This window comes from Ambystoma mexicanum, chromosome 1p (assembly GCF_040938575.1).
Source record: "Ambystoma mexicanum isolate Mex_15411 chromosome 1p, UKY_AmexF1_1, whole genome shotgun sequence".
Lineage (NCBI taxonomy): Eukaryota > Metazoa > Chordata > Amphibia > Caudata > Ambystomatidae > Ambystoma > Ambystoma mexicanum.
In genome coordinates this window covers 700,541,625-700,685,803 of record NC_090921.1, presented here as the reverse complement: position 1 = coordinate 700,685,803, position 144,179 = coordinate 700,541,625, and the positions used below count along the sequence as shown (strand labels likewise).

The window sequence follows — 144,179 nt, the reverse complement described above, 5'->3', positions numbered from 1 at the left end:
CACTTCACGCACTGCTTCTAGTTCCAGGAAGACTCCATCCCTAAATAGTTGTCCCACCCTTTCGAGGCGTTGGGCCGCCTTGAAGTAGAGGCGGATATCAGGGAACCCAAATCTCCCCTTTCCCTCGGGCGTGTCAGAGTTGACATTTGTACCCTAGGTGTCTTGTTTTTCCAGATGAATCTGCAGAGCTCTCCTGTTACATCTAGGAAGAACTTCTCTGGGAGCTGTCTCGGGATGGCTGTGAACAGATATAGCAACCTGGGGAGCAGGTTCATCTTTATTGAGGTCATCCTACCATACCAGGTCAATACGAGGGGGTCCCATCTCTTCAGGTCACCCGTCAGGTGTGCCCGGAAAGGGGTCTTAGTTGGCTGCCGCTTGCTCTTTTGGTCGACCCTCATACCTTGGTATCTTCTTTTTGAGTCTATGAGTGGGCTCCATTCCAGTACCGGCATCACGCATGATTTCCCTACATTGATATTGAGCCCCGAGAGGCGACCATACTGATATCTGAGTCATGAGTGGGAGTGTTGTATGTTAGTAAGGTATGCCAGTAAATCATCCGCAAATAGCGAGAGATTGCATTCGATTTCCCCCCCTCTATGGCCTTGATTTGGTCATTAGTCCAAATCGCTATTGCCAGTGGTTTCATCGCCAGGGCGTATAGCAATGGGGAGAGGGGATACGCCTGTCTTGTACCTTTTGTTAAAACAAAAGTCTCTGTGAGGCTCCCGTTGAGCTGGACCCTGGGCTTATTATAGAGCTCCCCCACCCATCACAGGAAATTAGTCCCCAACCCCATTGTCAGACGCTGCCCTTGGAAGACGTGGCATCGGTGGAAATTGTACCCAGGACTTCTGTAGCAGCGCGGTCTAGTCCTCATGTAAGACGGCCGCCACTGTTTATCAACACACCACTACGTTTGAATGGTGCGTTGTATCCGTCACTTCCTGGACTTCGCCGCTGTGTTGCCACAGTATTCTTGCTGCTCCATGTCTCCTCGACTCTACAATCTCTGCCCGTTTCTGTTCCCTAGTTCTGCCTCCGGTTCCGTGGCTTCGGCTGCCTTTCTCCTCTCGTCCTCTACGGCTCTGCGTTTGGCATTTCCGTAAGCTATCTTTTTCCTATCATTCTAATTACTTTCACTTCTCATCTTTAGCCTTCTGTGCCCTTTCTCCTTCCTTTACTCGTTCAGCTGTCTAGCGCCCTTCTCTAAACCTTTGCTCTGCGCTTCCTGCTCCTTTCATTTCTGTGCAGGCATGGGATCTGTACATCTTCTACTTACTCTCCTTTCTCTTTAATTACTCTCGGAGTGCCTTGTGCTCCGTACTGTGTTCTGACTCGGATCAACTCACCTGTTACCACTCTCTCACGTGATCTGAACCTTGAGCTTCTTCCTTCTTTCTGTGGTTGCTTCAGTTCTGATTCACCTTTCCTCTGTATATACTTACCTCATTTTGTTTCTCTCTTCCGTGACCTTCCATCTGTTCTTATTTCCTGTTAGCTTCCTTGCTAAAACTTCCTCCTCCGCTAGTACCACTATTGAGACTTTGCCTAAATCCCCCGTCTTCAGGTTTTGAAGAGGACCTTTCCCTGGAACCGTCTAAGAGCCTTCCTGGGATGCAAAGACTGTGGATTTAAGAACTGTTCATTTGAATCAGTGCAATACTTGCCAGCATCTGCTTCGCATCGAGCTGCAACTACAAGCTCTACTAGCTACCAGGGTTTTTTGGTGCCTTTGGCTTTTTCCCTGGGTTTAAGGATCAGCTCCCTGGAGTTCCCGTGACCCGGTTCCCAATCCAGTCACGGTGGCCTCTAGGGAAGCTAGACCCTATTCACACGAGAAGAAGGAGCGAAAGCCTAAAGAAGAAGAGGAATCCCGTCCAAGATGATCAAGCAGGAAGAAAGCTACCGACATAAGGAACAGCATCTCTGAGGAACAAGGTGAGGAGGAGGCTCGGGAGAGTACTTCTTTGCATGACACCCATCCTCTTCAGTACCTTCATGATGAAGGGCCATTCGACTCTGTCGATGGCCTTTTCTGAATCCAGTGACACCAGGCAGGCTTCCTGCCCTGACACTGTGGATCAGGTTCATAATTTTCTTGATGTTGTCCAACCCTTGCCTCCCTCTTATGAATCCCACTTGATCTCTGCGAACTAAAAGTGGTAGTCCCCGCTCCAACCTCATTCCCAAGATTTTCTCCAAGATCTTTACATCCCCATTTAGGAGAGAGATTGGCTGATAGGAGGAGTACTTGGGGTTCTTCCCCTCCTTGGGCATCTCCATGATTGTTGCAAGCAGCATCGTGGGGGACAGGGCCTCCCCTTGCAGGCACGCATTGAACACCCTCACCAGATATGGGGCCAATAAGTACCTAAATAGTTTATAGAACTTCATAAAAATCCATCCTTGTCATGATTCCAGTAAATGAGCACAGTTCCCATTCAGGCATACTGGGGAAGCAAAGGACATCACATCAGTCAGCAGGTTTACAGTGTGTAGAAATCAGGACAGTAGGCGAAGTGGAGTTTTGTAGACCTTTATTACACAGTGTCTTAACCAAGGTAGTTGAACTCCAGGTTTGACCCCACAGTTACTTCACTGTGAGTAAAAGGCACCAGGAGTTCCTCTTCTCTTTGAGTGTCTCCTACTCTCACGGACCCGGATAGGCCCACCAGTTGCTCTCACTCTCCTCTCCTTCTCCCTGCAAAAAGCAACAAAAACGCCATTAGGCCAGTCCCTTTTATACCTGGGGTTTGGAGGGAAAAAGGGCCAATCGGGGACAACTTCCCTCCCCCCCTGTCTGATTGGTGGGGACCCTAGGCACCCACCCTCTATGAATAGTGCTGCCTCCTCCCCACCTCCTCCTTTATACTGGCTGCCTGGTTCTAGCTTCCCCTCCCTGCTGCCAGCCACACCCTCTCCATTGGCCCCGCCCCCCCAACAATGTGTCTCCCTCGAGACATGTCTCCCGGAGGCCCGTCCTGCTTGAGGCCCCAAGCCACCGTTCTGGGTCTGCCCCACATGAGGTAAGGAGGGGGTTCTGGTGGGTTGCCCCTGATGGGTCCTTGCCCAGCTGTCTGGCGCACCTCCGACGCCGAGCGGTCGGCACGAGTCGGGCTCTCCAGTTCCCGAGCCTCGCCGCCGCTCGCCGCCGGAGGTCGCCGAGGTACGCTGTGCTCGCGGGTCTCCCAGCCGCAGCGCCAGTGAACCCGGTCCTCGTGGGCACACGCGGCGCTGCGGCTGTGAGCACCCGCGGCACCGCGGCCGCAACGCCGGCACCGTCGCGGGACGTCGACAAGGCTCTCCCTTTAACAGGGACGCCTTCCCGGCGCCCGCGTTCGGCGCCGCACACGCCCGCGGCACAGCGGGCTCCTTTGGCCGTGCGTCCCGCTTTCCCTCACTGTCCACCCTCACATCCTCACATACCCCCACCACAGATCCAGGCCGGTCGGGCCGGATCGAACTCCTGGACAAGTAATCCGCCACCAGCTGAAAGCTGGTGGGTCTATGCAAGGGAACGAAGTCGAAGGGTTGGAGGGACAGGAACCACCGTAGAACACGTTGGTTGGAGTCCTTGTGTCTCGCCAACCACTGCAGGGGTGCATGGTCGGTATATAACGTAAACTTCCTCCCCAGTAGGTAGTATCGCAATGAATCCACCGCCCATTTAATGGCGAGACATTCCTTTTCGATAGTGGAATACGCCAACTCATGCGGAAGGAGCTTCCGACTGACAAAACAGATCGGTTGCAGGAACCCGTCTACCTCCTGCGTCAGGACCGCCCCCAACCCCATGCCAGAGGCATCCGTCTGCAGAAAAAAATGCTTCCGGAAGTCTGGGCATACCAACACCGGGTGGGATGATATACTGTGCTTCAGCCCCTCAACGGCCAATATGGCGGCGTGATTGGTTGACAGGTCTGGGGAACCCCCGATTTTCAACACCTCGGTCAGCGGCGCAGCCAGGGAAGAAAAACCGGGAATAAAGCGCCTATAGTACCCTATAAACCCCAAGAAGGCCCTAATTTGTTTTCTGTTAGTTGGTACTGGGATCCCCTGAATAGCCTCGATTTTGGACACCTGTGGCCGAATCACGCCGCCACCGACTATATGTCCGAGGTACTTGGTTTCCTGGGTCCCTAGTACCGATTTCACTGGGTTGATGTGGAGTCCGGCCTGGGTCAGGGTGCCGACCACCTTGCGTAGATGGGTTAGATGGTCATTCCATGATGCGCTGTATATCACGATGTCGTCCAGGTAGGCTGCAGCGTATTGGTCGTGGGGCTGTAGGAGGACGTCCATCAGCCTCTGAAAGGTGGCCGGAGCCCCATGCAACCCGAATGGTAGCACTTTATATTGAAAGAGCCCCTGGGGTGTAGAAAATGCGGTTTTTTCTTTGTCAGATTCCCATAGTGGTATCTGCCAGTATCCCTTGGTGAGGTCCAAGGTACTGAGATAACGGGCAGCACCCAGCCTTTCCAGCAGTTCATCCATCCTGGCCATGGGATAGGCTTCGTATTGGGATATCAGGTTGAGTTGCCTAAAGTCCATACAAAATCGTACAGCCCCGTCTGGCTTGGGTACGAGCACGATTGGAGAACACCACGCACTGGTTGAGGGTTCAATGATATCCAACCTAATCATTTCTTCGATCTCTTTCTTAATGATCAACCTTCGGGCCTCTGGGATCCTGTAGGGTCTCAGCCGGACTATCTGTCCGTTTAGGGTTTCGATACGATGCTCCATTAGGTCAGTCCTTCCAGGTAATTGGGAGAAGGTGTTGCGGTGTGGTTTGAGCGTCTCCAGGATCTCGTTCTTCATGTGTTCAGTGAGTGTTTCACCCCACTGCACCGCATCCAATTGGCCGGTCGCGTGTAACGACCCCGTATCCTGGGTGGCCAGAATATCGACCGGGGCAGGCTCGGCCCATTTCTTTAGTAGGTTTATATGGTAAACCTTATATGATGGGCTTCGGTCAGGTTGGTATATCCGGTAATTTACTGGTCCTACCACGTCCTTCACCACATAAGGGCCTCTCCACCGAGCCAACATTTTGTTCATACTGGTGGGTAGTAACACCAGTACCTTATCCCCTGGTTCTAGCTTTCTTAGGCGACAGCCCTTGTTGTATGTCTTCTCCTGTCGGTCTTGGGCTATGCTTAGATGGGTTTCCGCTAGTCCCCTTAAAGTAGATAGATGGTTCTTAAGGTCCTCAGCGTACTCGGTGAGGGATGTTTCCTTAATATTTTCCCAATCCTCCTTAACCAGGTCTAGGATCGTTCTGGGCTGTCTTCCAAACAGTAGCTCGAATGTGGAGAATCCTGTCGAGGACTGGGGGGTGTCCCTTAATACCATAAGGATCAGGGGTATGACTCTATCCCAGTCCTTCCCCTCTGGGCCTGTTACCCTCTTCATCATTTTCTTTATTGTTTGGTTGTACCTTTCCACCAACCCATCCGTTTGGAGGTGGTAGACTGAGGTACGTAGATGTCTGATCTGTAGTCTTTCACAGACTTGTCGCATGACAGCTGACATGAAGTTGGTACCCTGATCGGTGAGGATTTCGGTGGGTAGGCCTACCCGTGCGAAGTAGGGGATGAGCTGGTCACATATTTGGTTAGCCGACGTCCCCTTTAGGGGGAAGGCCTCGGGGTACCGGGTGGCATAGCCCACCACGACCAGCAGGTATCGATATCCACGACTGACTGGTTCGAGCGGGCCTACCAGATCTATACCTATCCTTTGAAAGGGTATGGTGATCAAGGGCATCCGCTGCAGAGGCGCTTTGGCTGGCTTTTCCCCACTTGTCAACTGGCAGACTTTGCATTCCTTACAGAATTTCGCCACCTCCCCATAGACCCCCGGCCAATAGAAGCGTTTTAGAATGTTTTGCTGTGTCTTTAGGGAGGCCATGTGGCCGCCACAAGGGTGATTATGTGCCAACTGGAGGACAATGCCCCTGTGTGTTTTGGGTAGGAGTAGTTGTTCCCTCCGTGTACCTCCCTCTTCTTGGTATACCCGATAGAGTAGGCCCTGTCTAGATATAAAACCCTTGGCCAGGTCTGGGTCCCCATTAGTGATGGCCCTTTCGCGGGCCAATGTTAAGGTAGGGTCTGTCAGGGTTTCTCCCCGGATGGAATCCTCATGGTCCTCCAGGTTCCAGGCTATCCGTTGGGTGGCATACATGGATGCGCACTGAGCAAGGCGAGCTTCCCTTCTTTTCCTAGTGGGTCTCTCTCGTCCCTGGGTGTTCGGGGGGATGGGCTCCCTGGCAAAGGGTGCTTCTTCCCACCATCCCTGGTCTAGGGCTTTGATAGTCTGGTGGAAGTGGGGTAGATCGGTCCCAATCACCACTGGGGCGGGTAAGGAGGGTAGGACGGCAGCTCTCATCTCTGCAATGTTAGGGCCCACCTCTACTGTTATGGATTTCATGGGGTAGGTCCTTACATCCCCATGTATACACCGGATCGGGATACTAACATTGGCGAGGTAAGGAGAATCACTTACGGTTGGTAGTACCGCCGTCTGTCGACTTCCACTGTCAAGTAGGGCCCTGGCTTGGTTCCCGTCTACCCGGACGTCCATCTCGTAGAGACCTTGGCATCTTGGTCCTTGCTCGGTCCTCATGAATCCGATCTCCATCGGCTCGGTGCCTCTCTTCCGGGGACAAAACCGGGCGATATGGCCCCACTCGCCACAGTCATAACATTGCGGTTGTCAGTATCCCGTGGACAACTGGGTGGATCGCGGGTCGGGACCGCTCCTCTTCTCCTCGGATCCAGAAGGGCGTCCTTCCGTTGCTCTCCACTTGGGAAACCCTCCTCGCAGGCTCTTTGTTGGGAGGGGTTCCAATGGTGGCATTGGATTGCGAATGGGAGATCCGACTCTGAAGGGTTTACCAGCTCCCCCTGCCTTTTGGTAGGCCGACGCGATGTCCACCGCCTCAGATAAGGTGGGTCTGTGATGTTGTCGGACCCATCTTTGCATCGGAGGGGGTAGGGCCTCAATGAACTGCTCGAGGGTGACTTTATCTAAGACATCTTGGAGGCCTGTTCCCGGTACTTGTAACCATTTCTCGGTGAGGTCCTTAACTCGGTAGAAGAGTTGTCGGGGGTTCTCCCCCGGTTTGAGTTTAGTGTCGCGCAGCCTCATTCTGTAGGCCTCTTCGTCAAGTCCCAACCGGTCCAATACTGCCTTTTTGATTTCAGCGTAAGGCGTGGTTCCTTTTGGGTTAACGGCCTGGTAGGCACCTTGCATGATGCCAGACAAAAGGGGAGCAACATACTGGCCCCAGCGGTCCACCGGCCACTGAGCGTTTCGGGCGATTCTCTCAAATGTGGTGAAAAAGAAAGCCGGGTCTTCACCTTCCTTGAATTTTTGCAACACTGCGGAAGGGACCATGGGCTGGTTTCGGGTGTCGGTAACAGCATCCGTCAGGTGTTTTATCGTCTCTTGGTGTTGGTCTTGAGAAGTGGACTGCAGGGTTCCTTGCAATTGTATGGCCTGTTGAAAGGCTTGGCGATCAGCGGCCGCCTGCTGGGCCTGAAGTTGGAAGAGCTGTTGTAACTGTTGTTGCCCTTCTGACAGTGTCTGTATTATTTTCTCCATCACGTTCTCCTTATCCTGCCGACTACGCCACTTGTAGAAATCAGGACAGTAGGCGAAGTGGAGTTTTGTAGACCTTTATTACACAGTGTCTTAACCAAGGTAGTTGAACTCCAGGTTTGACCCCACAGTTACTTCACTGTGAGTAAAAGGCACCAGGAGTTCCTCTTCTCTTTGAGTGTCTCCTACTCTCACGGACCCGGATAGGCCCACCAGTTGCTCTCACTCTCCTCTCCTTCTCCCTGCAAAAAGCAACAAAAACGCCATTAGGCCAGTCCCTTTTATACCTGGGGTTTGGAGGGAAAAAGGGCCAATCGGGGACAACTTCCCTCCCCCCTGTCTGATTGGTGGGGACCCTAGGCACCCACCCTCTATGAATAGTGCTGCCTCCTCCCCACCTCCTCCTTTATACTGGCTGCCTGGTTCTAGCTTCCCCTCCCTGCTGCCAGCCACACCCTCTCCATTGGCCCCGCCCCCCCAACAATGTGTCTCCCTCGAGACATGTCTCCCGGAGGCCCGTCCTGCTTGAGGCCCCAAGCCACTGTTCTGGGTCTGCCCCACATGAGGTAAGGAGGGGGTTCTGGTGGGTTGCCCCTGATGGGTCCTTGCCCAGCTGTCTGGCGCAACTCCGACGCCGAGCGGTCGGCACGAGTCGGGCTCTCCAGTTCCCGAGCCTCGCCGCCGCTCGCCGCCGGAGGTCGCCGAGGTACGCTGTGCTCGCGGGTCTCCCAGCCGCAGCGCCAGTGAACCCGGTCCTCGTGGGCACACGCGGCGCTGCGGCTGTGAGCACCCGCGGCGCCGCGGCCGCAACGTCGGCACCGTCGCGGGACGTCGACAAGGCTCTCCCTTTAACAGGGACGCCTTCCCGGCGCCCGCGTTCGGCGCCGCACACGCCCGCGGCACAGTGGGCTCCTTTGGCCGTGCGTCCCGCTTTCCCTCACTGTCCACCCTCACATCCTCACACAGTGGCTACAGGCCTGGCACAAATGGCATTTTTTTATCATTCATAGTATTGCACCCATAGGCTATCATAGTGCTTACATTGGTTTTCATACATTAAACATGGCCTCTACCAGTTCCACGGATAACATACAGCACATTCTATGCCTTTTGTGGAGGGAGCTACTTAAGCCCCGCCTCCGCTGGAGCGCTCGCTTCACGTCTGCTCTACTGACAGCAGGTAACGCTACCAGCTTCTCTCCTCACAGAAACTGTCAAAATACAAAGACGAAGATATTAGTTTCCTCAGAAAAAAACAAAAGAATTACATTGTTATGTAAAAGACTTACCGAACCAAAGTATTTCCGAAGCATTTCTTCAGTCAGCTGTTGTTTCTTAGCCGCAGCATCTTCTGTCAGAAGTTCCCTCACAGCCACAGCATCTTCTTCACAGCAGTCTTCGTTCGCGGTCGCAGTACCTTCATACAGAGGTTTTCCTCAGCAGACTCCGCAGCTTCCAAAGGTATTTCTTCTACAGCTATGCGAAAATCTGCAAAACAAAAGGTATTTCATTAACGAACGAACTTAATAGAAATAAGAAAGAAGTTTTAAAAAGTTACGTACCTGAAGTGTCTTCAAGTTTTCACCGATTAGTATTTATTAGAAAGAGAGATCTCTCCAACGTAGGGACAACTCTGAAATTAACAAACTATAATATTTGTCTCAAATACTTACCCAAGACAATTTGGAAACGCAAAGACATTATTAAAGACAAGAGTCTTTTGAACACCGCAGCCTTCCAAGTTAAAGGCTCTCATACCAACGTGCCATTGTAGACTACAGGGTGGAGAGGTCCACAAAACATACACACAGGTGAGAAGGGAGGGATTTCCAAAGGCACACTACTACACAGTATTTTCCCAAGAAAAGATATATTACAGTAGTTCTATTGTATTTATTGTCATTTACACAGGAGAAGAATCCTAAAAGTGCCCAAGTATCAGATCCACTGGCAGAGAGACACATCACGCTCCTGAGGAGTCCAGGTAATCATTACAATCCGCCCCGGTGTTGACCATGACTTTATCCCCTTGATGGCCTGCAGGACCTCCTCTCCCGTTATGGGTAACTCGAGCTTCTCTCCATTATTTCCTTGGGGAGCCCCAGAAGCGGGAGGGTCCCCAAAAATGTGTCTATCTGTGCCTCACCCCCTTCCCATTGTATAGAGGTTATTATAGTATTTTGCAAATTCATTCACAATGTTCCTGGCATCATAGACCAACCGTCCCTCCTCGTTGTTTATAGCCCCTCTGGTTCTCCGCTTCCATTCCTCCCTCAACCTCCATGCAAGGATCGTATACGCTCTGTCACCTTTCTCATGATATTTCTGTTTGAGAAACAGGAGTTTTTTTTCCTTGTCCTGAGTCAGAATGGCCTTCAATTGTTTTTTGTACCTCCTGAGCTCCTTCGCTTCAGCGGGTGATATGTGTTTTCCCTGGGTGTCCCCCAGCTGTATATGCGTTATTTTGTGGCGGAGCAAGCTCTCCTTCACCTCCTTCTCTTTTTTCTTTCTTGAGCCTATCCTTATCAGTACTCCCCAGATGGTTGCCTTGAAGCCTTCCCAGACCGATTGGATCCCCACCTCTCCTGTTGTCAAGTTCCGTAGAAACCTCCCTCCCTTCCTCCTCACCTGGGTCTTCTACTTAACTTTCTTCTTCTTCTGTATCCCTCTTATTTCTTCTAGGATTCTTAAGTTTGGTGCTTCCCTTACTTTCTTTCTTCTGTAGCAAATAGGGTCTCTCTCCTCGGGATGCCACACTGTCGGTAGGAAAATCCCCAACAACGTGGTCTCCCCCGGAGCTAGCCCCGAATACAGGGAAAAGCCTCCTGGCTGAAAAACCCTGCAATCTTCGGTACAAGATTCTGGTTTGAATAGGTTCTAGATGGTGATAAGGTCAATCAGGTTGCTTTCAGTTTTTACCCAGAACCTTGGGTTCAGTCTTAGAGTCTGTAGACAGCAATAGAAAAGCCGCAGATGGTCTATAATCTTCAATGGTGGAGCAGCCTTAAGCAGAAGTTGAATAGTCAATGGTAGAATGGTCCGGCTGGATAGTAAAGCGGACTACGTGGAATTAAAATGGAAATGGAAGGAATGACAGGAATGCGGAAGGAAGAGTACAAGGGAAAGAGTAGCAGCAAGGTAAGAATTAAAATATAGAAACTGCGGGAGCCTTTGTGCCAGAACGGCACAGGAAGCAGACAGGAAAGGCGGACAAAGAAAAGGAGCGGCGCGGCTGCGAAAAACGAGAGGAAACAAAAGAAAGAATAAGGAGGCAGCAGAGTGCAAGGAAGCAGAGGTTTCCACAAAAATAAGTGGAAACCGAAGCAAATGCTAAGTGGGCTCCCAAAAGGAACTCTCAGAGAGCAAAACACGGGAGAAACAAGAGAGAGTGTCTAGCACGGAAGATCCAAGGTGCAACGTACTGGCAAGCTGATTGTGTTGCTGTAAATGCCTGGCAGCGGCCATCTTGGAACAAACAACTAGCCCGTGCAAGCAGCAATGATCAAAACGTGATGGAACATTCTAATGGCAGCACCACCGAACCCAAACCTTCCAGGAGGGCATGACAGTATACCCCCTTCTCTTCGGAGGGCCACCTGGCTTTCCCAGGTGTCGTCTGTGAAACTGCCATATGAGAAGAGGGGCGTGTATGTTTCTTCTTGGTTCCCAAGTGCATTCGGCATCTGAGTACCCTTTCCATTGTACCACGTATTGCAGTCTCCCTCTTCTATAACGGGAATCCGCAAGACGAGAGACCTCATATTCACCTTCATCCGAAGGAAGTGAGACTTCGAGCTTAGGTATCTTCTGAAGGTAGGGGTCTGGTTTGAACTCTTGAACAGATAGGTATGGAAAACTGGGTGTATCTTCCTCATGCTGACTGGAAGGTGAAGACGAAATTCCACTGGATTGATCCAAGCTTGGATAGGAAATGGACCAATACATCTGGGAGAGAATTTTCCCTTCTTGATCCACCTAGGTAGGAACCTGGTAGACAACCAAACCCGGGTATCTGTATTCTAAGAGGGATTCTGTAGTCTACTAGTGTTGGCTGTCTTCTTGTAACCCTTCTCGCTCTTCTCTAAAGATGCTATGGCCTGCTTCTGGGTCTCATTAATGGTGTCCATTAGTTGTTCGATGGACGGCACTTTGGTAAACGAGGTGAGTTGTAATGACGTGGATGATAACCATAAGTGCACAAGAATGGGCTCATCTTGATTGCCATATGCAGGGTGTTGTTGTAGGTAAACCTGGCCATATGAAGGTACTGGCTCCATTCTTCCTGTTTGCGCCAACAAAAACACTGCAGGTATTGTTCTGTCTGTCCATTACTCTGGGGGTGATACCCAGACGAAAGGGACAGCCGGATGCCCATCTGCTGACATAGGGAAGACCAAAAAGCTGATGTGAATTGGGATCCGCGGTCAGATACAATGGTGGTAGGGAGGCTATGCAATCTGACCATGTCCTTAAGGAAGTCAGCAGCCGTCTGAGGGGCTGATGGAAGACACGGAAGTGGTGAAAAATTGGCCAATTTGGAAAAGGTATCTACCGTAACCATAATGGCAGTGAATCCTTCAGACTTTGTGAGTCTAGAAATTACCCTTCCATAACATAGGCGATATATTTTGTTGGCCAAAAACCAACCACATCATATGTTCAGCATTGTCAGGACAGACTCATAACCATGACCAGAGAGCGTCCATTTTGTAGGAATAGAATCCGCCATTTTGACTAATTTTCACTTTTTGCTTTCTGTTTTAACTGCTTTGCTGTAAGCGATTTCTATTCTGTTATTGCTCATGCATAGAGCAAGTCCACAAGTTACATGTTGAAACACAGTCCAGGCAACCCAGACAGCAATGCTCAGTCTCCTCCCTCACAAGTCCTTGGAAGTAAGCAACAAGGCATTTAATCACTACGCAGGTGCCAGCTGGTCTTGCTGGTGCGGCAGAAACAGTAGAAATGCACAATTAATGGCTTGAATTATGCTCTATTTCACGGCCCCCCTTCACTGAGCCCCTGTAGAGCGAGCTGACCTCTAGCACACGAATAGAAACTAGAAGATAGTGAGGTCCGGAATGTGTCTCTCCCCTGCACGCAGCTTGCTTGTAAGAACAAGAGCATTATGTTCCCTAAAACAAAGAATCGTGTCTGCGATTTCGCAAATTGCAAACTGTTGCTGAATAACTGTCTTAAGGTGTCATATCCGTCATAATTGTCAATCATCGAAACCATTTCAAAGGAAATACATTATGGGCGGTATTGAATATGCCACTACTGATAATAAAATGATTGTTTTGTGTATATGTAACTGTTGTAGAATGCTTGCTCTCTTGTGTCCCACGGGGTCTGGAGACACACGTTGCGGGACGTGAGACCCAGTCGGCCGACTGAGACTATTTACTTTGCATTGCAATAAACCCTAGATTTTGGGAATTGAACCTCGTGTCTGGCGTATCAGTTCGTGTGTGGTGATTGTGCCTTGTTTCCATACGCGAGGGAAGATCGACAATAAAATCCATAGAGAGATGAGTCCAGGGTTGAGAAGGAAGAACGTCTTGCTGTAAGAGTTCTATTGGCCTGTGGCCAATGTTTACCTAAAGCACATGTCGGACAGGTGGAGATGTAAACAGCCACATCCTTTCGCAGGGTCGGCCACCAGAAATAGCGCAAGAGGAGTTCGGTTGTCGCCTTTTGTCCTTTATTTTTTTATTTTTTTATTTGTTTATTTATTTGTTTTTGCTTTTTACAAAGAAAACCTTTACAAAAAAATGCAAAAACACTTGTTTACACCAGAATTAGGCACAAACTAGATTAGGAAAATAAAAAATAAAATAGTATAGACCACCAAGGGTGACTAGGGAAGACAAATCAACCTCATCAATCATGCTCACTAAAAGACCCATGGCTTAACAGTTCACTAATATAGAACATTTTTCCAAAACTTGTACTATTGCCGCAGTGAGCATGATTTCTTGACCAGAAATAAGTCTATCCCAAAATGAATCCTGTGCTAAGCTCTCCTCTCTAGTTACAAATCTCCCCAACAACTGTAATCTTGTGTCCCATGTGCCTTCGCACTCCAACAGCAGGTGTTTGAGTGATTGTAAATTGAGAGTCACAGTGCCTGCAAAGCTTTTTTGCTTTATCACCCTGGTTTCTTTGAGCCAAGATTTCCCCCGTATAAGCTATGTTTAGTCTCAGCCTAAGAAAGTTATTTCTTATACTTCGTTCAGGAGGTAGCGTGGAAGAGTACCAAGTTTTCTCTCTACTTTAAGAAAGAGGTTTGGTGGATTAAGATTCCTTACTCCATCAATTGTTTGGATCCAGTCGCTCATTTCAAGTTGTTTTTTTACCTTCATGACCTTCATGGGATTTTGAATGAGCGTTTCTGTTGTTAGATCCAACCTGAGCAGGATACCTCCCACTTTTCCCTCCAAACCAAGAAGTTGTTTCGACTTTGCTTTTTTGAGATGTTCATTTGCGTCGAAATAAAGTGTAGTCAGACTTGCTGTTATTATGTTACGGTAAAGAGACAGGAGTTTCCAATCCGCTCGACAGGCCAGGGAAGTCAGGCCCAGTTCGAATCTCAGACTGACGAGTGGGTTACATAATGGAAGATGTAGTGTTGGTTTCCACAGGCGTCCCTCGATTTTGTTCCAATCATAGTTCCAAAGCAGAGGTTTTGCTTCCAAGCCATAAAGGAGAACTGGGACTGCTTTGCCTATATAGAATTTGATGAGTGGAAGTATTGAAAATTTACAAAATTTTCCATTCAAATTCTTCATTTGAGCAGTAATTTTAGAGGTCTTTTCAAATATAACCGGTATCACCTTGTTCAAGGCTGGGGAAGCTAAGATTTCGTAGCCCAAGTAAGAGAGCTCATCAACTCGAGGAATTACCTTACCGTCCAAGATCCAGTTCCTAGAGGACAGATTTTTCTTGGGGTGTTTGAATATAAGTATCTTGGACTTTAATGGGTTAATTATAAGGCCATTTAGTTTGGCATATTCGCTTAATTTGGACAAGAGCTGCTGCAGACCAATCGCTGAACCATCCAACAGGACGAGATCATCCGCATAGGCCAACCAATGTATTCTTCTACCAGTTATCCAAGGGCATGCCATCAATGCAGAGGCTAGGAAATCTCTGAGGTCTAACAGAAATAGGTTAAAAAATAAAGGGGCACCCAGACACCCTTGCCGATCTCCCTTGAGTACCTGTATTACCTCCGAGAGATTGCCGAATTCATCCAGCATCACACTAATGGTAGTGTTCTTATGTAGCTCTATAAGCATGGCCAACAGGGGTGCTGGAATCCCCCAGCTATAGAGCTTCTGCCAGAGGAGGGACCTGTCCACTAGGTTGAATGCTTTGGACAGGTCAACCCAGGCCCCAAATAGCGGAGTGCCCTCCTTCTCATTGGATCTTTCACTAAGTATGTTCAAGAAGAGTCAGTTCAAGCTGGTGGAGAGTCCTTTCCTAAAGCCCGTTTGATGCTGGGAGAGGATCTGTTTAGAATCCACCCATGACGTAAGTTCTTTGAACAATAGTCGCATGAAGAGTTTGCTGTCTATGTCCAGGAGGGCGATAGGTCGATAGCTTGCTAGGCTTAACCTATCGCCCCCCTTAAAGAATGAAATAATTAATGCACTCTTCCATGAAGGAGGATATATCCTGTTCTTCATGTTTCCTGAAAAAGATAGTACAGCAGCTTTCCCCATAATTTAGGCTGATTTTTGAACACCTGATAGGTGAGTCCATTAGGCCCAGCCTCCTTTGACGTGGAAGAGGAAGCAATAAGCTCCTCAATGTCTTGTTCATTAAATGTCAATGCCCAACTGGTAGTAGGCCCGATGAACTCTCTGGATCCCGGATGTTCAACATTTTTGTACAGGTAGTCCACCCATTTATGCTCTGGAACCAAGTTGCATAGGGAACTATTATAGCCAGTCTCCAGTTGGTTTAGCGCTGCCCGTGAATTTCTACAGTTGTTAGCATTAAGGAGGTAGAGCATTCTCTCCCCATCTTCTTGCAGTTTTTGATGTTTGTGGTTCTTTGTCCAATTTCTGTAGGATTGTTTGACCTTCTTAAGTTTTTGCATGCAATCGAAGGGGTCCTCTACTCCATTTTTCCTTATTTGGCGGAGTGCTTGTCGCAGGATTCTCTTCTGTTTGTGTGTTTCTTCGTCAAAGTGATGGATATGTATTTGTTTCCCTGCGGCCTTTACCTCGCTTGGGAGACAGATGGACCACACAAAGTTCCCAAATTTCTCTGGGTGAAATTCCTCTATCCACGCTGGAGATGGGACTGCTTTGAGAAGTTCGTTCAGCTTTTTCCCTCCATGTTTATATTTAACCACTCTCAGTTTGCCCTTTGAGCCTTCAAGTTCCTGGGAGGTGAACTGATTGCGGGGTTTCTGTATTTCCGAAAACCAGAGTTCCAAACTTGCATGGTCACTGCCTCCTTCCCAATTAAGTGTGAGACTAGGGCAGTGAGTTGTGAGACCCGATGTTGCAAAGATGTAATCTAGTGTGGATTGAGAGGACTCTTGGTGCCATGTAGGTTCTCCTGTTTCCACACCCCTATTTTTCTCATATATCCTTTCAAAATCCCAAGATGAAAGGAAATCCCACCAGTATTTGCCCTTCCGCAGTGTACTCGGCTTAAATTTCCAGTCCTCACACTCCCTGGGTTGATTTGATCTGCATTGAAATCACCTGCTAGAATGATGTGGGCTCCCTCATAATCCATCTTTACTGCCGTGAGTATAGAATGTAAAATTTCTGTGAACTCTTTAAGGTTCGTACTGGCTGGGTTCCAATAAATATTAATAAACACCAGGGTGGCGCGAGGTACATCTAGTTCTATCTCTACGTTACAGGCGTGTATGCCCACCACGTTATTGCACAGGGGTACAATTTCTTTAATACTGGAGTTTTTGTGTGCTATTAAAAGTCCTCCTGCTGGTCTCCCTTTCAGTTTTTGTGAAGCCACAAGATTTAAGACTGTGAAACCCTCTATCTCAATGGGGTTTACAAGCCAGGTCTCCTGGAATAACAAAATATCATTATTTTGCAGCAGATCCTTTTTTAGTTTCTTTTTTTTTAAGAAGCTGGGACCTCTCATATTCCAAGAGACTAGTCTTAAACCCTTTTGTCTAAAGACTATTTTGCTCCTCCCCAAGTTTCAAAAAGATTTGTGAGATGATCTCAGGGAGTTTTGCTATGAGATTATCATTTAGCTTAAACCCAGGTGCCATACTCCTTGGTGGCTCTTTCGATGTTCCGGCCACTCCTGCAAAGTTGGATGCATCCTCCAATCCCGTTCGTGTTGTATTGAGGTGATTTCTGGACCTGTCTTCCTCTTCTGATTCATATACCAGCAAGCCTGCTCTAGCCAACTAATATTTGTTACTAAAAAGGGCCTGTTGGGCTCTTCTTGAGTTTAGACCAATCGCCACATAAAATTTGTCATCGATTGCCGGGAATTTAACGTACTCTATGTCTTCTGAGGCAAAGAGAAACAGATTGTAGTTTTTCTTAATTTCCGACAGTAAGACTGATCTGCAGAGTGATGTATACTTATTGGGTCTCTCAAGTCTTAACCAAACCCTCGGGATTGTGAAGTTTGCCATCTCTGATTCCGTTTTTCTTGCAGTTGTGATATGATGGAATCTGTCAAGCTCCTCTCTTTCTCCAGCCTGGGGAAGAGACTCAAGGTTTCGAGGTTTCCCCCAGCCATTCCGACAGTCAGCTTCTCTTGGTGCAGACCTAGTTGGCACCTCATCATGAATAAGGGGTGGCTGGGAGGGTGCAGTTGTTAATATTGGAATTACTGGTTTCACCACTGATTTTAGGAAGATAGGAGCCAATTTGATTTTAATATTTGAAATTTCTTGTGAGACCTAACAGCTGGTTTTATATTTTCTCTCCTTTTGAGCCTTATTTTTTAAGAATATTGGGGCTATCTTAATGTTTGTATGGCCCACTTTTGGGTTTTGATTATTAGGGGCTACAATCAGGGAAGATGTAGGTTTAGTTTGCATGCCAGTATTTGAAGTTTGTACCTTAATGCCGCTTGATCCCTCACTACTTCTTACAGGTACCTTTTTTTCCATTTTTGCCGGGGCCCCATTTGCTGGTACTGGGTTTGATAGGATTTATACTCTGAAGAGATTCTGTGACCGAAGAAGTGGCAGCAGCGGGTTCTGATAATTTCTCCTCGAAAGGTATTGCCAACTTTTTCAGGAATAAGTTTGTTTCTGTTTTTTTGGGAGCTGTTTTTTTTTTATTCTTAGATTTTTTCAAAGTTTTCTCCAGCTGCGGATGTAGAAGAATATCCTTGACACTACCCCTCTTTTTCTGCTTTTGCCACTTTCTTCTCTTGGGGTTCTGGAAAACCCCAAGACTTGAGTTTGCTTCACCAGTCGAACAGTCATGAGGGTTATCAGTATTTGCTTTTAATGGGCTATCCAAGATCTCTTCTGTTCCTTCAATGTCTACATTTGCTAGTCTTCTAAATTCTTCTAAGACTGAATCTGACAGCGGGGTATCATCAAAAGAATCGATATAGGACCCTCTTCAATCAGTGTCTGACTCTGGATTTTAAAGTTTTGAATTTCCAAGGGGAGATTTTTTAAGAGTTCTTGTGTTGTAACATTACCCTTTGCCTCCTCCTTTAATAAGATATAAATTTGGGCAATGTCCAGCCCTTGTTTCACTCCCACTATTTTATGCCTTGCCAAAGGTATATCGTGGCACCATGCCAGAGCTTGATCTTGAAGAACCTTCATAGGGAGATACAAGGCGTGTTCCTTCAGATAGAGGCCGTCCTGGCTTGGAGAGAGGCCTTCCAAACAGGAGGCAGGACCTCGGGAACTGAGTGGTCTTTAACCTCTTGCAGAAAGGTGTTTATCGCAGCAATGATTTCCTTGCCTGCAAGTAACATTTTGCCTCTAGGTGGGGCGTCGAGCCTTTCCCTGCTGCTGCGAGACAGAGCGTCTGCCAGGGTATTCTACTTGCTTGGTATGTAGGTGAGTATGAAATCAAACTGGGAGAAAAAATACGCCCAGCGAGCATGCCGGGCATTCAAACACTCCATTTGTTGGAGAACCCGGAGATTCTGATGATCCATTCTGACTGAGAAGCGATGGAGGGCACCCTGCAGTATATGTCGCCACTCTTCACAGGCCTGGCGAATAGCCAGCAATTCCTTCTCAATTACAGAGTAATTGAGTTCGCTGGGGTTAAGTGTTCACGAAATGTAAGCTATAGGATGCACTAGTCCATCACTCCCTTCTTGGAGGAGAACAGCTCCTATTGCTCCATCAGAGGCGTCGGTCTCTATGACAAAAGGGAGACTTTGGTCAGGTTGCTGTAGGATGGGTGCCGTAGTTTGAGACTAATGAATGCTTGTTTGGCTTCCGAGCCCCATTTGAAAGGTACACCCTTTTTAAGCAGGGAAGTTAAAGGTAAGACCTTGTCAGAGAAGTCTACTATGAACCGTCAGTAGAAATTTGCCAATCCAAGAAAGCGCTGGATGTCCTTCACCATCTTAGGGGTAGGCCATCCGACTATTGCCTTGATCTTATCGGAGTCCATCTGTATACCATTGGCGGATAGAATGTAACCCAGGTATGATATAGATGGAACCTCAAACAAGCATTTCTCCGGCTTGGCGTATAGATGGTTCTGACGTAGGCGATTCAAGACTTCATGGACATGTCTGCGATGTTCAGTGATGGAGGAAGAGTACACTAGAATGTCATCCAAATAGACCACTACACACACAAACAATAGATTGGCAAACAACTTGTCAATAAATCTCTGGAACACGGCGGGGGCGTTGACAAGACCAAATGGCATCACAGTGTATTCGAAGTGGCGTAGGGGTGTCCTGAATGCCGTCTTCCATTTGTCGACAGATCTTATCCGCATCAAATGGTAAGCCTCCCTAAGATCCAATTTGTTGAATATGGATGCCCCTTGAACCGCCACCAGGATTTCCTTGATCAAAGGCATGGGGTATCTATCTTTGATGGTATGTTGATTGAGGCCACGAAAGTCTATACAAGGTCGGAGCTCTGTAGTTCCTTTCTTTGGGATGAAAAAAAGAGAAGCACCGGCGGGGGATCTAGATTCTTGTCATGACCGCAGCCTCCAAGGAGTCAGATTTAGCCCAACTGCCTCGGAAGCTGGGTCACAACTTCATTTTCAGGCACCCATCGGCTCCCATAGGGGCCTTATGGACCTTGTCCTGGCGCCAGCGGCGCCAGGCTCATAAGGGGACCCAGTCCCGGCACAGGACGTGCCGGGCTCATGATGTAAGGAATGGTGCTTGGGTGGACCTACCAGCTGCAGACCATGCTGCTCACTCACCTGCAGGATGAAATCCTCATCCATCCATGGCTGGAACTACTTTACCTTCTGGGTGTGGCCAGCACCACTCCCTGGGACTGGATACTGGAACTATTCTGGAAGCTGGGACTTCTTACCTAGGCGAGGCTGCTGTGGAAGGAGACACCTAAGCACTCCAGTAGGACTATTTAAACCACGCCCGATCAGAGCAACGTGCTTCGCGTTATTCTGCAATAGCAGCAGGACGCTCACCGTGTCAGCTCCAGAGAATCTTCAACTTCTGCATCTAGGGAAGAGAAATCCGTAATCTTACCTTCTGAAATACCATCTTCGTCTTCTGCAGCATCTGAGAAGGGAAAAGAACACCAGGTTTGCACGAGATAACAACCAGCGCAGCACTTACCCAATCCATCGGTGCATCTCAAGCCACGGCTGCAGCTTTCCATTCTTCGGCACCCTGTGGAAGCAAGGACATTGGTTAGTAACCATCGTGAAACTTTCCCTACCTGCGCTGCATTCTTCTCGCCTCCGCCGACGCTGCTACTCGCATCTGCAAAACAAAAGGACATCATTAAGAAATACAAAACTCCATCCATACGCACGTGTTTTGGGCAGCTCTCATCTTTCTCACTCCTCGGCGCATTCCTCGACATCTATTTTTCTACCCAGCTGCTTCTGCAACCTGAAAAAGGGAAAAGAGACATTAAGAAGTGCTTTAAACTTCGAATTGACATTTTCTACGTACTTGCCTGCAATACCTTCGCCATTCCATCGCTCTCCATTCAAGTAACCGCCGTTCGTGCTGCTAACGACGGCCTAGCTCCAAATCTTCATCCTCTGCAACCAAGAGGCTGGACAATTAACCAGTGAAGTAACTGGCTTCGGCGCCCCTGCACAGACGCAGGATGGAGAGCTCCGCTTTCACCTATATAAGGTGAGCACATATAGCCTACGAACTACTTGGGGAGTACCAGGAAGGGGAGTCAGCTTGCCCAGTCAGGCTTATATATCCTATTAACCCCTTGCTCTCCTAATTGCAGACACCTCACCCTTCAGATCAAGATCTCAGTGAGGAGAGGGCCTTTCCAGGGTGGCATTCGAGGCCTGCGCGTGACCCTAGAAGACTCCGAGAACCCCCAGCCCAGACCTGCGCCTCCGAGGGATTCAGGTGAGCGTTACAATTCTCTAATCAAACCATGTTTCAGGTTAGTCTCCAGGTAGTCCTTAAGGGCCTGTCGTTCTGGGATAGACAGAGGATACATTGTGCCAAATGGGATGGAGGCTCCAGGTGTGGTTTCTATGGCACAGTCTTCTGTTCTGTGAGGAGAAAGGAGGTAATGAGCTCTGTCTTCAAATACATCCATGAACTCCTGGTATTGTTTAGGTACCAAGCCCACTATGACTGGTGAAAGGGTTTCTTGTGTGCCTTCAAGGGGTGCTGGCCATTGGTAGTTCAAGCAATTCTCATGACAATAGGAAGAATCAAAAGTCACTGTATTGTCGGACCAATCAATGGAAGAGTTATGGTGGCGCAGCCATGGCATTCCCAGAATGATGGGGAAGTGGGCTGCCTTAATGAGGTCAAATATTATTGTTTCTTGATGCTGGAAGATAGTGGCCAGTATAGGATGTGTCTCCTTGTTGATTGGGCCAGAAGAAAAAGGAGAACCATCGACCCCTTCCACAGGTATCTGTTTCGACTTGGGGCAGATAGGAATGAAATTTTCTTCGGCCCAACCAATGTCGACAAAATTGCCGGCTGCACCACAGTCCAACATGGCCAGTGCCTCCCATTCTCGGTTGTTAGAGGATAACTTAATTTTCAAAACCACGAGACGTCCATCTTCATGCTTCAGTGATGCCTTGGAGAGACTTCAGGGACTGATGGCAACAACCCCCGACCTATCCCTGACTACGACTGCAGAGCTGCGTTTCCCGGCCACCGTGGGGGTACCTCCGGACAGTTTCTTTCTTAATAGATGTTTCTGAGAGCCGCAATACATACACAAACCAACCTCCCTTCTTCTCTTTCTTTCTTCAGGGGTTAAGGGTCCCCGGGCCACCCGATCTGCATAGGTTCCTCACCCGAGGAAGTTGTAGGTCGTTCCTCTGGGAGGGAAGGATTAACAAAAGGTTGTTGGGCTGCGCAACATCGTCTTCTTTCGGTTCTCCTTTCCCCCAGATGGTACTCCATCTGTAGAGCTAGAGTGACTAACTCTTGGAAGCTCTGTGCTCTTGTTGTCCGGGCCAACTCATCTTTAATGTCATCATGAAGTCCACTGCGAAAAAGTGTATGTTGCGCTGAATCCGGCCACCCCGCATTGGCTGCCAAACGTTGAAATGCAGAGACATAGGTTTGCACATCCTGCAAACCCTGATGGAGGTCTAACATAGCTTTGTACCGGTCTCTCATACCGGGCTCTGAACTGTTGTGTGAAGGTTGCATAGTCATTTATAACGGGGTCAGATTGAGTGATCAAAGGCATCGCCCACGCCAGGGCATTCCCAACCAAATTGGACACCGAAAATCCCACATGGGCCTTGTCAGAATCATAGGCCTTTGGCCGGAAGGTGTAGTACATGAGGCAGGCATCAAGGAACTCCTTTAGGGTCTTAGGGTTGCTATCATACTTCCCAAAAGGCAACGGTAAGGGAGGTAAGTCAGCACGAACCCCATCGCCACGGACCGCTATCTGCTGTCTTAAGGCTACATTTCCTGAGTGAAGGGTCTGTACTTCGACTGTCAGGCCCTGAATGCCTGTAAGCAATTTGTGGTATTGTTCAAGCGAAGCCATGGTTTCCTTTTGGTGTTGCACGCTGTCAAATTCCATAGAAACCTCCCTCCCTTCCTCCTAACCTGGGTCTTCTACTGAACTTTCTTCTTCTTCTGTATCCCTCTTTTTTCTTCTAGGATTCTTAAGTTTGGTGCTTCCCTTCCTTTCTTTCTTCTGTAGCAAATAGGGTCGTTCTCCTCGTGATGCCACACTGTCGGTAGAGAAATTCCCAACAACGTGGTCTCCCCCGGAGCTGGCCCCAAATATAGGGAAAAGCCTCCTGGCTGAAAAACCCTGCAATTTTCGGTACAAGATTCTGGTTTGAAGAGGTTGTAGATGGTGATAAGGTCAATCGGGTTGCCTTCAGTTTTTACCCAGAACTTTGGGTTCAGTCTGAGTCTGTAGGCAGTAATAGAAAAGCCTTGGATGGTCTATAACCTTCAATAGTGGAGCAGCCTTAACCAGAAGATGAATAGGCAATGGTAGAATGGTCCGCTTCATAGTAAAGCGGACTACGTGGAATTAAAACGGAAATGGAAGGAATGTCAGGAATGGGGAAGGAAGAATACAAGGGAAAGAGTAGCAGCAAGGTAAGAGTGAAAATATAGAAACTACGGGACCCTTTGTGGCAGAACGGCACAGGAAGCAGAAAGGAAAGGCGGACGAAGAAAAGGAGCGGCGCTGCCGCGAAAAATGAGAGGAAACAAAAGAAAGAATAAGGAGGCAGCAGAGTGCAAGGAAGCAGAGGTTTCCATAAAAATAAGCAGAAACCGAATCAAATGCTAAGTGGGCTCCCAAAAGGAACCCTCAGAGAGCAAAACACGGGAGAAACAAGAGAGAGCATCTAGAACGGAAGATCCAAGGTGCAACGCACCGGCAAGCTGATTGTGTTGCTGTAAATGCCTGGCAGCGGCCATCTTGGAACGAACAACTAGACCGTGCAGGCAGCAACGATCAAAACGTGATGGAACATTCTAATGGCAGCACCACCGATCCCAAACCTTCCAGGAGGGCATGACACCTGTGTTATTAAAGAAGTACTCCTTGATACCTCTGAGAAGTTCCTGTTGCACTTCCTTATCCTTCAGCAGGAAGCTATTGCACCTCCGGCCCCTCCAGGGGCCCGTCGCCCTCCCCATCTCCCACCATATCATGGGATTGGGGCAACCTGGGTGTCAGTACTTGTACCTTTAGAGTCAAGTCTACCAAGACCAGGTCTATGCACGAAAAGGAGTCATGTACTGCCGAGTAATAGGTGTACGACATGTCACCCTCCTGCAGGAGAGTGAGGGAGTCCCCTAGGCCCAAGACCTCATTGACCTGTTTAAAGCACTCTGAGTCTCCCATATTTGCCCTCATTGCCGGTCTCTCCTCCATTCTGTTGCGGTCCCTTATTGGGTCTAATACCATATTAAAATCTCCCCCAACCACCAGTTGCCCTTCCACGAACCCTATTAAATTGTCCCTGACCTCCTCCCAGAATTCACACTGGCCTGCATTCGGAGCATACACAGAGCCCAGCGTGAGCCTCGCCCCATGCAGGTGACCTTTGACAAACACATACCTCCCATTTAGGTCGGCCAGTAACGATTCCACTAGGAAGCCCAGTCCGGATGATATCAGGACAGCGATCCAACACCTTTTTTCACATCGGAGGCCATGATCACTTACCTCACCTCCTGGGACTGCAGTCAAGGCTCGCCACCGTTCTGCCAATGTGTCTCTTGGAGGCACATCCATTCAAGTCGGGCCCTCTAAAATTCCCAGAGCACCATAGATCGCTTACTCAGAGAGTTGAGGGAGCCGATAATCATTTCACCTGGAGCAGACATAGCCCCGTCACCGGAGCGCCACATAACTTCCCCCTCCCTCGAGACAGATCCGTGGATGACCCCCTAATGCCCGGGCCGATGCTGTGCATCTAGCCACTTGAAACACCACTCCCCGGACGTAACAAACAACAACCCCTTTTAAAACCCCCGTTCCACTCTCCCAAACCCCTTGGCATCCAACCCCACTCAGATTCATAACCTCCAACGGGATTAGATCACCAGTGGTCCTCCTCCACCCAGGATCTGTTTAACTTTTGTACTTGAGCCCCCTTACAGCCCAGAATTGTTCAACACACCACAAAACTAGAAAAAACTATCTGCTCCCCCCCTTCAATCTATACCACCTCCCAATTCCAGTCATCTAGCCTTAATCCTCGAGTTCAAGACGGCCCAGTTGGGGGAGTGTTGAGTTTCATGAATTTTCTTGAGCCTGGGACTTTGCACCGGTTTGACCCTTTTAGGTACCATTGTCTGTCATCTAGGCTTTTCTCCTCTCCTTCCATCATTGGTGCTTCCCCTCCCATCAGTTCTCCCATGACCCTTTGAAAATTGTCCTCTGTCACCAATTTGTAGTTGTACCCATCGATTTCAAAGGATATAGAAAAGGAGAAGCCCCATCTGTATCTCACTCCTTTCTCGTTAAGCCATTTTGTGAGGGGGTACATTGGCGCCTCCTCGTCAGCGTTAGTGAGGACAAATCCTGGTAAGATGTTATTTTTACATTACCCAGGGCCACTGAGCCCTTCCCCTTCACTTTTTCTAAGATTATTTTTCTGTCCGGGTAGTTATGGAAGCGTGCAAGCAGATTGTGGCCCCCTCCCTGATGCTCCTGCTCTGTGCACCCTGTCGATTTTAGGCTTGTCTATATTTTCATATTTAAATAGGACTTTGACTGTCTTGTGGATGGTTCTCCTTAGGTCCCTTTCCGATTCTCCCTCCTTCTCCGGGATTCCAAAAAATCTTAAGTGGTTCCACCTCTCACAATTATAGAATTCATCTATCTTCAGGGCCACCTCTTCTTCCCTTCTCTTCAACTCTGCCAACCTCATGTCTATTTGCATCTCCATTGTTTTGAGGGAGGCCTTGTCGTTTCCAACTGCCTGGAGTCTCTCATCCATTTTGTCAATCCTGACATTTATCCTATCCACTTTACCTCCTATGTTGGCCCGCATCCCCCTTATCTCCTCCAGGAGTGAGGCAATGTCTCTCTTGGTGGACATGGTGTCATCCCCTGCCTCCAACATGGTGGGGCCTACTGTGTTCCTCTCCGACTCCTACCTCTGGTATTCAAAAAGTCCCAACTTCGGCTTCCAGTCCATGGGCGGGTGGTGTCTTTTCTTCTGGATTCTGTTTCTGCCCTTATCAGTCTCGCTGGCGGCCTTCTGTGTTGAAAGAGGGTCTCTCTTCTGTGTTTTGCACCCACTATGCTCCACTCTATTGGGATAATTTTCTGTGTGCCTTATTGTCTCCTCCTGGCCACTTCCTCTAGTTTCTGTGTAGGTCACGGCCTCGGGCCTCTTCACCCTTGTGGTGCCTGCAGATTTGTCGCCTGGGGCGGTCTGGTGTCCTCTTGACTAGTCAGGGTCTTCCCCTTGTTTCACCACCTTCTGCCGGGGTCCGTTGGTATACTCTTTCTCCTCCTCCGGATTTTCGCCTAGGCGGGCACATGCCTCGGCCCACATCCATTTGCTGATCTTTTGCGGTTGTTTTGAGTCCAGCCACCAGGGGTTTTTCGATGGTGGCAGCACCATGGGGTGGGACTCTCTTCCTTCCCTTCCTGATACTCACACCTCCTCAATCGACCTCTCCCTATGCTCAGGTGCACCCCCTTCTGGGCCCTCATTTGATTGCCTCTTTGTGCACCCTGCCCCTTCCCGGGGTGTTTGGTGGTCCTCCTCCAGCTCCATCGCTCTTGCAGGATCTCAATTGCCTGGGGGGAGAGCATCTCCCAGACGGGCACACACACCAGGCCCACACCTGGGGCCCACACCTGGTAGTAGCCTCACGCGTTCGCCTAGGGCGGCTGACTCCTTCCTCAATGGTCACCCATGGTTTTCGATGGGTCCTTATCCTGGACCCACTGCTCTTCCAAGTCTCTCCCAGCCTGGGCTCTCCCCGGACTCTTTGTGCCCACTGCTTACGCTCCTACTCCTACCCCACTCTCTCCCCTGCTCCTAGTTGACTGGGACGTTTCTGCGTGGGGGGGTCTTTTTTCTGCCTGTCGTTCCTACTGCGGTCCAGGCTGTCTGCACGCAGCTCTTTGCTGGCGGGTTTACTTTCACTTTCCTGCCGGCCGTTCAAGTGCTGGTATCTCTGCTTCTACTCTGTGGATTCACTCCATTTTTGGACCGGAGAGTGGCGCGCTGTTTTACGGCCACAAGGGTCCTGGTGCACCGTCTGTGGGGTCCAGGTGGGGGCTCAATCTGCTTTTTGGCCCATGGGGACTGGAGGAGTTGTGTTAGGCTGCATGGCCTCGATTGGTGATGAGGACCTTTTTGAGAGCAAAGATAACAATGGGGAGATAATATTGGAAGTGTGTGTCCCTTGTGAAATAATGATACAGTATCAACAGGGTCCATGTCCGATGTTATTGGTAGGCAGTTCCCCTTCATTTGCCCAAGAAGATTTATCTCATTTACCTGACAAATTGTGACCAAATAACCGTCATGATGTAGGATTCCTGCGTGGTGTTGCACCAATTCGCATTACATTGAAGCCAGGCACAGTGTTACTCAGAGTCAAACAGTACCTTCTATCCAAGGGGGTATTTATGAAGAGGGAATTTATCACACCATTATAGTCCTTTTACACCAGGGCATCATAGTTCCGTCCAATACTCTGTGCAACACGGCTATTTATCCTGTGAAGAAATTGAAGGGGGCAAGTTGGAGAATGATTCAGGATTGACGCCCCCTCAATGATGTAGTGCAGGCAGAATTTCCTGTGGTTCCTAATCCTGCCACGATAAATTATGTAACATATCCACGGCGGCTACACACTTCACTGGAGTGGACCTGAAGAACGCTTTCTTCTCAGTCCCATCACATCCTGATTCTCAATATCTGACTGTGTTTATGTTTGGCGGGAGGCGGTTCCAACATACTATGCTCCCACAAGGGTACTGTGAGTCCCCACTTCTGCACAGGGATTTGGGTAATATTCAAGTGCTCAGTTTCATCATTCAATATGTGGATGACTTGTTGGTGTGTAGTGACAATGAGCAACAGTACAGGAAAGATTCTGTTATACTTTTGCAGTTGTTGGCTGACAAAGCATACAAGGTGGATAGAGCGAAGTTGCAGTATTGTCAGCAGGTGTTGTATTTAGGGCAATTCATTTCAGTCAACTGTAAGAGAGTGACTCCAGAACGTGCAGCAGCGGTGTGCAGCATGCTCCAGTCAGTAACCATTGAGGATATGCAGACATTTCTGGGGCTGCGTAATTATTGCAGGGCATGGATTTTCGACTATTCATCAAGCCCAACGAACAGAAAATACCCTTATTCGGACTGATGGTTATCAGTTTAAAGGAATTGAAAAATGTCATTTCTACTGGCCCTGTTTTAGCGACTCCTGATTATACTAAAGAGATTTGCCTTTTCTCACATTCTTATGGTCAAATGATGATGGCAGTCCGGACACAACACAGCTCTATGGGCCACAAACCTCTGGCGTACTACAGTGGTATGCTAGATTCTGTCATGCAAGGACAATTGCCCTGTGAACAAGCATTAGCTGCAGCTACTTTTGCTATAGAGAAGCCAGCCACAATTGTCATGGGGTGCTCAGTGACTCTATACATAGAACACATAGTATTTGCGATACTTGAGTGGCCCAAATCTCCAGCCCATCCATTCACATTGATCGCTGGAAGACAGTGAATCCTGCCACCTTTCTGACAGAACCCATTGCTGACGATGATAACATTCATGAATGTGTTACATATGAAGGACCGGACGATGACATTGTAAAGCACGAGACTATGCCCTAGATGACGGAGTGGTGTTCTTTGTTGACGGGTCATCGACTATTGATAAGGAGACTGGTCAACGACATACTAGGGCAGCATTAGTTCAATTGGTTGATAGAGAGTATGTGGTCTTTGTCCAGCGAATGCTACTGGGCATTATTCTGCCCAGGCGGCAGAACTAATTGCTCTCATTGTAGCACTAGAGGCAGCACAGGGATGCCTAGTAATGATTTATTTGGACTTGGCATATGTGACGAGACCCGTACCTCTGGGATCGTCAAGATGGATGAGAAGAGGGTGTCGGAGAGCTGATGGATCTCCAGTGCAGCGTGCAGCCCTCTTAGACAGATTAATTAATGCTCTCTCACAGCCAACACTTGCTACAATAACCAAGTGTGCCACCCATACTAATGGAGGGGACTTCATTTCTCTTGGCAACAAAGCAGTAGACACAGATGTGAAATTGGCTGCATACTTACCAGTGCCAGATATCCCTGAAAGCCCAGCACTTGTTGGTATGCAATTGCAAATACAGTTCCCGTATACTGTGTTACCCATTACTGAAGTGATTAAATTACAGGTCCAGGCACCCCAGAGTGAAAACCTACTGTGGCAAAGGAGGTGGTGTGCACAGTCCCCTAGAGACCTAGTGTCAGTACAGGTCAGGTCAGTACAGGACAGGTCAGTACAGGGAAGGTGGTCATGCCCCAAGAATTGGCTTTAGTAGGGTTTGAGCAGTTGCACTACCCATCACGTGTCTAAGCAGCACATTGCTGCCGATGTACAGGTGGAATGGTATGTGCCAAATAGTCAGGAGTTTCTAAATTTGTTTACATCTAACTGTGTGGTTTATCAGACATACAACACTGGGCACACCTTAAAAACACTGAGGGGCACACGTTTTCGGGATCTCCATATTGACTTTGCCGATATGGGAGAGTGCTGAAACACCCTTTGCTATCTCAAAGTTGTGGTATGTACCTTCTCCTGTTCGATTGAGGCTAGTCAAAGCGCACATCCTGATGCCAAGTCGGCAGCCACATTTTTAGTTCCCCCCGATGGGGAGTGTGATTTAACGTTTATTTTATGTAAATGTGCTTAAGGTTTATCATTCTTTTAACCAAATGCACAATCAAGTTAAAAAAAAAGAATAATAAGTGTACACAACTATTAAAAGTGATAATGGCAGCCACTTCTGTAATGAGCAGTTTAAAGAATTTGCAGCTATTTTAGCGATTAAACATAAGGTGTGCTCCATTTACCATCCCCAGGCCAACAGCTTTGTTGAAAGGATGAACAGCCTCTTGAAGGCCAAACCTTTTAAGCTGAGTGTCACACTTAAAATAACTGGGTCCACTGTCTACCTTTGGCCCTTTTCAATGTAAGGACTCAGCCCTGCAAGGACCATCACCTCTGCCCTCACGAGATTGTGACGGGGAGACGTATGCAGACGCCACTATCTTTTGTGTTTTGCACACCTGATGCTCACAGGGCTGTATCAATTCTAGGGCATGAGTTCAAATGTTATTTGACAGAGTTAACAAAGTGTATAAAATGTCTATCTCGACAGATTGCACAACCACAAACAGAAGAGGATAACAGTGCTGCACCAGATTCTGCAAGCTCGCCACCACTCCCACTGATTCTGGAAGACCAAGTGTATGTTAAAAATGTCTGCAAGTGAAGTGAGCCGCGCTATAACAGACCTTTCTACGGTAGTGTATGCCACTCCACTTGCGATCAAGGAGAAGGACTGTGGTATTGTGTACATCTTTCTGATGTCCGGAAGGCACTGCATACATCACTTAGCTGTATAAGTATATTTAGGCTTTCCTGTTTTCAGTGAAATCTGATAAACAGCGGAAAAACACCCCCCAGAAGAAAAAGTGCCTCATAGGTTTAAATTGAAAAACACTGTTTCCCCTATTCCAGTGGTACCTTAGTGTGAGCAGGAATGGGACGAAGTTGGGTGGTGAAGGGCTGGCTGGAGAGGTGGCTTGGCAGACAATAGGAACAGGGCCCAATTCCCCCCCACCATGTATGCTTGTTTGCTTTTTCCCATTGCTTCCCCTCCTGTCCCCTGACCTTATTCAGAAACACTGCACATGTTACGTTGTTTTCTTTGTAAAACAAAATATTTGTATTCGTATGTGGTCAGAGCTATTTTGAGTAATTGTAGACAAATTTTAGCCATTTTTGTGGTTGCTGCTTTGCGTCTTAAAATTGGCAAAAATTCCTCGAAATACCAGGGACAAATATTTGTATTTACAAAAAATTGTTTAACATTGATTTTTCAGTGTCTGTGGCCACAGATCCTCTGCGTATGTGTATCTGTCTGGAGGAGAGTTGAAAAATGTCAGCTGCCTGTCTGCTTTAAAAGGAAAGCTATGTGAGGCTTCCATGTAAGAGACTCGCGTGAGGCCACAGTGTAACGGTCACCTCCCAAGTGGCTCTATAGAGCACCCGCACACAGTGGCCCATCAGAAGCTGCAGGCCCCATAATTACTGCTTAGCACTTTCTTTCTTCAAGGAGAGTTTTTAAATTAGGAGCGATTTATGAATGATGGCTCATTTAAGGGACCATTGTTTTGGACAAGACGCTCTTAACCTTTCTGTGTGAAGAAATGCAAATGGAAATTCCATTCTGAAAGCACAAGTTAGTTGCCTTAAAATATGACATCATGAGGCCAATATCACACAGAACAGTTTTAAACTAACTACATTATTTTCAGATGTTCATATTTAACAGCACAATGTTTTTATTTTTGGTAGAATGTAATGTTTTCATCACACCATAGATGAACCCTGAATTTGTCAAACACAAACAGTTACCCCTTTCACACATTACATTTTGTTTAAGCCTTTCAAAACCCAAAGGCCATTGTTTGTCCTTTGCTGAGTTGCAATCCTGGAGACTGGTGCAGTTATTTTTCCCCGATTGTGTCTGCTTTTCAAGGCACTAGTAAAGGATACATGTGGGTGGACAGCGTCACTTTTTTTCAGAGGGTGGACCGAACCCATTGTTTTTTTTTTTAGGTTGGCAAGCTTGCTCAAGTATTTGGCTACCAGGATTTTACCCAGGTTGTCATGTTTCCAGTGCAGACGCGTACCCACAAGAAAACAAGCACTCGTGTCTTATTGTATTGGAATTTTGTTTTCCTGGAAATATTTCACTACAGATTGTTGGATTCAAAAGGTAAGCACCTTTTATACTTTTCCAGCGTATTTATTGGAACATTTCCTCTCTCGGGTTGTATTTCTGGTCTTCATTACTTTTTTTTAACGTCCAATGCTCTTCTGTCTTGCCCACTTTCTTCTAAGGAGAAGGTCACTTGAACTATATTTGCATAATTCACTTTAAGATTTGTTCACTTACTGTGCGTATATTAATGGGTGCCAGCTTTTGATTTTCGCTATGGGGACAAAGGTATCCACAAAGAGTGAAACGAGAGAGCTGTGCAAATTGCGACATGGCTACCGGCATAAGTTGTAATGAAGGCCAAAGTCTTATGTGCACCACCCGGAATTTAGTAACAAGTGGTACAGCCACATTAGCTTGGTGGCGAAACAAAGGTATAACAGAAGTTGTTATGTCTGCTCCCTCATCCCCCATTTGTCGTGGGTTCTGAAAATGTTAATACCCGAGGAAATGTCATTGGAGGCCCAGTGTTTGGTTCATCTGGCGCTTTGTCGGTTGCACAGTCTTCTCCAGGGGCACGATTTGTACTGATGGACAAGGAAGAAGAAAAATGTGCCAGAGAAGATAACACCCCTCAATGTAAGCCATGAGCCATGTTAAAATTGGATGGAGTGTTGTTTGTGTCAAGCAGATGGGAAAAGGTGGTGGTGAACTGTGCCGCAGGGTGGTTAGCAGGGTTCGGAGAAGTGATGGGAATATCAATAAGAAATGTTTCACAATGTGGGCCATGTTATGTTTTGAAAATGAAATGGACTGAGACATGATATATTCCAGTGAAGGTCCAAGCAGTGGAAGAATATGAGTTCTGCTTTCGGGGACATGGAACAGTTCCTGTTAATACAAATAACAAATGTAATATGTTAGGAAAGATTTCATAATTGTATGTAATTTTCCCTCCATGTGGCAACCCCCAAACTTTTTGCTGTTGTTTTACACCCTGATCTAGACTTTGCCAGAGAAGCGCAGCCTTCCGCAGCACTCCTCCGGGCTTTCGCTTAATTCTTATGGGGAAACTGACATGCCCTTAAGACAGTCAGTACTGGGAGACTTTGTTTCCCTTAGTCCTTTCCTCATGTTGCAGCTTTTGTGCAACATGAAACAAGAGTGCCCTGTAACTTACATTACCGCGCTCTTGGGTCTCTAGTCATTCTAAAGGCCCTAGAAACTCTTGGTGGACTTATTATGAACTGTGCAAGTGTGTCACGGAGGCGACTGGTGGCAGCTATCATTTCTCTTGTGTTTTGAACCCTTTTTCGCCATGTTATCCGCGCTTAGCGCGTTTGGCACAAATGAGTGGCCTGGCTCCAATATGGCCACGAGGTTCTTTGTCCTGTCCGCTGACCGTCTTGCCCCTTCACCTTCCCCCAGGTCGAGCCGACCCAGGGCAGTCCTTATTTGGTCATGCACTTTCCCGCGAAACACAATGCTTTTGCGGGCTTCTGCATGCCTTGTGTGTGCCTCCAGGATGTGGGCTGGGATGTCTGTTCCCAATACACATCCTGGGTGCCAGAGAGGCTAGAGTGTCCTAAATGCCTGGGACCACCGTGGTCCGTGATAGGTCCACGTATGGTGTGAGTGTTTGTGAGCAGATCTCCCATTGGGTCCTCTCCGTTTTGGCACAAAGGGAACTTTGGATAAGAGGAGGCTGAAAACACCACTACCATGTCGATCTCCTGAGTTCACACCGAACAAGGGATAAGGAGCCAAGTATCCTGCAACAAGAAGCTGAGTCGAGGAACCGCTGGTGACCTGCTGAAGGTTTGGCACCATGAGCCGCTGTCGTCCTGCGAGGCCCCTCTGCATCTGATCATCCTAGAAGGTCTGCAAAAGCGATTCGACCCATTGGAATAGTGGGATCAACTATTCCCGGCACCTTCATCAAACCCTGCAAGTAAGCCGCTTCGGAAGTGTCCCTGGGCCAACCAGTGGGCTGACCAGCTTACGCAGGACGCTTTGCTCTGTTACCGCCGCTGTTTCGGGGAAGCCCTCGAAACTTTGTCTACTGCTTGCTCTGCGTCCACGGCACCCTCACACCGAATTCGTACACTTGGCATTCCCAGGTCTGAAGTGAGACGAGTGCGCCCGGACCAGAGTAAACGCTGATGCTGTGTTGCCCTGCTGTGGTAACAACCTGTGCACGTCCGCTGCATTTGGGACACCCTCGACCCTGCATCCTGCTACGCAGAATCGACACAGTGTCAAGACGTCCTGATCATCACAGCTGAACCTGCCAGCAACGTGAACTGAACTGGAGAAGTCTGGGTCTGCCTGAGTCGAGGACCGGTGAGTAGTCCATACCCCAACCGGTGGCCCCTCGCGCAGGAGCCTGTTTCTTTTCTACCGCTGTTACGAAATAGCGACTCTATCCCGCACTCTCACCCTGCCTCTGCCCACAAGTGGAGGCCTTGCTTGAGTAGTGGGGACTTGTTCTGCATCACTTCATTCACCTTCCTGAACTGCCTGATATCCTCGAAGAGGTCCTCTTTTGTCCATTGGCACCACCGCGTGCAGGTACTTTTGAGCAGGTACTTGAGTAGGGCTCGGACTTCCTCCTAGTTAGGTGTATTTCAGATGTCGAACTGGGTCTAATGATTACTTGCACTGCCTGTTTTCCTCCCCATCTAGGTGGTCTACATATTACGTGCTCCTAACTCCTTAGACCCCTCGGTCTTGTATATATATTTTATTGATTGTGATGTGTTGGTTTACTTTAGTATTATTGTGATTCTTTGCTATGGTTGATGTTACAAAGGCCTTGTAATAAATGTGTCTATATTTTTAATATAACACCTGTCTGGAGTAATTTGTAAGTGTCCTTGCCTTGTGTGCTCATTGAGGTCTTTCCGTCACCCTCACCCCTCTTGAGACCTAGTCTTGACCGCCGCCATCTCTACCCTGATTGGTCTGGCTTGTCCAGAGGTTACCCTGTTCCAAGAAACTAGGCTGGCCTTCTGAACCTCTGCCCCTCCAGGTCCGAGTTCAGAAATCCATCTTAACATAATAAAACACTGTTCATTCCAGACCTTGCAAGAGGAACAGCAGCCCTAATGGAGCTCTACTGGGTGTGCGGCCAACAAGCATACCTGCATCTTCCACCATCTTTGAGTGGCACCTGTGCACTGGCAACACTGCACTCAGGCAACAGAACCAAGTTCCAACCCAAACCCTGCAGGTGAAGAGGAGGAAACGCTCACTGAAGAGTTCTAAGAAAAGGTCAATTCGAAAAGGAAGATTCGTCCAAGCTGCTCAAAGCAATTCCAGATAAATATTGCCTGTACGCTAAGACAGAGGTGTTCTTCGCCTCCCTTTTGATGCCAGGAGTCCAGGTTGCAGCCAAGGCCAAATGGCTGCAAATAATGCAGGGGTAAATGATCCAGCTGGCAGATTATACTGAACAAGGCCTGCACGCCATCAAGAGGGAGCTGAGGGTGATCCAGTTAATGACACTACAGAACCGGTACATCCTGGATTTTCTGACAGCGATGGAGAGGGGCGTATCTATAAAAGAATGTGGACTGTCTTGCTGCACATACGTCTGCCTCAAACAATGCAGAAATGGGTCCCTGACAGATATCATAGGGCCCTGCACAAGTTGAAGACTGGCATGGAAAGTGAGGCAGGGGTCGAGGCTGAAGATTGGTTCGATGTGCTATTCTCATGGGCACTAACCTGGCTTGGAGCAGTAGTGAAAATATTGGTCCCAATCGTGGTGCTTCTGTTGGTGTTGTTTTGCTATTGCCAAATGATGCTTCTATGCTGTGCCAAGAATATCCCAAACAGTGCAATGATGAAGGTTACTATCGGGGCAGGAAGAGCTCTCCTGGGTACAAAGAATGGGCAAGTTCAGACAGAGGACCCAAACAAGCGATGTATGGTTAGAGTTGAACAACCCATACATCCCCCGGGGACCCTGACTTCACCCCCACCTGACCACTATACGGAGCATTGGGTTGGTTTAGCGGGTGATGGAGGATACATCTATCTCACATGTACCCCAGAGAAATATGCCCTAGATGGGGAAAGCTTATGCCATGTATGTAGGTTGTGGGTCCCTAAGGATGAGGCAGATAGGGAGAGAGAAGAGGTTACATAATGGAAGATTAACTAAAGGGGGAGTGTTAGGATGCACGTTCAAATCTTAGCCCCTCCCAAACGAATCTGATTTTGGAAAGTGTGCTAATACATGGGAAATACATATAAGCGGGTAAAGGCGGGAGGGAGAGACTTGCGGTTATAGGCGAATGGCATAGGGCATGTTTATCATAGGACTTTATAAGACAAACAACTAACAAGCTCCATAAAATGCTAGGTGGATACATTGCATTTGAATGACATACATATAGAATGGAACTCTGAAGCCACATTCGGAGGTAGGCTTGAATCCTTGCAGGCTGTGTTGGGTGCATGAAATGAGGCCTCAATGTTGAATATTTCTTCCCCACCCCCAGTGAGATAGGGAACACAAACACACACAGATACATTTTGTTAGAGCTTTGAGAAATTAGACATGAATGTGAGCGGCTCATCACAAAAACACAAGTAGAGATTTAGGTCACTAGCGCCCGCCAGGAGAAGGGCCATCCCATTTGAACTACCAGATGTCCATTAGTAAAACTCCTAAATCCTTCACTATTTAGACTAATCAGTGGGACACAGTCCTGCAGATAACGTGCGTATCTTGCCTTTTTATGCATGTAATTATGGAAAATACGGATGATTTGATTTTCTACTGCGTACCGTGTACGCTTTGATTTATTCATTTAAAAAAAACATACTTTCCACCACTAGATGGCACTGTAGCGTTTCTTTTGTCAGCAGCATAGCCTTTATACACATGTTGGTGAATTTCCAACTGAAAGACTAAATCTGTGACAGCTAAGCGAGCAACACAATAAAGCATGCACCCTTTTAAAATGTGTGCATACCCGTAACATCTAATAGCTTAATATGCTAAAAAGTAAAGTTTGCTTTGATGTCCTAAGTTGAATATTCTTTAATAACCATACATAAAACGCTGGAAGTTTGTGACGAATCTCCAAACCTAAGTGAATGGCACAACTTATTTTTTGGGGTGTTTTTAAAAGCGCTGAAAATGAAGTGGGTAAGTACAGGATGTTTTGCCTTTTGCATCTTCTAGTTTTCCATGCAGGATGTAGAAAATGAAGGTACAGTGATATTATTTTGGCACAAAATGCTGCTAAAAGGATTTACATGTTATGATGCGTTACTATGCAAGTAAACTCTATAGGACATTATCATGTAGGTCTTGACACCCAAAACTAAAAGTTTTGTTCCAAGTAAAGGGCGGAAGAAGGTGACCATGCCCAAATTGAAAGAGCAGGTTAAAATCCCAGCTTTGCTGTTTAGCGTAAGTGTGTGATGCTGGGCAAATAATGTAATCTCACCCTGACTTCAATTGCAAACATTGGAGTGCATGTAAGTTTACACCCTTACGAAAGGACAGTTTTAATAAGTGTAGGGACACATTGGTGTATACTGGTGCTCCTCTGCTAGTGGCTCCAATACTGCTGCATAGAATTGCATTATTGCTGCACTGGCCCTCCCCCATTCTTGTAACACTGGATTTGACAGGCAGACATAGTGTCACCAGCCAGTCAGTGCACCAGAGATTCTAGTATAGCGGACTGTGGTAGAACCAACATTACATTTCCTCCCCTGTTGCTCCCAGCCACTGAAGGTGCTTGGCCTGTCCAGAGTACTGCCCCACACTCTGCAATGCCCTGTTATGCTAGGATATTGCGTCTTTCATTGCAAACCATCTTCCATTTTCACACTTTCTAGGACCTTCAGGTTCTGCAAAAAGTGGGTGTTTCAAACTCAAAGGAGAGAGCAGTTAACTGATTGTAACATTGAGGCTGCACTAGAATATTCTTATTACACTGAGCAATGAAGTTAGATGCCCCTACACAAGTATGTTTGCCATTCCTCCACAGTCTCTGAAGTTAGTGCCTCTCCCAACATTTGAAGGGTTAGCCCCAGCCTACATTTTAGCCTAGGTGCACCCCTGGATGTGCGCACTTGATAGGCAGGGAGGTGAGGGAAGTCTTTCCCCCAAACTGGCGGAGTTAAAGTTTTACTGTGTGTGCTCAGAAAAATGTACTTGAACAAACGCAGTAAAACTTTAAAGATGTTACTTTCAAGAAAGTCTTCCATCACCTCTCTGCATATTTCGCTTTAAAATATACTATTTAATAGTTGTTCCCCACACCAGACCATGGGAGGAGTTGGGTAGAACAGTGGGGGCAGAGCCTCCAAGTTTGCCCTGTCTATTTTCTGAAGTGGCCCCTCCGATCACAACTTTTTTCCCCCTCCTGGCCCCCGAAATGTAGGTTTTGTTGTGCCCCTGCATGGGAGAGAGGTCAGGTAGGTCGGCTAACTCTCACAAGCCACCAGCCAACCCCACCTCTCCCTTCAAAGTGCTGAAATAAAGGGGCGGGAGCCAACACATATGCAATTATTCCTTTACTTGCTGCCTGTTGTAAACCTGCTCTGTAATGTATAATTTATAAAGTTATGCTGGATGTAGTAAGACGTGCACTTGCTGTTGGGCTATACCACGAGGGATGGGCCATTACCCCATGCAGTGATGAATGGTTCCATTAGCCTGAACTGAATATATTTGCCAATAGCACATGCAGGGAGGCCATGTGCCACTGGCGCATGCAGAAAAGAGATCCTCAGTTAGCATGTGCAGAGAGCAGATGTGCTGCTGCATGTGTACGGAGACTATGCCAATAACAGGTCGAAAGGGAGTATGTATTCTTACATAGCGCTTTTAGCCAAATTCCTTCTGCTTTTCAGCACTGTGGTAACGGCTATTATCCCATTTTGAATGGTACTTAATTTATTACAGCAAAACAGAGCAGAATGCCAGGGAAGCACTGTTGGGGATTGTGGTGGGGGCTGGCAAGGACATGTTCGAGTCAGGCTGAATAAGGAAAGGGGAGTGGGAAAATTGGGTACATTTGGCCCCAGTACATTTTGTCAATTTCCAGCACTGATAGTAACTTGTGTGAACGGTCATTCTTCATTATTGCATTTCTTGTAAGAAAGAAGTGACTCCTCTCCGGTCTTCCCTCTGCGCCACACCCATCAAGGCTGCGCCACGTAATTGGAACTTGGGAAGTGCAGGCCGCCCTCCTGTCCAGTAGCTTTCCACCCTTTCTTTGGATGCAACGTATTAGTCTGTGCAGAAGGGAGCCCTGCCGTTAAGACTGGCAGAGAGGAGATGTGCTGTTATAGCATGGGCAGAGGAGATGATACATTAGCACTCACAGAGAATAAATGTCCCCATAGTACGTACTTAGTAAAGATGTGTCATTTTCACGTGCCATGGAACAGAAGGGCAATTAGCATGCAGAGCTGAGATGTGCTGTTAGCATGCAGAGCCGAGATGTGCCGTTAGGATGTGCATCGACAGGATGTGGAGTTTGCACATGCTAACTGCACATCCCGTCGCTGCACAGGATGTGCAGTTAGTACATGTAGGGATGGTGTGATAAGGCGGTGGAAAGGAAGGAAGATCAGAGCCAGGACAAGCCCTCTAGCAAGAAGTCAATCAGACCTTGGGTGATGAGGTCATAATGGAGGGAGGGAGGTTACAGCATGGGAGAGACAGACAACTGGGCCAATGATAATGCTCTAGAACAAGAAAGGTTCCAAGAATGTCATCCTGATGCAGGCTTCTGGTGTTTGATTTTGAATTAGAGAGAAGAGTTGGAGGAGGGCCCGGGGCCTGAGGAGGAGGTGACCTATGAGTGGGCCTATTGACCTGCGGCCATAACGAAGCAGTGATTCAAGTTGCACCCGTTGTGCCCCATTCTGTTGTAACCCGTTCATAGAGACTTGATAATAAATGTATATAAAAGAAGAAGTTAGCCGTGAGAGAGTTGCAGCTGACAGTCCTATCGGCACTAGAGACCCGGCTGGAGGTGTCTGTCATCCAACAGCCTCATCGAAGGAGCCGTCGGGTCTGCGGCTCCCCTCCTTAGCCCCACCTTCCTGGAGGAGGAGCGGTGGCGCAAGCCTCTCCTGCTGACTGATGTGCCGGCAGGGAGAGGGGGCCTGACTCTACGAGCGAATCGCAAGCGTCAGGCGAAGAAACAGCTGACGGCTTGACGGAGCCCTGAACAAAGTCGTCCTCCGAGCGAGCGGAAGAAAGAGGAGCGCTCGCAGCTGCTGTAAGTCACCGAGGAGGGAGCCAGAAGCCAAGGTGAGCGTCGAGTGAATGAAAGGAAGAGTGGATGAACAGAAAGGCAAACGACCGTGCTAACGGTTGTCTGTGAAGCCTTTCCAACAGGGGCTGAGCCCAAAGGAGGCTGGAGCACAACCAGCACCAATAGGGGCGTGAACTGGAGACCTCCTTTCTGGAGAGCAATAGAGAAATGCATATGGAGGTTTGAGAGACAATATGAGACTTTAAGGAGTTGAAGATGAGTGATCCTTAGTAAAAGACAATAGAGTCCCATCTCCTGGAGAAAGCTCCCGAACACTGTTAGCCTCAACAGAATGGTTCGTGACTACAAGTAAACAGAATCTTCATTTTTTTTAAAAGTAGGAAAAAGGGATCGGCACGTTGTCCCCTCTTTTTCCCAAAATTAAAGAAGCCTGTTGTTTCTAAAAATAAAAGTCAGTAAGTCTGAAGTGTTGAAGGCTGGTCTTCTCATTTCCTAGTCTCTACAGATGGGATGTGCAGTTAGCATGTGCGTAGAAGACATGTCGTTAGCATGCACATCTCCTCTGTGCACATGTGCGTAGTTATCACACATGTACAGAGAGTTGTCCCACTAGTATGTGCGCAGAGGAGATGCACCATTAGCAGACGAGAAGAGATGTGCCAATAGCATGCGCAGAGAAGAGATTGGAGGTCACTATGGGTAGAGATATGGCCTGTCAACGTGTACAAATATCAGGCAGAACATGTTCTATCAATACGTAAAAACAATGTCTGCCATTAGCATATGCATAGAGATGTGCTGTTAGCATGCACTCAGTGTAAAGGTGCAATTTACACATGCAAATGACACAAATTTGCTCTTCGAATGCTAACAGCACAATCTCTGAAAATGCTGAAAGTAGAGTTGCCTTTACCATGTGCACAGTGTACGTTGCGTACTCGTTAGTATGTGTCAAGAGGAGATGTGTAGCTAGTATGTTCAGGGAGGATATATGCTATTATGAAGTGGAGTAATGTGCTGTTACTATGTGCCCAGACGGGATGTGCCGTTTGCATGTGGAGTGAAGGGCTCTGCACAAGCCAGACAACTTTGATCTACAACGCTTTTGGTCTATGGGGTCTGATTTTACGTATGCATTGGGTGTATGTGTTGGATAGGTTTTACTCTCTTGCAGAGGAGAAAACTTAGTTTTACTCTCTTGAAATTGCATTTACTCTCTAATTTGAAAAATCATGCGTAAAATACTCCCACCTCAAAATATTATCTGGAACATTGGTGGGACATGCAGGAAACCCAGGCCTGCCCCTCGGGAGGAGTAGCTGATAAGTGGGGAGACAGAGGACAACAAAGTCGATGATTTGTACCGGGCAGAGCAAATGATGATGCCAACTCTTATAAGATTACAATGGAGAGGTATGACAGGGGGACCTGTGTGTCTGGGATGGGAAAAGGGATGGTTTATTCACAAGGACCAGACTGACCTCAATGTTATACGCTGAGCTCGTGTTGCTGGCCAGGTGCACAACACGTGATTAGGCCTGAGGACAGGGCAGTATCTTCAGAAACCTATGCGTAACCAAGAGGGGTGGGTTGCTAGGGGAGTTTTTCAGGTGGGGTTGTGCCCTAGCACTATTTAGTAACACGAAAAGGGGTAGGGGCTACTATCCGTGTTGTTGTGTGTCAGCTGGCCTTATATAAAGTGCTGAGGAATATGAATTGTCTGTAAGGGCGACCAAGAGAGCAATGACAGGCGAAACTGGTTGAATCGTGACTTAGGTCTTCAACAACACCTCAAGTATTAGTGTGTGAAACTGAGTATGGGATGGTCTATTATTAATTATTTCAAGGACAGAGAGGTAAAGGAGATAGAGAAATTATTTCTAACCCTACCAAGTTGAACTGTGCCTAGGTGGCGCTGATGTGCCGCTTATCTTATAGTGGATAGGTAAACGGAAAAGGAAAATGAATTATTTTACTGTTTTCAGCTTCAGTACCAATTTATATCTTGTATCTACATGTACAGGACCACGATAACCAGTTCGATGCCTTACTCATATATCTTTAAAAAATATTTTGTCGGGTTGATTGTCGTTCAGTATTGTGGCCTGTCATAGCTCTCTTGGTCGCCCTTACAGACAATTCATACTCCTTAGCATTTTATATAAGGCCAGCTGACACACGACAACAGGGTTAGTAGCCCCTCCCCTTTTCAGAAACCTAACCAATCGTTTTATAGTAACCCAAGGTGAAGAAATTGTCACCCACGTGTGAAGATGTTGGAGTCAGAGAAGATGCGACCAATGAATTTGGGGTCTATATGTGATTATTAGCATGTAAATAGGCAGTAACCAATGAGGGTGGGGGATGAACACTGTATATCAAACACGTCATGAATGGTGATTTTGCAGTTATAACGTGATGTTTGCTTTGAAGAAGAGAATGAGCTCTACAGCAGTGGATTTATAATACCTTGTCACTTTTTTCCTTTTTGTATACAAAATAAGCTTTTAATCTTCTCACAAAATGGTGCACCAAAGCCTTTTTCCCTAAAGGGTTTTTATTTTTTGGTCTGGTTGTCGAGAGGTTAACCTACACAAGCATCCGCAAAAGTCAAGAAATACTAATGAAGAAGTTGACAGACAGAACGTGAACACATCTCCAAATATGGGATGTCAATATGGGAAAAGTAGGAACAATTAGTACCTGAAGTCAATGAGGTATAAACAGTGAAGGAGTGCAACTGTGTTATACTTGGCAAGAAAGGGAACACTGTAGGAAGACCTGGTGAAAGAAACACATCAGACAGTTAGCCCTTTTTGGAGAAAGATATCTGGCATGGGAGTACACCAGTGGATCTGCAAGATTCAGAAGGGGCGGATTCCTGGCAGGGGAGTATTAGCAGTTAATTCATAATGTATATGAAAGAGACATAGTGAAAGTTTCCTGCAGTTGTGGAAAATAGACATTTGGCCATCCTTCAAAGTAGAAGAAACCTCCTTTTGCTATCCTCCAAAGAGTGTTGTGGGAAACGACATTTCTACTATTTCTGTGGAATCATTGTTTGGAAAAAGACACGTTTTGCCATCCTTAATTAAGTGTTTTGTGAAAGAGACGTTTCAACTACTCTTATAGAAGCGGGCTTGAAGGACACTTTCATTATTCTACCCAAAATAATCCAAGGCAAGGCAATCCCCTTATGGATTCAAGAATTATTTGTTGAATTTTCATACTCGATTTACATACACTTTTTATTAAGTAAAAATCAGAAACATTTACATTGCACCTTTACTTGTTTATTTAAGTGTGAGGGTCAGATATGTTTTGGACACAAGGACTGTTTACATAACTTCAACGACAAAACACAGACTGATCTTTAGCTTTAGTTTCCTAGGTAGGGAAACTATTTAGGATAGGGACAGAAAGGCCTTCATCTAACCCCTTTAACTTAATAAAATGTGTACTGTTGAAAACGTTATAACTTTGTGACACCACAAAGCGTGCAACATCTGGTGCATTTCCCCGCTTGAATCTTAGAGTGTCCCCACTCTCTGTTCTGCCTCTGATATAGGCTGCTTTCCTTCTCTATACGTTCCTGCATCCGGTCAACTTTATAAGCCATACCATCTAGAGCACACCAGGGGAGGGGGGAGAACAACAAAGAAATTAGCCCCACCAAGAGCTGCAGCCGAAACAATAATAACCACGTAGGGGCATGATATGACTATCTCTGAGCCAGCGCACCAGATCAGTTCCACCACAGTGTTTAAGCCAGCATAAATAAGCACACCCCTAATGACAGCTCACCCTCCAAGTGTACTCAAGCAGCAGCACCAATCGTGATGCACTTCGAGCGCAATTTCCACTGTCCATGTTATAAACTGTAGCTGATATTCAATGTGATGCCACAGCAAGGGCCAGATCTAATCAGCCACCCTCCCTCCCTACCCCCCAGCCACAAACTGCCACTCTGTGCAGTACTGGCACATCGCCACAGCAGTCCTGAGCCCAAGGAACAGCCAGCTGTCTCCAAGCCCGGTAGGGCGCGCAAACCCAAGTGGATGAACCTAGCAGCAGAGCGGGAACTCCTGACTGGTGGGGGGGGCCTTCCCCAGACCGTCCGCCTCCCGGCACACAGCTGCTGTGTCTTCCTTGCCACCTGTGGAGCTCAGTAGGGGCCAGGATGGGCAATGCGCACACAGAACTGGGTGCACCTTCCAATCAGGTTAGCGGGACAGCAGAGTCCCAACAGCAGTCTGCCGCCTCAATCTCAGCTGTGTGTCGCACGCAGTGGGCTGCTGTTATATCCGCCCTGCGCCTCGCTACGCGGTGACACAGGACGTCTGAATAAAAGCCCCACCCCCGCGCAAAGGAGGTAGTTCCGGGCACAGACTCCAACAACGTGTGGCGTGTTTCATTTCGCTCCGGCTGGAGCTGCGCCACTGCGGCCTACCTCAGAGGCCTACAACGTTCTGCCTCCGCGCGGAGCCAGAACATAACAGCTGCCCTCTCCACAGCCGCTCGTTCAGTCTGCAGTAGCTCCCAGCACACAGTTCTGCCCACATGCGCCCAGACCACCAATCAGCCTTAAATTGCAACACCAGGTGCTCCAGGTCTTCAGGCAACGATTTTGGTAACCTGACTAGCCGTGCCCACAGTATCAGCAGCTACTGGCCTCCTCCTCTGGATGTCCTCATACAGAGCTCAAAAGAAAGCGGCCATCTTGGTTGCAAGCGCCCCGTCATTTCTTTAATTCACATTATTTTATTTTCTACCTGAAGTCATTGTATCTGCAGGTAAATGGCATTGATGCTTGTAGACATTGGAATAGTCGATGTAATTAAAACAAAGGACTGTTGAGTGATACATTTTGTCATGCTTAGCTGCACCAGGTGTATAATGAGGCATAATTCATTGTATGTGATATAATATATATCATTTGATGACATCTCTATGGTGACAAGAAGCTACTTAGATCTGGCGATCCAATGGTATCTTCCACAATACATTTCGATATAAGACTATCCTTGGCAATATTGAGACAACATATCTGTGGTAGCATTTATTTACAGGCACCGTGTATGAACTATGTTATTTATGTTTGGAATACCAGTATATTCTCTTGACTAAAACACTTTTAGTCCTGACATTTATGTACATGTCCCATCTATATAGCATCTTTTTTCCAAATATGCGTAGGAGCAAGGCATGCACTTTTGACATGGACAACATACTCTCTGTGGTGACTGTATACGTCATCTTGTTGACTAATGTATATTTTAATTTCAATGGTCTGGCATTGAAAAGCAAGAGACAATGGCCCTCATTACGACTTCGGCAGTAGTAAAACCGGCACGGCTGCCGCCGGAGTTGTGTTTTTCCAGAGCCTGGGAATGGGAAATTACTGGGTCATTACGGCACCACCGGACCCGGTAATTGCTCCCCATTCCCATTCAAGCCCGATAGGGCTCAATGGGAATGGGGAGGCCGGATGCACCACCACCATTCAGAATGGTGCCAGTGCATCCGACATGGTCTGCTTGCGGAGGCCGGTCCGCCCCCCAGGTCAGACTTGGTGGGCCAAAAGGCTCCTGCGAGTAAACCTTGTAGTTTGCCGGTATGGTAATAAAAGTACCGGCAAGCTTACTGGTACCGTTGTTTCTGTACCGGCAAACTTGTAATGAGACCCAACGTGTCAGACAGACATTTTATGATGAAATTAACACAAAAAGTTCATTAAAGAAAAATCGGACAAACTCCTAGGAGCATAATCAATTGGATCTCAATTTAAATCGCTATTGTTGTGGTTTGTAATGTGACTTGACCATGTATAGCATATTGAACCATTGGAAAAATTATTTTAGTCAGATCTACTAAGCATCACAATCAGTTATTATCACAGAGCTTTTTTTTCTTTTTTTTTGATTGTCGTTCAGTATTGTGGCCTGTCATAGCTCTCTTGGTCGCCCTTACAGACAATTCATACTCCTTAGCATTTTATATAAGGCCAGCTGACACACGACAACAGGGTTAGTAGCCCCTCCCCTTTTCAGAAACCTAACCAATCGTTTTATAGTAACCCAAGGTGAAGAAATTGTCACCCACGTGTGAAGATGTTGGAGTCAGAGAAGATGCGACCAATGAATTTGGGGTCTATATGTGATTATTAGCATGTAAATAGGCAGTAACCAATGAGGGTGGGGGATGAACACTGTATATCAAACACGTCATGAATGGTGATTTTGCAGTTATAACGTGATGTTTGCTTTGAAGAAGAGAATGAGCTCTACAGCAGTGGATTTATAATACCTTGTCACTTTTTTCCTTTTTGTATACAAAATAAGCTTTTAATCTTCTCACAAAATGGTGCACCAAAGCCTTTTTCCCTAAAGGGTTTTTATTTTTTGGTCTGGTTGTCGAGAGGTTAACCTACACAAGCATCCGCAAAAGTCAAGAAATACTAATGAAGAAGTTGACAGACAGAACGTGAACACATCTCCAAATATGGGATGTCAATATGGGAAAAGTAGGAACAATTAGTACCTGAAGTCAATGAGGTATAAACAGTGAAGGAGTGCAACTGTGTTATACTTGGCAAGAAAGGGAACACTGTAGGAAGACCTGGTGAAAGAAACACATCAGACAGTTAGCCCTTTTTGGAGAAAGATATCTGGCATGGGAGTACACCAGTGGATCTGCAAGATTCAGAAGGGGCGGATTCCTGGCAGGGGAGTATTAGCAGTTAATTCATAATGTATATGAAAGAGACATAGTGAAAGTTTCCTGCAGTTGTGGAAAATAGACATTTGGCCATCCTTCAAAGTAGAAGAAACCTCCTTTTGCTATCCTCCAAAGAGTGTTGTGGGAAACGACATTTCTACTATTTCTGTGGAATCATTGTTTGGAAAAAGACACGTTTTGCCATCGTTAATTAAGTGTTTTGTGAAAGAGACGTTTCAACTACTCTTATAGAAGCGGGCTTGAAGGACACTTTCATTATTCTACCCAAAATAATCCAAGGCAAGGCAATCCCCTTATGGATTCAAGAATTATTTGTTGAATTTTCATACTCGATTTACATACACTTTTTATTAAGTAAAAATCAGAAACATTTACATTGCACCTTTACTTGTTTATTTAAGTGTGAGGGTCAGATATGTTTTGGACACAAGGACTGTTTACATAACTTCAACGACAAAACACAGACTGATCTTTAGCTTTAGTTTCCTAGGTAGGGAAACTATTTAGGATAGGGACAGAAAGGCCTTCATCTAACCCCTTTAACTTAATAAAATGTGTACTGTTGAAAACGTTATAACTTTGTGACACCACAAAGCGTGCAACATCTGGTGCATTTCCCCGCTTGAATCTTAGAGTGTCCCCACTCTCTGTTCTGCCTCTGATATAGGCTGCTTTCCTTCTCTATACGTTCCTGCATCCGGTCAACTTTATAAGCCATACCATCTAGAGCACACCAGGGGAGGGGGGAGAACAACAAAGAAATTAGCCCCACCAAGAGCTGCAGCCGAAACAATAATAACCACGTAGGGGCATGATATGACTATCTCTGAGCCAGCGCACCAGATCAGTTCCACCACAGTGTTTAAGCCAGCATAAATAAGCACACCCCTAATGACAGCTCACCCTCCAAGTGTACTCAAGCAGCAGCACCAATCGTGATGCACTTCGAGCGCAATTTCCACTGTCCATGTTATAAACTGTAGCTGATATTCAATGTGATGCCACAGCAAGGGCCAGATCTAATCAGCCACCCTCCCTCCCTACCCCCCAGCCACAAACTGCCACTCTGTGCAGTACTGGCACATCGCCACAGCAGTCCTGAGCCCAAGGAACAGCCAGCTGTCTCCAAGCCCGGTAGGGCGCGCAAACCCAAGTGGATGAACCTAGCAGCAGAGCGGGAACTCCTGACTGGTGGGGGGGGCCTTCCCCAGACCGTCCGCCTCCCGGCACACAGCTGCTGTGTCTTCCTTGCCACCTGTGGAGCTCAGTAGGGGCCAGGATGGGCAATGCGCACACAGAACTGGGTGCACCTTCCAATCAGGTTAGCGGGACAGCAGAGTCCCAACAGCAGTCTGCCGCCTCAATCTCAGCTGTGTGTCGCACGCAGTGGGCTGCTGTTATATCCGCCCTGCGCCTCGCTACGCGGTGACACAGGACGTCTGAATAAAAGCCCCACCCCCGCGCAAAGGAGGTAGTTCCGGGCACAGACTCCAACAACGTGTGGCGTGTTTCATTTCGCTCCGGCTGGAGCTGCGCCACTGCGGCCTACCTCAGAGGCCTACAACGTTCTGCCTCCGCGCGGAGCCAGAACATAACAGCTGCCCTCTCCACAGCCGCTCGTTCAGTCTGCAGTAGCTCCCAGCACACAGTTCTGCCCACATGCGCCCAGACCACCAATCAGCCTTAAATTGCAACACCAGGTGCTCCAGGTCTTCAGGCAACGATTTTGGTAACCTGACTAGCCGTGCCCACAGTATCAGCAGCTACTGGCCTCCTCCTCTGGATGTCCTCATACAGAGCTCAAAAGAAAGCGGCCATCTTGGTTGCAAGCGCCCCGTCATTTCTTTAATTCACATTATTTTATTTTCTACCTGAAGTCATTGTATCTGCAGGTAAATGGCATTGATGCTTGTAGACATTGGAATAGTCGATGTAATTAAAACAAAGGACTGTTGAGTGATACATTTTGTCATGCTTAGCTGCACCAGGTGTATAATTAGGCATAATTCATTGTATGTGATATAATATATATCATTTGATGACATCTCTATGGTGACAAGAAGCTACTTAGATCTGGCGATCCAATGGTATCTTCCACAATACATTTCGATATAAGACTATCCTTGGCAATATTGAGACAACATATCTGTGGTAGCATTTATTTACAGGCACCGTGTATGAACTATGTTATTTATGTTTGGAATACCAGTATATTCTCTTGACTAAAACAATTTTAGTCCTGACATTTATGTACATGTCCCATCTATATAGCATCTTTTTTCCAAATATGCGTAGGAGCAAGGCATGCACTTTTGACATGGACAACATACTCTCTGTGGTGACTGTATACGTCATCTTGTTGACTAATGTATATTTTAATTTCAATGGTCTGGCATTGAAAAGCAAGAGACAATGGCCCTCATTACGACTTCGGCAGTAGTAAAACCGGCACGGCTGCCGCCGGAGTTGTGTTTTTCCAGAGCCTGGGAATGGGAAATTACTGGGTCATTACGGCACCACCGGACCCGGTAATTGCTCCCCATTCCCATTCAAGCCCGATAGGGCTCAATGGGAATGGGGAGGCCGGATGCACCACCACCATTCAGAATGGTGCCGGTGCATCCGACATGGTCTGCTTGCGGAGGCCGGTCCGCCCCCCAGGTCAGACTTGGTGGGCCAAAAGGCTCCTGCGAGTAAACCTTGTAGTTTGCCGGTATGGTAATAAAAGTACCGGCAAGCTTACTGGTACCGTTGTTTCTGTACCGGCAAACTTGTAATGAGACCCAACGTGTCAGACAGACATTTTATGATGAAATTAACACAAAAAGTTCATTAAAGAAAAATCGGACAAACTCCTAGGAGCATAATCAATTGGATCTCAATTTAAATCGCTATTGTTGTGGTTTGTAATGTGACTTGACCATGTATAGCATATTGAACCATTGGAAAAATTATTTTAGTCAGATCTACTAAGCATCACAATCAGTTATTATCACAGAGCTTTTTTTTCTTGAATTTTTTGCCTGAAAAAGCCCGACGGTGCTACAGAATGAAGATGACAACATTACTTGGGTAGCTGTGAAGAGGCAATACTTTCAAACCAAAAATAATGGGAAAACCAGTAACATGCATGATATTTCACAAATGCATACAATATATATAATACATGTTTTACAATATTATTCAAGCTGTGTACAGCAGCAAAAACATGACAGAAATAAATTCATGTTTTAAAAAGAAAAGTTAAATAAATAAAATATATCATCTATGCTGCTTCATTGGCCTGTATGTTTATGAAGCCTCTGTATTGGTCTGCTGCACTTGGAAACTCCCTGATGGCTCGTACAACACAGCTGGTATAACTCTACGAACTCCGACCCCCAGCTTTCTGTGAATCCACCAAGCATAGGCTTTGCACGTGACGAGCAAGTACCACCTGTTGAAATAATAAAAAATGTTCATTATAGTGCATGGTTTTCTGTTTTTTTTAATTGTATAATCTATTGGAAAAGCACAAGTCAAAAATACAATCGGGTATAGATAACACATACGTTTATTTATTGGTTTGGCTGAAATAATTCAACTTTACAATATGAACAACAAATGTCATGACTTAGAACACACATACAACAATACAAATACATGGTACACACATAAGAACAATAAAACAACTAATTTCTTAACAATGACCAATTTCATAAAAGAATAATCATTGTTCAAAATCAAAGTCAGATTTCTACACTTTAGGCCCCCGGGCAATCGCCATCAGTAATTTAATTATTAGCTGCACCTAACTTCGGCCTCCGGTAAATTCTTTTTAAAAAATCTAACAGTAGCTAAAATTATTGATGTGTATTGTCCATTAAAAATCAGCACCATCATTTCTCCTCTATTAAATTCTCATAGGTCTCAAAATGCTTCAATGCAAAATGCTTAAGCAACTATAAAATCCTTGAATCTACTAATTTAGGATAAGCTACCAGAAAATCCCTCAAGGTTTCCAATTCATCCTGCTCGTTGCAAAAACATTATTCATTTATAGGCCATTTTGCTCTTATAGCTCTGACTTCTCATGTTACCCACAAATAAAAGCGATGCCTTAAAAAGTATGTGCGGCATCTATAGCACGCAATGACTTTATCTCATTGTAACGTTATATTGTTTGCATTGGTCAATGGTCATACCCCAATCAAACACCATCATTTTTGTTTACTTTTATGTGGGGTCAGCAAGAGTGTCAAGAGAAATATCCGCAGCCATTAGCAAACCCAGGCAGTCTTCCTTCCACTTTTGTAGGAATCGATCAAGCTGGTGTTCCAGCTTATTGCCAATGGCAGGCAAAATAGAATTATTATGGCCCAGTAAAGACTTTCTCAAGCGGGCCAATGCCCTCCACTTTATCATAATATCGAGGGAGAGCAAGCCTAGTTCAAATCGAATTATCTGGACTGGAATTGAAGGCCCAGAGCCCTTTTCCAAAACAAACCCTCAATCCTATTCCAGTTCAAGTATGTGAAGTAATTTAGCTTCTGCCCCATAAATCAAAAGTCGGGATAACCTTTTGCTTGTAGTAAATTAGCACGGGAATGATATGATATGGCATTTGTAACGCGCCTATACACAAGCGTTTCAAGTGTTTCAAGGCGCGACGAGGCAGGGAGGGGGAAACGGGGGAAGACAGACAACGATCCTTCTAGGCCACGTGTCATTCAGATCGCGCAAGTGCAGGGGAAGGGGGAAGGGACAAAGCGCAAGGGGAAGGGAAGGGGCAAGTGCAGTACAAGGTAAGTATATATAATAAAATGAATAGGGCCAGCTGGTGGCAAGTGCAAGGTAAGTGCAGACAAGTGCTGGGAACGGGGGCTGTAGGGATACAGAGACAGTCCCGCAGAGCAGGGGTTGCCAGCGAGGCAGTGCAAGTGCAGAGTGGCTGGGCCCAGGGCCGAGGTCGGCGAGAGTGGCCCAGTTGCAGATTCGGTGCAGATTCAGCGAAGAATTAGCAGGGGAGAGGGAGAGAGAAAGCAGAAGCAAAGAGGAAGGTTTTGAGGTGCTTCCGGAACTGTAGATGGTTCTCCTCAAGTTTCAGGGAGGCAGGAAGGCTGTTCCAGAGGGAGGCCCCTGCCGCGGAGAGAGATCTACCCCCAGCTCGTTGCTTCGAGAAGCAGCTGACCCAGACGGAGTTGGAGACGGATGAGCGAAGGGCTCGGGAAGGAAGATATTTAGGAAGAGAGAGTTGAAGGTATTTAGGCCCCAGACCCCAGAAGGCCTTGTGGACAATGCAGAGGGTTTTGAACTTTACCCTCGCAGCCACTGGGAGCCAGTGTAGAGACTTCAGTCCTGGAGAGATACGGTCCCTGGGCTTAAGGCCAAGGACAAGTCTCTCAGTTCTGTTCTGGATGAGTTGCAGAGGGCGGAGAGTGGAGGCAGGCAGATTAAGATAGAGGCTGTTACAGTAGTCCAGCTTTGAGAGAACCAGGGCTCGTGAGACAGTGAGCTTCTGGGGGAACGAGAGGAAGGGAAGAATACCACTGAGGAGGTGCAGCTGGTAGTGTGACTTCTTAGAGACGTCAGATATATGAGAAGAGAAGGAGAGTGTGGAGTCGAAGATAACCCCGAGGTTTTTTGCCGTGCAGGTAGGTGCAGGAAGAGGGCCAAGAGAGGCCGGCCAGAGAGCTGCAGGGAAGGAGGGAGTGGGTGTGCCGATGAGTAGAATCTCAGTCTTACTGGCATTAAGGCAGAGGTCATTGGCGGCACACCATTCCTGGATAGCCGACAGACAGTCAGAGATGAGGGAAGGAGAGGAGGAGGCCGAGGGTAGCCTGAAAATGAGCTGGGTATCGTCCGCATAGCACAGAAAGTTGGGGCAGAGAGCGGCGATGCGGTGGGCAAGGAGTGCCAGGTACTGGTTGAAAAGCCAGGGGGAGAGATTTGATCCCTGGGGGACACAACAGGTGGAGAAAAAGATGTCAGAGAGGAAGGATCCCAGTTGGACCTGGGAGTACAATGGGAATACATGAGTACCATCCAAACTTCTTATGAAGAATCAGCCCCTGTGGGGCGGCCGCCTTAACCTTCTGTCCGGGGGCTCAATAGCACTATCGTTAGTATTAATTACCAGGTATCTATATTCGTTCACCACTAATAGGAGAGCTTTATACAAGTGCCAAGTAAATAAACGTTTTTTCCTAGATGTCTTGGAAGTCAGCCTCATTACATCTGATTTCATAACATTAATTTTAAGGTGGTTCATATTCGCATAAACCTCCAACAGCATTAATTGCGTCTGCAATCCAACTTGCGACTGGTCCAGCAGGACCAGGTTGCCCCCATAAAGCAAACATGAGACAAACAGTTCGCCCAATTTGGGCAGAAAAAGGAATCCGCCCTAACCATTTGTACTCTTATGTCTGCTACAAAAAGGATTAATCCTCTAAAAGTAGGAATCATTTTTGATAAAAGACCCTGGTGATTTGGTCTAACTTGCATAGAAGTTTGGCAATAAAGTTTCTTGTTATAGCCAAAGGATGACCAGGGCATCCCCAGTTCGGTAACTTACCGAATAAAATTCCTCCGTCAACATCATCGAGTGCTAACGTAAAATCTATAAACGCCAGGTAAACTGGCTGGCCCGTCTGCAGAACCTTTTTTTAAATTCTAAACTAAGGGCCAGAAGACTGACCGAGGTGCTCAGTCCTGGAATGAACCCTGATTGTGCAGGGTCAATACAATTAGCCTCATTGACCCAACCCATTAAATCCCTCAGGATTAAAAGGGCCTCAAGGAGAGCTATAGGATGGTAGTACTGTGGGAGCTCCTGGTCCCCTTTTAAAAAAATGGGAATAACTACCGACTTCTACCAAGATAAAGGGAAAGATTTAGTTTTAAGAACTCATTAAAAAAGTGTCACCAAAATACCAGCCCTTAAATTGGGATGAAGCTTTAACATCTGGTCTGATAGACCATCCGGGCCCGGGGCACTTGAGTTGCTTGCCTTAATAATTAAACTTGGCCCTCATGACAAGTCAGGCGTTAAGGGTTTATCGGCGCCGTTAACCCTTAACGCCTGATTCACACTTTAACGCCTGCTTTTTGCAGGCGTTAAAGTCCAAGGCGCTAAGCGACCTTGGTGCTAATTACGGCACCGTAATTTACAGTGCCATAATTAGCACCTTCCCCATCCCCATTATGCCCTATGGGGCAAAAATGGGAATGGGGAAGGGCAAATGGTGAATGGGGAATTACCGCCCCACTCACCTTGGAATGGGGCGCTAATTCCGCCATCCACCATGGCGGAATCCGGCATGGACCATGGTGCTAATAGCACCATGGTCCACCGCCTGACTTGTAATGAGGGAAAATGTCATCTTGGTCAAAGGTGAAAATCAATTCCTGATTTTCACTCAGACTTCTTTTATCGTCTGAGTTCAGAGGTAAAGCATATAAGTCAGAAAAATACAGAACCCAAGATTTTTCTGGAATGTGATTGATCTGCACATCCAATTGTTGAGCACAAGTATGCATTTTTAACAGGGACCAAACCTCCATGATATTTCCGAAGCCAATGCTGCCAGCATTTGCTCTGCATCCCTCTGGGTCAAGGCAGACATATGGCCTCTAAGCCCATTCCTTGTCTCTGTTCAAAAGGGTGTAAGGACTGGAGGGTGTTATCTGTACTCCTGCCCTCTATATGGCAGAGTAGAAGCATAGAGCACCCCAGCCAAGATTATCTATTCGGTAGCTATGGGTGAGCAATCAAGGATTAAGCTCTCAGGAGGTGACACAGGCTGGTACTTAAGTACAGTGTGGTCCCCAAGCCCCCAAAAAGGAATGTCCACACACTATGTTAGTGATAACAGTTCTTTATATAAATAAGGTTCATGTTATATAAACACAATAGCACACTTTGTGCTCAAGCAATACTATAATGATAAATGTACAATCTCTATGTGGTACCAAAATTACTCTTTGACTCCATCATTAAAATGTACCAACTGCTGACAGTTTCAAATGCCATACAAATCAATAGCAAAAGGTATCAACCGTAGACTTGGCAGGAAAACAAGTTGCTTAAACAATTGGCAAAATACTTGTCTCATTACCTAGATACAGTTCTGTGTGCGGATCCCCCCCACCTGGGCAACCTGTAAATAAAGTATATTGACAAGCCCAGTCCATATATTCTTTAACAGAGTCTTGGGTCCTTCTAAAAAGGTTATACTATCCAATGTACCTGGTTTAGCAGAGTTCGGCGACGAGTCGTCAACGGGAGTGAACTCCCTTTAAGGCAGGAGCCACGGATCGTCGAGATTCCTCAAAGAAAAGGGTGAACAATGTTGTGTAGGCAGCAGCTTCAGTCCTTGCGGTGCTCGTCGACGATTAGTCGTGGACGGCCAACGAAGACGAGGTGTGCCGTGCACCTCGACGACGACAGTTTGTTGCCGCAAAGAGTCAAGGAAGAACGTAGGCCCAGCGATGGCGTTGGGCCGTCGGCATTTGGCTTCGGCGACTGCAACTCAACCACGGCTGGCTTTTGGATCTTCGTCAGTGTCTTTGAGGACTTTGGGTGGCGGGAAACCCACTGGCAGATTCTCCCCGGTTCGTCGGCAACCTTGACTTTCTCTGGCGGGACAAAGCGGTCGACGGTGATGAGCAAGGGAGTCCTTGATTCAAATGTCTTAGGCAATGGAGCGTTGCATCTCCGGTTGACAACGGCGATGGACTTCAATGTCCGGGCGCTTGGCTTCAGATTCCTCAGTGGTCCCAGTCTCCAGTCAGCAGCCTTTCGATGACTGACTTCCAGGGTGCCTTGGTGAAGGTTAGCTGGTGCACAATGTTCCCTTGTAGCTCGGGAAGAGGTCTCCTAGCCAGGTTCTCTCTTGGATCAGTTCTTGGAGACACAACAGCTTTCGGATTGCAGCGAAGGAAAGCAGCAGCAAAGCCTTCTTCTTCCAGCTGGGCTTCAAGGTAAACATCAGTTTTGACTTCAGCTTCTGAACGATTTCCATCAGTGAGAGGTCCCTCGATATACTGTTTGGTCTCTCATTCACTCTGCTGGGTCACACTCAGGCAACTGATCATTCAGAAGGGCACTCAGGCAGGCAGGCAGCCAGTCAGTCAGGTTCACAGTGCATTCAAGCCATTCTTCTCCATTCAGACACTCACAACAAGGAATGTGGATTGATATTGATATTTTATTTCTTTCGCACTTTTACACAAGTGTTTCAGAGCGCGACAAGGGAGGGGAGGGGAACAGGGGACAACAAAACAGCGATCTTACTAGGCCCAGTGACATTGAGAACGCGCAAGTTCATGGGAGAGGGGGAGGGGAAAAGTTCATGGAAGGGGGGAGAAGTGGAAAGTGTGAAGCAAAGGAGAAACAGATCAATAATAATAAATAAATAGATAATCTAGGCAACAAACAGTGGTAGTGCAGCCAGCAATTTGCAAGTGCTAGGTTTAAGGCAGCAGACAGGGTAGGTCTGATAAGTGCAGGAAGAAAAAGAGGTGGGGGGCTGTATGAGTACAGATACAGACCCCAGTGCAAGGGGTGGCCCAGAGGCAGTGAGGGAGGGTGGCAGGGTGGCAGGGTGAGCAGGTACCTGGGCCCGGAGGACGGAGGGTGGCCAGGTGCACGATGCCGAGAGAACAGATCAGCAGGGAAGAGGGGGAGCAAAGGCAGAAGAAAAGAAGAATGTCTTGAGGTGCTTCCGGAACCAGAGATGGTTCTCCTCAAGTTTTAGAGTGGCAGGGAGGCTGTTCCAGAGGGAGGCCCCCAGCCGAAGACAGAGATCTACCCCAGCTCGTTTCTTTGAAAAACAACTGACCCTGAGGGAGTTAGTGGTAGAGGAGCGAAGAGCTCGAGAGGGGAGGTATTTGCAGTGGTATAGCTGAAGGTGTTTTGGACCCAGGCCCCAGAAAGCCTTGTGGACAATGCAGAGGGTTTTGAATGTAATCCTTGCATCCACTGGGAGCCAATGGAAGGATTTCAGAGCTGGAGAGATACGATCCCAGGGCTTGAGGCCAAGGACAAGTCTTGCAGTCCTGTTCTGGATTAGTTGCATAGGGCAGAGAGTAGAGGCATGTAGATTTAGAAAGCGGCTGTTACAATAGTCCAACCTAGAGAGAACCAGAGCTTGGGATACCATGAGCTTCTGGGGGAAGGAGAAAAAAGACAGAGTACCTCTGAGGAGGTGCAGAAGGAAGTTTGACTTTTTAGAGACCTTAGGGATGTGGGCGGAGAAGGAAAGGGTGGAGTCAAAGATGACCCCGAGGTTCTTAGCCCCACAGGTGGGGGTAGGAGGAGGGCCAAGGGAAGCCAGCCAGAGAGTGAGGGGGAAAGGATGGTGAAGGTGTGCTGATGAGGAGGATCTCCGTCTTGCTGGTATTCAGTCAAAGATCATTGGCGGCACACCAATCTTGAATGGCAGTTAGGCAATCAGAGATGAGAGAGGGAGAGGAGGTGGCCGAGGGCAGCCTGAAAATGAGTTGAGTGTTGTCAGCGTAGCACTGGAAATTTGAGCAGAAATAGCCAATGCAGTTGGCGAGAGTTGCCAGGTATTGGTAGAAAAGCCAGGGCGAGAGGTTAGACCTCTGGGGACCACCACAGGTAGAGAGGAAGATAGATGATAGGACGGACCCAAGTTGGACCAGGGAGGGTCGATCAGAGAGGAAAGAGGTCAGCCAGGCCAGAGCCTGATCAGTGATACCCAGGTTTTCACAGAGAGAGTTGAGCAGGATGGTATGATTGACCGTGACCAAGGCAGAAGAGAGATCAAGGAGGATGAGGACAGAGGGAATGTTAGAGTCAAGGTTGGAGAGAAGATCTTCACGGATGTTGAGGAGAGCAGTTTCCATGCTTCTGGCAGCTCTGAAGAAAGACTGGTGGTCATGGAGACAGCCAACAGAAATGGAATGAAGGTTAAGCTGAAAGATGGCCAACCTTTCCAGGAGTTTGCCCAGAAAGGGAGTAATGGAAATTGGGCGATAGTTAGCTGGCCAAGAAGGATCAGCTGTGGGTTTCTTGAGAAGAGGATGCACAAGGCAGTGCTTCAGAGGGGAGGGAAGGATCCTGAGGCAAAGGAGTGGTTGCAAAAATCAGTAAGGGCCAGAGCGAGGGTGTCAATGTGGTCCTTGATGGTTTTAGAGGAACAGGAATGAACCTGTTTTGACGAGGCTTTCATAGATCGGACCTATCTAGCGACCTTGTCAGGGGAGAAAAGAGGAAAGGACAAGAAGGATGGTGGGGGGTGGCTAAAGGAGGGTCCGCAGGCACAGGTGCAGAGGGGAGAGGTGGGGTGGAGAGGGTGGACAGGATGTCCTGGGTTTTTTAAATGAAGTGAGAGGCAAGGGCATTGCAAAGAGCTTGGGAGGAGTAGAGACTGCAGCAGGGTTGGCCAGCTCCTTGCATATTTTAAAGAGTTCGGGAGAGTTGTTAGATGCCGCAGAGACACAAGCTTGAATGTGGACTCTCTTCTTGGTGAGGACAGCGAGTCGGTATTGCCTTTGTAGTAGGCGACATGCCGGTTTGTCAGAGGATCAACGAGAAGCCCTCCATTTCCTCTCAGCCGTCCTACACTTACTTTTAAGTGTAGCTAGGTCCGAGTCATACCAGGAATTGCACTTGACTTTGGACTTTAAACGGATCCTCATGACAGGGGCAAGAGCATCAAGAGTATCAGAAATTGAAGAGTAGAACAGAGACATGGCTGTGTCAGGATGTGAGACAGCCAGAGGTGGAGGTGGGGGGGAGAAAGTGGCGGCAAAAGCCTCAACTGACACACACTTCATGGGCCGGATGTCCGAGAAGGTAGATGGCAGTGTTGGGGTAGGCTTGGCTTGGAGTGGAAGAGAGGGAGAGATGAGAGGAGAGGAGGGAGTGATCGCTCCAGGAGAGAGGAGTGGTCAGGGGGATGGAGAGGGGGAGGTCAGGGGCGATCAAGACATCGAGTGTGTGACCTGCAGAGTGAGCCAGGCCAGAGGGGAGGATGGACAGGTAGAGGGAGTTGCAGAGGTCATGGAAGAGTACAGAGGAGGAACAAGGAGAGTCTAAATGTATATTGAGGTTACTGAGGAGGAGGAGTTGAGTGGTAGAGGCCAGGAGGGAGGAGGAGAGGTCCGCCCACACAGAGAGAAATGAGGTGATTTGACTAGGAGGCCGGTAGATGGTAGCCACAGCAAGAGAATGGGTAGGTGAGAGAGAAAGCCTAGAGACAAGGCATTCAAAAGAGGAGTAGGTCTGAGTGGGAATGATAGAGACAGGAATCCACTCAGGAAAGATCACGGCTACCCCCCACCCCGCCCACCGGACCAGGAGGATCGGGGTGCAGAGAGGATCTCGTAGCCATCAGGGAGGAGAGTGCCAAAGCTTGTGACAGTGCTGGCCGTGAACCATGTCTCAGTAAGACCAAGGACATCAAGGTCTAGTTCTTCATGGAGGTGGCAGATGTCAGAGGAGTGTTTGAGAGTGACAATATGAAGAAGGTTGCCAGCCTTAAATACCTTCTGGGGAGGGGTACAGATCAGAGGTACGCCCTGCAGAGGAGAAAAAGCCCTAGATGGGGCAGAGGAGGAGGAGAGAGAGGGCAAGGTAACCAAGGGGGGAGAGGAGGGGACTGCAGGAGATGAGAGGAAATTGATGAGGCAAGGGAAGCGCCTATCAAAGAGGAGAAGATTGGTTTGGGGGCCTTGGACCATGACAGAGCCATTTAGGTAGACATTAATGATGGCTTTAGAGGAGTCGAAGGAAGCCATGGGAACTTCCCAGCGAGTGCCACCATTAATGGAAGAGGAGGAGATAGGACAGAGCACATAGATCATATGAGGAGTCCATAGATCTGGCGAAGGAACGACAAAGAGGATGTCTGTGAGGGTCTGTCTGGAGGACGCATTGGAGCAGGTGTCGGCGATAGGAAGACCAGGGTTAGAGGCCAAGATATCCTTTTTGAACTTCTTCCTACCAGACTTCGTGAGAAGGGTAGGATAGTCAATGGAGAAGCAGTTGGCAAGGATAGGAGAAACAGAAAGCGCCATGGAATACATAGAATTTCGCAATGGGCAGCAACGAAGCAAAAACAGCAAGATTTGATTTGTTAGCACAAAGCAAAAACAGCAAGGTTTGACTTGTTAGCACAAAGCAAAAACAACAAAATGTGACTGATTGGGACTGATTGGGACAAGCACCCAGCCATTCAGCACTCCATACTGCATTCATACCAGTTTCAGGCAGGGCCGTCTCATTCATTGTGTTACACACCAGAAACCAGACACCCATAACATGAAATGTGTATTGGTCACACACTCCATTCACGCAGGTCCCTCACCAAGGGTGTACCCACAACATACAGTCAATCGGAAGGCTCGATACAGTCTGGCCTGGACTTCCCCACAGTACCATAAATGGAACTTCCACCCAACAGCCAGTCAGGGGAAGGGACAGAGTCAGGGCTTCCCAGGACCCTGGGAAAACAAGGTAACAGGCAATAGAAAGCAAGTGGCCTCATGGGCCATCTTGTCTCCTATCAGGAATCAACTGATTCCAATGGCAGGGCCTGGGTATCCCAAAAATGGGGGATACTCAGAGCACCTGGCAAATTCAGCATGGAGCTGCCACCAGTCCATAACCTGCTCTGTGGGCCACATACAGGTACCCAAAAGCATACAGTAGGGGTACAGGGTTGTACCCCCACCCATGGGTGCCATAAGGGTATCCCAACGGTCTGTTCACCACAACCAAAAAAGAGGAAGAGCTGCACTGCCAAGAGTCCTGCATGGACTCCTGTTCAGAAAATAACACAGAACACAGATGATAAAAGGAGTACAGGACAAGGACATGGAGGCCTGTCCCTCCAATTCATTTCCAACATCACATAGGGTTACCACTCTTTTTCTCGTTACCCAATGTCACACTCACCTGTGCGTCTGCAGGAGCGATGGACGCACCTCCCTTGACACGGAGTCTTCACTTCCCCTGTTTCACCCGGAGGAATACCTTTATCTTTAGTAGGGTGTGCACTCCATCCTGCATTTGCAGGGGCACGATTCACTCATGTGATTGGTGCCAATGTCTATAAGCTGAGTTCAGATGCCAACCGCTGTTTTATGCCTTCACAGCGAGGCCGTGCGTTCAAGGCGCCAGTTTCTTCACTGGCTAGAAAGTCCTTCCCACAAGTGAACGTTGCGCGGAGAATGTTGAGTGTCCAAAATTGTCCATATTGTGTTTGTTTGCCGTTATTTTTGTGGGTGAGTAGCGCTGAGTGTAGAAGCTAGCTGCTGGTAGGTTTGCGCCGCGCCTTCAATTCCAGCGCGCCTGGTAATGTCTCTCCCTTTCCTTTCCCTTGCAGGAGAAATTATGTGGTATTAGCCCCTTGAGTCCGGGATTAGCGCTACGGGAGACTTGGTGGTTGGGTAAGTATACACAGAGGCTTTTGGTAAGTATGCAACGCGAGCGCAGTGAAATAAGTGTCCGCGTTATTGGGGCGAGCGCAATGAATAATGTCTCTCTTTCTTTTGCAGGGGTTTGTGCACTCGTACAACTGACCTGGATTGCTGCATTGCGGGAGATTTGGTGAGTATGCGCTGCGTTACTGATGTGCGCGTGCTAACGCAGTTCTTCTTGTTCTTACAGGAGCCGGTGTAGAAGTCCCCTCTTGACTGGAGAACGCTGCGGCGTGGAGTAAGAACGGAGGTTCTCCCGGAGCTGGTAAACTGAAGCAGAATGATCCGGAGCAGGTAAGCAGAAGCGGGATGATCTGGAGCAGGTAAGCAGAAGCAGGATGATCCGGAGCAGGTAAGCAGAAGCTGGCTGATCCAGAGCACGGCAAGTGTGTTGCTGATACAGCTCACAGTAAGCAATACAAAGCACTGGAAGAATCTTGGGTGTGGCTTATATATCCAGCCACACCCAAACACTAGAGAGCTCATGAATCATCATGCACTTCCTGTTTGGCAACAGGAAGTGGTAACCAGGAAGGTACTACAAACACTTGGAAGGAATTAAAGGAGGGATTTGCTATGGGTTCTTTGTGTGCCTATGCCAGGCCTTCCAAGCCTCCACCCAGCTTGCCCCAACTACCTGCCTGATACCCATGACACCCAATCTACATCCCATGTAGCTCGAATTTTCGGCTTAATAGCTTTTTTCTAAACTGAATTTCTTCAAAGACGTGCTTATGTGCAAATAAGACCCTGTTATGGGATATGGGTTTCTGTCCAAACAGATTCAAAGCAGTTGTGTACTCCTGATCCCCCATTCGGAGGTCCCAATGATTTACAGAGAATTGGTCCATTAAATAATTAAGGAAATGTAATAAAGAGCGGTGTGACCACTTAAATCTATTTCTTCCTGCAGACACCTCCACCTTTGATCGATATCTATCTTTACTATCATTCAATATTGAGAAACCCCATTTAACTATTAACAAATCATGGTCACTGGTAGATTAAGGGGGCAACTATAAACTCTTCAATCCCCATGAAAGGATCCCTAGAAACAAAAAAAATAGTCAATTATGGATGAATGATTTGCCCTTCTCCAAGTAGGTTGGGTAGGGATGTCCCCCTTCACAACACCATTCAACATACACAGACCCCTTTCGTCCATCAATGCCATCCATTTTTTCTCTCTCTGAGTGAATGGCAATTCTCGAGACTGTGGACACCTTATATTCAAATCCACCGCAATTATGACTGCCAAAGTTATAGAATCAGCTGCAGAAGTATTCAATAAAGATGCTACCCCCTCCAAAAAACTGTCCTTAGGAACACCCCTCGGGTTCCAATAAAGATTGATTAACAATAAATGACGAGGTTTCACCCCTGCCTCATTTCTCCAATCAAGCTTTGTCAGTTCAGAAAATGCATTGGGGATCGCCCAGGCCTCCAAACTAAATCCCAATCCATTACAAGCAGTTAACAACCCTGAGAGCGGTCTTCCTTTCAGACATTTGATGGCCTGTGAAAGAATAAGTGAATTCCTATACCAACAAGGCGGGGATGTGAACCATGTTTCTTGAAGGAAAACTATATCTAGAGAGTTTAACAGGTTTACTTTTTTATTTATTAAATGTTTATACCCCCTAGTATTCCACAACCCCATCTTAACTTTGGGAGGAGGAAGATCTATATGTAGTTAACGAGGTTGGAACCCTGGGATCAATGCTCCTGGCACCCAGGATCAATCTTCCCCCAGTTGTTTCTGAGATATTTCTTCAATAAATTCAATCTCCCGACTCGCCCTGGAATTCATTTGAGAGCATGTTACCCTCATAGGTACAAATGCCGATACCCTTGCATTGGGTTCATACATTGGTCTAAAGTGACCTCCAGTATATAATTATTGAATTCTTTTCACTTCCCCAATATCATAAACCAAAACACGAAATTTCCATCTAGCTGATAGTAATACTTCCTTTACCAACTGTGAGGAAACATGCACAGCCACTCGATGAAGGTCATGGCATTAACAAATTCAATTTGCGCCAAGTCATTTGATTGGATAGCCCTTAAAGAAGGAATGATGGCAAAAAGCTGCTGAACATTAGTTCTATTTAAAGTCAAATGTTCCATTGTAGCCTCTACCCTTTCCAAGAGGAGGCACTGTGTTAACAAGAGTGATGACGTTTTGTACCTTGGGTTTCAGACAATGATGGCCATCTTGTCAAGGGCATTTTCCTTCCTCCCAGTGAATCCAAATGTACAAGAGGTCTCCTCCCTGTTAAATCCTCCTGGACTGCATCCCTCATTCTATTACTATGTTCTTGACTCAACCCTGGGTGAAATACAGGATGATTTACACCCCGATACACTGAAGAGAGATTTTTTATTTTATTATTTCAAAGTCTCTTCTGTTCTAGAGTTCGAAACTCAGGAAACTGGGGGGCTTCCTGATTCACATCCAGATTTAACCTTAGAGCAAGTTCATATGTTTGAATTTCTAAAACGGTTTGGTCAAAAATAACCTGATTCACTGATTGTCCCTCTCATTGATTCAGAGAGGATACCGTTATAACTGGTGGTTCCATAATTGGGTGTTTAAATTCAGCAATTCACTATCTATAGAGGATTTATCTCCACTTGAGTAGTTTCACTCAACTTCCCTTGCAAAGGGTTCAGACTCGAGATTGTAACAGTTTTAGGATTTTCTTTCTGCTGTTTCATCCGGTTTCTTTTCTCTTTGGGTCCAGGTGGAGTGTAGGTAGTGTCGATATGGCTAGTAGGAATTTTCAGGAACCCGTGGTAGTCAATCTAGCAGATTGTTTCAGATTTTTAGATGTTATCCTTTTCTGAGGGTTTTTTCGCTCTGCCTTTTCCTTTAAAAAATATAGTAAGTACTTGATGCGAGGGATTCTGTTCAGATAGTACTAATGTTGAAGGAAGTGCCTCCGAAGCTAGTTCCAGTACTTCAATTATGGATACTTCTGTAATAAATGCAACGCCACCTTGAGGAGGTGTCATACAAACCAGTGAAGGTAACTTAGCAAAATCGCCCTCAACCCCTTGAGTTATTAAAGGCAGATCTGCCCTTAAGGAAGTCACTGGTATCAGCCTATACTACCGGGGGTTGGATGTTAAAAAGCACCAATGACATTAAACGGTCCTCAATGTAAGTTACCTTCATGTTGAGTGTCGATAACAAAGCCCCTTGGTTGGACATTTTTCATCTAAAGATTCATACAATTTGGCCATCGATAGCATTGAATTGTTCAGTGCCGTTAGAGTTATCTCCAACATTGAAGCCACCAATGGCACCAAACTAAAAGATCATCTTGGTGTCAGCTGCGTAAATGAAATTCATGAATTTGAGGATGAGTCCACTGACTCCACATACAATATAGCGGAGCCAGAAAGATTCATAGCCTTTGTCCCTTGACTCTCTGATCGCCAAGAATCTTGATCTAGCACCCACTCACCCACTTCTGCCAACGTCCCTCGGTACTGCTACATACAATCAATAATTGGAGCAGTCTCTTAAGGACCCCTCCCTTGTGGCACGGCGTCATCATTTACCAAATATTGTGCAGCCAGACATCATTCTGGTGTAAGACCCTTCCTTGATCCATTATGTAAATGAACATTCTTCTTCACAAAATGAACCTGGGCCATAATCATAGATGGCCCTGGGGGTGGGGGGGTAATCTCCCCTTGCCCTAGAAATTGGGGAGATGACCCCCTTCACCCAGGGGGCTGTGCAAGGGATTTAAAGGCTCCACTTGCACGGGAGCCACTCCCTCCCCAACTTTCGGCGATGTTAAACAAGCCAATATAGCGCAATCTGGGATGTCGTCAAAAAGAATGTGAGGCTAAGTTGTATGTTCCTTCCCCTGGTGCTGCAATTTTCGAGGTGACAGAGAGGACTGTGGCTTAGTCTTCTTAGGCAATATCTCAAGTCAAATACCCCTGAATATCTAAAGCTAGAGCTGGAATTCTTTCTCGAGCGCCTCCCCTCCTTAGCTTTGATGGAACGCTCTATAACCCCGATAACAGGGGTCGGGGGTAGTTAACTGTTCATGCACTCCTCCACTTTGAGGCAACAGCGTCAGCATTTTTGTTTCAATGTGTAAGTGTAATACATTTTAGTGACTATTATCAAAGAGTAAACAAGGCAATACGGACCCTTTGCCTGTATCAATATTACAATAATCACAGTACCTTCAATGTTGAACCTGCAGGAGCTAGGCTGCGTACAACACCCAAACAGGCAAATAGCACTCACGATGCACTTGTCAGGTGTGCGTGCAGTTGCCCACGCTCTGGTGTTTTTATAGGTGCTAGGGGATGGCAGGCAGGGCTCTTCAACAACAGCAGAACTAAAACAGAGTCAATAACGTTATTTGAAAAATGGGCGAATGTTTATAAATAAAGCACAGTAATATCTCCCAGGCGAAATTGAATGAATGTAGTCAGGCAGCAATCTCGCAGCCTACGACAATGTCCAGACAAACAGCACTCTCGGTGCACTCGTCGGGTGCACACACGTGATGCGCACGGCCTGGTGTTTTTATAAGTTCCAGGTGATGGCAGACGGGTTCCTCAACAATAGCAGGAATAAAACAGAGCCAGCAACGGTATTTATAAAATGTGCAAATATTTATATATGAAACGCATTAATAACTCCCAGGAGAAATAGAGTGAATGCAGTTATGCATCAATCTCCAGCCTAGGAAAAAGTCCAGCCAAACAGCACTCACGGTGCACTTGTCAGGTGTAGCGCAGATGCGCATGTCCTCACATTTGTATAGGTCCCAGGTGATGGCAGGTGGGGCTCTTCAACAAAAGCAGGAATTAAAAGGAGTCTGCAACGTTATTTGAAAAAGGGAGAATGTTTAAAGTGTGGTAATAACTCCCAGGAGAAATTGAATGAATATAGTCGTGCAGCAATCTTGCAGCCTAGGAGTTTGTCCAGCCAAACAGCACTCACAGCGCATATATTTAAACAATGCAATATAAAAAACAAATATGAGGCCATTACGATCGCGAGGGAGAGGATTAAAAAGATATATTTTTGTGTATTAAACCCTTTAGTGCCAAGGACAAGGTATCTCGTCCTTGACATTACGTTCGTTGGCAGTGCACTTTGTGCGATCCCTGCAAAGCATGTGGCAGCACGTTTGGCCAACCCTGGGGCAGATGGGCACACTAATGTGCCCATCGGCCCCAAGGGAAGTGGCAAAACAAAAACAAATAAAACATGTTTGTGCACAGTTTTGATGTGAGACACCCTAAACCACTAGTGAGTTATATATGGAAAAGGGGGTGTCCCTCTCCCCCACCCCAAGTGCATGGGAGATGTCTGCCCCTAGGAAGGGGTACATGAGATGCCCCCCCAACCATTTGGGGTGGGGGGGAAGGGCCACCAGAAGACTAGGGAAAGGCCCCCAATGGACAGGTCAGTAGGTTTTGGCCACCCATCTGCCCCTAGGTAAGTGGCAAAACAAAGAAATAAGAGCAGGTGTACATTTGGGGGGGCACCCTAAACCACCAGTGGTTTTTGTAATTGAAAGGGGGTGGCCCTCTCACCCCACCCAAAATGGAGGGGGTATCTCATGTAGCCCTCCCAGGGGGCAGATTTCTGCTCATGAGATGCTCCCCCAACCATTTGGGGTGGGGGAGAGAGCTAGTAGAAAACTTGGCACAGGGCCCCCCAAAGCATGGGGCTGTGCGTTTACCCACCCTGGGGGCAGATGGGCACACTAATGTGCCCATCTGCCCCATGGCAAAGGGGCAAAGGAACAAAAGTCTTGTTTTTTTCTATTGGTGTTTTGGAGTTTGGTGGGGCACACTAGACACCAGGGATTATGATGAATGGAAGGGGGCTGGCTGCTTTGCAAGGAAAGCAAATGCACTGCTGGGTGAGGATCGCTCGATCTGCGCCTAGCAATGGCACAACACATTAGTGTGCTGCTTACTTCCTGTGCACAGCATTCGGACAGGGGAAGTGAGCACCATAGTAAGTGTGCATTGGGCGTTGGAAAGGAATGAACGTTGTGACTACCTCCCGGTGAACAGTAGCGGAAGTTGAAGATGGGAGTGGCTTGGTTTTTGCTTAGCTGACACAGATAGTACATGTGTTTTTTTCCATTTACAGGTCTTGTTCAGTTCAAGCTTCTCCTTTGTTATGGAAGTATTGAATTTGCATTGTTTCAACATTGCATGTTAGGAATGGGGGCGGATTGTTAGTGAGGTGGGTGGGAACAGGGGCAGGATTGTTGGTGGTGTGAGCGGTTGCTTGGGGGAGTTATTGTGGTGGCCTGGGACACACTTGCAGGGGCAGGCCACGACTTGTCTCCCCTACCAGCTGAACAGTGCTGTTACCCTGGGAGGTCAGTTTGCCACTATGCCATCTGCACAATGTTTAGTTTGTGGTGGGGGTTTCCATACGCCCATTGGTCTTATTCCCATTTCCCGTCAGTGTGCAGTCCACGTGGTGGTAGATGACTGGGATGTGCCATGTATCTGGTTCAAGGAATCGAAATGTTTGCAGAGAGCAGCCTAAAAGTTTGGATGTGTTATTGGTGGGCTGAGTAGAGATTGTAATTCTTTTCTGTTTCCTTTGCAGTTGGAGCTAGTCAAAAGCTTTCACTGACTTATGCAAGTAGTACGTAATGTGCTTTTGTTATTATGCATTGTAATCGGGGGGTGGATGGTTAGTGTGGTGGTGGGACTGTGGCTGTAGTGTCAGTAGTATGGGTGGGAACGGGTAGTGTGCCCTGAATAGAGGATGCTGGCCGCTTTGTATGAAAAAAGACTTTAGTGAACATAATGACTACCACTTTCTGAAACATATTTGCGCTACTAATGCAGATGTTAATTTCTTCTGAGCATGCAATGTACACTTGATATGGAGCTCTTTCCTTTTATTAGAATGGTCACCATTTGTGTGGTCCAAATCCAGCCGTGGTCCCAGTGAGCCCAGTCAGGGTCCCCATCCTTTCCCAGAGGGCAAAGCTGTAACTCAGGCCAGCCAAAGTTGCAGGACAGTCGGGGTGATGTCGCTGGCCTTGGGTGCCTGTCTCGCATGTGGGTCTTTCATCTCACAAGTTCAGCAGTGGGCCCAGGGAGGCCCGGCAGGGTCCTGTAACGCAGCCCAGCCAGAGCTGTAGGATGGTCGGGGGTAGATGGACCCGCCCTTGGGCACCTGTCTACCTGGTTGGTCGACTGTCCCCACGTTCAGCAGCGGTCCCAGGCAAGCCCGGCAGGGTCCCCATCACTTCTCCGAGTGAATAGCTGTAACGCAGCCTAGCCAGAGGTTCCCCGGCCTTTGGTGCCCCTTTCCCATGTTGGAGGACCATCCTGATGTTCAGCGGCAGTCCGAGTGAGCGCCCAGCAGGGTCCCCATCCTTTCCCAGGCAGAAAAGCTGTAATGCAGGCCACCCAGAGGTCCAGGGCAGTCAGGGGTGATGTCCCTGGCCTTGGGCGACAGTCTCCCATGTGGGTAGACCGTCCCCCGGCAGGGTGCCTATCCCTCCCTGAAGAAAACCTGCAATGCAGGCCATCCTGAATTTCAGGAGGGTTGGGGTGATGTCCCCGGCCTTTGGTACCTGTCTCCCATGTTGGTCATCCAACCCCCCACCCCCCAAAGTCCAGCGGCCATCCCAGTGAGGCCCGGTAGGCTCCCCATCCTTTCCCAGGTGGCAAACATGTAACACAGGCCACCCAGAGATCCAAGACAGTCAGGGGTGATGTCCCTGGCCTTGGGCGCCTGTCTCTGATGTGGGTCGACCATCCCCCAAGTCCAGCGGCCATCCCAGTGAGTCCTGGCAGGGTCCCCATCCTTTCCCAGGTGGCACAGCTGTAACACAGGCCACCCAGTGGTCCACAACACTGGGGGCGGGGAGTTGATGTTCCTGGCCTTGGGTGCCTGTCTGCCATGTGGGGCGACCATCCCAGAATCCAGGGGCGGTCCCAGTGTGGCCTGCCAGGGTCCCCATTGTTTCTTGGAGGGGAAAGCTGTAGCGCTGTCCAGCCGGAGGTCTAGGAAGGTCGGGGGTGACAAGCCTGACCTTGGGCACTTGTCTCCCTTGTTGGTCTACCGCCCTGAAGTGAAGCAGCGTTGCAGCCTATCCCTCTGAGGAGGGATGTGCACCCTGCCAGGGCTCTGTGGAACTGCTTCTGAACTTGGGAACGGATGACCGGCATGGTAGAGAGGCACCCAAGGCCAGGGACAGCACACCCAGCCGCCCTGGAGCTTTGGCCGAAGCTCTCACAATGAAACTGGCCAAAATTGTATCCATTTGTGATGATTTGCACACATTCTGTCAGGGTGCCTATAACGACGGAGTATACAATGCACACTTGCTGTTGAGTTCATTTACTCTGTCAGAATAGTCACCCTGCCAAAGTATCACAGTGCAGTGCGTACAACTCACCTTACCACTGTGCAGTAGAATCGGTGGGCCACAGGAACAGAAACCTTCACTGATTACAATTGTGCCAGCCCAACTGTGCCATTGGCACATATAAAGTGCCCTTCACCTCTTTCCCTGAAAAGTATGTGCCAATTAAGCAATGACATACTGTTCTCTCACATGTTAAGTGCATGTGAGATGGGGGAAGAGTGTGTCTGGGATTGTTGCAAGAGACATGTGTTGAAGCAATAGCTGTGCTAATTGATAAACGGTATGTCTGGCCATATTCAAGGTGGATTTTCACGTTTCCATTTCATAGTGAGGATGAGGGTTGTGTGGACTATCGGGCACTCTTTCATCCAAAGGACTGCAGGACATTTCAGAGGCACAAGCACATCTAGGTCTCAGAGGGATGCTCTCTTGGTCCACTGGTTTGGGTGTCGGGGGAATGCGCCTTCAGCAGCTCAGAGGAGCCCACTGCGATACCCAGGCAAAAGGAGATGCCCCTCCACACCCAACCTGACCTTATAGTGGTGCATCTGGAAGGAAGTAATACGGCTTCTATTCGGACAGAAAGGGGTACGGGAGCTACTGATGGCTGAACTGGAATGGATCTCACTGAGGTTCCCAAACACTGGTGGCCTGGTCCCAAATGATTCCCAGGAGGGATTGGAGAACTCCAGGGAAGGAAAAGACCATCAACTCCTCGGTGAGGAAACTGAATGGCAAGCTGTCAAGACTGACAAAGGGCAATGACAGAATTCGGACAATTTACCATGGCTTCATCAAAGGTGAACTGATGTTTCACTGAGGCGGCGTGCACCTTTCAAAGAGAGGCATGGATGTTTTAATTGCAGACATTATGAACTTTGCCCAGATGTTATGTTTGGGGGGGGGCATCCCAATAACGGATGGACTTACTGGATCGTGTGGCATGGTAATAAAATGGTGCGTAAATATGATGACAGTGAGACTTCCTAGCAATTGCATAATACATTGTTTGGATGGAATGTCAAGGTATTGAATATTTCCTATTGCCTATTTCTTTGAAAAGCATCACCAATTTTAGCAGCTTAAATCCACTTGCTGGCCCTTGCAGTTGTTCCGTCCTTGTGACCGTCCCCCTTCGAACAGAGGACCCTATGTGAATGAGCAGGGGGTTTTGTGGAAAGTGTGCCAGCAATTGTCTGGAAGGGCCTGCCATTTACTTTCCTTATCTTCACTGTCTGCATCTAGATCGCCTCTGCCTTTTCATCTCACCCAATCACTAATACATTACATGGTTGCTTCTCACTTGCATTTCCTATCCACCTACACCCCATGGGGGAGGGGAGGGTGCAACGCATGGTGGCTGTCTGTCAATTGGTACTGTGGGTTCCATCCTCGTCCCTACACTTGTATTTGTGTAATGCATAGATGAAGATGACATCTTACTTAGATTTTTTATTGTCTTTGTCTTTGTTGTAAGTGCAGGTGTGTTGTAAGCTGTCTACCCACTTGTTAGAAAGCAGTGAGCTAGCTGGTCCTTAGCATTTAACGTGAGTGTTTGCAAATTAGTATTCCGTTTTATGTAGCGTGCTGAGAGTACATCACATTGCAGAGGGCTGCTACAGTTTGTGAGCAGAGTCTTCAGATTTTGGCATACTTGTGTGGTCTTGGTCTGTGGCATTCAATACCACTTACACTACTAGGTTCCATGCTTGAGAAGCACAGATACTTATTGTTTCAGTCTTTATCTGTTCTTTAGGCAGTGAAGGGTTCCATCGCGACAGTAGTCATGGCTTATCGTTGAATGTCTGGTGAGGAGGCTTTGGCTGTACTGATGCAGTCCGGCTCGGAGCAAGGCGCAGAGCCACATGTGGAATCTGAAACAGACACTGCTTCTGAGGGTGAGCAGGAAGTTAATTTGGGAAGTGAGTTTTCGATTGAGGCTAGTTCCAACTCTTCATCTGATGACGAGGGGAATGAAAGAGTGCATGCACCTCTTCAGAAACATCCCACATGCATGTTAACTGTAAGGGTGAGGGGACATGCAGGACGTTCAAAGAATGTGCCAGATCCTGACATGGCTGATGAGTCGCAGTGGGTGCCTCCAGCAATGGCTCAGCCGTTGTGCCCCCTTTCACTAGAATATCAGGGTGCACAGTGAATACAGATGGGTTTCAGCATATTGACTTTTTCAACCTTTTTGTGGATGATGGGTTCATCGCAGATGTGGTTCATCAAACCAATTTGTACGTTGCACAGTTCTTGAGGTCATGGGGTCCCACTCTCGGACCCCATTCCAGAGCACAATCTTGAGTTCCAACTACCAATGTTGAGATGAGAAAATGTTGGGGTCTCATTCTGCTCATGGGAATATCGCTGAAGCCATCTATCTCAATGTTCTGGTCTACTGAAGCGGTATTTGCAACCCATTTTTTATCCAGCAACAATGAGTAGAAATCGTTTTCAAGCACTGCAACATATGTTGCATTTCAATGACAACTCAGCAGAATTAAGCAGAACTGACCCAAATTGTGATAGGCTATTTAAACTTCAGCCATTTCTGATGCACTTTACTCAACGATTTTCGGAGGTGTATGTTCCCAGCCAGAACATATCCATTGATGAATCATTGGTATTGTTCAAAGGTCGGCTACTGTTCAAGCAGTACCTTCCGAGCAAGAGAGCACGATATGGGATCAAGGTGTACATGTTGTGCGAAAGTACCACTGGGTACGCCTACAGCATGAGAGTCTACACTGGAAAAGACTCGAGCTTAAACCCTCCAGGCTGCCCATCCCATTTAGGGATAAGTGAGAAGATTGTTTGGGATCTTGCCACACCATTGTTGCACAAGGGTCACCATTTGTATGTGGACAATTTCTACACAGGAATTCCACTCTTCAAGGAATTGTACAATGTGGGCACACTGGCATGTGGTACAATCCGCAGTAACTGCAAAGGCATCCCCAGACAACTTGTGTGTAAGAAGTTGGACAAGGGAGCATGTATGGCATTGCAGGATGAACTATTGGCAGTAAAATGCTGCGACAGAAGGGATGTGCGCATGCAAAGTACTATTCATGATGAAAGTACTTCACTAGTCACTGTGCGCGGGCTGGCCCAGCAAGTGCAGAAGCCCAAGTGCATTCTGGACTACAACAAGTACATGGGTGGAGTAAATAAAGCAGACCAATTGCTTCAGCCATACCATGCTGCACACAAGTCGCCGTAAACATATGCATGTAGCTACATACAATGCTTATGTTGTATACCGTGCAGCTGCTCCACAAAACAACCTGTCATTTATGAACTTTGAAAAAGAAGTTGTACAATATCTGACCATTGTCCATGTACAAACTCCCTCCTTTCCAGAGGTAGAGGATGTGGCTAGATTGAAAGGATGACACTTTGCTGATTATGTTCCTGCCACACCCATGAAGAAACAACCATACAGAAAATGTAAGATGTGTACAAAACTACGAAAGAGGAGGGCTACTCGGGTGTACTGGCCCCAATGTCCTTCCAAGCCAGCCCTCTGCCTACAGCCTTGTTTCCCTTTGTATCATACAAAGGAAAAGTATTGGGAGATCGACTGATTTCCGCGAATGCCCATCATTCCTTGCAAGGGACCCATGGGCTCTCAATTCATGCATGCTTTAAAAAGGAACTGCACTCCTGCTCCCTGCACTGGAGATGTGTCTTCACTAAAAATGTAACACCATTGCAACTCACTTCACTTTAGCCTGCCTTCACAAGCATTTCTAGTCCTGCTCTCGCCACTTGAGGCCTGCCTTGGAAAGGCACACCACTCTGGTACCTTTCACTTAAGGCCTGCCTTCAAAAGAAACATCAGTCTAGCTCCCTCTGCTCGAGGCATGACTTACAAAGGAACGCGAATCAGGCTCCTTCCACTTGAGGCGTATGTTGGAAAGGAATGCCACTCCAGCTCCCTCCATTTGAGGCGTGCCTTGGAGAAGAAGGGAACACCACTCTGGTTCACTCCCCTTTGGGGTGTCTTGTCAAGGCATGGTAGTGCAGCTCGCTCCACTTGAGGCCTGCCTTAGAAAGAAACATCAGTGTAGCTCCCTCCGCTTCAAGCGTACATTGGAAAGGAAGGCGATTCCGGGTCCTTCCACTTGAGGCTTGGCTTACAAAGAAACGTCAGTCCAGCTGCCTCCACCGGAGGCGTGCCTTACACAAGAAAGGAACACCATCCTGGTTCCCTCCCCTTTGGCGTGCATTGGCAAGCAATGCTAGTCCTGCTCCGTCCACTTCAGGCCTGCCTTGGAAAGGCACACCACTCTGGTACCTTTCACTTAAGGCCTGCCTTCAAAAGAAACATCAGTCTAGCTCCCTCTGCTCGAGGCATGACTTACAAAGGAACGCGAATCAGGCTCCTTCCACTTGAGGCGTATGTTGGAAAGGAATGCCACTCCAGCTCCCTCCATTTGAGGCGTGCCTTGGAGAAGAAGGGAACACCACTCTGGTTCACTCCCCTTTGGGGTGTCTTGTCAAGGCATGGTAGTGCAGCTCGCTCCACTTGAGGCCTGCCTTAGAAAGAAACATCAGTGTAGCTCCCTCCGCTTCAAGCGTACATTGGAAAGGAAGGCGATTCCGGGTCCTTCCACTTGAGGCTTGGCTTACAAAGAAACGTCAGTCCAGCTGCCTCCACCGGAGGCGTGCCTTACACAAGAAAGGAACACCATCCTGGTTCCCTCCCCTTTGGCGTGCATTGGCAAGCAATGCTAGTCCTGCTCCGTCCACTTCAGGCCTGCCTTAGAAAGGCACGCCACTCCGGCACCTTTCACTTGAGGCCTGCCTTAGAAAGAAAGGTCAGTCTAGCTCCCTCTGCTCGAGGCGTGACTTGCAACGGAACGTGATTCAGGCTCCTTCCACTTGAGGCATATCTTGGAAAGGAATGCCACTGCATCTCCCTCCACTTCAGGCGTGCCTTGGAGAAGAAGGGAACACCACTCTGGTTCACTCCCCTTTTGGGTGTATTGGCAAGGCATGCTAGTGCAGCTCGCTCCACTTGAGGCCTGCCTTAGAAAGAAACGTCAGTGAAGCTCCCTCTGCTTCAGACGCACATTGGAAAGGAATGCGATTCCGGCTCCTTCCACCTGAGGCTTGCCTTACAAATAAACGTCAGTCAAGCTCCCTCTGCTTGAGGCGTACATTGGAAAGGAATGCGATTCCAGCTCCTTCCACCTGAGGCTTGACATACAAAAAAAACAACACTCCCACTCCCTCTACTCCAGGGGTGTGTTGGAGAAGACGAGAACACCATTCCGGTTCCCTCCACTCAAGGCGTGTCTTTCGAAATTAGTACACAGCACTTAGGCTCCCTCCCTTGAGGGTACTTGGACACCATTTATATGGCAGCAGTGTCTTGTGCATCTCGTCCCACCCTGCCTTTTTTTTTTTACTTAACTAATGTCATGTTTGGTGTAACTGAAATGTCTTCTGTTGGAATGACTTGGATAATATTGGTGTGTGAGTGAGGTAGAGCTACGTAGTGCATGCAGATGCGATTTCTGTGAATGCATTTTACCAGCACTGCAGAAATGATTAGCATGTTAGTGGATGTGTGTTTAGTATGGGTAAGGTTCTAGATATTAATGTTTCAACATAACGAGTGAATGCAGGCATACTTGCTATGGGCGTACTTGAAGTTGGTGTGAAAGACAGCACTTGGAGGACGGGTAGCCAAGTGAGCGGATGTTCACTTGCTATCAGTTGATATGCAAGTACATAAAGTTGGTGTGAAAGATATCGCCTGGAGACACAGATGCAATGTGAGCAGATGTCAACTTGCTTTAAGTGTGCATATACGGTTGCTGTGCAGCTAGTGGTTTGGTAGAGGTGTGACTGCTGAAATGGATGCCTACTGACTGTAGACACAGAAGGTGTATGACTGGCCAGTAAAACGGTTGGTGCCTTGACGTGGCTTTACTGCTCACAAGGACTTTGCTCCTTGTGCTAAATCCAACCCTGTCTGTCCTATTGCACTGTGAACTGTATCTATGAGGAGTGAGAGCAAAGGTGCCTGTGAATGGCCTTGAAGAGGAGAAACAGGGTGGCAGTGGGTAGTACACAGTGATTCTTGTATTCCCAGAGCACTTACCATACGGATGATTTACCCATTCTCACCCAGGTGAGGGCACCCATGCATACGAGGTCTGCCTTTCATTGAGACACCTGGGAGAATGTGGGAAGGTAGGACATGTGTTGTTGGCGGCATGTTTCGGTGGGATGGCAGGGGGAAATGTCTGAAAATGTTTTTTTGGTCAAATTTCAGACTATGCCGGGGATTGTGGGTAATACATTCTGGGGAGATTTGCACAAGTCAGACCTCTGGATTCGCACGGGTGTCTTCTTTTTGGTAATGCATGGGGTTCCCTGGTTTCCTTGGTGGCTTTGACACCCTAAGCCCAAATCTGTAGGTTGTCCACAAGAGCAAAATCCCACAAAATCTGCTCTGTCGAAAGACTTGGGGTTACCAGTGGTTTAGCCTTTTCTCTTTGCACCCAGGTAGTTGCACCCAAACATGTAAGGTACCGTTTTCATCGGGACACCTGTGGCACTGCGGCAAGGTAGGACATTTGTTGTGTTCACTTGGTTTTCATAACGTTTTCGTACATTTGCTGCTGCACTTTTTCACACAACCCTTTTATTTCCCAAATGTGACCCACATTTAGTCGCTGCTTTAGGCACTAAGCGCTTTTGTAACCTTCACAAGTCACCTACCTTTCAAAAGGTCTGCCTGTGCTCTTTCACAAAATGTATGCTTGCCATTCCTCACCACATTTGTTTTCCTTATTTACACATGCTAAGTACGTCTGCCTAACATTCATAATCCTGTCTAGAAGTGACGCAAGCTAATATTCACAGTTTGAACTACATGTGGAAATGTCTGACATTCGCAATCCTGTTCTAGAAGTGACGCCAGCTAATTTTCACAAGACATAACTAGAGTGGGCGACTGGCTAACATTCACAATCCTCTCTAGATGTGGCGCAAGCTAATAATCACATGATACAACTAAAGTATGGCACTGTCTAACATTCACAATCCTGTCTAGATGTGACGCAAGCTAATATTCACAGTATGAACTACATGTGGCATTGGCTAACATTCATAATCCTGTCTAGATGTGACGCAAGCTAATATTCACAAGCTATAACTAAAATGTGGCACTGGCTAAAATACACAATCCTGTCTGGTTGTTAAACTGGTTAGTATTAACATCCTGGCCTGATAGGTTTTGAGGGTAAGTAGAGTGGCAGGGCTTCCAGAGTACATTGATTGCTGTACTCCCCAACCGGGCCATACCTACCTAAATAGTTGCTGCTGGTTGATGGCTGGCCACTGGCGTCCCCTGTTGACACCAGCTCTGTTGGAGCCACCCTTTGCCATGGGGGCCCTTAGTCGCATGTGCTGCCGGGCAGGGGGCTGCCCTAGCAATATGCTATTATGGGATACTCTTAGCCAATCGGGAGACGGGGTGGGACACGGGCGAAGGGGCCTGGAAAGTACAATGGGCCCACAACATCCAATCAGGGCTCACTGGAGGGGGTAGAAGACCAATCATGGAGCGGGGAGGAGTGAACCAGGGTGGGGGCTCAGTCTGCGCATCGAAACCGCAATACGCCACACCAGAAACCAATTAAGTTATGAAAAAGGCACTCAAAATAATCATGCAAGGAGCGGGAGCTATGGACTACCGCGAGGCGGGGAGCAATGTGGAAAATGCGGGCCGATCCTCTAACAAAGTGTAAGCTTGCAGCAGGTACACTGGGGCCACAAAAGCCAATCAGGGCTCACTGGAGCCAGGAGAAGACCAATCACGGAGTGGGAAGATGGAACCAGGAAGGGGGCTCAGTCTGCGCATCGGGCCACAATACGTTGCACCAGAAACCAATTAAGTTATGAAAAAGGCACTCAAAATAGTCATGCAAGGAGCGGGAGCTCTGGACTCACCGCGAAGTAGTGGAATGTTTGGGTTATGTGGTGATTCAGAAGAAGTCGGATGAGTTAGTGACATATTCAAGGGTTTTATTCAAAATCAAAGAGTCAAAACGCCTAACTTGCCCTATTTTTAGAAGGGTAGTTCCCTACCTATCAAAACAAAAGCTAAGGGTGTAACTTAAAGTCCAACAATAAAAGTAATTCATCTGAATCCTAACCCGCTAACTGGCAGTAATAACTCCAAGGAGAAATAGAATTAATGTAGATAGTCATCAATTTGGCAGCCTAGGAGAAAGTCCAGCCAAACAGCACTCACGGTGCACTCGTCAGGTGCAGTGAGGATGTGCATGTCCTGCCATTTTTATAGGTCTCAGATGATGGCAGGTGGGGCCCTTCAACAACAGCAGGAATTAAACGGAGTCAGCAACGTTATTTGAAAATGGGTGAATGTTTATAGTGCGGTAATAACTCCCAGGAGAAATTGAATGAATGAAGTTGTGCAGCAATCTCGCAGCCTAGTAGTATATCCAGCCAAACGGCACTCACAGCGCATATATGTAAACATATAAAAAGCAAATATGAGGCCATTCCGATCGCCAGGGAGAGGATTAAAAATAATTTCTTTTTGTGTTTTAATATCGAGAAACTTGGTAAATTTGCTGAAAAATAAAAAATTACATGCAAATGAAGATTGGTTGATATAAAGAAACCACAAATATTAGAAACAGACAGAAAACAATTGATATTGTGGGGCATAGTTGTAGTATGTTAATGTGTTCGATTGATTCATCTGTAAAATAAATCAACACCATTCTCACTCATTACTGGGAACAAGAAAAGAAGAGGTGCCACAAAATGTGTGCCTAAGGGCTATCAGCATTCAACAAGAAGTGCAGAGTTAAAACCATATTAAAAACATAGTTTCTAAAAATATAAGATTGTACACATTTATAACCATCTACAATGTAGGGATATAATTAAAATATCCTTTCCAGACGCTTAAAAGAGGCGACAATGTACTCACATAAATCATTAACAAAACATGTGTTGATGCAAGACAGAACTAAATTAATTCTAACATAATTACCAACTCAATGTCTTTCAAGCCATTGGCATCTTAGATCCACTAATTTTCTAATTTTGAACAGATAAGAAAGAAGTGCTGTAACTCAACTGCACCACTGCCACGGGTACAGAGCTGGTATCTAAACTGCCATGACATACGGCCCCTGAGTGGTAAAGCATTTAATCTTACCATCGCTAAAATACGTCTATGAATGGGAGACTGAATATTGCTCAGCATGCCGAAATCCTGGTGAGAGGAACTTGTCATTGCCAAACAGCTCAATGAGCAGAGTTTTAGCATACTATTTGTTGTGAGATTAAATTCAAGGTTCCTTGCTTTCTTTTTCAAATCCTACAAGGACACCCGACCCTCGTTTAGTTGTTTAAAATCGATGTCCCACTTTTTACATAATACACAACACTTTTTATACCAAGGGAATTCACCATAGCTGACAGCTTTTGTCAATTCACTCAAGACGTTGCTAATATTCAGATTTTTAGACAGGTCTGGGTGTATTTTGCGAAAGTAGTTAAGGAAACCAAATTAGGCACGCACTCCAATATTTAAACCACCAACTTCAAAGGCAAGATCCAAGTCAGGGGTGCTTAGAACTACGCCAAGTAACTTCCTCAGGTAGTTGTGCAAGGAACGATCCAGGGCAATACAAGATGAGCTGCCCCAGATTCAGCTACAATACAAAACAGATGAAAACACCTTTGCTTCCATCACCTGGATACATTTGTCTAAACGGAGGCTACCATATTTGTAATAAAATCTCAAAACCGCCCCCAGGCCAGTGCGTAGCTTTTTTTGCAGCTGCTGTAGATGTGCAGACCATATATTATTGCTAGAAAAAAGCACACCTAGATAGGAATATGAGCCTGCCATATTAATATTGATATTACTTACGGACCAAATGAGTTTCCTTTTGTTGGCACCAAAAGCCACTATCTTTGTTTTATTTAGATTTAAGCTCAAGCTGTTAACCTTGAAGTATCTGTTTGCATAGCTCAAACTGGCCCTTAATCCTTTTGGTGTTAAACTAATAAAATTGCATCATCTGAGTATAAAAGGAAAGGATACAGCACTCTGTTTAGACTAGGCAAAAACAGGCCTTGCTGCAAGTGATTCAGCATAAAGTCTGAAAGAAAAATAATAAAAAGAAGCGGGGCCATTGGCAGCCCTGCCAAACACCCTTATTCGTCTCAAACTCCTCACTAACCCCAAAGCTTGGAAGACTGATCACTGAGGCTGTAGTATTATAATACAAATAAATAATTAAATTCAAAAGGGGTGGGGAACCCCTATTTTGTATAGTTTGTTCCACAAAAGTGCACGATTGAGAGAATCAAAAAGCTTTAGCTAGGTCCAAGAACCCTGCATACACTGTGCCGTCTCTAAAACACACATATTTATCTATTATGGTAGCTAGGACAAATGCGTGGTCAGCAGGCGTAAAGCCCTTTCGAAATCCTGCTTGCTAAATGGGTAGTACATTATTCTCCAGTGCCCATTGCTCAAGCCTACTAGTGAGGCAGCTGGCAAAGATCTTGACTCTGTTGTCTAATAGGGATATCGGGTGGTAACAGTGAGGGTCCGAGGAGTTCCCCCTTTTAAAAATCGGTTTAATATGACTCTTTGTCCATGATGGTGGGAGAGCAGAGGCAGAAGCAATTCCATTAAACACTTTGACGGGCACGGGTGCCCACCATTCAGGGAACCAGTTAAATATTTCTGCCCTAAATCCATCCGGGGCAGGAGCCTTGCCTGGCTTGGCACTTTTAAAAGCCACCAGTACTTCCTCAATTGAGAAAGTAATGGTGGCACTATTGGATTGAACATTGTCAAATAGAACAGGGCCAAGAGTGCCTTGTTTGTCCAAAATACCCATAAAGTGAGCTACCCCGGACAATATGAGTATCGGGCTAGGAGTGTCCTGGTGACCATCTCTGAAACCAGTTGCGACCAGATTCCAGAAGCCTTTGATGTTTCTGTCTCGTATAACTTATTCCATCCACTCCCACTGCACTCGGTAAACACTTTCTTCTTATGTTTAAAAGCGTTTTATATTTATTTAAATTTTTAACATGGTCAAACCACCATCCCCTCCCAACAACAACCCAGGCCCCACCACCCCACAAGTAACCTCAACATGGCAGTTAACTCCTCTCCCCTAATCACGTGAATGTCAAATGCTCTGGCACGATGACCGCTCCCAATCCTAGCCATCCCAAACCCCCAAGAACAGTATATTCTCCTCTCCCACAAACACCAATACAGTTATCGTAACATCACCACCTCATATCAGCTCACACTCTTGTTTCACAGGGAATCTCCCCCATGGTCGTTATTTCCCCTGCGTCTCGGGGCTCTCGGCAAAGGCTCAAGAAAAGTGTTGGCTTCATCCAAGGTTTAGAAGAACAGCACTCGCCCCTCATACTCCACTTGGCCAGAAAAAGCATAGCATATTTCTTGCCCCTCTCCCTCAGCCGCTTGTTGACATCGATATATGTCTGCCTGGAAAACTGTACCTTGTCCGAAAAAATACAAATAGAGCCCCCTTTGTACGTCAAGGTGCCTTTCTCCCTAGCTTTGGCAGAGCGAGGTCTCTGTCCCGGTAAGTCAGCATACGAGCAATGATTGGTCTTGCTGGGGCCCCAGGAATCGGATTCCTCCCGCTAGGGACACGATGTGCCCGCTCTTCAATGAAGACTGCCGAGAAATCCTTGCCACAAAGTGCCTCACATAGGATGGACTTAATTACGGGCTACATCTGTCTCTGATCCACGGATTCCCTAACCCCCACTATCCACAGGTTATTCCATCTGCATTGCGAATCCAAGTCCTCCTGCTTAGCCGCCAGTTCCTTAGGATTCTTCTTGATTTGAGCGAGACAGTGCAAAGCCATCAAGGGTTCGTCCTCGACACACGAGACCCGGCCCTCAACCTCATCCAACCTCTCCCCATGTTTGTCCAAATGCACTTGCATGTGATCCAATTTACATGTTAAAGTGTATATTTTTCCGTCCAATGACCTTATACCAGCCTGAAGTTGGTTGAACATGGCTTTAATATCATTAAACGCACCACTGGGGTCCAAAGAAGAAGACTGAGAGCCCCCGCTGGGAGATTCCTCCATCACTTTGTTATTCTTGGCTTCACTGGGAGTCTCAAAATGCAATTTGGACTGTTGCTTCCCTCCCTAATGCAATTTGGATATGCTGCTGCAATATTGGGCTCACTCCGAAGCACCCCTTCCGTCGCACACAAAGGTTGCAGTCGTCCCAAAGCCAATGCAGTCTCACAGCACCAGGTGCAACTGTGCCTCCTGCCTCCAGGATTCGGTTGGTACGAACAGGTCTCCACTCAGGGCCACTAGCGCCTCCCCCCTCCCCCAGACAGGGGTGAGTATAACAGGTAGTCCCCACTCAGGAACAACCAGCATACTCAGGCGCTCCCAGTGCTATGACTCAGCCTGTCAAACCAGTGTTTCTGGTGCCCACAGTCCTGAATACCCAATTCTCCTCTGGGTGCAGAGTACGTCCCCTCTCCTTTCAGCCCGAGAGACTGCTGTCTCTCGCCTCTCTTACTTCCATAATCCTATGGGTATTTAGGCAACACGTCCCCCACCTCCTTCGCGCACCCCAAGGTACCAACCAGTGAAGGTGCAACCAGCTCCCCTGGAGTATCTGATAACCACTGAGTGTCCATGATCCTCAAGTCAGCGTTGTAAACCAGCAACTAGATTAGAGCACTCTGTGAAACGGGTTGTTAATACTAGGTAATGGATCACCTCATTCCAATGATGTGATCTGTGGGTGCCCTCTGCCCCCCATACTGTGCTTACAGTGCTGTCTTCACCAGCCTTGTACTGGGGTCGTACCTTTTCCAAATTTCTATGGACAATCTCCTATCTATGTAGATGTGTCTGCTCCCTACACTGTGATATCACCAATCTGCAGCTCTATTCCTAACCCCAGTCCGGGTGTGCCTTCACTCCCTCCACTAGGGGGCCTGCAAAGTACAGGTTCCCACTGTTTTTCCATGCACGTGGGAATATTGGGCATCTCAGCTTCCCCAGTTACCGGCAGTTCTGTGCCCATCGTCACCGGCGCTATCTTTCCCCAAGTGTATATTTCATCCAGGGGCCCAGGCACAGCTGCAATGTCATCTTGTTCAGACGCTGTAGCTGCATGTTCCTAGAGCCACAGCGACCCGCTGCAGCAGGGATTCTCTGGTCGGCTCCCAGCGCGACAGAGCGCCGCACTCACCGGCCTACTGGCATTACAGCAGCATGCTCCCCGGTAGGTCAGCCCGGTTATGCAGCGTGTATCTCCGGCGGGCAGTGGTCCGCGCTTCCCCCAACTCCTCCAGCTCCTGGAGCCACTCAGGATCCGTGTCGCAGCTTCACCCTAGGGGAGGGGCGGGGGTGGTGGTTCAAGCAGCTCACCCCATACTATCTCGCACCGTGCCACGGTCTACGAGCGTCGGCACCGACCTCCCACACTTCACTTCGGTCCGTCGCCAGTACTCCAGGGCTCCAGCCTCCTACGCTGACTGATGACAGAGGGTCCGCCCAGGTCATCTCACGGTCTCAGTACCCTCAGGGGTGGGTCTCCTGCGTGCGGCCTCCCGTGCCAAAGTTAACTGTAAGGGTCGCTGGCAGCCCACTGCTTCAACAGCAGTCACACGTATCACAGGGCAGCCAAACTTCCCCAGACAGCCCCGAATGCAGCCAGCAAGCCAAAACACTGTGGAAAACTGATTGGATGCAGCAGGATAAGGCCAGATTCCTTCAGAATGTATGGCGGTGTTAGGCAGCTCACAGACTCACGGCCATCTTGGCTGAGTTCGTTAGCACCCTCCTGGCTTCTGTAACCTTGATAACTTTCTCAGCCATTCTTCACACAGTTCATCTCTCTTTCAATCCACCTCTCACAGGGTTTAAAGACTCCCGTAACCTTAATAGCTTTTCTCATTCCCCCCTCTCATGAATGTTCCTATCTTGAAACAGTATATTCCATGTAGGGTTTCTCAGGCCACCATAACCTCTGTTACACTGGGTTGTCTCTTTAAGAGACATGGACTGTGTCACGTGGTCCGAACACGTGACGCGTGACGCTGGGGGGAGGGAGTGCCTAGGGGCAGTTAGAAGGTGTATGTCAAATAAAGAAGACGTGTTCCAGAACCCTCGGTGTGCCTGTCCTTATTACGCGGGCCCTGCCGGGCCTAACAACTGGCGACGAGGTGTCTCCCAGGGCCGCCGAGTCCTCCTCCTCCTCCTCGCCTACAGCGCCGTTCCAGCTCCGCAGAGCACGTCGGGCACTGTTGGCCCGCGAGCGCTCGCCTCCTCCTCCACACCAGCTGCCACACGCCGATCCCGGCCCGCCAGCAACACGCTCCTCCGCGGCTCCCGCGACACGCCGATCCCGGCCCGCTAGCAACACGCTCCTCCGCGGCTCCTGCGACACGCAGGAAGGACGCATCTATAATCCCGAGGATTCCTCCTCCTACGAGAAAAAAAAATAAAAATTAAATAAATAAATAAACAAACCAGCGCTAACGAAATATCCACGTGTGCTCCAGCGGCAAGCCTGATCCCAGGCCCAGCTCCACGTGTGCTCCAGCGGCAAGCCTGATCCCAGGCCCAACTCAGCAGCAGGCCTAGAACCAGACACCCACCAGCACGCCTGACCTGGGCCCGGCCACTGACAGCAAGACACCGACTTCGGGGGGTACGACCATCCGCCTGCCACACCATCCAGGCTCTGGAGACCGCCAGCGGGACCCCGGTGAAAGGTGGGTGACACCCTGCGCTGCCTGCTAGCCCACACCACCCGCCACCAAGGCAACGGTCCCCCAGAGACAGACGCACGCAGGTGAACTGCATCGCTCACCGTCACAATGAGCGCACCCCAAGATCAGCAGGCCCCGGCCCCCTCTGCCCCAGCGGGGAACACACCAACCACGGCATGGCGCATGCCCCCCCCCTTCTCCATGATGACGCAGGCAGACAAAGGCCCAAGGTGGGTCGAGTGGTTGGAAGATTTCAACACCTTCATTGACGCCGCGGGTGAAGAGAAATCCCCAAGACTACGCAGCATGTTTCTGAACCTCGCGGGGAACGACATTAAAATACTATTGAAAACCATTCCATAGGCAGAACAAGCAGACTTCCCAGCCCTTATCGCAGCCCTGAACAGACGGCTGGTGATTGAACCCAACAGGGACTACGAAAGATACATTTTCAATCAGTGCACACAGAGGGCAGATGAAACGGTCGACAAGTTCATCACCCGCTTACGAATAAAAGGCTCAAACTGCCAGTTCCACGCATTCTCCCTAGATGAAGCCATTAGGTTGAGAGTGATTGAAGGGTGTGTATCCCAAACACTAAAGAAGCAACTGTTAAAAAAACCCGTCACGATTGATGAGGTCAGCCAGATGGCAAGGATTCTGGAGAGAGTCGAAAAACAAGTGACGCAGATAACTGGCACCGCCTCCTCCAAGCATGATAAGAACGAGATGATCGCAGCAATGCAAGCCAATAAGGCCAGGACAACAGAGAGAGGACCCAACCTCAACTACTCGACGATTCCGAGAACACAACGCCAGTGTTACCGCTGTGGAATGCCGTATCCCCATGCAGGGACATGCCCCGCATTGTCCCAGAAATGCGGCAACTGCGGAAGAGAGGGACATTTCCAATTGGTCTGCAGAGAGGGCAAACCATTCCCGACCCAAAGACCACCAGTCGCCCTGCAGTTCAATATACCCTACAGGAATCCACAAGGCCAAAGCTACCCATCGCGCCCCTTTCAAGAAAACCCGAGAAGGTACGTCAGAGTAGTTGAAGACGTCTACCCTTCGGAAGAACCCCAAGGCGATGGAGAATATGAACAAATATCACACATTAGAGGTGAATACGACGGGCCCCCAGAGTCCATCTCTCACTACGAGGCAGACCAACAGCACCTCGAAGAGGAAGGTTATCAATATAATCACTATCGGCAAGATGAGTACGTCAACCTCATCATGGACGAAGGATAAGCATGTGAAGCACCCAAGATACCAATGGAAATAGGAGGCCACCAATTCTGTTTCCTGGTTGACTCAGGAGCTACGGTCAACATAATGGGCGAAAAGGAGTTCCACCAAATTCCCAAGAAACCGGCCTTAGTGCCGTCTGAGTCCAAAATATATCAATGGGGCGCCGACACTCCACTACAATCAATTGGCTTCTTCGCCCGTCACCTCATCCACGGCAACCGTGCCATAACGACAAGCATACACGTCATTCGCAGTCCAACGAAAGGAAGGTGCCTCCTCAGCTACAGGACGGCCTCCTCCCTGGGACTCATAGACATACACGTCCGAGATGGTGACAAGATCTATTCATCAGAACCAACCCAAGTAGCGAAAGAGAGCGTGTCAAACGTCCAAGCGGAACCCAGGGAGATGGACTTGATATCAAAAGACGCCATCGTGGAAGAATACCCCCTCATCTGCAAGGGCCTAGGAAAATTGAAAGGACCCTCAGTTAAACTACATATTGACCCCACAGTTCGCCCGGTCCCCTAGCACCCGAGGAGAGTTGGGTTCCACCTCCAAGCTGCAGTATCAGCTGAACTCAGACAACTCCTAGAAAATGACATAATTGAACCAGCGGTGGGTCCGACCCCTTGGGTCTCCCCACTAGTCATCGTGCCAAAAGAGGGGGGACAGCTCAGACTCTGCGTCAACATTCGCGTCGTCAACACCGCGATCCAGCGTGAGCGACACCCTGGCCCCCGAATCGAGGACATGATCGTCCAAATAAACAAGTCCACCCTCTTCTCAAAACTGGACCTTAATCAGGGTTACCACCAGTTGGTACTTCATCCAGAATCTAGAGGCATAACCACATTCGCCACGCATGATGGCCTATTCCGTTATAAGCGCCTCAACTTTGGCATTTCGTCGGCCGCAGAGATTTTTCATGAAACCATCAGACAAATCATTCGCTCAATCAGAGGGGCACTCAACTACAGCGACGACATCCTAGTATTCGGGAAGTCGAAGGAGGAACACGATGTAGCTCTCCGCGCCACCTGCAAAGCCATTCAAGACGCTGGGCTCACCCTCAATGTCGACAAGTGTCGATTCAGCAAGACCAAGCTGAAGTTCTTTGGCCACATATTCTCCGCGGATGGAATGACACCAGATCCCGACAAAGTGGCGACAATCTTCAGCCTACAAGAACCAAGGCAAATAGCCGACGTGCGATCGTTTCTGGGGATGGCAGGATACTGTGCGAGATACATACCACATTATGCCACAATCACGGAACCGCTCAGGAAACTCCTTCAAAAAGACATGCTTTTCGCCTGGACGGCAGAATGCCAAGATGCGTTCGACTCCATCAAGCAATACCTAGCGGAAGCCAGAAAACTTGTCTACTTTGACCCCAGCTGGCACACTAAAATCGTGGTCGACGCAAGTCCAGTCGGGCTGGGTGCATCCTCGCCCAAACAAATGGAACAGACACCCACCCGAGACATGTGGTGGCCTATGCCAGCAGAGCTCTCTCGAAACCTGAGTCCGCGTACTCGCAGGCGGAAAAAGAAAGCCTAGCAGCAGTCTGGGCATGCGAGCACTTCCACAACTTTGTCATAGGAAAAAAATTTACCCTAATAACGGACCATCAAGCCCTGCTCTTACTGTTCGGCAACCCACGAACCAAGATGCCGCCACGAATTGAACGGTGGGGCATCTGCCTGCAAGAATATGACTATCAGATAATACATCGTCCGGGGGGGGGGAACACAACCCAGCGGACTACCTGTCGAGACACCCCACAGGAGAAGCCACGCAGCGAAAGGGAGATGTAGAATACATCAGTTACGTCACCACGAACGCACTCCCTCCGGCAATATCACTGGAGACGGTCGCAGAGGCGTCAGCTGCAGATCCGTCCATAGCACTGGCTATCAACCTCACAGAACACAACAGATGGAAGTCATACAGGAAGTTTCTGACGGAACATCCAGACGCAAATCGAGATGAACCGGAAAGGTTGGCAAAAGTTCATACGGAGCTAGCCGTCAAGGACAAGTCCATACTCCTCCGAGGGTGCAGAATAATAATCCCTGCAGCCCTGCGGTCGGACATTATAAAGACGGCCCATGAAGGCCATCGCGGGGCGGACAACACCAAACGGCAACTTCGGTGCCACGTATGGTTCCCATTCCTTGATGCGCTAGTAGACCGTTGGGTACGAAACTGCATGGCATGTAAATGCACAGCCAGGGCCGAAGCCCCCGCACCGCTACAGTCCCTTCAGATCCCTGATCACCCGTGGGAAAGAGTGGCAATAGATTTTTACGGGCCCCTCGAGTCCGGGGAGTACCTACTCTTGTTCATTGATGAGCACTCTCGCTTCCCAATCGTGAAGAAGTCGCCGTCAACAGCCTTCGCCCACATAGCATCTGTATTTGACGAGGTTGTGAGTGAGTGGGGCATACCAGAAGTCATCAAGTCGGATAACGGCCCGCCGTTTTGTGGCCACAACTTCGCAACCTTCGCCAAGCATCTGGGATTCATACACCAGAAAATAACACCAAGATGGCCGAGAGATTCATGTCATCTATCAAGAAGACCCTACAAAGAGCCAGACTAGAAAATGTTGACCCTCACCAGGCCCTGTGCAGGATGCTACGGGACTATCGAAACACGCCACATGAGGCCACAAACAGGACACCGGCTGAGATGATGGTAAAATACCAAGTTCGCACTTGTATCATAAGACACCCCAACAACAAACCGGAAGCAGATCCGGAAGTCCTAGCGAGAGATGCAGAACGGAAGGAACGGGCCCGCATCCAAACAGATGAGAAAAGAGGTGCTCGCCCGAAAGAGATCCAGGTTGGAGACGAAGTATTGGTCCAACAGACGATGGTCAAAAAGACTGACCCAAGGTTCTCCCCCCAGCCGCTTCTCGTGACGGCCACAAAAGGAACCATGGTGACCGCTGAAAATGAAGAGCGGGAAATAACCCGGAATTGCTCGCAGTTCAAGCTCACCACCGTTCAGGGCCAGCAGGAACGAGATCCCCCGGATCCGGAACCGATGCCTATGGACCCGAGAGACTCACTGTGGTCGCCACCGAGATTTTTACCTCGCCCAGGAATGAAGAGAGCGCAGGCGCCAGAAGATGATCCGGGAGAAGCCGCCAACGGTCGACCCCATCGGGTCGTGAAGAAACCGTCGCGCCTAGTTGAAGAATGTTGATGTTGATGTCGCAAGGACATTTGTCCGGGGGTGATGTTACACTGGGTTGTCTCTTTTAGAGACATGGACTGTGTCACGTGGTCCGAACACGTGCCGCGTGACGCTGGGGGGAGGGAGTGCCCAGGGGCAGTTAGAAGGTGTATGTCAAATAAAGAAGACGTGTTCCAGAACCCTCGGTGAGCCTGTCCTTATTACGCGGGCCCCGCCGGGCCTAACAACCTCATTGGCTCTCCCTGCTGCTACTTGGCGCAGTAGCTATGGTCTGATGTGTGAGGATCTTGGGGACCAGGGCTCCCTCAGGCGGTCTGGTCTCGGCGTTATCCTCAGGCCTGCCAACCCACCATAACTTCTTCGAAGTCACGCCACCAGGTGAGACTATCATGTCTCTGTCTGTGCCTCTCCCCAGACCCGGATTCCCGGTCAGGTAGAACACCAACCTTCAGACGTTCGGCTAGTGCTTTGTGTGCCCTCCTTGCTGCCACGACACTATTCGGTGAATCCCCAAAAATATCACAGGTAAGAGGGTTCTGTTGATGCTCTTTGATGGTGGCGTTCAGGCGATATCCAGCATTACCTGAACGCAAAGAGATAGAAGAAGTGTCACTGTTTGGTGGTTTCAAAACAGGAGTAATAACAGTCTTTTCAGTTTCCATATATGCAGATAACCTACGTTGGACCGGGAGTTCCTTGTCAGAATGGGAGTCCATGTCCCTGAGAAGGGAGTCACTCACAGGGAGGTCCCACTTGCCCAGAGCCCTTTGGAGGGTATTGCTGAACGGGCTCACTGCCCTAGCCTCAAAGGGGTTTGGATCCTCTGTGGGGAGAAGGGACGAATTGTCCAGATTCGTCACAGTTTGAAAAGGGAGTTGAAGAGATAGGGCAGCTGGAAAAAGATTGGTGAGATGCTAGAAATGCTTTAAAGAGGATGCTGGAATAAAAGCTTGTTGTGCTTGATCTCCTCCATTTCCTCCAAGCTTTTCATTGATTCCACTTCTGTCCATGAATTTAGGTTTCGTAAATTATCCCAAGAAGACCTGCCTTGCTTGTTGGAGGACACAACATTCCAACCAGTTGAAAAACAAAAAAACAAAAGGGCTACTAAATTTCAGTTCAGAAACTTAACAAGAGCTTCACAATCTGTCTGCACTAAATGTAGTCATTTAAATCAAGTGTTTTATAAATTGGACAGAAAATTGGTTTGACAACAATAAACTTTGTAATTGGCAATGGTTTGATGGTGCCAAAAAGTCAACAGCAGACATATTTGAATAGTTAATTGACAGCGGTCAATTATTATGTTACATGCCCATAGAAGCGAGCATGCTTTTAAATTAAAATCTAGACTAGAAACATATAAGCATACTTGTTCCAGTGTTGCAGATGTTCGGTCGCGTTAGTAGTAGTTTACCAACAATTTCGATTTTGATATGTCAGAAATAAATACAATGAACACTGAGAGACACAAGAGAAAAATACATTGAATAGAGAAAGGCTTAGATGATATGCATAAAACACTAAAGTGTATTTCGCATGCTTTTGGCAACACATGATTACATTGCTTAGAGAGCACGCTTAGCTTAGTTGGCCACTCATATCATGACCAGGGCCGGTGTTTTGCAGCTGCAATGGCTTACATCGCTAGCAGGGGTTTGTGCTATGATTTACTGCCACCAGGGCACTTGGCCATAGCTTGATCACACTTAAGATTATCACAAGATGGTGGATGGGAATAGGTGTGGTTCATTGATATTATTCCTTGCAAATATAAGCTATGTTTCGCCCAAAAATAAATGCGTTTAATATATCGATATAGGATGCAAGGTAGATGTCATTATGATTAGTATAATTTAACACGTGGGTGAACCTTTGCTTGAACCTTTCCTCGATAGTCTGGGTGTCCTTTGACAGCTAATCTCGATTGTGCTGTGATTCTACCATATGTTTGTTTCAGCTATATTCTGATTCCTGTCTGGGTGACTGCTGTGTCCCCTTTTTGTTTGATATGTGCTTCTGATGCAAAAATATCTAGTGCAATGCTCCCCTGGGTTGTTTGCAGGGGTAATTTGGCATTGTCCATTTCCAGATTACTATGATGGAGGATTCCTCAATTACATGTCCAGTCATTCTGATGAGCAGTGTTTTTGTTGATTATTAAGATTAAAGAAAGCCTGCGACAGGCACGTAGCCAACCCTTCTAGTGTGTGAAGATGTGTCTGTATCTGTTTGATAACGCCATTAACTTTGTCCACCAAACATGAGGCATGAGAATGGTGACTTATGTGCAATGTCCACTGAATCCTTGCTCTTGGGTTCAACTTTGCACAGCATTTTGCTCCCACAAACACCACACCACTAGATTATCATTCACCATCCCTTCCAACACAAATGGGTTATCAGGGATAAGGGACCAAGTTCAAAGTAATTTTCCAAAGCCTCTCTTGCTTGAAGAATTGTGTTTTGTTCTTCCAGCCCCCGGTGAAAGTCACTATTCTTCCTGGTTACTTTGTAGATGGTTTTCAAGATGAGTCTTAAATGGAGTATGTATCATATGAATATGTATATATGAATCAAGTATCATATCAGAACATTGTGAAGCACCCAGTTGGAAACGGGGGTATCGTATTAAGAAAACCTTTCTTGCTGGAAAGAGGGAACCATATGAAAGTAAGACTTGGCACAACCAAACCTACAGAGAGGTTGTAAAGTGTGTTGCAAGACATTGACAAACTTTAAAAAACGAATTAGATTAAGAAAGAGAAGCGTATGGAATTGAGATTTGGAATACAGAATCTGCAGAAAGGTTGTGAACTGGGTTATGAGAAACTGACAAACTTTTAAAACCTCTTGGAGAAAGAGATCCCAGCGATTGGGCCAGGCAGAAGCCAAAAAATAGAGGCCATTGGACTAGTTAGCTAACAGGATTTGGACTAAGATCTATTTCTTTGGACTTTAACGGGCACTCTTACCTTTTAGTTTGTTAGGCAGGGAACTTCTCTCATAGCAGTAGGATTGGAATGGAGTTTTCTTTAAATGTAAATAAAACATTTTAAAAATGGCACCCCTTTGTCAGAGTCCTTTTTCTGGTTCGCCACAACTGCTGCCTAGAACGCCATTGTACGTACATTGGGGATCCACACAGAGAAAGTGGGTGGGGTTAGCCCTCTTTTCAAGGCTTTCAAGAAGAGTCAAAGGCGGGGGCTTGAGTAGCTAGTGGGAGGAGGAGAGGAATAGCATGGAGAGGGGAACTAGCAGTGGAGAAGAGGATTAGTGGTAACATCAAAGGGTGGCAAGAACTAGGAGAGAAACATGAAAGGGACTGAAAAATGATGGGAGGAGTAAAGAAGAGGGGTGTGGGACTAACAGGAGGGTGTGGTAGTAACAGAGTAAGTGTAAGGCACTATCCCAAATTACATTACAAACACTAACCACTGGATAGAGTAGGGGCAGTTAGGAAGTCCCTTGGGGAGATTAGACAGCCACAATCTTAGCATACCATCTGCAGTATAAGATAAGCGTCTAGACAGTAGGAGTCAACATTCACTAGCCCCAACAAGGGTTTATGGATGTCTGGGACGAGCGAAGGAGACGTCCTTAGAACCCACAAACAAAATAAATAAAAACCCTTCAACTGTCTCTACGACTCAGTGATTTTTGTGCAATCTGTGACAGCGGGCGCACCATAACTGCCCTTCTCAGGATAGTCAAATCCTCTCTTAGCGAACACACTTTTCAAGACAGACTACAAATAGGGCTCATCCTCTTGGAAAAAACACACCCTCGACACAAAGGAGCCGTCAAACTACTGTCCTATAAGTAGGTTCCCTTTTATCAGAAAGATCACTGAGAAGGTTATTGCTAATCTATTTGACAAATTTCACCAAATCTGCTTTCTTCGGGATTATTAATCTGGCTTCCCCCAAACCCGGCAAGGAGACAGCCACCATTGTGGTGGTTGACGAGACCGTACAAATTATCGATAAAGGTGATACATGCTTATTAGTCCTCCTCAACCGCATTCTACCAAGACACACTACTGACGCCTCTTCGTCACATTATGGCCTTTGCAGGCATGGCGGTTGTCCTCATACCCATCTAGGAGACACCAGGCTGTCCACATCGGTTCTCCAAGGGCGACACGCTGCCCAGTGACCTGGGGTGTGCCCCAGAACTCCATCCTCTCTCCGGTCTTATTCAGTCCATACATTGAACCCCTCAATACACTCTTAACTGACATCTGAATACACCAATACGTGGATGATACTCAGCAATACAAAAGAGTGATCACCCACCTCTGTGCAGGCCTTATTGCCATTCAAAATGGATGCAAAGATCCTACTCGAAACGTAGCCATACTAAGACAAAATTTGTTATCATAGGCTCTCACTCAAAGGTGGCTAGATATCGTTTCAACAACACATAGCTAAAAAGGCCCAAAAGGGCTAGCATCAAATCACCCTACTTTGCAAGCTCAAACCCTTCCTGCCGCCCCAGGACCTGTGAGAAGTAGTGTAGACTCTGGTAATGAACTGATCACTTAGATGGGGAAAATGCCCTACTAGCAAGGCTCACAGCCATGTAGCTAGCCCGCTCCTTAATACGATGGCATGCAAATTCGACCCCACATCCCCTCCACTATTTGCAATCTGACTGGACACCATTACCAGCTAGGATCTTATTGAAAGGTGCCTGCATCACCTACAAGGCTACCTCAGCAGGCACACCACCCTGCCTGCCGGATAAGGTGAACACCTCTGGCAGATGGCGACGGACGTTCAATAGATCATTGCCACACTGGAGCATGGATGGGCCCGCAATGAGAAAACTAGGAAACGGCCATTCTCTTGCGACGCTCCGTTCCTATAGAATTATATCCGAGCAGCAATACAGACCGGTCCCTCTCTTCTCCTGTTCTGTAAACAACTGAAACCCTTCCTATTTCAGTCACACCTTAACATTACCTAGACTCTGAGTCTACTCCCCAGCCTGTAGCTCAACAAAGTGCTACTGTGTTAATTGTTTTGTGGTCACACAATACTGCTTTAGTGTCTACCCCTCAACACTCTCGCCTGTTAATGTAACCCTAATACTGCTGTACAGTGCACTGCTGCTTCTGAGCTAGGAATGCACTATATAAATACAATAATATAAATTCCAATAACAACATATAATCACCCTTCGATTCCTGTGAAAAACCCCAACCTGACCATTGTGCAATGCTGCACCTTAATGCCAGGCAAAGCCCTATGCAGACATTCCACAAACACATATAGAGGATTCATGTGATTATTGCTACGGCCAAAAATGCCGACTTTTTAAAAGCCCCTTTATACCACATATATATGTGGGGGGGAGACCGCCCCGCATTCCCCTCCATATTAATATTATATTCTATACCCCCCCACATATATTTGTGGTGTAAGGGGGTCCCAATAAAAAGTCGGCATTTTCGGCTGTCGTAATTATGAGGGCGACATTTTGGTACGATTCCCATATAGATACCTCTGCGCAGCCTCACCTGGACCGCATGTTTACAACTTGATCCAGGCACATCCCACATCCCATTACCCCTCTCCAAAGTGCCATCCAAAACCCCCCAGTCAAGGTCCAAACCTGTCCCACTTATAAAACCCCATACAAAACCTATCCGGAAAAGCTCTATCCTGAGGCTCCTCTACAAAGCCCCACCAAGAACACTTATACAAATGTCCGATCCTGCCCCCACTGTGCAAAACCCCGTCGAAAAGCACTATGTCCAATACAGGTGTCCTCTCTACAAAGCCCCATCTGAAACTGCTCTGCAAAGATCCAAAAGCGATGCCTTCTCTAAGATCCCTGCAAATCACCTCTAACAAAGTACAATCCTGATATATTCTCTGCAAAGCAACACTGGCGTAGTGGAGGCCCCCACCACCACATGACCTGGGAGGGGCAGGGGGGACTGCACTGGGACATAAAAAAATTAAAAAATAAATGATTATGAGAAATTGTTTCTTTCTAAAGTCACTCTGCCTATTTTCGTTATGGTTCAGTCCTTTAACGGAAATCATTTCTTTATGAAGTCAGAGTGACATCAAAAGAAAACCATTTCTTTTTGAAGTAATAGGGCTCCCCTCCACCACATGACATGGAGGCCTCCAGATCCTCTGCAGATGGTGGAACAAGCGTTCCTGGCTGCTGCAGGGAGCGGAAGGTCTTTTTCTCTGGACCAACAGATTAATGTTAAGAAAATGTGTGTGCATGCATTTACGTGTGTGTATATATGTGTATAATGTAATGCGCATGAATGAGTGAGTGCATGATGTATGGGTGGCTGTCTGGGTGTGCCTGTATGGTGAAAAGGTACACACAAATGTATGGGTGGCTGGGCGGCATGTGTGTGTATGGTGAATGGTGTGTGTGCTTGTGTTCAGGGGTGCAACAAAACCTACATTTCGGAGGGCCAACGCTTCAAATGTTGTGAGAGGTGTTAACTTCATGGGCAGTAGGAGAGGGGCAAACTTATTTGTGTGGGGGCATCTAACTTCTTTATGCATTCTAATGAGACTATTCTAGTGCAGCTTCCATGTTACAAGCAGTTAACTCTCTCCTTTAAGTTTGAAAGCACCCACTTATGGACTGCTGTGAGAATGAGCGGTTTACTGTCCCCTCTCTACTCTTCCAATCACTTCTCTGGCATGCAAGTACTAAACCCACATCACGATTTCAATGGCCTAAGCAATTATGCATTGAATGCTGGCATGCTTTACTCTAACATGTTATTACATGTCTAGACTGGTCTACAGTGTGCAGCCAGTCGACAGAGAGGCAGTCAAAGCAGTCGCTACTCTTTTGGAGTCCGTTTTCCCAGTTTGTGTGGAGCAGGCGGTGCATTTTGACTAAAACCTCTTTCTCTCCTTTGAGCCGCCCTATGGGTTTCACTTCCCCTTACATTCTTGAATTTTGCATTGGGGCTGCTCACTGTCTGCTGACTCTGTGCTTCATCTTACTTTTCTTTTATGAGTATCCCCTGATACATTGACATTAGAGCAGGACGGATGGCGTCTGTTGGCCATTGAGCTTTGGAGCCACCCCGTCTATATCCCCCAGAGGGATTAGGGGGAAGAGGTGCTTGAGCTGAAGCCCAGCGGAGGTGGTTTGCCCGTGGGGTAGAGACCATCAAGTGTGGACTCGATATAACAGATACAATGCTGCCTCTCCCACCTGTGCTTTCATTTCAGCTCTGGTCGCTTATTGCGTGCGTAGGGCCTCTGAGCCGTCGTTTTGAACTCCAAACGAGTTTGGGGGTTCATACTTGGGGTACTTAACTGTTTTAACTGTGACATGGTAATCAGCCATCTGAGATGTTTATTTATATTTCCCTGAAAAGGTATCAGATCGATTTTGTATTCAACGTGTGAAATATTGGAGGTGTGATTGTTGCAGTTGCTTACTGCTTGTGGTACTCTGATGTATGATTTAAGGAGTAGCAAACAATTTATGAACAAGTCGGTGCTCTCCACCTACATCTGAGACGCGAAAATGTTGAGGGCAGCTAGTCCCCATATGCCACTATCCCTGCAGGATGTATCATCTCGGCTAGTTGAGGCGGCCAAGCCGATACTACTTTGTTAAAAGATCATGGGGGGGGCAGTGAGAGGGGGTTCTACTGAGGGAAGTATGGATTTGGGAGTCCCACAAGTTTGCTCCTTGTCTAAACACCGAAGAATAATTTGATAACATCACTTTATTTTGCTAGAGGAGCCCTTAATTCGGCATTAGATTCACCTAATATTGAGTTGCTTGAGGGGGGGATCTAAATGCGACAATCCCCACCGGAGGACCATGGAGGTACCTCTCCATTCTCCCACAGACAATCAAATTTCATTGTACTACTCAACTGATGTATTAAATGTAACCATGCATGATGTAACGTTGGAGTATAGTGAAACAAGAGAGTTGGACATGGACTGCTCTTTTTCCTGTGCATCCCCCCACCACTGGATTTACTACATCACCCCTCTATGTCCACATCAGGCAATAACTTACGCTGGAATGTACCATCTGATGAAACCTTGACAGAAATCAATCAAGTGCTGTGCATAATGGTTAAACTGAACAAAGGGTTGAAAGCTGATTTGAGTAATAATACTGCATTGCGGAAGTCAGTTCTGGAAATAATTGAGAAGTTAAGTAACGTGCATGGTAAGGACTGTATGAGAGGTCAGGTGTGTTGGGAGTGTCCTTGCCCCTTCTTATGGTGGGAAAGGAAACAGTAATTGAGGGGAATTAGGAACCATCTGGGTCTGTAGCAGAATTACAAGGAAGATTGTGTGCAATGGAGGGGGAGCGGATTAATGTGAGTGACGAAGAGGTAATGTATGTGAAAGCTTAGTGGCCCCCGGCTGATCTGTTGTTTAAACAGAAGGCCGGTGAGGGAGGAGATCAGTGCAAGAAGACAAAAAAAGGTTAAGAAGGAAAGGGTGTGTCTTAGGCAAACCTCAGAGGTAATCAAAATGTTAAAAAAGATATGTACTGGAAAGAACAGTACAAAGCAATCAAAACAATTTCTGAGTGCATTTTTCAAGCAGCCTATCGTTGAGGTGCTGTCTGGTAAATTGAGAAAAAGTCCTATGAAGAAGGTTGTTAGCCTCACTTGAGCGTCTGAAGAAAAAGAGGGTGAATTAAAGAGTGGTGAATCTGCAGCTGGTGTAAAGGAAGCCTTGATAGAGGCTAGGTTAATCCATCATGGCTGCTCAAAAAAACAATATATCCCGAAACTATTTTTAAGGAGGACAGAGGGAACATCGTGTTTAAGCAATTCCGAGGAAGATCGGGAAAGGCTCCCTATTGAGAGGTTAAGTATTATCCCAGGGCGCCTTCCCATGGATGTCAGGGAGGGTTGGACGGGAAGAGGGGTTGGAAAATGGATGGAAATCTGCTCAGGGCATCCTAGGGATGATGGGGAAAGGGGCCCAAAGGTCAGAATCCTCGGGAGGGAAAGGGAGACTCAGACCGTAGTCAAGGGCACAGATCATCCTAGGACTATTTTTGCTGAGAGTATCCTACCAGAGAATAAGGAAATAGTTATGAGATGCTCTACGGTCCTGCAATTTTTCACAGAGATACCAAATTTGGTTGGTATCTCCTCAAATGACATAAAGAGGGCCATCTTCTTAGATCGTAGGAAAACTGAAAGAGCTTTGGTAGTGTTGAATTCCAGATTTTTCCTTGACTCTATTTTTAAAGAAAGGGACATCCTTAGAATGTTGGGCTTCGATGTCTGTCCCTACAGTAGTGAAGAGAAGGGGGGACCAACTGGGGCTGAGATCGCGTATTTGAAACAGACAATTGAACAATCTGAAGCTACAAATAATTGGGCTTGGATACTCCATGTGTCAAACCAGAAATAAAGCTCCGGGCCAAGGGGGTCAGGGTGATTTACCCCTAAATTTAAGATCATTTAATATCATGGGACACTCGGGCCATAGTCATCTGTTTTCTGCTCCAGATTTAGGGCTTAAACTGCAGTCAGCTCACAATATAGCACTACAGGAAACATGGCTAATGCAGACCCCTACTGGATTTGTAGTCAGAAGTCTGTCAGCAGTATGACGTCCTTTGGTGGGGAGTGGGGGTTTAACGAACTTAATTAGATCCTCTAGTGAGATTGTACTACTTACTTCATTTGATATAACTAGAGGAGTGTTGGCTATGCATATTTGTCTGGGGGGGGGGGTTCAACACTATTATTTATTATTATTAAATGTCTATTGGCATAAAGGGGTGGGGTGTCTGGATGATTTGTTGAGGGACATCGCAGAACGTGGGTTAGAATGGCATGCGGTAGCCCTGGGAAGACACATCATGCTAGTTGGGGATCTAAATTCAGACTGCATATGTTTTGAGGGCGGCACAGACTCTGGGGCTGTAAGTGCTCTAAATAATTATAAGAGGAGCAATAGCAGTAGATGGGTTTTGACCCTGGCTGGTCTTGGGCTGTGGTCCTTGAATGAGACTTTATGTTTTAAAGCCCCGGTTCGCTCAACATGGACAAACAGCATCACAACATCGACGCTGGATTACATCTTTGTGGATGATCGGATGGGGGCCCGCTGTGCAAAGTTCAATGTGAACTTTATCCATATAGTGATCATGCGTTGATGGGGCAGAGTTTGATATTCTACGGAATTCTAATGAGATCTTGAGCGGGGAGTCCCAGAGACCGTGATGTGCTTCGAACCTGACAGTTAACAAAGTAGGGACTGAAATCCGTTGAAACTTGGGAAAAGTCCCTAAAGTAAACAGTTTATTGGACGATTATCTTAAATCGACGGATCAGTCTTGGATATTTAAATCCTTACCTCTCAGTGAATTCAGTAACTTTATCAGGGTCCTACTAGAACAGGGTGGGGCGGTATCTGAGGGTGTTCGAACAGAATTAGGGATAATCATAAACCCGTTTATAACAAAGATGTGTTTTACGCAAGAGGGAGAGGCAACAAGAAATTACACACGTTAAAAGGTGTGGAAACATTTGTAGTTCAGAAGTGAGAGAAGGGATACAGAAAATTAGGAAAGCACATCGGGTGGGCCAAACTAGTGGCAAGCGAGCAGTTAGATGGAGAAGCAATGTTGATGTGCTTAAAAGACAAGAATTTGAGAGCCTTTTGGCAGATTATTAACAGTGAAGCTCCTCAGTCTCTCGCAGAAATTAATGGAGTCGCTGAGACAGATTGGGTGGTGTATTATGGGCAGGTCTTTGCAGACAACATGGTGTCGAAATGGAATTATGAGGTGCAGGCCTGGGACTTCAACATAGTATCACACATGTACTTTGGGAAATAAATGATTTTTCAGGTGAGGAACTCGATTACTTCCTCGTGCGCACAGGGTCCCAACGGCCTGGTCTTTAAAGCAGACAGGACGGGGTGGTCAAAAACTCTATTCATTCTATTTGCCAACAAACCAGCTACAGAAGTCTTCCTGCCCACGTGGTCCTGTGCCTATAGTGTGCCAATATTTAAAAGAGGGGATAGAGCTAGCCCCGCAAGTTATCGGCCTATCACACTGCTCGACGCGGATAGTAACATATTTTTATCGATCGTGCTACATCATCTGGAGGTCTGGGCGGGGAAGACCTGTAGAATTTCTAAATGGCAAACTGGTTTCAGGTGTCAGGTGGGGGCAGTATTGAAGGGATTCGTTATTAACTCAAGGCCTTCCTTGATTTGACAGCAGCCTTTGATGCACTGGATCGAGGGCTGCTTTGGTGTAAATTATCAGGCTTGGGCATTCCTGTTGGTCTCCTCAATTTAATAATCTGTCTCCACTCTAAAACTAAGATTCAAATCCGATTGAATAATGATTGGGCCCTATCAAGGAAAATGCCAACTATCCGGAGGGTTAAACAGGGATGCATGCTTACTCCCTTTCTGTTTCATTTATATCTCGCTGATATCGCAGATGCCCTGTCTTCTGCTTTTCTTATCACTCCTAAAATGCTAAACCTGCGTTATCGTTGGCTTTCGTATGCGGATGATTTTTTTTCTGTTCAATGCCCCTCAAATTGGTCTGCAACGCATGATCCGTTCCTTCGTATCATATATGGAAGATTACATGTTTACATGTTGATTATGAATCCCTCCAAAATAAAAAATAATTAGATTTGCAAAGAGGAGGAAGAAGTGCAGTTTATAGGAAAATCGGTGGTCTCTAGTGTTGTCCTACTGACTTACCTGGGTTTCCCTGTCTTCGAAGAACATTCTTGTCTGGTTGAATGAGCTAACTTTTAAATTGGTCACACAGTTAAAGATGACTGACAAAGTTGGTAGGTTCTCTTTGAAACCTGTATGGTATTGAGACCCACCCTTTTGCCATTTTAGACCAACTGACAATTCTGGAGGGTAGACTTAGGAAACGTGTGTTGAATTTACCTATGAGTTTTCCAGTTGCAGCAATTCAATACAAAACGGGATTAGTTTCTTTAAAAGCAAGAGCATACTGGAAAACACTATTCCTCTTCTGGAAGATTCTATGTCCGGTAGGCGAATCTCTATTTGTAGATTTGAAAACCTGCAATAATCGTGCCTATCTTCAAAAAAGGGCAGAGATCTGAACCCAAAAACTATAGGCCCATAGCACTGCTGGATGTGGTGGGAATGATTTTTGCAACCCAAATCCTTCAACAACTGACAGCATGGATAAAAAAACAAGCTCCTTTGATCCCCGTCAGACGGGCTTCGTAAAGGGAGTGGGCGGGGGGCTGAACCTGCTCCTATTGAACTTGATGAAGATGGAAGCAATAAGGAAAGGGACATCAGTCTATCTAGCATTCGTGGATCTAGCGCATGCTTTTGACGGCGTGGCTCGAGAACGACTATGGACCACGATGATGGATATCAACTGTCCTACAAGCCTAATTGTGGCTATTAGGGAATTGCACATGAACACACACATTCAAATCCGCTTGGATAAAACTGGCATACTCTCATGCCCGATAAAAACATCCCAAGGTGTAAAACAAGGGTGCACGTTGGGCTCAACGCTCTTTAACATTTTTATATCAGATGTGGGAAGTGCACTAGAGGAAGTGGTATCTTTCCCCCAAAACATTTACGGAAACCAAGCTGATATATGCTTACGACATCGTCCTTTTGGACCAGACACTGATAGGCCTCCAGCGAAAATTGACAGCTCTAAAAACATACATTGATAAAAATGGCCTGGAGATAAATATTTAAAAAAACAGAGGTCCTACATATAAGAAATCTAAAAGGATCCCAGGGAAAGAAAAGAAAAAAGTTCCAGTGGAAGCTGGGAAGTGAAACACTCAATACTGTAACGCAGGCCGCGTACCTAGGTACACTCATAAATTCCAACATTACGGATGAGCCAATGACAGTGAAGGTCAAAGCGAAATGTAAAGCATTGGCCGGGCAGGGAGCTGTATTACATAAAACGTTTGGGAAATTCTCAATAAACCACTAGTGAATTTCTACTGCACAAAGGTGATCCCGGCCTTGATCCACGGGGCGGAAGCTATGCTGGGGTGTTTGTATTTGTTATGACCACAATGCAAAAACATCTTTTGGAAGCGAATACTCCAGCTCCCTCAAAGTACTCCGACAGCCTGCATCCGGTAGGAAATAGGGCTGACGTCAATCAAGCTTGAGTTCTCTGGAATACCTTAACATTGTACAGAAAGGTAATTGGAGCTGACAACCTGAAGCAGTTTGAACTTTTAAATAGATCAACACCATGTAATCCAGACGGTGTACTTGAAAAATGGATCTTTAATTCTGAAGCGACCCTTGCACAACTCTCAACTGATAAAAACATGTTGATAACAAATCCAGAGGCCATGAAGAAAAAACTTTGGGAGCATGACTGGATTAAAACATGTGAGCAAAGAGCCAAACCCGTATGTATGAAGACATTTGCAGCAGAGACTAAAGCACGCAACAAGCTCCCAAGGTATCTGAGAATATTTCATTGCAAAACCAGAAGAAACATTTTTCTAAATTTCAGCTTGAATTTGTTCTTAACAAAAGAAGTACAGAACATGAGGAAAAAGAAAGGAGATCCAAAAGATATAATTTGTCCATTCTGCAAAAAGGAGGAGGAGATGCTAAAACATTTGGTGATCTCATGCCTGAAATTAAGACATTTAAGAACGAATTGTTTGGGAAGAGAGATGGAAGTTTATTCAACAATGATTGGTGAAAGAACATCTTAGAAGGAGAGGAACAGAAGACAATTTTCGCACTGACATTCTTCCTAGAGAAAATAAATATGCTATTGGATAAATAAATTTGGAAAATCCAGGTGAAATACATGGAGACCCCAAAAGGACACACTCTAAATAAACAGGAGCGTTGCCCTGTCACTGAACTGTATCGAGCAGAGCATGAGCATAAGACAGACAGAATGCAAGAAATAGCAATTTGTTAAACGAAACTGACACTATCAGTGCGAAGATTGGAAAGATTATAGCAACAAGAGGAAATCAATAACTCTTCCTTGGTCAATTTTATTTTAGCTCAACTGTGGATAGTTGAATTGTGCTTATTCTTTGACCATAGATATGAATCTATATGTCCAGTCTCCATATTAACCTTGGTTATGCTACTCCACACGAATACTACAATGCAAGTACGTCTATTTTTTTTCCCTCTTAACTGGTGCTATCTCTGAATTGTAACCACTTTCAGCGGCTAAGTTATGGGTTTTCGCTTTTTGGGAAAGATATTCAATGTGTACTTTAATTATAAGCGAATTCCATTCTTCTCTTCAACGTGCATTGATAAACAGATCTATAGTACTAGAAACCCGAATTACATCTCTTTGGACCAAAAAGGAGAGTTCTCTACACATTTTCGGATGCCATCCCACAGAAGTCTGTGCTCGATGAAGGGTCACCAATCCCAAGGCAACATCTTAGTTCAAGGAGGCTAAGTCGCATCTTATACTTATACTTATTGGATACTGGTCACTCTAGGTCAGATTATTGATTGATACATTATTTACCAAGGTCATACAGACCGAAGAGACAAAAAAGTAATCGATGTAGGAGGATCTGAACCCCATCTTCCAGGTCCCTTTATGATCCCCACTTTCATATTCCAGCTACTGAATATTCCATTCTTTGAAATAGGAGACCCAACGCTTCCCCAATATTGCTGAGGTAGCTGATGAATGCTTACACTTATGCTTTAGCTTAGACATTGATGGTAAACAGACAGCCCCCAATAACAATCATATAATTCGGATTTCTGACCATAGCCCCCTCAAGTAACTCGTCCATGTTATCAAATGTAGCCTCAATCGAATAATTAGCGGGATTGAAATACAAACACACAATTAAAAATGCACGAGTCGATACACCAATGGGGAGGAACTCAATTGCCAACATGCCATATTTCGCAAAAACAACCTTTGAGTTGTGATTTATGGCATTATTATAAGTATAGCGGTACCCCCATACGGCCGACCAGTTACACCTTTTTCAGTCAGTATACAGAAGTTAGAAAATTCCTCAATGTTCAACTTGTTAACACACATAGTTTCCGGTAATAGGGTAATGGAGATCCCATTATTACATAATTAGAGGACCAATTCTCTAAATTCCTTTTCCCACAACAATTCCAAGAAAGTATTTTAAGACTCTGTGTATTTGAGACTGTAACATTGCTTGTCTATGGTTTACTTTGCTTGCTGGAGAATTCAAGTATAGAAGTCATTAAAGGAGCTAACCAAGCAATATTGGAGGTAGCTCCCACCAGTTCTGAGATTTTGGAAATTAGTTCAACAGTTCGTTCAGAGCCAGCCAATGGGTTGGCCTGTGTAGCTCCCATTACTTCCTCCGGATTTAAGACTTCATTTATGAATTCTTCTGCCTCTTCAATAGTCCTAAACAAATATAATGTTAGTCCACAGGAGTTGAAGTCATCTCTATGTTCCCACAATAACCTGAGTATCATTGCAGAATGTGGAGCATAAATCATTCTGAGATTGTTATGGTTCGCCAGTCTCAACCACCCAATATCATCATTATGGAGGGTCCTCAATTGAGGACTATCCCTAAAAATGTTGAACATGAAGGATCTGTTTAACCTTTGTTTGCCATTGATTGCCTGATCAATGGACCAACCCAGAAAATACCTTGTGTCTCTATTGAATACATATTTAATTTCATGTTTTTCGAAGCTGCCTCGGGAAAGATGCTTGCTCTCATTTGATTCCCTGTCATCTACGGCTTCCAGTACCTCAGGATTGGATGCCCCCTCACATTCAATTGGATCTACCTGATTGTCTAGATGTATATTATGACTTTCAGTATCCTCAATGGATTGGGTATTAGCAATATTGCTTGTGGAATTGTTTTTGATCTTAACAACGCAAGCCTTTTTTTGTTTGGGAACTGCACCCAAGTTCGTAGCCAGAATTTGATCCTTCATCCGACCTTTCACTGTGGTTTTTCTTTCAATAAGAGGATAAAAGGTTGATAGGCGGCCTTGTGACAGTTGTCCCGAGTCACCTATCCCCTGAACATCCATTGGTTTCCACATAATGGATCCCTTTTTGATTGTTTGGGAATGGGTACCGACTGATGGGGCCACATTTAAGACCACCTTGTATTCTTCATTCAATTGTGTCGAGTCAATCTTTGACTCGTTTGCAGATCCTGAATGTGAATTGGATGATTGCATCTCGTCCAAGTCATCAGCATTTTTCACCCTCTTTTTGTTTTTCTTATACTTTTTACTATTATCCTGAGTCATTTTTTTTGGATCCAGAATTGTTTGTTCATTGGAATTCTTTTTTTAAAATGTATTTTCTCTTTTTAGTGCCCTAATCTGAACACGCTTCATTTTATGGGACATAGATATTATCTGTGTCCCTTCAGAATCATTGTCCTCACATTCACTGATAACAACAACTCCTTTTTCGCTTGATTTGGCCAAATTCTCATCAATAATAAAGTCGCTTCTAAATTGTTCTGCTTCGGCGTCAATAATAACATTCACTAAAGGGGAGGGGCTGTTAGGTGTAGTCTCTTGTGAAAGTGGCATTGAACCAATTGCATCTACAAACTCCTCAAGTCTCCCCCCATCAAATTTCAGTTCCAAGTGCTGCCTCGTTAATAAGCAAGATAACTCATCCAATCTCCGAGAGTTCCGCTTAACTTCAGCCAATAAAGTAGATGACACAAGACATTCCATAGGAGTGCATACCTCCTTTGGGCCTTCCACAACAGCTCTCGCATATGTTCGTGACTCAGATGTCACTATTTGTGGATATACAGTTGTTTGGGTTTACTGATTCCTGCACATCTGAGCATTGGTTGACAGAGCTTTCAGTAAACATGCGTCAACAAGTTCTTGTTTTTCTGAGTGAGCAGCAGTTTGTGAAATCAACATACCCTCAATTTTGGATACTTTTTTGGTTAGGTCCAACATCATTCCTTTTAAGGAGTTGATGTGCATGTGAGTTAAATCATGTCCCTTATCCAATAGATTTAAAAGGGAAGAAATCACCGGAAAATTGCAGAGATCATCATCATTGTTATGACCCTGGGACTTAGATGGTGGAATTTTGTCTGAGATATAACCCGCCCCTTCCTCACGACACATATCTTCATCAAATGTTTAATTCGCCATTTGTGTGGGTTCAGAAATAGGCCCTTGACCATTAGATATTTTGCAAAGTATGGGAGAGCTACAGGAGGGTCTCTTCACCCCTTCATGATGGTAATGTTCAGTACCGGCGAAGGAATGCATAGAATGTCCCTCCTGTAGATTATGCAAGCAAATTCGTTCAACTTCAGATGGTAGAAATACTACCGGTAAATTCGGGGTGAGAGAGATTCTACAGCGTTTCTCCCATTCACTCACCAATGCAGGAGCCAAGAAAGAAACGTCTGAGATGATTTTTGGTGCCGCATGAGTTTTGTCATCTTGCTTGGCAAATGCTGAGATCCCAAGTGACTCTTTTTCTTTTTTTCGGATAGCTACAACAGTAGCTCTTGCACTATCAGGTGTTCTTTTTGCCTCTACGTCTGCAGTTAATGCATTGAGTATGCGAAAGGGAAGCTGTTCATTTTTATCATCATTAGGTTCAATTGCCAGTGGTTGCAAACTATATGGGATGTTGTTTACATCATTTATACCATCATCAAATACCGATGCATGTGGTGCAATTGGGTTTGATTCTATGTCAGAGTCATGTAATAACACCGGATTAGTGGCATTCATCCCTATATGAGAATTCCCTTCAGCGAGACTTTTACTGCTACGTAGACTTACCACCATTTTGCAATCTTATTGCCAGCAGGTGCCAGCGACTGGTGGTTGGCTGTGGTAGCCCACTCGAATTGACTCCTGTAGATTTTGGTGTGATAAAATATATAGAATAGTATAGTACTATAGATGAAGTAGTTCCCGGTTAGAGTAACAACCACAAAGATTACTACACGGAAAAACGGGTAGTCGTTTCAATGCAAAAACCATTAGTACAAACCAACATAGATAAATCACTTCGTTTTACATTCACATAAGCCTCATGCCCAAATTAAAGGGCTTCCTTCAAGATTTTTACCTGTCGCCCTGTCGACCCGCCGAACAGCCAAACAGCCAAACAGCCCAGCACACTTAGACACACTTCGGTGCGCGTGCCTGTGTGTTTTGAAGCAATTGTGCTCGGTGCGGGATGTGGGCGGGGCCTTCGGCGGGATCAGAACAGAGGCTGTAAACAGAGAAAATGGAAGTCAGGAGCCAGAAAGCAATGAGAGGGAGACAGTAACTGCCGTGCACGAAGTGCACACCACAATATCTTCTTCAGCCGGTATGTTCACTAATACCAACGAGTACCTGGAAACAAGTCCGAGTCCAAAGATAGACTAGATTCAGCAATGTCTGCAAAGTCCAAACATGGTACGGCTAGTCGCAACCTTATGCTTGCCGACTGCTTGTAGGAGAACAGTGTATACAGCCAAACAGCCCAGCACACTTAGACACACTTCGGTGCGCGTGCCTGTGTGTTTTGAAGCCATTGTGCTCCAATCGGTGCAGGATGTGGGCGGGGCCTTCGGCAGGATCAGAACAGAGGCTGGAAACAAGTCCGAGTCCAAAGATAGACTAGATTCAGCAATGTCTGCAAAGTCCAAACGTGGTACTGCTAGTCGCAACCTTCTCCTTGCCGACTGCTTGTAGGAGAACAGCGTATACAGCCAAACAGCCCAGCGCACTTAGACACACTTCGGTGCATGCGTGGTGCGCGTGCCTGTGTGTTTTGAAGCAATTGTGCTCCAATTGGTGCGAGATGTGGGCGGGGCCTTCGGCGGGATCAGAACAGAGGCTGGAAACAAGTCTGAGTCCAAAGATAGACTAGTTTCAGCAATGTCTGCAAAGTCCAAACGTGATACGGCTAGTCGCAACCTTCTCCTTGCCAACTGCTTGTAGGAGAACAGCGTATACAGCCAAACAGCCCAGCACACTTAGACACACTTCGTACGTCTAACATATGGCGGCCTCCTGTCAGCAATGATAGTTAGGAAGAGAGGTCTGAAACAAGGATGTTCTCTTGCATCATTTTTGTTTAATTTTTTTATCCTGGATATGGGTGACATATTCACTAGTATTATCTGTGATGCACCAAAGTTAGGCAACCAAAAAATAAAATATCTACTCTATGCCGATGATTTGGTAATTATGTCTCAAACCCCCACTGGGCTGCAAAACATGCTACAAGCTTTAGACGCATACACCAAAAAGAATAAAATGATCATAAACATCAATAAATCACAGGTGGTAGTATGCAAGCCAAGACCATCTAAAAAAAAAGAAAACAAGAAGGCCAGTGGAGAATTCAAAATACAAGTTTGACTGTGGTTGACCATTACAAATATCTAGGTATAGTGTTTTCGAACACAATTAACCAAATTCACCACAGATTTGAACTAGAATCTAAACTACGAGCTTTAACATCACAAGATAAAATATTAGCATGTAGGTTTGGGAAATTCTCACTTAAGCATGTCCGGTCATTTTACCAAATGAAAGTAACACCAATCCTAATATATGGAATGGAGGCTTTTTTTGTTGTAATAAAAGAGGAGTGGAATAAACTGGAAGCCAGTTTTTGGAAGAAAGTACTGAATTTACCTAACTGCACCCCTCTTCCCTTGATTCGATACGAACTGGGGTCACTCTCCCTGTATTATGGAAAATGTGTTCCTTGTTACGCAAATGTATACTAAGCACTCAAATGCACAATGTGTTGAGTATAGCAGCCAAACATCTACTATCAAGCTGTAATATACTATCAAAAACCTGGTGTAAAATAACATACCATGCTATGACAGAAGCATCCATTGATTTAGAATTGTTAATGAACAACCCTGGGCGAGCAAAAATCAAACTCTTCCAATTTGATTGGATTCAGAATGTGGAGACCTGCGCTCAATATAAGGATTTTGACATATCATTGTTTGGGGTAAAAAGGTACAGACAAATGGCTGAATATCTGATTAAATGTCCCTTCCCACGCATTTGATCTCAGTATATGCACTTCAGACTCAATTTGTGGCACACGAGCGATGTATTGGGGCGAAGGAGAATCATTTCGAAAAGGTTAATACATTGCCGATACTGTTTAAATGAACGCGAACCTGAAACATTGAAACATTTATTGGTGCAATGTCCCCCTTTGATTGCCATTCGTAAACAATTTTTTCAAAGAGTGTTTGATTTTACAGCATACCTAAATGCACAGGAAATTTGGCAATTGGTTTTTTCATGCCCTAGAGTATCGGTAAAAGTAGCAATTGTCCACTTTTTAGAAATCACGGTGCCTGACCACAGTTAAAGTAGGAAGGTTGAAGGTGAATAATGAGGAACTAAATTTATTGTAATGCATTAGTAAGTCATGCTCAAAGCATTTTCTCTTCTCCCTTCCCTTCTCTTTCTTTTCTTTTTCTTTTTCTTAAGCTGTTCTTGGATCACAAATTAATTGTAAAATTATTTTTTTTTAAAAAAACCTTACTTATCAATTGTGGTGGTACACTTTACTTCACGGCATGACATTACATAACAATCAACATTATACACATCCAGTATCGGAACTTGATTACAGCTAGTAGATTCTACACAGTGGGCACATTATCAGGCCCAGCCGGGCTGCTCCCAGCTGACTCTGCTTCACATAAGTATACCCTGAACGGAGCCCATATAGCTTTGGGTTTGCATGGACTTGGTAGCGACATTACGTATTGTTCCTCACACTCATTTACATAAGCCAGTTCTTTGAGGAAGTGATTTGCACGCGGGGCATTTATACTCTCCCATTGTTGCAGTACACATTTTTTGGCCACTATACAAGCTACATTAAATAATCGTCTGTTCACCTCCGAGGTCTTGCCAATGTCTCCGAATAAATATTTGGGGGGTGTTAGGTCCGCCGGGATCTGTGTGATATCTTCTAGGATAGATGCTACCTCGCCTCAGAATCTGCGTATGGGTGGGCAGCTCCAATACATGTGGAACGAGTCAGCCTGCTCGCTCCCGCATTTCAGGCATCTGCCTGAGCCATCTCGTGTAAATTTAGCTACCTTCTGAGGGGTGGAATGCAGCTTGTTTAACACCTTAAATTGGATCAGGCGGAGGCCTGCCTCGATGGACACCTTTTTAGTTAGGTCACTGTATCTTCCCCATTTCTTGTCTGGAATAGTGGTCCCCAGGTCGACTTCCCATGTTGATTTGATCTTATTTGTTGTGGGTGTATTTGCCTGCATAATTGCATAGAGCCCCGAGACACCAACCCCCCCCTGGGTGGACAGCGCGGCAAGGCATGGGTGAGTGGGTGGCTCATCAGGGAACAAAGGCCACCTGGCTTTAAAAGACATCCGCATGCGATGATATTGTAATATTTTCAGTGGATCCCTTCCCATCCCAACTTTAAATTCCTCCAAAGTTATGAACTTGCCAATAGGGTATATGTCTTGGAATTTAAATTCCCCATCCGGATCCCAATTTGTACGAACATCCGGTTCATAGGATGGGGCTATACCGGGGAAGTTCCAAAAGGGTGCTTCTGAATAATAAGGGGTTGTCAGTTCGAGCCTACGGAAGAGTCTAGACCATGCATGCATGTTATGCTAACCGGGTGGAATGGACAATCATCTTTATATTTCTTGTTAAAAATGATGGACCGTATGTCAGTCGGGTGAACAGCATGTCTCTCGATAACAACGTGTGGAGAGGCGTTCAGATCATCATACCAGTATCTGATAAATTGGGCCTGTGCAACTAAATAGTATAGCTCAAAATCTGGAGCCGCTATTCCCCCCTTGCCATAAGGTTCCACCATCTTTTCCCATTTCATTCTGGCTGTACCACCTCCCCATACAAACTCCACCGCCAAGGATCGAAGGGTTGCGAAAAACTGTGTCCCCGGCCACAACGGGATATTAGTGAATATATAAAGCAATTTCGGGAGTATTACCATTTTTAGTATGGCCACTCGACCAATAAGTGAAATGGGGAGTTTGGTCCATAATCAGAGTTTAGTGGATATACTGCTCAGTAGGTGTTCATGATTGTAGGCATAGAGAGACGCCGCTCCACCAGACACAACATTACCCAGGTATCTTATTTTGGTGGGGGACCATTGCAGACCATGTGTGTTAGCCGGGCACCTCGTGGCGGGGGGTCAAGGGGAATATTTCGGATTTGGACCTATTAGTTTTATAGCCTGAGTATTCGGAAAATTCATGTATTGTCTCAATCGCAGGGCCTAAGTGTACATCTGGTTTTCGGATATATAGCAATGCATCATCTGTGTATAGGGATATTGATTGGGTCAGGCCCGCCATTGTTATGCCCCTTTGCCCTTTGTGCTCCCTGATTGCTGCTGCAGCTGGTTCCATTGTAGGGGCGAATAATATGGGAGAAAAATGGCATCCCTTCCGCGTACCCCTGCCCAGTCGGACATCATGCGGTTGGTCAGCACCCTGGCCCCAGGGTCCGAGTACAACAGACCAACGCATCTCCGGAAGTATGGACCTATACTGAACTTTTCTAGCACAAATAGAGCCATGATACTGAATCAAACGCTTTTTCAGCGTCAAGTGAAACAGCAACTGCCTGAGCTTCTGGTTTTATTTGGGCCATTATTCCGAACAGCCTCCTGAGATTGAGGGCTGTCGATCTGGTAGGGATGAAGCCGCACTGATCAGGGTGTACCAATGTGGACATGTGAGGGAAAAGTCTTGTGGCCAGAATCTTAGCAAATATCTTAGCATCACAGTTAATTAGAAACAGGGGTCGATAAGAGGACATCTCATTGGGTGGTCGCCGGGGCTTCAGCAATACTGTAATTATGGCCTCTCTCATTGACGGTGGCAGGGTACCCACCTCCACAGCCTCCTCCCACACTGACAACAGCACCGGGGCCAGTTCCTCATTTAGCTCCTTATATAATTCTGCACCAAGCCCGTCCGAGCCCGGTGCCTTTCCGCTGGCCAACGATTTGATCGCCTCAGCGACTTCCTCTGTGGTCAGGGGTTGGTCTAATGCCAGCCTATATTCTGTGGGCAGCGCTGGAAGAGTAATGCTGCCGAGATACCCCTCCACGTCCTCGGGCGATTTCGAGTCGTGGTTAGAATACAGATTTGAATAAAAATGGGTGAATTCTCTATTTATCCCGTCTTCACTGGTGACCACTGAACCGTTTTCGGTTAGTATACTGGAGATCGGTGTGTGCTGCCTTTCAGCTTTCAGCAGGTTGGCCAAGGTGCGTCCTGCTCTGTTACCCTCACCATATCTACTTGCTCTATGAGGGGTTGACATATATAGTAGTTCCCTGGTAGCTAGTTTATTGAATTCCAAAAGGTTGCGATTAATATCTGAAAGGATTTCACTATCATGTTTATCAGTGTATCTCGCTTCCAGGTTCCCCAGACGTTTCTCCACCTCCTGTAGCTCTATCCGTACAGCCTTCAACATACCTGTGGACTTAGAGAGCAGTATTCCCCTCACCCATACCTTAAAGGCCTCCCATAGGGTATGACAACTATCCACTGAGCCCCTGTTGATTTCGAGGAAGTGCTCTACCTCTATATGTAACGCCTCCGCAACCGCTGGGTCTTTGAGGATATCAGGTGGCATCCTCCATCTCCTGGCTGGAGGTTGTATGTTTCCTAATGTGATTGTCATCATGACAGGAGAGTGGTCTGAAAGGGTACGGGGGAGTATTTCGCAGTTTTCTATCTGATGCATGAGGCTTGTGGAAGCCAACCAGTAGTCTATTCTGGACTCAGTGTCATGCACCGATGAGTAGAATGTGTATTGTCTCTTACATGGATGTAGTGTTCTCCAGGAGTCAACCATTGCCAATTGTGAGAGGATTTGTAGCAGCATCCCTGCCGCCTTGGAGGAGGCCTGATGCTTTGCACTGGAACGGTCCAGTGTAACATCAAGGATCGTATTGAAATCCCCCCCCCCCACAGGATTTGTTCAAGCCCGGTATATCCTATTTCATGTACCACATTCACATAAAAATCGGGGTCATCCAGGTTCGGCCCATAAGTATTTACCAACACCACCTCCCTTCCAGCTATACTGCCCCATACTATGACGTAGCGTTCATGGCTGTCCACTTTGCTTTTTCCAAACCGAAAACCAACAGAGGGGTGTATAAGGGTCAAAACCCCTCTCACCTGTGTGGAATAATCAGTATAGTATCTATTTAATCCCCAGTTCTTCAAAAAGGCCACCTTTACCTTTCGGAGTGCATGAGTCTCTTGTAGCATGACCACCTGCGGATAATGTCTGGTAACGTAGGCTCCCACCTTTCTTGACTTGGCCTGAGTGTTCATACCCCGGACGTTCCACGTGAGGAGCTTTAACCACAACCCCTTATCTCTTGCTCCGGCCAGTGCCATGGTGTGTTAATATCGTTTTTCTTGTTCCGGTTTTCCTGGGACGGATGCCATGTGCAGCAATGCGACCACCACTTTTAACTTCTAACACCCTTCCAACTGGGTTCCAGAAACCCCTCCCCCCTTCAAAAATCCCATAGATCCCAAAACAAATAGGTCTATCATAACATATTGGCCCCCTCCCCACATCATCTTCCCCAACATGACGATGTTGCCCAACAACGCTCGGGACTTGCCCGATGGGCATTCCCCCAAAAATAAAGCTTGGAACTTTCCTGAGGGTAGCCTGCTGTCGCCATCTGGCCACCTTATAGGGGGCTCACGGCTTGAACCTAAATTAAATTTGTGTCCAGGCCGCTCTTCGTAATGGTTCATGATTCTCTGCAGTAAGGGTTAGGTAATGGGGACTCCTCAATCTGCCGCGTCAAGCCCCTCCGCTCCGGGCTGGTTCCCGGCATTCTGGTCGCCCGCCCGGTCTCTGGGAGGTAAAGGAATAGAGGCCTCCACGTATGCCATGGCTTCTTTAGGATTTTCAAAGAAATGGGCTCTACCTCCATGTTGGATTCTGATCTTCGCAGGAAAGATCAGGGCATACGGTACCTTTCGCATCCGTAGTTGTCTTTTCACCGGCTCATAGGATCGACGTTGTGCCTGCACCCCGGCAGAGAAGTCCGGGTATATATGAATTCTATTGTGTTCGAAGTGTAACGTTCCATTCTCTCTGGAGAGCCTGTCTCTATAGTTAAGGATATGTGCTATTATGGTACGAGGCGGTGCCCCAGGTTTCGGCGGAGACGCCAGGGTGCGGTGAGCCCTCTCAACCAGAAAATGCTCCGAGAAAGATTCAGGCCCCAGGATATCTTTTAAAAGTTGTTCTACCTGCCGCTCCATGTCACCCTTGCCAAAGGTCTCCGCAACCCCAACAATCCGTATGTTGTTTCTACGGGATCTGTATTCCAAATGCTCACATTTACTTTTTAGTTTTGCGAAGTTCAGATTTGAGTTGGGCTAATTCTTGGCCATGTTGAGATATTATGTCTTTGCTTGCACTTATTCTATTCTCCGTCTCCGTTATTCGTGAACTCTCCTTCTCCACTCTGGCCTTCAAGGATCCGATCGTTGCCACTATATCGTCCAGCTTGACGTTGACAGCCATGAACCCATTCTGGACCAATGTCGCCAGGGTTCCAGGGGGTCGTCATCTTGCCTGTCCGGGGGTTGATGCGACCCACCAGGCACCCCACACGACTGGGAGCTAGCGAAGGAGTCCATTGGGCCCACCTTTTTGCCTCCTGCACCCTTCTTTTCAGTACGGCCCATGTAAGTTGATGGGCGTCCTCGGAGTGGGTTGTGTCCTCCCACGCAGTGAGTCGCTGACAAGGACCAAACAATATAGGGGCTTTGTGTCGTCCACACCCGCTCCTGTGTTCGGATATCTGCTGACCTCCGCTTGCTCCCCCTATCTGATCGAGTATTGCAACCAGGTCGACCCACCCTAGCCACTTAGGATGTCCAGTACACTTTAGTCCTTAGCAGGGCGTCACGCTGACCTTCCACGGGGAGCCAGCCTAGGCCGGGCGTCGATGGGTCTCCCGTGTCACTGCAGGGTTAATTATGGAGCAGGCGGCAATGTTTTACCCCTCGCCTGGGTGTGCGGGGTATCAGTGACTGCGCGGTTCCAAAATGGCCCCTCCGGCCCCTCGCGTTGATCCTGTACAACGTGGCTTCCACAGTGTTCGCTGGGCCGCGTATTCTGCTTGCGAGGGATGGGGCGGTGGGGGTTCAACACACTTGTGTCGCCGGCCGGCAGTATTTTCCGCGTCTTATCCAGGCGCCCAGGTAGGAGCGGGTCCAGTCCCACAGGGAGACCGTGCTGTCTCGGCTCACGTTGGTCGGGGCCCGGGGCTCGCGCCGATGCGCACACCGGCTCCCCAACAGTACGCCCACAGGCACGCCCTCTAGCAGCCTAGGCCCTATATTGCTTTGTCCACTCAGGGCATTGATGGGTCTCCCGTGCCACTACCGGGTGAATCGTGGAGCAGGCGGCAGAGTTTTACCCCTCGCCCAGGTGCGCAGGGTGTCAGTGTCTGCACAGACCCAAAATGGCCCCTCCGGACCTCCACGTCATTCCCACACAACGTGGCATCCGCTGTGTTCGCTGGGCCACGTATGCTGTTTGCGGGGGATGGAGGCGGCGGGGGTTCCACTCATTTGTGCCGCCCGGCCGGCGGTGTTTTTTCCGCGCCTTATCCAGGCACCCAGGCAGGAGCGGGTCCAGTCCCACAGGGAGACAATGCCGTCTCGGCACACGTTGGTCGGGGCCCGGGGCTCGCGCCGATGCGCACACCGGCTCCCCGACAGTACGCCCACAGGTGCGCCCTCCGCACGTTCCAGCAGTGGGGGCTCTCTCCGTGTGTAAGCCCGATGGAACCGGGCCACCGTGTTTTCTCCAGGAGGCTCCGCACCACTGCGACCCCAGCCGCGCTCATCCCCCACTGCGGCCTGGTCCTCCGCTTTCCACCTCCGGCCTCCCGTGAATATGTCGCAGAGCTGCTGGGTGGCTATGCCGCCTGTCCCTTGCCGGCATTTCTTCCAAGCAGGATATCTCAGCAGTCCAGCCACGGATTCGCCCGATTTTTGGGGGGTGTATGTAGGAGACCCCTCGCCTCCGGAATCTCCTCTACAAACGCGTGCAGAACGGCTCAGGAAGGATATTTATACACAAGATTTTCGTCTGAGCCGGAGCTCTCCCTTCAGGCAGCCATCTTCGATGCGCACAACAGCGCCCCCCATTAATGAATTGCATATTTATATATATATTTGAAAAGTTGTTATGCTACTAAACAAATAAAAAAATAAACAGATATGAATTTGTTTTCGTTTCTTTTACCTTTCGAATCTGTCTTATTCATATTGCTATACCGTGTTTTGCTTGGTTTTTCAATGTGGATTTCAATGTGATTTTCATTGTTTTTTTTATTTAAAAAAGTTTATAATAAACTGAATTTTAATAAAAAAATTTAAAAATACCTTTTTATATCAAGCAGTGCTGTAGCAGAATTCGAGCCCCTCAGGAGTTGTGCAATATGTTATTGGAAAAGATAGGCTGCTGTGCACAGGATTTGATTGACCATCCATGCAGGGTAAAATGACTGTTATAAAAGGAAGGGCATGTTCCTGAGTATCTAGGCTAATCGACCTTTGCACTTTTTGTATTGGTTTTCGCTGGAACTTACTGTGATATAACATATTATAATGAGACACAATAAGATTCCAGCAAATTATTTTGCAGAATCTGAAAAAAAAAATAGGTGCTAGAGACCAAACATTGGGTAATGGACTGCACTGCTTTGAGCAATTTGTGCTGGGTGTACTTGGGAAAGTTATTTTGTCTGCCCACCAGATGGAATACTGATGTAAACTGATTCACGTGCCTGGTAGGGAGGATTACCTCGACAGTCATAGGAGTCTCCGGTTTTATTAGAGCATTGAATTTAGAAACATTTTAGGATGATTGAATTGATTCATTAATTTTAATGTATTTATTCATTTTACACTTGATGAGAAATGTACATTTTTATGTCAATATGTGAACTATTCTTTTTATTGATTGATATTTTATTTATATCACGCTCGTACAAAAGTGGTTCAGAGCGCGACAATCAAAGTGAGGGGAACAGGGGAGACAAAACAACGATCTTACGAGGCCCAGTGACATTGAGAACGCGCAAGTGCATGGGAAAGGAAAAGGGGGAAAGTGCATGGAAGCGGAGAGAAGTGGAAAGTGCGGAACAGAGGACAAACAGAATAAATACTAAGAAATAAATAAAATAAATCAAGAAATTATAAAGGCAATAACTAGTGGTAGTGCAGCCAGCGAGTGGCCAAGTGCTAGGTTTAAGGCAGCAGACAGGGTATGTCAGATAAGTGCAGAGAGAAAAGAGAGGGAGATGGGGTCTGTATGGGTACAGATACAGATCCCAGTGCTAGGGGTGGTCCGAAGGCAGTGCAGGAGGGTGACAGGGTGAGCAGGTATCTGGGCCCGGAGGACAGAGGGTGCCCAGGTGCACGTGCCGAGAGAGAAACAGATCAGCAGAGGGCAGGGGGGGCGAAGGCAGAAGCAAAGGGGAAGGTCTTGAGGTGCTTCCGGAACCAGAGATGGTTCTCCTCAAATTTCAGGGTGGCAGGGAGGCTGTTCCAAAGGGAGGCCCCAGCCGAAGACAGAGATCTGCCAACAGCTTGTTTCTTTGAAAAACGATTGACCCTGAGGGAGTTAGAGTTAGAGGAGCGAAGGGCTCAAGAGGGGAGGTATTTACAGAGGGTATTTTTAGGTTGTTATTTTGTAGAGGAAATTCTTTTTTAACTCCTTAAGTGCCAAGGACGAGATACCTCGTCCTTTTTGGCACATTGTTTTGAGAGCTAAACAGTAATCCAATGGGGGCTGGATTACCTTCAATTTCACGTGACACACCGACGTGAAAGTAATTTCACTGCGGCAGCCATTTCGGGCTGCCACGGTGAAAAGAGAAGGTAAGCTCCCTTCTCCCTCCATCTCTGACTGTATTTAAAGCTGGAGATCGAGGGAGGTGTCGTTGGAAAGGGGAGAATCTCCCCTTTCCAACGACACCTTTTTTGTAGCATTGCTGGGTGCGGATCTGGCGCAGAGCGCTCGATCCGTGCCAAGCAATGCCCAGTAGACCACCAGGGAACTGTTTAAGAAATGGGGGGAGGTGAGGGGTGCTTACAATAAGCAGTCCTCTCCCACCTGGCCCCCAAAGCATGGGAGCACATATGGATAACCCTGGGGGCAGATGGCTGATCATCTGCCCCCAGAGAAGAGGGCAAATTCAAAATAAAAACATTTAAAAATGCAACTGGGCTGGAGGTGGGGGGTGTCACTAGGCACCAGGGATATTTGTGGCACACGAAAGGGTTATGGCCCTCCCCCTCCCACACCAAGTGGAAAGGGGGGCCACCCCTTCTAGTCCTCCCTGGGGGCAGATTTCTGACCCCAGGCAGGAGTACATGAGGTGGCCCCTATCCAATTGGAGGGGGGGCACCAGGAATAAGTGTGCAAGCCCCCCAAAGGATGGGGCCTGCAGTTTAGGGTCCCCCTGGGGCAGAAGGTTGCCCATCTCCCCCATCTACCCCTAGGGAATGGCCCTTATGGGAGAAAAAAAAACAGGGGAAAAAATGGATGGTGTTGGGGGTGTGCCCCCCACTAGACCACCAGGGAATTGTTTTTATGGAAAAGGGGTGTCCCTCCCCCTCCTCACCCAAAATGGACTGGGGGCCATGGTATGCACCCCTCCCTGAGGGCAGTTATTTGCTCCTAGTTAGGGGCATCTGACCCCAGGCAGGGCTGCATGAGATGTCCCCCTCGTATCCGCCCCCAGGGAGGGCTGATTGAGATGGCCCCCCTTTCATTTGGTGTGGTGGGGGAGAGGGCCACCCCCCTTTACATTGGAATATTCCCTGGAGGTTTAGGATGCCCCTCAGCCCCCACCCCCTAAAGTGTAGTGTACCATTTTCAATTTTTTTCTTTGTTTACCGAACTTCCCTTGGCCAATCTGCCCCCAGGGTGCCCAAACCTTACTGCCACACCCACTGGGGGGCCTGTCCCACATTTTTTAAAATTATTACCCAGAACCCCTGTCAAAGTGTGATATTTGGTGGAAAAAACACAATGTTCACTTTGTCGGGGCTTCTGGGTAATACATTCTGGGCCACTTTACGCAAGTCAGACCTCTGTGCATTCCCACGGGTGTCCTCTTTTCAGAAATGCATGGTGTTCTCCGTTTTCCTTGGTGGCTTGGACACCCTAGGCCCATATCTGTATGGTGTGCGCTTCTGACAAAATCCTGAAATTCAGCTGTCGGAAAAGACTTGGGGTTAGCCGTGTTTTCCCCTTGGCGCCCAGGTAGGTGCATGTTGGGGAGAATTCTCTGTAAAGGCTAATTTCCCAGACCTAGTGAGTCCCCCAGCAGTTTTGCTGGATTTTTTGGGTTTATTTTTTTCTCCTGCTAAGAGTGAGACTCTTTTTCTCCCACTCTTAGACATGATTTGAGGTGTTCCTTTGACTTTGTATGTGTTCTATGGGCTATGGGGTCTTTTACCCCATAGGGTTTCATGTGTTTTTGATATGTGGGTTACACAGCACCCTCTGTGCAGTAACCCAGGGGTGTCGTAGTGACCCCCAAACATAGACTCCATACCCTGGGACTGACTACTGTCTCCCAGGGCATGTAAAGTCACCATTGGCTTTACTAGTCTCAAATTGTGAACAGAACCAGTACAAACCATCATATTGTGGACGTACTGGTAGGGGCAATTTGATTGCCCCGGGGTCTGTTGTTCGAGGGGGCACTGTCCAGTCCCCCCCCGACTGAGTTTTGGCTGGTGGCAGTGGATACTACTTTTTATATTCGACCGTGAATATATTCCTATGGGATTTTCCCATTGTTCGAGGCTACCACTTTTTAAAATAGCCTCGAACATACCGCCGGTTTATTAAATCCATATAAATTCACCGGTTGGTATTTTTTGCCGAAACTTGGTTCCAAAATGGCGTTTGTGTTCGCTTCTGTGACTCCAACCCAAGTCGAGCCCTTTATTCCACTTTTTGCGGGCTTCTCCACAGAAGCCTCCAAAAGTGGTGCCACTCTGTCTGGGTACCACAGGGGGTGTGGGAAGGGGTTTAGGCACCCTGGACTGAGTTGCTTCGGCAACTCAAGTCGCACTCTTGGCATGTTTGAGTGACAGCTAGGCTGAATGAATGGGGGTTTTCTGCATAAAAGCAGGGCTTTGGGGACTGGAACTTCAGAAGTCGCCACAGGACCTAAAGAATCCGAGGAGAGAGAAGCCAAGCCGACCTGCAACGATGACACCACCGTGGAGCCCTGCTGAACCGTCTCACCACTTTTCCCGACGACAGAGGAGATCTCCAGTCCGGAGAGTCTTCTTCCTTTGACTGGTGGGGATAACCAGTTTGCCCGTCTTTTCGCCTTCCTGGACCATCTCGTGGCCGCCTTGCCTGTGCCAAGCACCCCAGCAACCGGAATACCACGGTTTACCACTACCGCAAAGCAAAGGTTAGTACCTTGTAACCGGGAAACTCTGCGGCTGGTTTCTTCCCTGGCAGTGCAATGACCTTCGTCTTTCCTCAACGTCGAGACCTCCTCTTCCTCTGGACGAAACACCGACTTGCACCCGCTGCCAGGAACAACTGCCCCCGCGGGAGCGTTCTTCCCATTTCAGGTACTGTGTCCCGCCTGGCTTCCCTTGCGACAGATCGTTCGGGGTGACAGTAAATCCTCGACTTTCTAACGTGGGTTAGCCTTGGGCCTGTTAATTAACTTTTCCTGAATTGATCTCAATCTTTTGTGAACTATCTACAAAGACTCTTTGGGCATAACCCCACTGTGTGATCCTGGACACATTTCGCTTGCTCTCTCTAAGAGTGGGCCTGGCATTTGAACTTCCTTGCTCTTCAGTGGACTTTGCCTAACCTGCCTCACTGTGGTTCTTTGAAACGTATTGAGATTTGTGTGCTTTCATAACTCTGCCTTTTCCCTCCCTTTTTTTAAATAACTTATTAGAGTGCCATCTTATGTTAAGCGCTCACCTCTGTCTGAAAATAAGTGGTGTTTCTCATAAAGACTTGTCTAATAAGTAATTAGGGTTGTATATATATATAATAGTGACTGTGTGTTGAATTTACTTACCTCTTTTTGTGCTAGTGTAATTGACAAGTGTGTCTTTAAATAAATAATTATATACTTTTACACCAAAGCTCGGGTCAGTGTTTGCTTGTGCTACTGTATCTCTGTACCTATTGTGTATACTCTATATACTGCCTAACTCATCTTGAGAGAAGTCTGACTGCTCAGCCACAGCTACCAGGTAAATCTGGGTGGTACAGACTGCTATCAATTGGGTTTACTGCCAACCACCTGTAGTCCTAAATCTTTTGCAGTGGTCCCTAAGGGAACTGCACAGGTTTCTGCCTAACAGTGCACCCACACATGTGAGGTACCGTTTTCATCGGGACACGTGTGGTAACACAGGAAGGTATGACATTTGTTGAATTTGCGTGGTTTTCATAGCGTTTCGACCCATTTGATGGTGGCCTTTGTAACACAACCCTTTCATTTCCCAAATGTGCCCTACATTTAGTTGCTGCTTTAGGCACAATACACTTTTGTAACCTGCACAAGTCACCTACCCTTGAAAAGGTCTGCCTGCGCTCTTTCAAAAAATGTATGCTTGCCGTTCCTCACCACATTGGTTTTCCCGATTTACAAATCCTGCGAAGTACGTCTGTTCAGGCCGTAAGCATAAAACCCCTGTGTACCATGGCTCAGCATTTGGCTTGTGGTATTGCTTGTTTTGTAAAATGCTACAAAAAATGTGTGATTTCCTAATTGCAAGAATTGGGGGAATGTAGCGGAGAATTGTTTTTCCCAAAATTCATAGAAGCGATTGCCGTACCAAGAAAACCATGTCCATCACATACTTTTTTTCCCGGTCATTTTCCAGCTTTTTCCCCAAACTATGGAATTTTCCCCTAGCTAGTTGTTGCCTGACCGGCGCATATCACCCCTTCCTGAACTTGGAATTTTGTCTACTTTTCAGAAATGTATGCCTTTCTGTCCTCAAATTCGACTTTCCTACCCTTTTCTTCCATTCCGTCCATGCATGTCCAATTGGCAAAAATGGCCAAAATCTCCCACCTCTCACAAAACGGTTGATAACCACATCAAAATATTTTTTTCCATTTCCACTCAACCTGTTCTTGAAAGCCAGGATATTGGGGAATTCAGCACAGTAAAACATTTGTTCCTAGCTCTTTCAAGGAAAAATCCACAGGCTTCTTTGTACATCATTCTATTGACATTTTTAGAAAAAACTCAACATTTTCACCCTTTTTGGTTATGTTCTCTCATTTCTTCTCTGTAGGGTGGCGTTATGACCACCTACATGTGGAAAAAAAGAAGACAAATTTGGCTGAGATATCTCATGTAACAAAAAAGTACCAAGGCATTGAATGGCGACATACCAAAATCATCAATAAAAGGCCTTGGCACTGGGGGGGAAAACCCATGGCACTTAAAGGGTTAAGGAAATGTATCTTGTTTATTATGTATTATTAAAGAATGAGTTTTCTCAACCAACAATAAAAAAATTAAAAAATGTGCAGAGCCAGTTGGACATGTTTTCATTGTGGTATGGCGTTTTTAATAGCAAAGCATCACATTAATGAAAGCATTAATAGTCCTGTGCACTGTTGGTGACTTGCATGCATTGGATTTTTGGATTGGTGTTACCCTACAAAACAGATGCAATGCTCTTGCACATATCTTTCTCCTAGTGCAGTGTGCAGCATACACCTGCAGCAGCACGTTTGTGTGTATTACGCAAGCGTGGTAATCTAGGCCGACGCAGAGTGTGGTGCAAACCGTGATTTGTTGCTTAGCTGGGGGACGGGGTGTTCAGCATGGATCGCAGGGGGGGCCCAAATTTTGTGATTCACCACTGCAAAGCACCGTCAAAAAGCAATGACAAGATCCCTTACATTGCACCTTCCATAACATCTCTAACAAGTGGTCATGTAGACCCTTCTACTACAAAGCTCTATCCAGCTACCCTTCCTCAAATCCGACCCCTTCATCCTGCCACCACCCCTACAAAGCCACATGCCCCTTTGTTGGGGTAGTTAGAATTCCCCTCTACAAGGACCATCCTGACCCTCCTTTATGAACACCATGTGCCCCATTTACCAAGCCCCACGAAGATGCTACACTTTCACATTTCAACTTGCAAACCTGTTCCTAGTCCCGTGAAGACTGCTCTTCACAGATCACAAAACCAAAATGTAACATGGTTTACTGCAATTCGACTCTCTGTACAAAACCATAAGAAATGTCCCATGCTGTACAAGGAAAATCCACCATTGTGCACAGGACCAGAAAAAAACAATCTATGCCGAAACATATCCCTCTCTTTGCACAGGACAAATAACATCCATCCCACAGTTCTGCTGCACAGGACAAATCTCTAAATGCCCCCTCTGGGCAGGGAAATGTCATCCCACTCTCTGCATAGAGTGAATACCCAATGCTGTTTTTGTAAACTACACCTATCCCCTGGTCAAATGTCCCCCGCTGTGCAAGACAACAAATCCCATACTTCCCTGGCTCTCTTTACATGACAAATACCTATGTTTGCCACTGCAAATGGTCAAATACACCCTCTGGCACAGGACAAATCGGTCCTCTATACTTGAGCACAAGTAGTGTGCCATTCTTCACTAGCCAAATGTGTCCCTCTGTGCAGGATAAATGCTCAAGTAGGCTTGTGTTCATCAGCTCTCGACAACAATGCTGTCTCAATGTCTTGCCTTCCTGCTTGTGAAGGAGTGCTAAACTGAAGTGCGCTGCAATGCACAAGTATGCCCCACTGCACAAAACACATCTCCCCCCTCTACTGCATGTAAGAAATCCACAAATTAAACCCCATCCCTGGGCAGGCCAAATTGGCCTTCTGCTAGGGTGGTAAACAAACGTCCCAATTTTGCCCGGACTACAGAATTAGGAACTCTCTCCCCCTGTCCTGAGAGTTTTTTTTAATTAAAAACCCTGTCCCGGATTTAAGGAAAAGCAAGGTGTCCACTGACAGTTCCATCACGAAATAACTGAATATTGATAATGGGCACACTTATAAATCAAACAAGCATCGAAAAACGTTACAAATGTCTCTGTATGACATTAAACAGATTTTTGACATCGCAGGGTGGGCTCAAACACCCAACCTTACTCATCACATGTGTTACCTAATTGTGCCACAAAGCCTGGTTGCAAAATGAATACATGGGAAGGCCTGTAATATTAGTTGGAGAATCACACCAAAAGCGTATTTATTAATGACATACTTAGATTATAAATCCCCACTTGTTATATGGCAGATACCACTGTAGTCCTAGAAACAATGCGTGCGTGATGGGTGGTTTTGAGTGTCCACCTTGGTAGTCCTTTCAGGTTTGTGGCCGTCCAAGGTTTTTTTATCTTACAAATCTGGTCACTCTACTCTCTGTACGAGAAAATAATGCAACAAACAAAAACGATCTGCCTTACTGTAAACTGTTACGCTAGAAATTCTGACTTAAATGTATCCCGCGGCACAGGATAAATAGGCAAGTATGTCTCACTTCACAAAACACATTTCACCTCTCTGTTACACATAGCAAATCCCCAAAATACCCCTCTCCAGAGGGCAGGACAAAAAGCACCACAGACAAAAAGTAACTATCTGCATTACTATAGTAAACTGGTATACTGGAAATTCGCCGAGGAATGCCAGTGTGTTGGGTTTGATTACTTTTATTAACTATACTTTATGCAGCAGCTTGGTTATGGAATTGAGTGTTAAGTATGTTCCAAACTCTTAAAGTTCTATGTATGTGATTTCCCATTAGATAAGCATCGTGTTGCATTATGACTTCATGTATTCTTTTGTGGAGTGTTTACCTTTATGTGTGGTTCTGGAATATGTCTGCTGGATGCGAAGGGATTCGCTTTTCTGTCACGAACGTTCTGCTTTTGTAAAAGCATTGTAAGCCGCCTAGGGGCTTTTGCCTGCATCTGCTCGCTTCCTGGAGGAGGCGGAGCTAACACAGGACACGTGACCTATCACGTGACTATTCACGACTTCAAAGCACTGAGGCTTCCACCCTCGCGGCGTTAAGCCCGATAGGGGTAAAGGCCGCTGGCTGTTGTGCGGCTGTTTGGCGCGCCAGGGCCGCCTCACGAAAGTTAACGGAATCCGGTTGAATCTGAGGAGTCCGTAGGCTCCGGGACTCCCCTCTTGGTTCTCCCTGCGGCCTCCCCTGCTCCCCGCACATAGCGTCTTGAAGCCGAGAATACAATGCGCACCAACGCTACAATGCCCTCGGCGATAGGTAAATCTACGAGTGCTGCCATAAAGACTCGAGCCCAAAGGAAGCGTGCGCGTGAGTCTGCCTGTAACGACTCCGAACGCTCATGGCTCTCGGCGGAATCCTCGGAACCGTCTCGCACACCTGTCCTACCTCCTGATGCTGCTGAATGCATACAGTTTACGAATGAAGCGGAGCGACATAACAACAAGGAAACCACAGTAAGTGCGTGTGTGTCTTCTATCTTGCAATTAAATTCAGACTTTCCGGTTTATGCTGGCCACACGAGAGGGTCCATTGAGGGTGTGTGTCCTGAGTCAGTGGTCGAGTCTTCGATAATACAGCACATTACTGACACTGCTATCGTGCAGCCTAGTCCATTTTAAATGGACACCCTCCATGACGCCCCATCCCGCTCCCCGTGTCAATGTAAATATGATGAGCCATCTGATAAACGTGATAAACAATATGAAGTTCAGACTTCTCCGATAGTGATGATTACCTCGGCCTCAACATGTGGCTCTGCTGTATTTCCATCCTTTGCTGCACCACATAACAGTAGTACAACGCAACAGGTCTGTGGCACTGTGCAAATGCCTCCTTGCAGGTCTACTGACGTAACGTCGGACGATCAGGTTCTTCCAAAGAGCCCAGGTGCATGCGATGCAGTTTGCGCTCTAATGCAAAAAGAAACAAGCAGCAGTTCTCCGCGTACAAGATTTTACAGTGCACATGAAAAGCTGCTACCGTCGCCTATGACGCCTATGACGCCACAGAACACAATGCCTGATGTTTATCTCCCTGACACAGCTTTTACATTCAACGAAGCGGACAAACCAGAGCAAAATCTGGAGTCGGAATCACTCTCCCGTGGCTCTTTTACAACCGCTGAGCGGGAGAGGTTGCCGACCCAGCATGAAAAAGCCTCTACCAATCGAAGAAATTCCTTGGAAGTTGTGAATAAGTTGTTAATGGACCTCAAACACTTGAATAAAAACAGATTGAACAACTCGGCATTAAAAAACTTTACGCCTGGTGCTACAGCCCATGTCAGGGCATCCACGATTTCTGTGGTCGAGGCGCCCCCTCCTGCACTGTGGGATAAAAGTCCTCCGCAGAGCGTATCTATGACCAAGGTGAATCAAAGAAAACACAGACTCTCGAGCCTCTCTCCGAACATCAAATGTTCACAGAAGAAACTTGTTTCAGCAAAAAGAGCTGACTCCCCTACTTCGCAAAATGATATAGCGCCGAATCTACACCAACTCATTGATAGCTCTTCAATCATGGGTTCTCATTCCGATGCCACGTCAGATTCATCTTTATCGGACTCATCATTAATGGAGCGTCCTTTTCCAAAAATCAGACGCCTTCCGTTGAATAAAAGGCGATCCACAGGCCTCCCAACGGACAGCTCTGGAAATGAACGCTCTTTACCAAGCATGCAAGAAATTCAGACGATTATTATGTCATCTACTACTCTTGCTTTGGCTCCATATTTGAAAATGTACGAACACATTAATGACAACTTGAAAGATCTAACAGCTTTAATCTCTGGCATGAATACAAAGATCGCTGAACTGGAGATAAATAAGCTGGCCTGTTATGAAAAAGCGCCGCAAGAAGCCGGTCAGGATCAATATTTGTCGCTGCCGGCTCCATGCCTTGTAGATCCGCAAACGGATGAGTTTGCTCCCTCTGCCACTGATCCAATTCCATCTCAATTGACCAATGCTCAGGCCATTATTGTGGAAATTCAAGCCGCAGCGAACTCGCCTCCTCAGAACTTTCAATTGGCTGCCTCCTCCAATCAAAATCTTGCTCCTGATTCTACTAAAGAGGTGTCCAATATCGCACAAAATCACGGAAACGACGCCGCTGTTGAAGTCTATGACATCTTTAAGCACCCCACGAACGGCCCCATTACAGGTCCGAAAACTGGAATCTGTAGAGGCAACGAAGCCAAAAAATCAAAAAACATACCAACAAAAAAAAGGAACCGAGGAAATGACTCCAGGAAATTTTTGCGTAACATAAAAACGGTGAATGTAATTGTTAATAAAACAATCTCAAAAGGAACAAAGGTTGCATCAGACCCTCCGTTAAATGCTGCATCTAACAATCTGGATATGACCGCAGATCCAACAATCAATTTATGTGGCACATCTGAGGACCTGCTAAACATGTCCGTATACGAAGAGGATGTAGCTGAGGACGTGGAGAAGGCTGCTGAGTTTGACACTCTACCGGCGAGCCCTCTCAATGTACACAAGCAGTCTGGCAATTCAACCGGTCTTTTGAGTGTTGCTTGTCCTCATATGACTAACCAGCCTGACACTGGATTAAATCCATCTGGACATAATTTCACTCATCCACAAGCGCCAGCCTCGAAGTCCTCCAGAATTGTATCCCTAGGTGAAAAAATTGGTCCATCCACAACTCCCATAGATGACACGGACACCTGGTCGCAACCCTTCATGACGTTAGAGGAGAAACGTCGCAAAACGTGTGACCCACGCAACACTGGCCAATCCAAGATGGAAGATCCAGAGTCACTAGTTCCTTCTGCTCCTTGTGTTAACCTGTCATCCTCGGTAGTTGCTAAGAATGACTCATCTGGCTCTAATTCTAGGGGTATCCTGCCTAAGTCGCTGCAACCCAAGGCTACCGGGGGGTCGCAAAGAAACTTATCACTGAGTAAGCAAATAACAAACGAATCCCTCAAGAACAAATATTGGAAGAATGAGCCTACTTACCACCAAGTACTTCTAGAACGTATCGACTCTGCTGATGACTTGATAATGAATCGGCATAATGTGTTATGGCTTTGTCATCTGGTACCGAGCCTGCGAGCAATAGAATCTGGCGATCTAAAAATTGTAGAATTTCTTGAAGAAAGCAAAAATGATGCAGTTATTCTACATGTCCAGTCCAAATTGATAGCTGATACACTGCTCCAAGCCGGACCAGTTTTAATGTCTCTGGGCTTTGACATTTCTCTAGCCCCTACACGGATTCCAGAAGAAGCTCTGAATAAAGCTGCGATCTTGCTGGAGGTCGGAAGAGACTACAATAACCCATCTGATCGCTCTTGTGAGAGGGTCACTGCAGTTTCGCATTTAACATCCTTCCCTCCGGCACAGAATACCAGCAAGTCCGTGAACGAGACATCGAGCTTAAATAACATCAAGATTACAATCACTGGTGCCAGTCAAACACATCATACCGAAGTTTTGCAAGGGTCTGATATGCTGCCGAGGGGTCAAGAGAAGGAATGGGCGTGGATTGCTGAATCTTTAAATAATATCACGCCACGCTAACGCCAGGTCCTCAAACACCCTTCCAGCAACAAAACCCTTACTCTGGGATCATGGAACACAAGGGGCTTCACTCATCTGTTTAATACCACCTGGGCCGATGACTTGGACCTTATTTGCCTACAGGAGACATGGCTACGTGAAAAACCCATTCTGGAAGGATTTGAAACTGCCTATACTCCAGCCCTCAAACAGACTAGGGGAAGACCAATGTCAGGCCTTCTGGTAGCCGTTAGGATTAATTCAGGTCTTCGGATCCTAAACTCAATTGATATTTCTCCATATATTCAAGTGACCACGGTCGGGGTGGGCAGCATGGCTGCTGATGCGACAACTAACATCTGCATCTTTAATCTGTACTGGAACCATGCGGCCAGTGGAACCACAAACTTCATAGATGAAGTCACCAAGGCGCTGGACGAGCAGATTGAAGCCTGCCCCCTAATTAACCTAATAGTCTGTGGAGACCTTAATATCGATTGTCTTGACCATCAGGACACACCAGGTCACAAGAAGACTGTCAACAATTTAGAATCTCAATTGGCAACTCAATGGTCTCTGGAAATGGAGCTACGCGACTTGATGATGTTGAATGGTCAAACGGTAGGCGATATTCCTGCTGCCCCCACGTGGAGAAGAGGCGACCTAAATTCAACCTTGGATTATATCATTGTATCCAGTGGGATTCATATGAAAACATCCAGACTGTCCGTCCGAACAATGCGACACAGCGATCACGAGATGGTGGTACTGACATTTGCGGCAACTGACATAAGACCTCAAGATCGCTGGGCCTTTCCAACTCGAACAGGAGTCGGTAGGATTCGCCTAAACCTAGACCACACTGAGACAGGTAATATCTTGAAAGGTCTCCAGACTTCTGAATTCACGGAATATAGCCACCTCCTAACACAATATCAAGAACGCAAAAATCACATGGCCAATAGTCTTTTTTTTCCAAAACATAAATTTGATCTTGAAGTGCAACAACGGAAACGTCTCCTACGTTGGCAGATAAGATCGACCCACAAACAAACATCTAGTGCTGCAAATGGGCTTGTAAAAAATTTCAAACAAAGCTATAAGAACTGGCTTAAGTCCCATAAATCTATTATGCTACAGAATGATGCGGAGTTGATGCTATCAAAAATGAAGAGCTCTAACGCTGCTGATTATTGGAGATTGATAAAGGACAACTTTGCTCCTCAACATGCTCTCCAGGCAAACCTGGTCTCTGAGTCTGAGTGGGTATCCTTTTATACCAACCTCTTTTGTAACAATAATGAGGTCACTGATTGGAGCCCACCAGCGCTGCCATTTTGGGACTTGGCCTTTGATTATGAGGAAATATTGAGAGTCATTAGGAATCTACACAACTCTAGAGCCCCCGGTCCTGATGGCTTAACAAACTTTACGCTCAAGCTCCAACCTGAACTATGGACTACCTTTTGTGAGCTACTGTTCAAAAGAATCGTCAACAACCGCAAGACCCCTTTATCTTGGAAATCAGCAGTGATCATACCTATCTTTAAAAAAGGCGATCGTTGGAATCCTAAGAACTACAGACCCATTGCACTTCTTGACGTACTGGGCAAGGTCTATGCCACTCTCCTTCAACAAAAACTGACTGAGTGGTCAACAAAATGCAATCAGATGGACCCTAGACAAACGGGATTCGTCAAAGGCTTGGGCTGCGGCATTAACCTCTTAATACTAAATCTACTGAAAATGGAAGCATTGCGTTCTAATTCCAAGATCTATCTCGCCTTGGTAGACTTGTCTCAGGCGTTCGACAGTATTAACAGAGATTTACTCTGGTCTAAACTGACCAAATGGAATTGCCCTGCAAGTCTGCTGGCCGCTATTCATGAACTCCATACGAACACGACCATCAGAGTCCGCCTAGATCAAAAAGGCAATCTATCTGTACCCATCAACACCTCTCGAGGTGTCAAACAAGGTTGCCCGCTTGCAGCAACCATATTTAATTTGTTCATATCCGACATCAAGGACGTATTTAGTGGCCTACGCACGTTCCCGCCAAAACTCCATGGCTCCCATGTGGACTATTTAGTCTATGCAGATGATATCATTTTGATAGACTCAACCCCCATAGGTTTACAGCGCAAACTAAATGCCGTGGAAAAATACCTAATAGATAACGGGTTAGTTATCAATAGAGGGAAATGCGAAATAATGGTCCTTGAAAGACTGCAAGGATCCAATTTCAACCGGCAGAAATTCAACTGGTACGTGAACAAAGAACCCATCGGACGTGTTCTTAACACCAGATACTTAGGAATGCAACTAAGTGCCAGCAGAAATGACGCTCCCTGGGTGGACTCAGTGAAGAACAAATGCCGTCAATTGGCGTGCCAAGCAGCCATAATCAACAAAAAATTTGGGAAATTTACTTTAAGACCGACGTTAACCTTCTTTCAGCAGAAGGTGGTACCTTCTCTAATTTATGCTGGCGAAAATGCCTTTGGGTGTGGGTTTGAAATGTGGAATTCCCTAGAAAACATTTTCTGGACCAGGGTTCTCCATCTACCCAAAGGCACCTCCACTGTTTGCATTAGATATGAACTTGGCTATATATCGATGCAAGCGAGGGTCGCCTGGAATCTTCTAAGCATCTTCAGGAAAGTAAACCTTAACACCGTTTTGCCTCAGATGAAGATTCTTCACAGCCTACAGTTCGCCAAAGCACCCACAATTGCATTCCAATGGAATAAGATATGTTACGATGTACTCAGTTTCTATGACATTTCGATGCAATTGCTGCTCGAAAATCCGGATGCCGCAAAACTGAAACTTTGGCGAAATGACTGGATCCAGACTTGCGACAAAAGAGCTAAATCTAAATCGATGCGTGAAGTACCGGCCGAGGCAAGAGCTTACAGAAACGTAGCTCCATATCTAGCTTGCTTCCCGGACCAGTGGGCCCAGGCCGCCTACCTTCAGTTTAGGCTGAACGCTATGTCAACTAAAGAACGTCTTTGCTATTGGTCTCAATCTTCGGACTCGGACCTTGTGTGTCGATTCTGTTCTAACACAAAGGAATCACTTAAACACCTTATCATAACGTGCTCCGAGTTTGAGTCTGAGAGAATTAACATCTTCAACCCATTAATAATGAACTCTCAGTGCCTCACTCGTGATGACTGGTGGAAAGCTATGTTTGATGGATCAAACAGAGCGTTGTTATATGCTTTGATTTCCTTCCTTCGTGCTATAAAAGAACGTTTACACGATAGCCCGGTGGTCCCGCTCGTTGTGAGATCATGAGATCCGCATCTAGTATAAGTTATGGGAACCAGATGATGGGAGGAGGACTTGTATTGATTTGAGATGAATGTAGAATGCATAGCTTGGTTTTGTCTTTTTTCCTTTTCTTCTTGCTTCTTTCTTTTTAAAGGTTTATAATATAACCAATAAAAATAAAAAAAAAAAAAAAAAAAAAAATATGTCAGTTGTAGCCTGCTATCCAGGGCAGTGCCTGCTGTCGTGAGTACTCTCACCTAATAAACCTTTAACTTCCTCTGAGCGCCTGAGCATTGTTTTCCTTAACATTGGCGACGAGGATCTGTTATACACGGACCCACCTCGAGGCCCCGCCGGCATCTCCCAGTGGCTGCCCCTGCTCCACGGCGTCTCTCTGTGGTTGCTCTCGTCTCCACTCCTTTCCTGCGTGCACGACAGCAGGCGAAGGGACAGGAAAGAGAGAAGGAGCAGCGACCTGTCTCCGGAGCGCCCAAGCAGGTCAGGAGGTGTTGGATCAAAGTTGGGGGGGTCTGCGTGCGCTGTGGTGCCTGTTCCGAAAGTTCCCACGAGGCAAATCCAACAGCGCTCTGTGCGAGCCTGTGCGCGAGCTGCTCCTCGCAAGCTTCCGATTCCGCCTCCACACGCAGGTGTGTGTGACGTGTGCAGCCTTGGAGGCGTGACCATTTGTTTGTCTGTCTATCTTCTGCTCTCCCTATTATGACGTCTGTTGCTTAGCAACCTGGTTTCCACGCTCAGGAGCCGCCTGAAACCTTTGTGACCTCAGCTTCATTTCTTCCTGCGCCGAGGAACGAACAATACAATGCAGCAGCTTGCGAATTCTTGGCCACTGTGTTGAGTTAATTGGAGGACCTGCTCAACCACATTATTATCTCATTTTATCCTACAAAGGGGAATATCAGGAAGTGTGCGCCACTTGAACCTTTGAGTTATCACAAGTGTTGGCTCATTCATTTACCTGCATCATTATAGATGGGCTGTTAACACAGGTCCTATTCTACAGACATTGTCACCGGACAAAAAGGATTTTTTTAAAAAAATGTTTTGCCATGGCTGCAACCATACCTCCTCCTGTCTCCTTTTTGAATGAACCAGGCCATCCCCCCCATCAGGTGGGACAGATGTAAGGATATTTTCGAAAATTACCTTGTGGCGATGGGGGGAGACAGGTTTAGTTCAGCACGTAAGAAAGCTCTTTTGCCCCATAATCTTGGTGTGGAAGGGCATAGAATTTTTGATGGCCTGGCTAGGAACCAAGTGCCGGAGGGTGGAGATGCATATGAATACGCTTTGGCTCTCAAGCAATTGGAGGGGCATTTTGAACCATGAAAAAACATCAGCTTTGAAAGACACGAATTCTTTCAACGCACGCAAGATCAGTCGGAGTCTGTGGAGTCTTATGTTGCCTGTTTAAGATCCTTAAGCTACTCATGTAAATTTGAACATCTAACTGACTCACTGATCAGGGACCAGTTGGTCAGGTGTACTAACAATATCAGGATTCAGGAGAAACTTCTCACTAAAGACATGAAGTTGGATGAGGCTGTTGAGTTGGCCAGGAGTATAGAACAGACATCCCAGTATGTCAAAGAACTCAGGATTGATAAGCAGAGCTCACCAGCAGTCTCAGTGTGTGCCATTGATCAGAGGAAGATACCAAATTTCCCTACAAGCAGGAGGGGGAATTGGAATGTGAGAAATTTGTGTGCCAGGTGTGGGAATCCTAAACATGGGGCCAACTATCCATCTTGTCCGGGCAGATTTGCAGAGTGCTTCAAATGCAAGGGTAAAGGTCACTTTGCAAGCGTTTGTAAAGCCACGTCTATAAACCTTGTAGAGCCCAGAACAGAATGCAGAGCCAGTAGTGAAGAAAGTATTCGAAGGAACTACAACATACAAGAAGTGACGAGCACGCAAGAGTCCACCCCCAGGCATGTGTTTGAAATTTCGGCCATCTCGGGGGAAACGAAGGGACCTGTAGATGTGTTCTATATTGATGGCTGCAAAGTGGTCATGAAAGTTGGCACTTGCTCTTCCTGGACTATAATATCGCAAGATACTTTATTGAACACATTAAAGAAGAGTGATACTGTAATTCGTCCCACTGACATTAGAGCTTGTGGTTATGGTGAATCTGCTATAGAGATCTTGGGGGAATTTCCTGCGGAGGTACTCTACAAGGAGAGGCAATGCAAAGCCAACATTTTAGTAGCCAATAAAGGTGCTTCTTTGTTAGGTTGGGAAGAGCAAAGAAGTTTGGGAGTGAGAGTACAAGCAAGTGCGCCTGACCCGGTTACTATTGCAGAAATTGAGGATGTGTGGTCCAAAGACTTTCCTGAAGTATTTTCTGAAAAGTTAGGGAGACTTAAGGATTACGAGCATCACATAAAGCTCAAGAATGATGCACGACCTGTAGTCCACAAAGTGAGGCATGTGCCACTGAACATGAGAAGTCAGCTTCGAAATTAATTGGACGATCTCATCAGCAAAGGTGTGATTGAACCGGTGACGGCTACAGAATGGTTGTCGCCTATTGTGCTGGTGGCCAAGAGTAGTGGGAAGTTGAGGTTATGTGTAGACCTCCGCAGTTTAAATCAGAGTATAATTGTTGAAAGACATCCTCTTCCAAATATTTCAGAAACTCTTTCTACACTAGGTGAACCAAAGCTATTTTCAGTCATTGACCTCTCAGCGGTTTATCACCAAGTTCCATTATCTAAAGAGTCCCAATGCCTGACTGCCTTCATCACCCCCAAGGGTATTTTTAAATACAGTTGCATGCCATTTGGGCTAGCTTTTGCTGCGTCTGTATTTCAGAGGGTGATGGAGGAAGTTCTTAAGGGTTTGAGAAAAGTCACTGTTTTCCAAGATGACATTCTGGTGTTTGCCAATGATGAGAATGAACACAATGAAATACTGAGAGCTGTCCTGACCAGACTCAGACAAGCGGGTTTAACGGTTCAAAGGAACAAGTGTAGAATAGCCGTAAAGGAAGTGTAATATTTAGGCCACAAAATCTCCAGTGATGGTATCTCCCCAAAAAAATCACTTGTTGAAAGTATCAGTAGTGCTCCTCAGCCCCAAGACAAAGAACAATTACATTTGTTTATGGGACTGGCGGAGTACTACCATAAGTTTGTCAGTGGTTCTGCTGCAATCTCCTCTCCGTTGAGAGACTTGCTGAAGAAAGGGGTGAAGTATGATTGGTCGAGTGAGTGTCAAGAGGCTTTTCAGAAGATCAAAGAGTGTATAACACAAGCGCCTTATTTGGGTGGTTTTGTTTCAGGCAGGAAAACGGTGTTGTCTGTGGATGCAAGTACTCTAGGCCTTGGTGCTGCATTATCTCATTATGATTCTGGGAAGGTTGAGCACATTATTGCATTTGCTTCTAGACCTTTAAGGTGACGGAGGAAAATTACTCCGTCATAGAAAGAGAAGCGTTGGCGGTCTCGTGGGCTGTTGCACATTTTAAATTTTACCTCTGGAGTCAAACCTTTATTGTAAGAACAGATTATAAACCTTTAGTCCAGCTATTGGGCAGCGTAGAGTGGGCCAAGGGATCTCCCAGGATTTCAAGGTGGATAATAGAGCTATTGGCTTACAATTTCAAAGTTGTGTATATACCTGGCAAGGAAAATGTCATAGCAGATTGCCTGTCCAGGTTACCAGCGAAGGGCGAAGATGCTGGTGAGGTAACTGTAGAGCAAGGACTGAGCATTGCATAAATCAAGTATGAGGTCATAGGAAAGGATGAATGGGAAGGTGCAGATGAAGAAGATGTTGTGTTGACACAAGTTAGAACATGGATTAAAGCAGGGTGGCCTCACAAGAATCTTATTGAAAGGAAATTTGACAGGTATTATGGTATAAAGGATGAGTTAAATCTGTCGGAGGATGGTTCCAAACTCAGGAAAGGCAGTAAAGTTATTCCCCCCAGTAACATCAGGCCTCATTTAGTGAGCATAGCTCATCAAGGACATCTAGGCATGGGAGGCACTAAGAGATATCTTCGTCAATCCTTTTGGTGGCCTGGAATTGATAGTGATGTTGAGAGGTGTGTAAAGAACTGTAGGGAGTGCGAGAGAAGTGATAAGAACAAAGTTGTCAGGGAAGCACCTATAAATCCTGCAAGTGTGCCCAACGAACGTTGGAAAAAAGTTGCTGTGGATTTGGTGGGACCGTTTCAGAACTTGGGTGATGATTTCAAGTATTTGATTGTTTTAGTTGATTACCACTCAAAGTGGATTGAGTGGAAGGCAATTCGCGAAGCTACTACTTCAGAAATGATTTTGTTTTTTGAAGAAGTGTTTTATAGAGAGGGCTTTCCTATGGAACTTATTTCTGATAATGGTGTTCAGTTCTGTTCCAATAAAATGTTGGCTTTTCTCAATACATTTTGTATAAAACATTCCAGGACAGCTCTATACCACCCCAGGGCCATTGGCCTGGTGGAAAGAGCAAACAGATTTGTGAAAGGTGAGTTACAATTGGCCATGGCATCGGGTTTGAACTGGCAGAAAGTCTTGAGAGATATAATATGGAATTATTGCACTACTCCAAATTCTGTTACTAAAGTTTCTCCATTCATGTCTCTGAAGGGTAGGCAATCAGGCACGAAACTCTGCCCAGGTTGGTTGAACATGGCAAAGAGTGTCAACGTGGATAGAGAGAAGATCATGACACTCATTAGAGAAGCACAAAATGAATACAAGGAGAAGTTTGATGTAGAAAAGAAAACCAGTAAGATGAACTGGAAAGAGGGCGACTTGGTCTTTGTTAGGAATCTCAGGTTGTCTCCCAAATGTCTGGAGAGTAAGTTCATTGGTCCGAAGAAGATTGCTGTAGTGAGAGGTAATGTAGGCATCATCGAAGGGGGAGAGTGTTGGTCCATGTTTAAATTAGTTAAGTGTACTCATAATGGTGTGGCAGAGGACCATGAAACAAGTGATAATCGCACTGACAGTGAGCAATTGTGTGGAACAGGGTTCAGTAATAATGTACAAGAGGATAATAATCTGAAAGCAAACTCAGAGAGAATAAGAAACAAACCCTCCTGGTTGAAAGACTACTATTTGGAGTAAACTTGTTAATATTGTAAGGGGGGAGATTTGTTGGGTTTGATTACTTTTATTAAATATACTTTATGCAGCAGCTTTGTTATGGAATCGAGTGTTAAGTATGTTCCAAACTCTTAAAGTTCTATGTATGTAATTTCCCATTAGATAAGCATCGTGTTGCATTATGACTTCATGTATTCTTTTGTGGAGTGTTTACCTTTATGTGTGATTCTGGAATATGTCAGTTGTAGCCTGATATCCGGGCAGTGCATGCTGTCGTGAGTGCTCTCACCTAATAAACCTATAACTTGCTCCAAGCGCCTGAGCATTGTTTTCCTTAACACAGTGCGCCCTCCGCTCCCCTGCACAAAAACCACCCGACTGCCCATAACGAATCACCAAAATATAAATCGCCTCTCACCACTAAAATAACAACCGAGTATGTGATAGCATTAAGACTTACTGTTAACCAGATTCGCTTGGTAACAGAGGAACGAAGGTGTTCATCAGCTCTCGGCCAAGATGATTGTTGTCTCAAGTTCCAACCTTTACCTCTAGGGTAGCGACTAGTTCCCATCCGAGAAAAGGACCATAGCAACTGTCCGCCCACTCTTCTTCACGTGACCTCTGATGTCATCCATGTGATTTCCAAAGCAATGAAGCGGTTCCGGAGTACGTTTAGTGAGCGTGCCGGGACTGAGCGGAATTCTGAACGCTCTGGCTGCCGGTGCAAGTGCAACCGTACCTTGCCAGCCTTTGGCTTGCAGTAGATGGGGTGGGCATTTTCTCTGGAGACCCTGCCTGCCTTTGGCTTACAGCGTTTGGGGTGGGCATTTTCCTTGGGATACCCGGAATGTTTCTATGAGACCCTGGAGTATCCTGAGCGGCAAGGATCTAGCTGCCAGGTTGCCGGAACAGCAGCAGCCCATATTCTCTTGGGTGGCTGTAAATACAATTTGCATTTTCTTCCGAATACCGTGAACGTTCCTGCAAGACACCCGATTTCGATAGGGGAGCGGGAAATTACATTTACTTTAAAAATCATGCTCGGCTATTCAACATGAACGGTATGGAGGGCTAAGAAAAGGAACAGGGAAACGGTGTATGATGGTGTTTAACTAATCAAATGGGGCTAATCGAGTGATTTAATGTTTCATGACAGCGTGATTATTAGGATGGGTGGTTTTAGAGGTGGTCGGCTGGGGTTATCTGCGTGTGATTCGGGATTGTAACACAGGCATCTGTTGCAAGGGGCATCTTGCTATTTGGAGGGAGGATGGGGCATTATGGTATTGGTCTAGAGGGAGGGATGGGGTATCTTGGTGGGGTCTGAATGGTTGGATAGGGGCATGCTGGTGTGGGTCTGGCGGGACGGGGCACATTTGTGTGGATCTGTAGAAAGGGGGCACATTGGTGTGGGTCTGGAGGGAGGGATAGGACATAGTGGTGTGGGTCTGGGGGGGGCATAGGGACAGTGGTGTGGGTTTGGTGGGAGGGTTGGGGTACATTGGTTTGTGTCTGGGGGATGGAGGACATAGGTGTGTTTCTGGAGGGAGAGATGGGGCACAGTGTGTCTGGAGGGTGGCATGGGTCACCTAGGTGTGGGTTAGGAAGTGGGACGGGGCATCTTGGTGTGGTTCTGGAGGGAAATGGTGGGGGCACATTGGTGTGGATCTGGGCAGAGGGATGGTGCACATGGGTGTGTTTCTGGAGGGAGAGATGGGGCACAGTGGGTCTGGGGGTGGCATGGGTCATCTAGGTGTTGGTTGGGAAGTGGGACAGAGCATCTTGGTGAGGCTCTGGAGGGAGGTTTTGGGGGCACATTGGTGTGGATCTGGGCAGAGGGATGGTGCACATGGGTGTGTTTCTGGAGGGAGAGATGGGGCACAGTGGGTCTGGGGGGTGGCATGGGTCATCTAGGTGTTGGTTGGGAAGTGGGACAGAGCATCTTGGTGAGGCTCTGGAGGGAGTGGTGGGGGCACATTGGTGTGGCTCTGGAGGGAGGTGGCCGGGGCACATGGGTGTGGATCTGGGCAGAGGGATGGTGCACATGGGTGTGTTTCTGGAGGGAGAGATGGGGCACAGTGGGTCTGGAGGGTGGCATGGGTCATCTAGGTGTGGGTTGGGAAGTTGGATGGGGCATCTTGGTGTAGCTGTGGAGGGAGGTGGTGGGGGCACATTGGTGTGGCTCTGGAGGGAGGGGGCGGGGCACATTGGTGTGGACCTGGGCGGAGGGATGGTGCACATGGGTGTGTTTCTGGAGGGAGAGATGGGGCATAGTGGGTCTGGAGGGTGGCATGGGTCATCTAGGTGTGGGTTGGGAAGTTGGACGGGCCATCTTGGTGGGGCTCTGTAGGGAGGTGGTGGGGGCACATTGGTGTGGCTCTGGAGGGAGGTGGTGGGGGCACATTGGTGTGGCTCTGGAGGGAGGTGGTGGGGACACATGGGTGTGTTTCTGGAGGGAGAGATGGGGCACAATGGGTCTGGAGGGTGGCAAGGGTCATCATGGTGTGGGTTGGGAAGTTGGAAGGGGCATCTTGGTGTGGCTCTGGAGGGAGGTGGTGGGGGCACATTGGTGTGGCTCTGAAGGGAGGTGGTGGGGGAACATTTGTGTGGCTCTGGAGGGAGGTGGTGGGGGCACATTGGTGTGGATCTGGGCGGAGGGATGGTGCACATGGGTGTGTTTCTGGGGTGAGAGATGGGGCACAGTGGGTCTGGAGGGTGGCATGGGTCATCTAGGTGTGGGATGGGAAGTTGGACGGGGCATCTTGGTGTGGCTCTGGAGGGAGGAGGTGGGGCACATTGGTGTGGCTCTGGAGGGAGGTGATGGGGGCACATTGGTGTGGACCTGGGCGGAGGGATGGTGCACATGGGTGTGTTTTTGGAGGGAGCGATGGGGCACAGTGGGTCTGGAAGGTGGCATGGGTCATCTAGGTGTGGGTTGGGAAGTTGGACGGGGCATCTTGGTGTGGCTCTGTAGGGGAGTGGTGGGGGCACATTGGTGTGGGTCTGGAGGGAGGGATAGGACATGGTGGTGCGGGTCTGGGGAGGGATAGGGACAGTGGTGTGGGTTTGGGGGAGGGTTGGGGTACATTGGTGTGGGTCTGGGGAGGGATGGAGGACATGGGTGTGTTTCTGGAGTGAGAGATGGGGCACAGTGTGTCTGGAGGGGGGCATGGGTCATCTAGGTGTGAGTTGGGAAGTGGGACGGGGCATCTTGGTGTGGCTCTGGAGGGAAGTGGTGGGGGCACATTGGTGTGGCTCTGGGTGGAGGGATGGTGCACATGGGTGTGTTTCTGTAGGGAGAGATGGGGCACAGTGTGTCTGGGGGGTGGCATGGGTCATCTAGGTGTTGGTTGGGAAGTGGGACAGAGCATCTTGGTGAGGCTCTGGAGGGAGTGGTGGGGGCACATTGGTGTGGCTCTGGAGGGAGGTGGCCGGGGCACATGGGTGTGGATCTGGGCAGAGGGATGGTGCACATGGGTGTGTTTCTGGAGGGAGAGATGGGGCACAGTGGGTCTGGAGGGTGGCATGGGTCATCTAGGTGTGGGTTGGGAAGTTGGATGGGGCATCTTGGTGTAGCTGTGGAGGGAGGTGGTGGGGGCACATTGGTGTGGCTCTGGAGGGAGGGGGCGGGGCACATTGGTGTGGACCTGGGCGGAGGGATGGTGCACATGGGTGTGTTTCTGGAGGGAGAGATGGGGCATAGTGGGTCTGGAGGGTGGCATGGGTCATCTAGGTGTGGGTTGGGAAGTTGGACGGGCCATCTTGGTGGGGCTCTGTAGGGAGGTGGTGGGGGCACATTGGTGTGGCTCTGGAGGGAGGTGGTGGGGGCACATTGGTGTGGCTCTGGAGGGAGGTGGTGGGGACACATGGGTGTGTTTCTGGAGGGAGAGATGGGGCACAATGGGTCTGGAGGGTGGCAAGGGTCATCATGGTGTGGGTTGGGAAGTTGGAAGGGGCATCTTGGTGTGGCTCTGGAGGGAGGTGGTGGGGGCACATTGGTGTGGCTCTGAAGGGAGGTGGTGGGGGAACATTTGTGTGGCTCTGGAGGGAGGTGGTGGGGGCACATTGGTGTGGATCTGGGCGGAGGGATGGTGCACATGGGTGTGTTTCTGGGGTGAGAGATGGGGCACAGTGGGTCTGGAGGGTGGCATGGGTCATCTAGGTGTGGGATGGGAAGTTGGACGGGGCATCTTGGTGTGGCTCTGGAGGGAGGAGGTGGGGCACATTGGTGTGGCTCTGGAGGGAGGTGATGGGGGCACATTGGTGTGGACCTGGGCGGAGGGATGGTGCACATGGGTGTGTTTTTGGAGGGAGCGATGGGGCACAGTGGGTCTGGAAGGTGGCATGGGTCATCTAGGTGTGGGTTGGGAAGTTGGACGGGGCATCTTGGTGTGGCTCTGTAGGGGAGTGGTGGGGGCACATTGGTGTGGGTCTGGAGGGAGGGATAGGACATGGTGGTGCGGGTCTGGGGAGGGATAGGGACAGTGGTGTGGGTTTGGGGGAGGGTTGGGGTACATTGGTGTGGGTCTGGGGAGGGATGGAGGACATGGGTGTGTTTCTGGAGTGAGAGATGGGGCACAGTGTGTCTGGAGGGGGGCATGGGTCATCTAGGTGTGAGTTGGGAAGTGGGACGGGGCATCTTGGTGTGGCTCTGGAGGGAAGTGGTGGGGGCACATTGGTGTGGCTCTGGGTGGAGGGATGGTGCACATGGGTGTGTTTCTGTAGGGAGAGATGGGGCACAGTGTGTCTGGAGGGTGGCATGGGTCATCTAGGTGTGGGTGGGAAGTGGACGGGGCATCTTGGTGTGACTCTGGCGGGAGGTGGTGGGGGCACATTGGTGTGGCTCTGGAGGGAGGTAGTGGGGCACATGGGTGTGTTTCTGGAGGGAGAGATGGGGCACAGTGGGTCTGGACGGTGACATGGATCATCTAGGTGTGGGTTGGGAAGTGGGACAGGGCATCTTGGTGTGGCTCTGGAGGGAGGTGGTGGAGGCACATTGGTTGGCTCTGGTGGGAGGTGGTGGGGGCACATTGATGTGGCTCTGGAGGGAGGTGGTGGGGGCACATGGGTGTGTTTCTGGAGGGAGAGATGGGGCACAGTGGGTCTGGAGGGAGGCATGGGTCATCTAGGTGTGGGTTGGGAAGTGGGACGGGGCATCTTGGTGTGGCTCTGGAGGGAGGTGGTGGAGGCACATTGGTTGGCTCTGGTGGGAGGTGGTGGGGGCACATTGATGTGGCTCTGGAGGGAGGTGGTGGGGGCACATGGGTGTGTTTTTGGAGGGAGAGATGGGGCACAGTGGGTCTGGAGGGAGGCATGGGTCATCTAGGTGTGGGTTGGGAAGTGGGACGGGGCATCTTGGTGTGGCTCTGGAGGGAGGTGGTGGGGGCACATTGGTGTGGATCTGGGAGGAGGGATGGTGCACATGGGTGCGTTTCTGTAGGGAGAGATGGGGCACAGTGCGTCTGGAGAGTGGCATGGGTCATCTAGGTGTGGGTTGGGAAGTTGCAAGGGGCATCTTGGTGTGGCTCTGGAGGGAGGTGGTGGAGGCACATTGGTTGGCTCTGGTGGGAGGTGGTGGGGGCACATTGGTGTGGCTCTGGAGGGAGGTGGTGGGGGCACATGGGTGTGTTTCTGGAGGGAGAGATGGGGCACAGTGGGTCTGGAGGGTGGCATGGGTCATCTAGGTGTGGGTTGGGAAGTTGGACAGGGCATCTTGGTGTGGCTCTGGACACAGGTGGTGGGAGCACATTGGTGTGGATCTGGAGGGAGGGATAGGACATGGTGGTGTGGGTCTAGGGAGGGATAGGGACAGTGGTGTGGGTTTGGGGGAGGATTGGGGTACATTGGTGTGGGTGTGGGGAGGGATGGAGGACGTGGGTGTGTTTCTGGAGGGAGAGATGGGGCACAGTGGGTCTGGAAGGTGGCATGGGTCATCTAGGTGTGGGTTGGGAAGTTGGACGGGGCATCTTGGTGTGGCTCTGTAGGGGAGTGGTGGGGGCACATTGGTGTGGGTCTGGAGGGAGGGATAGGACATGGTGGTGTGGATCTAGGGAGGGATAGGGACAGTGGTGTGGGTTTGGGGGAGGATTGGGGTATATTGGTGTGGGTGTGGGGAGGGATGGAGGACGTGGGTGTGTTTCTGGAGGGAGAGATGGGGCACAGTGTGTCTGGAGGGTGGCATGGGTCATCTAGGTGTGAGTTGGGAAGTGGGATGGGGCATCTTGGTGTGGCTCTGGAGGGAGGTGGTGGGGGCACATTGGTGTGGGTCTGGGTGGAGGGATGGTGCACATGGGTGCGTTTCTGTAGGGAGAGATGGGGCACAGTGTGTCTGGAGGGTGGCATGGGTCATCTAGGTGTGGGTCGGAAGTGGACGGGGCATCTTGGTGTGGCTCTGGCGGGAGGTGGTGGGGGCACATTGGTGTGGCTCTGGAGGGAGGTGGTGGGGGCACATGGGTGTGTTTCTGGAGGGAGAGATGGGGCACAGTGGGTCTGGAGGGTGGCATGGGTCATCTAGGTGTGGGTTGGGAAGTTGGACAGGGCATCTTGGTGTGGCTCTAGAGGGATGTGCTGGGGGCACATTGGTGTGGATCTGGGCAGAGGGATGGTCCACGTGGGTGTGTTTCTGGAGGGAGAGATGGGGCACAGTGCGTCTGGAGGGTGGCATGGGCCATCTAGGTGTGGGTTGGGAAGTGGGACAGATCATCTTGGTGTGGCTCTGGAGGGAGGTGGTGGGGGCACATTGGTGTGACTATGGAGGGAGGTGGTGGGGGCACATTGGTGTGGATCTGGGCAGAGGGTTGGTGCACATGGGAGTGTTTCTGGAGGGAGAGATGGAGCACAGTGGGTCTGGATGGTGGCATGGGTCATCTAGGTGTGGGTTAGGAAGTGGGACGGGGCATCTTGGTGTGGTTCTGGAGGGAAATGGTGGGGGCACATTGGTGTGGATCTGGGCAGAGGGATGGTGCACATGGGTGTGTTTCTGGAGGGAGAGATGGGGCACAGTGGGTCTGGGGGTGGCATGGGTCATCTAGGTGTGGGTTAGGAAGTGGGACGGGGCATCTTGGTGTGGTTCTGGAGGGAAATGGTGGGGGCACATTGGTGTGGATCTGGGCAGAGGGATGGTGCACATGGGTGTGTTTCTGGAGGGAGAGATGGGGCACAGTGGGTCTGGGGGTGGCATGGGTCATCTAGGTGTTGGTTGGGAAGTGGGACAGAGCATCTTGGTGAGGCTCTGGAGGGAGGTTTTGGGGGCACATTGGTGTGGATCTGGGCAGAGGGATGGTGCACATGGGTGTGTTTCTGGAGGGAGAGATGGGGCACAGTGGGTCTGGGGGGTGGCATGGGTCATCTAGGTG

The 144,179-nt window shown here is 47.4% G+C and overlaps 1 long non-coding RNA gene across 1 annotated transcript; it reads right to left on the bottom strand.

The window, feature by feature from the left end:
• Window positions 1-43,216: 43,216 nt before the first annotated feature.
• LOC138579766 (uncharacterized) lies at window positions 43,217-137,424 on the bottom strand. The gene is made up of 2 exons (XR_011304132.1): window positions 137,282-137,424; window positions 43,217-50,119 (listed from the first exon to the last, which is right to left on the bottom strand). It is a non-coding gene; the product is annotated as an uncharacterized lncRNA (long non-coding RNA).
• Between the last annotated feature and the right edge of the window lie 6,755 nt (window positions 137,425-144,179).